The sequence below is a fragment of the Blennius ocellaris genome (genome assembly GCF_963422515.1).
Source record: "Blennius ocellaris genome assembly, chromosome: 2".
Taxonomy (NCBI): domain Eukaryota; kingdom Metazoa; phylum Chordata; class Actinopteri; order Blenniiformes; family Blenniidae; genus Blennius; species Blennius ocellaris.
The window spans coordinates 26,807,430-26,951,608 of NC_137651.1; the positions used below are offsets into that span (position 1 = coordinate 26,807,430).

Consider the following 144,179-nt stretch of genomic DNA (forward strand, 5'->3'; position numbering starts at 1 on the left):
CATGTACGGAAGGAGAGAGTGAACACTTATAAGTATGTGTCGGCCTTTCAGGGTCATCCAAGCAAGTGTGTGTGTGTGTGTGTGTGTGTGTGTGTGTGTGTGTGTGTGTGTGTGTGTGTGTGTGTGTGTGTGTGTGTGTGTGTGTGTGTGTGTGTGTGTGTGTGTGTGTGTGTGTGTGTGTGTGTGTGAGCCAGTGGGCCCCAGCTCCAGCAGGTTGTGTGTGAGAGCTGCTGGTGCTGTGCGGCCGTCCTGCGGTGTGAGAGCGAGGAGCTGGAATCGTCCGAACCCCCTGCTGCAGCTCCAACATCTGCTGGCCCGCCGTGGCCAATCAGAGGCGAGAGCCCGCGAGCCGCGACGAATCGGCCTGCTCGGTGATCTTTTCAAGAGATCCTGGCGGAGGGAGTCGGAACAAAAGCTTGACCCCCCCTCCACCTCCGAACCCTGGCGCTGCATCCACCCTCTCCATCCTCCCCGCGGCCCTCTGGCTTTGATATCTTAGACCCCTGCATGGAGGGATAGCCTTCCCTGTTCGGACCCCCACTCACTCCCCATGTCCATACAAATAGTCTGCGAGATCATGACAGAAAAATGATGTGGGCTTCAGGATTCTGAGTGGCCAACATCCAAGTGTTGAGAATAACATGTGATAAAGTAACAACGGCTCTTATCAGACCACTGTGGAATCATTGACACAGTTAAGAGTTAAGTTTGAGGGATCTTGGTGCTTGCTTCAGTAACATTAACTCTCTGCAGCACAAGAAAAAGAGCTAATGCCAACAGTACAGAGCATCTTCCTCCAACTAACTGATGTAACTTCATCTGAACATAATGATTAACCCACGCAGGTCAGCCCAATCTGCCACAGACACAAAAATTATTTATTTTTCATGTTAATAGTTACTTTTAATTTGTAATGGCTTGTAAAATAAGACAAGACAAGATAAGATAAGCCTTTGCTTATCTGACAGTGGAGAAATTCACAGAGTTGTCACAGAGATACACACATACCAAACAGAAGAAATTACATGCAAAAACTACAAACATTAATAAAAAGAGACACATATAACAAGCGCAAGCATAGACTATGAAAATGCACATCCTAAAACAGTGCAGATTCAATATAAAAATAATAGACAGTGCAAACGCAAATATAAACATGCATGTATGTAAATAAATGACTCCACTGTCTCAAATAAAGAATTAACCCATATTTATAAACTATACTCCTGCTTTTTAAACAACTTCTATTCCCTGGATTTCATTTGGCTTTTATTCAGTGAGATGTTTTCTATCAGCACTCGGTGTTCACACCATCTATCTCGTGACTCATCTCTTATCTGCCTTCCCCCCCCCGAGCTGAGATAAAGTCTGACAGCCCTGAGGATACGCAGGCATCACACGACCAGAGAGCGATAGCAACAGCTCGTTCCCAACACGGGATAATCACCCTGCAAACAGCAAACTAATGCACGATGAATCAAAGTCTCGGGCATGCCGGGATGCTTCGGAGGCGAAGCGCGAACGTTTTAGTTGTACAAACAGTGACTATCAGTCTGGAGCAGAGCCGGCGGCCAGACAGTCAATCCTCTGGCCGGCCCAGCTAAGCAGCCTAATGTCATGGCTCACTCTGAACATGAGGAATTGGCAGGAGTGCAGAAGGTAATTATGTGAGAGAAAGACGAGACAAGAGTGCGTTTGTATCTGTGCGTACAAGTGTGTGTGTGTGTGTGTGTGTGTGTGTGTGTCAGTGTGACTTGGCACAGTTGGTGCTCGTACAGGAATGATACCCACTCCTTGCGGGTGATCGGCCTCGACCAGCTCAACGTGTTGAAAAATGTCTATAAGGGCGTGTTCACATTCCCCAGTTTGGTCCGGACCAGAGTTTTCTTCAGAGAAATTTATTTTTCTTCGTTTTCAGCAACACGAACACGCTAACGAACTCTGAACCGGAGCTGAAAAGAGATCTCTGGTCCCCTTGGAACCTCCGTCTCAATTTGTACATTAACGATCTTTCTAGCGAGGCGGAGTGAGAAGACGGGGCATAGAGTGCAATGCATTCTGGGTAGTAAACATACAAAGCTAAACGCATGATTCAGAAGAAGTAGACCCAGAAAGAAAAAGTTGGAATATGTCTCATGGGCAGACGTGGGCCCTGGTTTGAAGACTACATAACGCCACTGTGTGTGGCCACCCATTAGCCACGAGCTAACTAGCCTAGCCACCACGGGCTAAAGTGGAGGGACTTCTGCTTTCGGTCCGGACCAATCAATGAGTTGTGTTTCTTCTTCACTTCCTCTCAGGTGTTTGTTTCACAAAAACTGTTTTTTGTTTTTTATTTTAATATAGGTCCCAGAGTGGCAAAATTCTAAAACCCCGGCTCGTGTTGTTCACACCCCGAGGTTAGTGTTAGGGTTAACCTAACACTAACCTCAGCAAGAGTCTACTTCTAAATTTCTATGAGCTTTGTCTTCTTCTGCATTTTTAGTGTGTTTGGTGAGACACAGTGCCCCTAAAGACCTGGCATGAGTACTACATGTCCTGAAGCCGCATGTTGAGCCGTGTTCATAGTGACTTGTGGAAATCTTTTTGTTTTTGAGAACCTCGGAGAGAAAACTTTTTTTTTTTGGCTCATGTGCATGTGGCGTGAATGTCAAAGGCCTCTAAGTCCCTTTTTATGTGATTTCTGTTATTTGAAATAAGAATATCAAACTGAAGGTTGCATATGTGTTGCAAGGAGAAAGTAGAAAGTTGCTGTTGACAAAATGTTGCTCACATTCCTAATTGCCTAAGAAGGAGATTTGCTAAAAGGATGCGGTTGTTGTCTTAACAATCTACAAGTTACAGATTACAAATGAGAATGAGAGTTCCTGTCAGTTTGAGTGTAATTTCTGTTGTTCTCTCTTTCATGCTGCCCTGCTCCTCACTAAGCTGGTTTTAGCATTATCTATTAGCCCTGTTACTATTTAACTAAACTCTTGTTTAATGGATCAGTAGTTTCATCAATCTTGAACAAAGTCACTCCTCCTCACAGCAACGTGAAAGCTGTCCCCCTGTAAGTCATATCAACATTAGTTTTTTTATCCACGGTGATGGATTAGCAGCCTTAAAAGAGCATTAGAGTTGTCTTCAGTTGGTCGTTTATCTTCGTCGCTTCATTTCTGCTTCGTCTCGTTATCATCGCTTCAGAAATCTGTTTCTTTTAGTGAGAAAACAATATTATATCAGCAAACTGCTGGCTGAAGAGGAGCTTTGGAGTTTATTTCATCAGTTTGATGTATAAAAACATCTCGGCTCGGGTACGTTGCGTCACCCCGGCCTCCTGTCAAACGCACTACGCCTCCTCAAACAGGTGTTTAACGGCTCCAGAATCAAGTTCGTCCAGTTCATCGCTGCTCCTGCACATTTCCCAGTACTCTCTCTTTCATCCTTCAGGTTGTCACTTCTTATTTATCTAATTGGTGTTAGTGGTGAAGAGGCACTGACCCGGTGCCCTTCACCCCGTCCACAGACCTTCCTCCCTCCTCCGCCAGGCCTTGCCTTGGCCCTCTCGCTGGCCCTTAGACCTCATGTCTCCAGCCCAATATGCACAAGCCCACTAATTTTATGCGCCTCTGCACATTGAACTCTGGTTAACCCCTGATCGGGATGAGCCTCGGCACTGACAGATTGGACCTGGCTGACTGTCTCATCGGTGAAAGACTGAAGGGTGCAACAGAGGCCACGTGAAGGTCTGCTTGAGACAGTTTTTACACCGATGAAAAGCTGCACTGGCAGAAATAACTTGCTCCTGTGACTCAGAAGTAAGGGAGTATGACACAATATAAGCTGCAAGCTATTCAGCCTGTGTGCCTTTGATTTCTGCGAGTCCACTGCTGACTCGACACCGAGAGCTGAGAAAGGATTATCGTCATCTGTGAATTCTACACACATCGCGTTCAAACTTAAAACGCACTGATTTTATTCACATGTAATTCAGGTTTAAAAGAGTGTTTGTGATCACAGCCATTTCTGAATTGAATAATAGCTCCTCCAGAAAATAGGAATGGAGCTACTCAACATGTCACTTCAATAAACAGGGAAGTAGCAGTAGGTACAGTTTTTATAGAAGGCAGGTAAGACAACGCTTGCAAGTGAAAACACAACAATTTCGCAGTCCTGAGACTTGGTAGATTTATAATTGAGTCATTATAATAACAATCCAACTTGGTCGTTAGTTCATATGAATGTTCATATACTCCCATTGTTAATGTTTATAGCGGCTCGTTCACCTGCACAAGTGTGTGTGTGGTTTCACTGCAAAAACACACAACAGCGCCAACTTGTGGCCTGGCATGCTAACTACTTCATTTTCACCGTTTCGCCTGTTTCCGTGTAAATGAACATTGTTTTCAAAACATTGCTGTGGCAACGCAAAACTTTTCTGAAACGAAAAGACAAAAATGGTGCGTTCAGCAACAAACATCCTACAATGACTGAACATGACCAAGTTCAAACTTTAAAAATGTTTATTTCATTTTTTCGAGTTGCCATCCCAACTCCCAACAGAGGACAACTTTTTTTTTCCCCCTCTTTTTGCCCTTGTGAACTGTCAACAGGCTAAACAAACAGTTGCTGAGATACATTTCAATGACGGTGCCTCCGCACACTCATCGCTCGCTACGACAAAGGATATTGCCTGTGCAGGAGAAGGATTGGGGGATGAATGGAAGCCTTAGGTTATGATAACTATGTGACCAAATTACAGAGTCACAGACAAGTGGTGAGGTCATGGAGGAGGCTAAGCCTGGATCAAGTATTTTTTTTTTTTTTTTTTACCCCTTTTTCAGAAAACTTCTGTGGCAGCATTGCAACATTTAAGATGCTGTGTTTAAAGTCGGTTCTGGCCTGAGCCAAACCCCGTCACAGGAACCACGGAAGCGGCCAGAAGAGTGCAACGCTGACAGGAAGAAAAGGTTGATTTTACTACTGAGAGGGAGTTTTGAAATGAAGAGAGGACAAGTTGTGAGATGGGGGGGAGGAGTCCAGTCGAAAACAAAAACTGGCCCGCTGAAAGAGTTTGAGCCAGGAAAGGCACAGTGGCTGGTGGGTAATTTATAGCACAGAAAGGCTTGTAGGGTGAAAAACATTATTTTAGCGGCCCCCACATCCTAATAGAAGCCAGATGTGGGGGGGATTAACAAAGACCATTCCCCTCCCCTCTGTCTCCTTCTCCCTCTCTCACCCAGCCTCTCTTTCTCCCTCTGCCCCCCCCCCCCTCCGGCTCAAGTCCCCACTGTCTCATTTTCCTCCACTCTCTCTTTCGTACTCAATCTCAGGCTTTTTCACTCCATGGCTCGTTCATACTTTACCCTGAGAGTGCGCGATGCACTGGGACTGCGAGAGCAGTCAACACTCTGGTTTCTGAGGCGAGACCTTTCCAAACAGGCACGAAACGGGAGCCTTGTGGTCACTGATGTTACATTACTCCAGGGGGGTGGGGGGGGGGACGGGAATGCCAGGCCACACAACACAAAACAGCCTGGCATCACTTTGCCCCGCATATCATGAAGTAATCTGTACTCTCTTCTTGCAAGCGAGCTCCTCAGGGTGCGAGGAAGGTTCTGATTAAACAGTGGAGAGATTCACCACCGATACCATGACGAGTTCTGCTCGCAGGTATGAGGCAGTTGCCCTCACCTCGCCTGGCTTTGAAGTCAAACCGACTTCCCCTGCACCGCCAACACGCTGAAACCCGAATCAGGCGGCGGGAGCCAAACGCGGCGGCGAAAGACGGGTCAGATGAGAAAGTATAGGACAGATGTTCCGAGTCTGTTTGAGTGCGTTAATCACTAAAATGTGTTTGAGCGAGCGAGCTGCCAGCGGAAAAGGTTCTGCATTCCTTCCAGCAGAACGGTATCGCTTCCAAAGTCAACACATTATGTAAATTGAATAAGATTATTTTCGCTCTTCCCTCAACACTTACATCATCACCTGGGAATAAAGGCTTGACGTAACTACCTCAGAAGACCTCTGGCTGCGGGATGAAGGGCGTTGAGTCGGGGCAGGTGCTCCTGGGAAAGTTTGCGGTGGAGTTGGATTTGCGTAAGAATGTTCTGTGTATTTACTTCGGGCGGTTTTAACTTTCCCAATGCATGTGTTCACACTTGGTTTTGTATATAAATACGAGTTTGAAGGAGTCCTTGCAACTCCATTGCGCCCGACTCTGTGTGTGTGTGTGTGTGTGTGTGTGTGTGTGTGTGTGTGTGTGTGTGTGTGTGTGTGTGTGTGTGTGTGTGTGTGTGTGTGTGTGTGTGTGTGTGTGTGTGTGTGTGTGTGTGTGTGTGTGTGTGTGTGTGTGTGTGTGTGTGAAAGCAGCAGGGGCAGGAGCTCGCAGAATGACAGCGTGTCTGCAGCGGTCAGAAACTCGAACCCTCTGATCTGGTCCTGCCTCCCAGCTGTCACTGTGCCCCCCCCCCCCCCCACCCACACCCACACCCACACCCCCACCCACACCCCGCTTCCTTTGAAGGCGACTACCCAGGAAATTGAAAGCTGTTTTCAAACAAAGACAAGAGAGGAGGGAAGAGCACAGCCTCTGCAGAAAATAAGAGAATGTGTGTGCAGACCAAGGGTGATGGAAGGGTTAAAAAAAAAAAGAAGAGGAGGAGAAGGAATTATATTGGCAAAAAACTGAAAGACCAGATCAGACAGTGTTTTCTGAAACTGAAAGTCTCACAGATGTTTGTCACATCTACTTCATAACATAGAGAAGCCCTCCAGCAACACTGTGAGTTTTCACTTTTAACGGATTGTGGTTATTCCAGTTGCAGTTGCAGTGGGTCCTTTTGTTTACATGTAAACAAAGCAACAAATCACCGAAAACGATCGTATCTTCTATGTGGAAAAACTCTCGTCTTTACATCAACATGTCGACCAGAGGAGTTTTACCGTCACAGAAGCATCATCAACGTCACATGAGTGCAACCTTTGTTTACAGATTGGCCACTTTGATGACAATGGATGCTGTTAACGCATCGCTTGTTTATATCTTTCACTTGTTTGCATTTACATCCACAAATGACCCATTGTGTTGGTCTAAACAAACGGTCCTCGCAGCATTAACGCTGAAGGAACAGGAAGCGATTTGTCCCATTCATTGTTGGTTTTTCTTTTTCCAGGATTCTGATTGGCTGGAATGGCCCGATGCTTGTTGTTACACTGCTGCCTGTAGGTTTTGGCATGTTCATAGTAGCTCTCACTGGTGGATCTGGTGTGAACAATGCTATTTTTGAAAAAGTAGCAGGGATGATGTGTTTTTTAAATACCCAGCCATGTGTAAACGTCAAAAAAATAATTCTATATCGATACTTACATTGTTGATCTACATTTTGGAGGAACACTAATAAGAATTCCCCCTCACACTGATATTCTATTCTATTCTATCATTATAGATAGATACACAATCTTGCTGGAACTAGGTTTTGTGTTACATATGAAGATTGTGGGAAAATCTGCATGGTTTTAAACCACTTTGTTATTTCTCGGCCAATTCTCGGACCCTGCATCCGTTTACAAAGAGAAGCAAGTGTGAGATTGAGTCTTACATGGCCGGACCAAAGCGGCACTCAAGCAAACTCACCAAGCTTATGTACACAGTGGTCAGACAACCTCAGTCAGACCAACAGTTCCACCTGTGTGTTTGTGGACAGAAAAAGCAGCTCCTGCTCCAGGCGAGGCACAGAGATAGACACGACTGAATGTTTGCGTGCAAGGATCAGACTAACCTGAAACCTCAACCTCAAATTTAAAAAGCAACAATCCCTCTTCTCTATAAAGTATACAAACTTTGATAAAAACACAGCGCTTTGAGGGGTCGAGGGCAAAAGAAAGTGGAAAACTGCTTATTTCTACAGAGGTGAAGAGAAAGTAAAGCAAAACAAGCGCGAGCTGAAACTCTTTGCCTTTGGAAAACTACTTTATGATTGGTTCTGATCGAATTTTAAAATTAGATGCCACCTTTGATGAATAGGAATAATAATGTATAATTGTTCTATGTAAATGATCAATCACTAAGTAATGTAAGCATTAGAGGGCTACCAAACAAATATACAAAGCCTTCTATGGTAACTCAATGGAAAGTGAAGACTGGCCTATTTGGGAATGAGCGATAGGGAATATTTAGTGCTTTAATAGAAAAAAAACAAAAGCTTTAATAGCGACTTGTTATTCCACCATCTAACCACCACTTAATGTTCACAGATTCATTTGTGTCGTCATTGCGTGTCGCGTTTAATAATCCCAATTTTAAAAGGAGTCTGTGAAATGTGACTCAAAATGTCAGGATACGCAACACAAACAAGAAGTCAGATGACAAAACAGGCATGAATTTGTTGCAATCATTCACTATCAAAGTAATCGCTAAAGTCTTTTCAGTTTATGCGGGAAAATTGCTTCTTGTCACAGTTCAGCAAAGAATAACCTATTTATATGAAACGATGGCAAGAAGAAGCCACAAATTAGCTGAGAAAAGCAGCAACCATGCAGACAACTCATACAAAGCTCGACTATTCTTCACAGACACTTTCAAGATGATGAAGTTAGTGTAATAGAAACTGTTACCACAAATCTTCCGCAAAGATCTCACAGAGAGCAGGACAGCAGCTCTACAACTACAGTAAATATGGCCGATTTAATCATTTTAACTGCCAACAGGTTCATTAACGTCATAAGGCAAGAAAAAAAAAAAGAGGAATGTCAAACAATTGTGGAAGAATTTCAGATAAATGTCAATCAACAAGAAACGAAATTGAAAAGAGGGGTCCAATAATGTACAGGATATTATCATCTACAGAATCCCTGTACATGAGAAACCATGTTAATGCTCAATATTTAAAAATCTTTAGTCCAAAAATCCAAAACTAAATATAAATACTAGGACCAATGAATAAAAGCTTAAGTCAACCTTCTTGCCGTCGTCGATGATTATTCAAAGACGTTATTAAAAAGGCGGTATATTTGTAAAAATGCCTTGACCATAGAATAACGTGTACAATGCGAGAGCTGGACTTGACTGCGGCTGTGGAACCAGCACGCCTCGGTACACTGAACAGGAGGCGCTGGTGTCGGACCACGTGCTCTCAGTGTTTCCATGAAAGATGAATCGGGGCCCTCTGACCCGACGTCTCGCTCGCTCTAAAGCCGTCAGCGTCCCGGGGAGGGAAACCTCTGTTACAGTCCACTTCCCCTCGTACTCTCCCTCCTCGCGTCCCACAGACAATGCGGGAGTGTGCCAGACCGCCGCGGTTCCCGCCGTTCTGGTGAAGTCTGCAAGGGGGAAGAACATTTTCGCGATCCGTGTCCCGAGAGGGACGGGAGCCAGACGCGGGGGCAGATGGTTTGTGCGGTTTTGGACGGACGGTGACGGGACAGGTGGGAGTCACGCGGGAGCTTGGAGCAGCCAGACTGGCAGTCAGATGGAAAAACAGCAGCGGAGGATTGAGATTGGCATCTTGGCAACAAGGAGCCCGGAGTGACGAGCGAGGGCGCCGGCCAACTACGACGTCTGCCTCATTAGATCTCCACCACGAGGCTGACCAGTTGTCCCGGGCCGAGAGGAGCGGGAGGAGCTCGGGACCGTAACGTTTATGAACAAACATAGCAGGTCACACACTGTTAAATGAAGAGTCAGAGAGCTTAGTTGGCTCTTTATGGTAATAATAAACTCAGCGTGGCGCCTCATTAGAGTCTGCTGGACTTTCTACCGGAATGAAAAACAGAACGGAGTCCATCTATTTTATATAAACGCATATTTCTGTGAACACTTCAGTTTCACAGATTTTGTGCACATAAAGTAAATATATTTCAATGCTCCTCAGCTTGTTCTTGTCCTTCGGATCAACATTATTAATCTGATATTAACATTGTGACTGCTCTGACCGGTTTACCTACCTTAAATAAACATTGCTCTAGTTATAGTTTGCATAAAATCAAAAGTTCAAGTCATAAGTCAAGTATTACCTTTCTTTCTCAATGCAAATAAATGTCATCAAATGCAATGCTCTGCAGTTTTCTCTTGCATTTTACTTCTTCTTTACATACATTTTTCAAACCACAAATTAAACAGTTAACATTTAGCCTATGCACCTTTAATATCACGTTAAGTCACATTTTGCATTTGAATTTGAGCAGAATTGAACCATTTAGACAATAATTAAAGTGCAGTAACACATTTTGTCTTTAGTGTAGATTTAATCAATTCAACTTTGGAAACAACATAGAAATGTTACTATGACTATTTTAGGGAAATGTTTAACAATCACATACGTACTTGTAGCAGGAAATCAGTCATTTCCCTTCCCTTCCCCTGATCACTCAATCCATACGTCAGCTTATTTTCCATCTTTCTTGTTCTTTTAATCAACATTTTTTTAGCCACATATCTGCAATGAGGCATTATAGCAAGATACTTTACCCGTCTTATACTTTTACTACAGTAACGGGGTTTCCTTTGATGTCATACTCTGTTGAATTGTCAAAAAAAATGTGGATAATGTTTGCACAAACCTCCGCTTGCTCATAGTTTAAAGCGGATAGCAATCATTCTATGTATTGTATTCTTTTCCTGTTGCATCTTTTGTTCTGCAAAATCAAATGTCCAGCTATTCAACAATCTGAAACAAACAGAAGTCACAACAAACCAAATTTAACAGCTTTTCTTTCAGTTTCCTCTCCAAACCAGAAATGTAACTCCCTGCCGAATGCCAGGAGGTATTAGGAGTGAAAAAGTCGAGATAACTGGGAAACCAAAAGCTGGAACTGACGACTTAATCAGCTAAATATTGTTGAAATGGGTTTTCCAGGTCAATACCACAAAATATATATCAAATGTGTCTCGTTCCTTTAATTCATGAAGCTATTCCCCTCATGGCTGTTCAACTATCCTGATGACATTATTATGTCTGGCTGGATCGCTCTCCAACGTTGCCACCCATTCATGCTGCACTATGCACGGCGGCCCCCGTCTACAGTTACACCATAGCGCCAGCTGGACCAAAATATTTGCAGGAGTAAATCATTACACGGCAAAATATGAGTAAAGGAAAACGTGAAACCGTGTAATTACGGGCTAATACAACCGGAGGGGCTGCAGGGTTAATTCACCCCGACATTTAAATACTAACAGTCACACGAGTGCAGACCCTCCCGCGAACATGGGATCAGGCCTTTCTCTTCGCCAACAGTCAGACACACGATCGCTCTCGGTAACAGTGGCGGCAGAAATCCCGTGCCACGCAATATTAGTGTGACATTAGACGAGGTTTTATGCCAACAGATTATACCCCCGTGTTGGTTTGTAACCCCGGAACTTCGCCGCCCACGGGAGATCAAGTGTCTGCAGCATGAAGCAGAGAGACGAGCTTCCTCTCATCCACCTTCCCACATGAGCAATTAGCAGCTCCATGTGCAAACTCAACCTGAATGAATGCTTTTAAATAATTGTACTCACATTGCTGGTCGTATATATAGTTTTCTGATCATAAGGGAAACTTTGACGGCAGATTTCAAACACGTTTAAAGCATTTTCTAACTAAAATGCTTTTACATTAAAACCGCAATAAACTTTATGACAATAAAATACAGATCATACAAAAAGTAGAGATCAGATGTAGTAGAGAAGAAGAAAAAAAGCCCCCCCAAAAAGAACATCGGTTTATAAAAGCCAACTCGACTTAAAACCGGGTATTGAACTTGCCTGTTAGACAGGAAGGTCCACGCTAAACGCACACTGGTGTCGTGTAAACGAACCCCCCAAAAGTGAACATGGTTTGGCGGACACACTCGTGTTCGTTGTCGTGTAAACGTGGCCTTCGTGTTTCCTTCCCTCGAGTTTTCCTCGGGCATCGTCGCAGTGACCCGCACCATGCCACGAGTACTGCAAGAGTCATTGTCCAACTTGCTCGCGAAGCAACTCCACTACGTTTTAAAGACCCAAACGCTCAGTATCTTCTGCGACACTTGGATTGGATTGAACTCTGCTCCTTCGCCTCCCCGGCGAGTCTGCAATCAGCAGCAGTAGGTTTTGTGACCTGCGTCCCCAGGTGCGGAGGTGAGGGGTCACAGCTTTACGGCGGAGCGGGTGGAGGTCGGGACCTGCGCTCCGTGGAATTTGGGTGTCGCCATGGTAATCACAATGGAACAGAGAAGAATGACAGGTATCCCCCCTGGGGGCTGTAAATAACAGATATGCTCTCATACTGACGGTGGGAGTGGGAGGGGGGGGGGGGGGCAGAGGGGCAGCTGAAAGTCTGGTGCAGCTCAAAACAGGAAATGAGTACAAGAGGGATGGACGGGGAAAACAAAAACAGACAAATGGGAAAAGATAATTGCGTTTGAGACGGGAAAGGAATGCCACCAGCTGAGGGGCCGAATCTCATATCCAGCATCTCATATCCAGCATCTCATATCCAGCTCACGACGGCTCAGAAACCCTTCAAGTTAAAAGTTCAAGAGTGTAAACCTGCTCCGTGATAAAGGTCTCAAGTGTTTTATCTGAGTGGCACACACACCACATACCACAAAACACACACACACACGGCTTAAAGAGTTTGTCATGAACAGCAATGATGATGAGAATGACAGAGGAGATTAAAAAAGAAAAGTGATGAACCGGTGCCGTTTAAACAAACACAGATGAGGTAAATACAAATTAAATGTTAAGTTTGTTTCTTTTAAACTTCACATCTGTTTTATAACCGTCACGTGCGAGACGCCGCAGGGTTGACGGCGCTTCCCGGAGACTCCAGAAGATTCTAACATACGTGAAGATCCGGTGCCAAGGAGGCGGCGGTGCAGGAGGAAGAGGAGGTGGTCAACGTCAACACACACTGGCTTATTAGTCCTGGGAGAATGGCCAGACTCTCTCATATTACTTTTTAGTGCTGCCCTAACTTACAAGGCTAAAATATACCACCAGTTTTATTTAATTACACCTCTATATAACTGGGTCACATTCTGGATCATATTGCTTTGGTTGAACAGCGTTTCTCCGTAACTTGGCGACAGGTAGAGTGTAAACAATAGCACATGGCATAAGGAGAGGAAGCACTTCCTCCTTTTCTCAAGATGGCCATGTGGGGGCGGAGCCAATCCAGCTCCCCGAAACACAGCAGATTCTGAATGAGGCTCGAATGATCAAATATTCAACAGTGAGTGTCTTGTTCTGAGAAGGGACTCGCTTTGTACGACAACGTGATGCCAAACGGTGCCCATTTTAAAGCAACACGGCTTCACAAGTAAAGAGTCCAGGTTCAAAGTTGGTCGGCTTGCAGTCCAGACCTGAAATTATCAAAGTGAAGAGAGTCTCCGGCCTGCTGAGGAGCTTCCTCGGCAGAAGTGATCAAACATTTTCACGATTTGGTCCCTCTGACTTCCAGATGGATCCTGAGGTTTGTGAGGAAAGAGGAGGAAAAGCGGAGTCAGCACTCACAAACTTCAAGTGCTTCAGGGACCAAGTCAAACAAAAGAGGCCTATAGTTTAGTATTGCGTGTACACCGTTTAATATTCTTGTATGTTTTACTTTACATTTCACACACTGCCAGCTTTTCTTCTCCTGACATTGTACCATATTAGTATGTGGACTATTTTAAAGGATTACTGCTGACGAGGCATATTTAGCAGAAAGCCACCGCACAAATAAACATCAGGTCTTCACAGACGTCACTCTGTCAATTGAATTTTTAAAGTGACTATTTTAATTTTTAATCTGCGTGATCAGGACCTTCGGCAAATGTTCCATGCTGCTGCCCTCTTTTTTCCCCTGTCTCCTTCGCTCTCTCTCTCTCTCCATCCTGCACAATGAATCCATACAGCTTATTGATCTGTCCAAACACTCCAAAAGCCGCGCTGGAAACTGGATACAGCGCCTCTTTCTGCACTCTGTCAGATGATCCAAGAGAGAATAAGAGACTCAGGTGTATACAAAATAAAGAGATGGGGAGACACAGCCTGTCTTCTCAAGGAGGAGGCGGGGAGGGGAGTCCTTTACCCACCCCCAGGGTGGGTCACAGTCCCTGACCTCTGACCTCGCCCTGAAAGAAGGGAATTTCAGAGAGGGAGAGAGAAACATGTCTGAGCAGAGCGAGAAGGAGAGACGCTGCGGGAACAAAGACACGACACAAGCTGCATGCCATGTACATTTAAAGAGGGATGATCACATAATAATTATAGTAATCTTCAAGAAAAAAAACATAGAAATGCAGTTCGACTTGAACCGGTTTAATTTTAACACACATTATCTGTGTCACGCAAGCTGATATAATCGACTGTCCTGTCCTCTGATTCCTCTGCTCCTTATTTCCTGTCTGTTTTAAGAATAACACAAAAAAAAACCCCAGCCATTATAGCATGAACATCTGAGCGGTGCTGCTGAGTCTGGCTGCATGCCGTCCTGCCCTGGAGCCACTGCAGACATTTGTTCATCTCTGTTGTTCTTCACTTTTCTTCTTTAATCTGCATTAAAGGGCCCAGGTGACCCCCTCACCCCTCATGCATCTGTCTTTGAAGGCCATGTGCCTTCCAGATGTGGACGTACCTGACCCCGGCACGGCCAAGATCTCAGGAGTTCAGCGAGGCGCCAGTAGGTGGCAGCACACCGACTTCATGTGCAAACTGTCATTTGCCTTACTTATTTGAATGTGAACATGTGAGGGTGTCACGAAGGGCCCACCGATTCCAAACCATCACCTGATCGTAATCAGTCCGAAATAATGATCCTGTTCCTCAAAATTAAAGTCACAGACAGATGTGACTTGTTACTTGTCCTCTGCGCCCTCGTTGCCCTCTACATCATTTCTGCTCCAGATGTTCAGTGTCAGTAAAAAACTTCATTGAGGAAAAGTGGTGCGTTATGTTTGTGTATCTGTGTGTTTCAGTGTGCGTCCTTCTCCGTCTTCTGGCGGCGGCCCGGCCAGCAGCTGCTCCACAAAATATGCATTCATTTTGTTTTTCCTTTTAACGGGCTTAAATAAATCTGTTCCACGCAGGAAACGAGGGAGAGTCCTTTATGAAAATAATTATGTCAGCAAACAGTGAGAAAAGTGTGGCTGGTGGCTTCACTGTTGGGTGGAGGGTGGGGAAGGGTGGAAAGGAGGAAACTGGTTCAAGAGCCCAAATATGAAAGAAAACATCGACAACTTGTGAAAAGTGGAGAATCTGGAGAAAACTCGTGCATGCATGGCACGGGGGAAAACATGCAAACTCTGCATAGAAAGGCCCACAAATAGATTTAGAATGTGGATATTCTCACCTGTGAGGGGAGAGCACGAACTTTTACAGCATCGTGCAGAACAATCATACAATTTGTGGTCAAGAATTGACCTAAAACATCTATTTTTTAACTGTGGTGACAACACAAACCCAAGAACTTGTATGCCCAGGGAGAACATGAAAAAAAGATAATATTTTTGAAAAGATTAAAAAAATTTTTAAATATAAATAAAACATGAATAGGTCTGAGCACATTCATTGTATACAGTGGCCTTGGGTGTCTTATATAGCCCCCATAAATAAAATGTATAATGATTATTATAAGTTATTATATAATAATCATTTTGGTAGATAGTCAATACAAATGTGCAAGTCTCTGGTGCAAACTGAAATGTACACAAATAGTTTACATTTGGAAAAAAAAAACTGGATCTGCCTCCTAAACATACAAGAGATGCAGGAGAGAGAAAAAAAGGACTGGGAGGAAATAACTGACACAGCTGGAGTTTGTGGTGAGTTATGAGATCAGCCAGAGACTAAAACCACCACATAAAGACATGCAGGCACACTCATTTCTTTCACACACACACATATATATATATATATATATGTCTTCTGTCTGTGCTTTCTGCTACAACAAATAGCCTGGGTGAAACATTAAACATAAGTCAATAATGGTTCATGCCTCTCAATACTTATATTTCAAGCTTTCCATTTACTTGAAATTTTATGAAAAAACTAAATAAAATGGATACAGCCCTGTATTCTCTATTGAAACAATAACAAAACAATAAACTTTCACATTTCATATGATATTTGGGGGGGTTGCATGACCCGCAGCAAATACAAAGCCATGCTTGTATTTCTGGTACACAAACACTGAACAGACAGAAAGTTGACTTTTATGTGTACCAAATGTGATTAGTGTGTTGTGTGGTGCAGTAAGGATCCAATCTTCTCGGCGTTGTGTGTGTTCTGGTCTTGTCGTATTATGTCTGATGTTGGACGGTTATGGTTGCAATTTAAAGTTTCTGGATCCCAGGATGAATAACTCTGCAGCTAATGGGCGTCTTAACAAACTATAAACTATGATTTGCAATTCCGAAATAGACTTGAAGTGGAGGCTTGAGCTTTAAAGTTCTCGCTTGGCTTGCGCCAGAAAAACTTAAAAAACAACGCCGGCCTCCTCTGACCACACCGTCCAGATCCCGCTTTGACCTCTGATGAATACGAGGCCCAAATAAGGGCTCCAACCGGTATTCCTCTTTTTCTTTTCTTGTTTGCCTGTGTCAGTCCATCGTCACCAAGATGAGGAATTTCAACCTGATTTGACCATATATGTATGACTTGTTCCTCCCTCGGCCGCCTCCGCCTCCACGCCACCTCCTCCCCTCGTCACTCTTCATTAGAGGAGCCACGGCACATTTTCTCAGTCCCCAAAGCTTTCAAGCGCCACAACACACTCTTTCCCTGTCCGATTAGGCACGCTAACAAGCTTAGCCAGTCTGTGAAAGCCAGATTTACCGCCATTCCTCTATGCTGGCAATTATTGGCAGAGTGCACTGTAACAACTCTGGTTATAAAAGCACTTACTGCTCTGTCACGGTCCACCTCTCCACTGACCCCCTCACCTTCATCCTTTTCCCTTCACACCCTCTCCCTCTGCTCCTCTCTGCTTCTGGCCTCCTCGCCCGATCCGCTTCTCCCTCACTTCCAGTTTGACTCCGGTTCCAGGATCCTCGGCGGAGCCAAAGAGCTAAGAAGGCCCTCTCTTCGTGGAGGGAGGTGGGGTGGGGGGTGGGGGGGTAAACGCTGAGAACAAGTCAGAATAAGAAAGGAGGCCATTGTAGGGGGCTGGCCTGGGGACAAGTCACCCATTCAGATGCGGCCAGCCGTGTACAATGGCTAAACTAACATCACTGACATTTGGAGTTGCCCAAGCTTTAGACGGAGAGGAAAAGGGAGGAGTGGGGAGGGGGGCGGGGAACAGCGACGTCGGAAAAGGCCCTTCAGAGGCACCGGCCATTGATCAAAAATTCATGTCAGTGACTGGGGCTGAGATAGCCACCTTTTTAAAAACCCGCTCCCTCCCCTGGCTGCGTCGCCAACACAAGGCCACCCTGCAGGGCCGCACGGTGCCGGCTGGGTGATGGAGAGCAGGCAGATGCTGGATCAAAGCGCCCCGATAACCCTGCTTGTCGCACTATCGGGACCCGTTCAGTGACACGGTGCTTTGATTAATGATAAGGCGAGCAGCCGAGACGTCTTTATGGCAGCTTACTAATGACTCATCGGACTGCGCTCCACTGACACGGATGTGGTCGCATCAATGACAGCGCTGTACAATGACCACCATATATATATATGGAAATTATTCAGTCTTATAGTTTCTGTGCCAGTTTAATCTTCCATAAAGAAAAAGGACCACAGTTCAGTTCTCAGCATTTTGTGTTTACATTGGTTATTCAAACATCAAATCAAAACATGGAAACTGACAACATAAGGGGGGGGGGGATTTGTTTAAACTATGAAAACTCTCTCATAAAAGCAGTGATGTCTGTGACGACAGAAGACCAACAACTTTAAAGAATTGTGATGACTCAGCAGGTTGGTTTTGAAGTGCAGCTTTGCAACTTTTGACCGATTTTATTTTTGTTTTAGGGTTTATCGTTTATGTTTATGGTCTTTTTATGTCACATTTTCATCAGATTGGAAGGAGTTTGAATTCCTTGGTGTCTGAATAGCAACAGTAATTCGAGTCCATCACAAAGTGGAGCGGAGCATTAACTCACACCAAATCTTAGCAGATTATTTCCACTCCAAACCCTGTTGAACCCACTGGAAAGGTTTTATCTCTCAGATGGTCTGGGAGGAGCTTAGGGCCATTTCAGGGGACATGTTTTTATTTTTTTTTAACTCTTTATAGCCATTGCATCAAATGTTTTAAAGGGATAAGTAGTTAACTCTTCGAATTCTGCACCTTGAGTTTGAATAATTGTTACCATATGCTGCTTTCATCCTTGATTCAACTTTCAACTTTGATTTCCAAGGCTTCAAAACTGATTTAATGCGTCTGTTCCATCAGGTGTGCAATGAGGGTCGTCGGTATCCAAGCAAGAAACAGGTGACCGAGTGTCTGAAGTGATCATAGACAGAGCTCCTTGTACTGTACGGTGAAAGAAAGCTGAATCGTTGGCTGCGGGGTTTCGATTTCGATCTCAAGACCCAAAAAAGGTCCATGCTGCCAACGTGTCAGAATTTTGATACACTTCCACCACTTTTTTTGGCCCACAGTTATCTGGTCAAACGACTGCGAGCCGTGGTGCCGAGTTCAGCAGCTGGCAGCGTCTCCCCGTCTGCTTCTCGGCAGCACACGCCAGGGTGCTCCAGGGAGAGGCCACATCAACACTCGCCCGTCTGATGACGTCCACGGGAAGAGCAAAGGCACCCACTTTGTTTAAACAAGTTTGTGCGTGCAGCTGAAGGGGTAAACAAGGCCGGACCACCTAGCCTGCGCCGCTCGCCTGGCAGCCTGGAAACAGCCTGGAAAGGGACTGGTGTTACTGTATATCCTCGACCCGGGCCAGACTGTAGTACGGTAGCGTCACTGCGACTGCTCTGCCTGCACGCTCGGGCGCATGAGGGCAAATCCCCCCCCCTCTGCTCATGCCTGCGAGTCAACAGGAACAGTTCAGAGCTCTGAATGCAATAACAGCTGCTAAAAGCAACAAACTGAGAACCTGATATATACTCAGAAGAACTGACCCCCAGCTCATGAATCAGACCCCGGACAGGAGGTACTTGAGTATGGGTCATGAATAGAGTTCCCTGCTTGGCCCTACAGATCTTCTTGCCTGTCCACCAGGCTATTTTTTGTCACCCTCCACGCATCAGAAGCCTCCAAACATTTCAGTGACAGGAGAATGTCTCTGGGTTGATTTAAGGTGGACTATGTTTCGTGGCTTGTTTGTCTTTTGTGTGCGTGTTTGCTTGTTTTTTTGGTACTGAAATGATATGGTTGTCTCACATTGTTGTGTACATTTGAATCCACCACACATCACAGCCATGTCTGGCAGGCCCTGACACGGAACTGCAGACAGATGCTTTTCATAAGATGCTGAGAACACAAAGAGCGACGCGCCACCTTAGATGTTGGTGTAGTTTAGACAAGAAATGAGGCGTCCACTCTGTATTTCTACCCGGGTGAAGATGAGTAGTTGCATGCATGCTGTGTGCGAACAGAGATTACCTCGAGGATCTGCACTTCCTCCGTCTTGTATTTCGAGGGCGCATCGCTTTCTGACAGCTGCCGAGGCCTGTTAACACCCCGATCACCGGCATGATTATGAGTCTCAAGATACCGAACCACACGCAGCTCCCGCTGGACAAAGACGGGCCCTGTATCCACCGCCCAGGAGATTCTGACCCACTCCCAGCTGGAACGGACGTCACATTTATCCAGGCCCATGTCCAGCTCACCATCTCGGTCTTGGGAGGAGCGCTGGGAGCGATGATCCCTTCGGCCAACACAGGAAAGGGTGTTACAATTGGTACACACACACAGTCATAACATATTACCCCTCCAAATGAAGGCCAAAATCTACATTCTACACGTCAATCAATCTGCGTCCTTGCATTTTCAATATGTATTTTCAATCTGAAATCAGTGAGTCCACAGGGGTGACAGGAAATGACTAAAACATCCTCGTCCTTCAAGAAAGAGGAATGTTCTGCCAACACCTCGCTTCATCTGGCATAGGCATCTCTGCAGCAGTGATTAAAATGTGATTTAATGGGGAAAAATGGATGATGTGGCCACAGAGCTTGAGGGAAGCGTCGTAATGAGCATCTCTCGTGGTTTCCATCCCCACAAAACACGACAGTCTAATTGTTAACAAATGGCACAAAACGTGCAGTCATTTCTTTAACTACCACGTTACGTTCGGAGAAGCGACGCTGACAACACGATGTCAGCGAGGAGGAGGAAGCAGAGCATCCGGGAAGCTATTAAACTTCTGGGCTTGTGACCCATCGTGTTTGGAGATTCTCGCCTTACAGTAGATTTGCTTTATTATAGCAACAGCAACTGCGTATACGTTGGAAAACGAAACAAAATATGACCTAAATGCATCATAATAGGACACTTGTGTGCACTGAGAGACTTCAACAGATTAAAAAGAATAAGAAAAAAAAAAACCCTCCTCACTAACAGCTCCAGTTGCTCATGTACGGAAAATGATTTCAGTAGCACTGTTTACATGACATTGTTTTCAAATGAAAACAGTAAAGTCTTTTGGCGTTTGTGGACAAAACAATAATGTTTTGAGTCTCTGAAAATGGCCTAATTTGAAAACAGATTCCAGGTTTTTAGCTCTCATATCCACGGAGAAATCACAAGCTTTCTGAAATGTGTTGCACATTTGCACCTCAGTTGCTGTCAGAACATCTTTTTCGCAACTTGGGCCCTGTTTACACGACAACGATTATGAGTCTATCCGCACAACTTTCTTCACTGTCGGGGGGGGGGGGGGGGGGGGGGGGGGGGGGGGGGGTCGTTTTACCAGTGTGTGGATGCACTGTATCCGTGAAGTTTTTAAACCCCAAGGTGGAAAGTTTCTTTCACGGCCGCTCGTCCCTCCTGCAGAGACTGCTGGAGGCTATTTTGCCTGTGACCGCACGTGCGCAACTCTCGCCCTCCTTTCCCCTTGTAAACAAACATGGCGACCCGCTGTGGTATGACTTAAGGCCAGTATTCTAGTTTTATCGTCCATATCAGTAGTTTTATAGTTGCGACTCACCCCTGATAGCATCCGATGCGTCATCAGTCCATATGGCTGTCAGGTTCTCTCCATTTTCTACAGTTTTATAGCGTATTCTTCTCTGCACACGTCTGTGTGGTTTCATTAGAAAATCAAGCAACAGCGCCCTCCCATGGCCCGGCATACTAACTACAGCGTTGTCCTTGTGTCCGCTGCTGCAGTGTAAACACACTCTTTTTTTTTTTTAATGGATTAGGTGTTGTGACGTGAAACGTTGTCGAGTAAACAGGGCCCATTGATCGACAACAATAGCAATTAGGAATTTAAACAGTACTGCTTGTGATGCTCACTCTGTTGAATGTAACAGTGAGTGTAAAGTTACTCCCTGTTACTCCCAACACTACTGAACATGTAAATAGTCATTGTTGTCTGGATGTTTCCGTCTGCAGATCTTATGTTTCCCAAAATGAAAATGAAATCACAATATTGCTTCCTGCAGATTGTTGTTGTGTAGACTCATTTGCCTTTTAATCCAAATTCCATTTCGATTTCATATGACTTCTGACAGTTCCCACCACACTACGATAGGGAACACAAAGTTTAGGGCGTACCAGTCATTACCACTTTATAGTTCTCGTTCTTAAATCAAATTTGACAAAAGCAGAAAGGTTTTGAAGCTCATATATTTCCCACAGTGTTTCATTTCGGGTGACTCACATTGAGGCTACTTGGACCTAAATAGTATAAAAATTCTCAAAACAAACTTTTGGATGATGGTGTTGGAGGAGAAACGTTGCAGGGCTGCATGTCAGTGAGTAACAGTTGCCATGTAAAGCAACCTGGACACCTTTCTGCACAACACAGCTTTGAAGAGGAATCCATGGACACTTTGCGCACAAAAGTGAAGAAACGTCGGCAAAACCTTTAAAGGGGTTATATTTGCAAAATTCCCTTTCTAATGGTTTTCAACAGTAGTAGTCGTCCCCATACCTGGCACGATGCCCCAGAAGTGAAGACAGTGTGTCCTCTCTCTCGCCGGAGTTTTTCAGTTTTTAAAAAAGTGTGTTGCTCCAACCAGCCAATCAGAAATCAAACCCTATTAAGTGTCATGGTTTAGCCAATCCCAATCAATGTAGTCCCTCCCTTTGACCCGCCCATAATTAGGCAGCTCTGCTCTGGCACATGGCACCACGAGAGGAAGTACTTCCTGCTCTTCCCATGATGGGCATGTGTGGGTGGAGCCAGTCCAGCTCACACAGGCACAGCAGACTCTAATTCTAACATTCTAATGGAGGAAAATCAAGGAAAATATGCATTTGGGACAATTAACTTTGAATACAATGTTTTTGGAGCAATAAGACCACGTGAAAGTGTTGAAAAGCTGGATGATATGGACCCCTTAAAAAACTAGAAAGACATCAAATAAATAAACTTTAAATCAGGGGTGTCAAACACATTTTAGTTCAGCTCAGTTTCATCTTGACCGGGCCGAACCGGTGGAATAGTTCCATATTAAACTTTAGATTTCAACTTTGAATTATTTCTTTGTTGTGGTGCAGATGAAAACAATAATATTTTCACAAACCCAAACAATTACTACTGAAAATGACTACATTCTCATCATAAAGCCAGTTTTAAAGAAACCCTCTGGTGCGCAATACAGTGAATTGTCTCAAAACCTCTCCTATAGCTGCTGCATTGTGCATGTTGTTACACACTCGCACTAACAGCATGGCTTAGAAGCGAGCTTGATAACGACAAGCTAGCCATCTTTATCGCCTATAGCTCAGCTCAGGTCTCAGTGTTGAGTTGTGTCTGTTACTCTTGTTGTGTCTGTTCAGTTTTTCTTCCTCCATCTTCAAGTATATTGCAACATGAGCAATTGAAAAATAAATATATGTTTTATATAAAATTTATTTTAAATAAATACCCTTACCAGTACAGGGTTGAGTAATTTTTTTTAACCAAATATCTATCCACGGAAATATGCATGAAAGGGTATTTTACTCAAAAGTGTAATATGCACATCTAATCATTTCTATTTGATGATTTGTGTGTCAAATGTCTGGCATTTTAAAGATGATCTACATAAACTACACACTTGTGATGACAAGGCTCAGACCTCAATATCGACCTTGAGCTTTGCCTTGACATTTGATGGAATATCAGCAGCTGTAACCACAAAAATGATTCCCGTCTCTGTTTTTCATCAAGAGGAATAACCTGATCGGAGAAGTCAGGAAGTCGCCTGCAGCAATCAGATGGATCAGACGTCTCTGTCTACTGTCTTGTCTTCCAAACTCAGTTCGTCATCCATCTTCAACCATTCTGGCCCGTTCTGTGCAGCATAATTCAATTGTCTTTTTATCCACAGGCGATGAATAACCTCTGAATAGTAAATCAGTGTCGTGGCGTCTCATCTCTGGACTGGAGTGCAGATCTAATGGGTCCGCGGGGGCTCGGGTGGAGGGGGACCGAGCAGGCTCTGGTCCATCCCCTGCTGGTGCAAATCAAAGTGAAAACCCTTCTGAAAGACTCAGCATGTGCTCAAGTCATCTGAGGCCCCTTCAAGAATAACCCCAGAGAAAATATATCCCGGAGTTTCATCCACATATTGACAGGCAGACAAACCAAAAGTGTCTTCTTATCTCCAAAATGGCTTCTCGATCTGTGCAAAGGGACTGCCTGAACACAGTGCTTTTCATGCCCATCCTTTTAATTAAGAAAATGTTTCTTAATTAAATTCCTGGTGCACAAGGAACATAGAAAAGAAAAGGCGAAAACAATCACACACTCGGGCACAGGTGAAGCACATCAGGGCAGAAAACAGGAATCAGACACGAGAAAGAGAAGTCAAGAAGACTCAAAATAACACAAGAGTCTAAGGCCGTGTTTACACATTTGAACAAAAACTGATATTTTCCTCTTCTTCCATTTACAAAAAATCTTAACTGACATATACCACATATACAACTGGTTGAGAGCTACTATGAGCATGCCAAACCTGTAGGGGGAAGTATAAAAAAAAGCATGAAGCCATGATCACAATATTGGGGAAAAAACCCCACAATGTCAGGAATTGTGACGTAAAAATCCACCTGCCCCCCCCCCCCCCCCCCCTAGATGCAACCGGAGACGACTGTGCAAGTTGCTACAAGTTTTCAAGAATCATTGTTTGTGGTGTTTACGTGTAAATACGTTTCCCAATCGCAGAGAAATATCACTGTTTTTTCAAATGCCAGGGTGCGTGTAAACGTGATCTAACCATGAACCATAACAACAACAAAAAAATGTCAGAACTCTGCACAATGTCCCAAAACATGAGTCTTTAAATCCTCATAGAAAACACAGTTCAGGTGCCTTTAGCTGCATTGATTGACTCTTTTCCGAGGAAGCTTTCTTCTGGTTCATATGTGTGCCTGTCTGGACCTCCTTCCTTGGAAAAACACATCTGTCCTAAAGCAATATAATACATGTTGTATGTGCATTAAAAAAACTGCAGAGTATATGAACTAGAACTCAACGTGGATGTTTGTAATCATATGCCATGGATCTCTCCTGATCACCATATAATTCAAGTATGTTTAGCTATGCACCAACGGCATCGACCTTCTTTATGTAAATGACTGTTTGCATGTGTGCGTAACGAAGGGGGAGTCTCCCAGCTGCAGATGTTGGTGTTTTGTCAAAATAATTTTGTGGGAATTTTCATGGGCTGCACGCGGCCACAGCTGGGTTACAGGTGGGGAGGAGACGGGGGGGTGGGGGGGTTCAACCTCAAACCCCTCGAGGGCATATTCATGTTCAGCCCCAAAAGCTGCCTCATTCAGACACTCGATGATGAAAAGGTGTGGGGAATTATCATGCTGCTTGGATATAATCTACATTGTGTTTAACTAATGATAATCCAGCTTCTACTCTGTGTTGACTGACCTTCCGTCTTTGCTATATTTTCAATTTCAAGCATGGATGCACCCGCCGATCGCATTTAACGCACTTTCTTTTGTGTGCTCCGCCTCAAACTGTGTTGAAATGTATAAACCAACAAAGAAAAGACAAAAAAAAAAAGGAAAGAAAATGTAAAAATAAAAGCAAGACATGCAGAGTGGCAATTACCTCAACTCTTGGCAGGGACTCTAATTAAAACCAAACTTGTTTCCTTCAGTGAACAAACATGACAGGCGCTGAGCAGAGGAAATCTTTTTTTTTTCTTCCACAAAATATTAAGTGAGTGCAGGTGCTTCAGGAATGCCTACAAGGGTGGGGGCAAGGCAGAGCTGACCTCTCTCTCTCTCTCTCTCTCTCTCTCTCTCTCTCTCTCTCTCTCTCTCTCTCTCTCTCTCTCTGCAAGTCTCCATATGAGTGCATCTATTTACGTATCTGGGCATGTGTTTTTTTCCCTAAACCCTACCTTGTTTTCATGCATGCTTTGCTAGCGCAGCAGAGCAGCACCCAGCAGTTTGCCTTCACACCCTTCTGGAGCTTTATTGTGGTAGAAAACTGGAGAAAATGCAAATGATTATCGGGGTTGTTGTGAGAAAGAGAGAGAGAGAGAGAGAGAGAGAGAGAGGGAGTCTGGCGGCAACCCTAAGCAGGACCAGATGCAAAGGGGTCCAGGCAGCTCCTGGACCTGATTGAAGGAGGTGCAGTAGCCCCGTTGGAGCCTCTGATCCACAGGGACTTGGCAGACGGGAAATTGTCCTTCTACACTCCTCACTACACAGTGCAGTCAATATTCTGCACCTGACCATTGTCTCAAGAAATGACGGTCAGGGATGCTTTTTCTCTTTTTTATTTTCTTTTTTTTTAATATTTGAGAAATGATCATTCTCGGCGATGCTCTGGAATGAACATGTTTTCTACATCACAGCCCCAAATCATCCACACAATGCCACTCCATGGGGGCCGTGCTGTCAAACATGATTGACTTCAGAGCTTCCTGCAGAAGAGAAAGGACCTCTAATCACTACGACACCCGGTGCCCTAATAATTGTTCAGAATTCGTTATTAATGTCCATCCATGGCAATAACTCATGCTCATTAGCAAAGTTACACGCTGAAGCAGTTCCGTTCCTGGAAGTTGGCAAACTGCTCATAGTGAAGTCTTTCAGCCGTCAGCAGCTGAGGGGTTAGAGGTTGGAGGAATTGCAGGCCTCCGTTGCAGGTGGGGTGGGATATATTGACAACTTCCTGTAGGTCAGACATACCTCACCAAAGGGCTGATGGGTAAGAAAGGGACACCTGGTCTGGATCGACACCTTGGGGCCCGCCAGCCAGGTGAATCGCCTGAGGACAGCGGCCGAAAATATAGCAGCAGTTGGAAAAAAAAAAAGAAAAAAGGAGTGAAATGACTGCAGGTTTTGAGTGGACGAGGATAAAGTTTACCTGAAACCACAGGACCACACACACAAAACACAGTGCCAAAGTAAATACAACACACCAGACACAACATGGTCATGGAACATTCGCTCCATCACCACCCATGAAGGTCAGACTGCATTAACGCTTGGAGTGTGACTCCATCATCCTGACTTAATCCTTAAGCATTACATGTAGATGTTTTTTTATGTAAAAATGTAAAAATCCTAATTATTGTCTCTCTAGTTAAAACAATATGATTAAAAAAAAAAGGCAAATGTTGAATGAATTTCTCGACCATACAGAAGCGTCTCACAGCTATTAAGCCACTGTTTAGTTCAATTAGTTCAAATGATGTCTTACGGTTGAGGGTCTTTCCCAAGGACGTCCTGAAACAGACTGATGGGATTGAACTACTAACCTTTGGTTTGAAAGACCACCAGCCCTCCAAACTGACCCACATCTACCCTGTGATGTCATTTGAGATTTCCAAGACCAAGATTTCTGTGAACAGAGACCAAACCTTGAGACGTCCGGGGGTTCCTTGTCCACTAGTTTGTTCCGCAGTGGTAAAACCAACTCAGAACCAACTTAGTCACTCATAACCAGTGATCACATGGCTCAGCTGTGGCTCAGTTGGTTGAGCTTCTCAATTGGTGCCAGCCACTTGTTGGACACGTGTGTGTGTGTCCAACAATGAAAATCACTATTACGTCTGCTAAAGCAGTGATTCCCAACCGGGGGTACACGGACCCCTAGGGGTACGCGAGGGTATTGCAGGGGGTACGCAGAAAGATTATAAATTAGCCTACAGTATCCACACACACAAAAAAAAATTATACTATATTATATTGTATTATATCATGAATTTTAGTAAGGCCATACGTTTATTTTCCATGAGTAGCAGTTCGTCCACAGTGATTGTAACACTGCAATGCACATAACATGAAAAGACTATAAAGTGGCGCGCTTTAAAAAAAAAAAAAAAAAAAAAGGTTCACGTTCTTGCTGCGGGCGCGCACGATTCGCGAAGCTAGCTAACTCTAGCTGCATACCGACTGTAAACATGGATGCATGGCTAGGCAGGAGTAAACGTCCAGCTACCGCTACTGCTACCATCGCCTCGGACGCAGGCACAGGGGAGCCCAGTGAAAAAAGGAATTATGAAAGACTTATGAAAGACAAGCAAGCGCAAGTGTCTCATTAAAAGGTATGTTTTTACACTCACAATAATTGTTTTATTTAAATGAGCAGTTGGATAGAAAGACAAAGGGTTAAATATAAGTACACATTAAGGCGAATAATCACACACGAGAGAGGGGGTACTTTTCACATGGAAACCAGCTCAAGGGGTACACTGGTCAAAAAAGGTTGGGAACCACTGTGCTAAAGCACCATATATGTCAAATCCATTCACCATCTACTGTTACTGCTTCAACGGTTGTGGAATTACTAAAATGAAAATATGTGTTTTCCAAGGGAAATGCAGCTCTATTGCTATTGTGAAATCTGTCTCTGATGTGTCACCACTGTGCAGTAAGCTGTGTGAGTATTGCTGTTACACATTGGCTGAGCTGCCAGTGCAGAGTGGGTCCAACTAATGGCGGATTCATTCGTGAACTTGATCTTTTTACAGTTGTACACTGAGGTGGATGAAGAAAACCCAGGTCTTGAAGAGCAAAGATTCATGAATTAATTATATCGAGAAGCAACAACTCAACAGCTGACACTCATGTCCAACATCCAGGCGGCGGGCAGCTTTCAGAATGGTAAGATCGTATTGATGTAATACTGTTAATGCGTCAGAGGCATGGAGCTTACCATCTCGTGTTACTTACAGTTGAGAATCTAATATAAAGGACTTTAGTGAAATACTTCAATCCCATTGGTCAAATCAAATTCCAGTGAACAGTCAGTCTGAGAGCAGGACAAAGACAACCGATTGATGGAAAACTAAAGTAACAAGCTCAAGCTAAATTATTTTTACTGCAACAAAAATTGGATTTACAGAATGGCAGGAGAAACGGAGGACGTGATGGGCTGATCGTCCAGGACTGTGCTAATCCACTCTCAGTGCCGTAAATGTGAAACCTTTCCTAGTTTCTCCTCATGATCATTTTTATTAATTGTAGGAGTGTCTTCATGATGTGTAATAGTATGTTAAGTGCCATGTGATCAAAACATGACAGAATCTTGTGTGTCTATGTTTTGTTTCCTTGAGATTGACAAACAATTTGTCCCTAAATTATTCGAGTTTACTTATTCTACTGGGCGGTTGCTTGATTTCAAATGGTCGCTTCTACAAGCAAGGCCCGGCCAAATTGGCAGCATTTTGTTTTTGTACAATCTGTATTTTGAAAGTTAAAAGATTGTCAGAAAAAAAATTAACTTTCATTTGTGACTTTAAGATGAGCAAAGGCCCCATATTGTAAGGCGCCAGGCGTCAATAAGCACCTAGAAACGACTGTGTTGTATTTTGTGCTATATAAATAAAGTTGAATTGAATTGAATTAAATAAATGAAGAGCAACAACCAATAAGTTATCATACTGTTTGTTTAAATTGAAGCAAACCTGCTAAGAGTGAACACACAAAAAATAAAAGCAAGATGTGAGAAATGTCTTTCATCTTGGCTGATTCTGTTTTTAGACAAGACACAAAGACTTGAATGGACAAGTTGTCTTCACATGGGACCAACTGTCACTCCAAGTTATTTCTCGCTGCAACGGTCAATCCCAAACTTTTAGTGGAGGATTGAAAGGATTTGTACAGATTCTTGTCCTTTTTATTTCACTCAGCTTCATTTTGGTGAACTTCGCCATGTTTGCTCTGCATTTTAAAGCCTTGACCTGTTTGCCAGTCTGGTAAGTTGAGAGCATTTAGTCAGTTTGGCCGGTGAGTAAAAACTACATGATTTCATCTTTCAGTTCATATGTCGTTATTAATTTCTGTCATTGACACAAACCACCGTGACGCTGGAGCAAGTTGTGTTGTTGTTACTTGCACTGGGATTTTTCTCAAATGAGACAGACGGGCGTCACAAATGAAAAAAGACACTGCCGCTGTTTTGTCTTTGCAAAATTGTTAAATATGACGTGACCACGTCAGCCCCCCTCCACCCTCCTCCTCCCAGCCTGTCCAGCCACGGCGAAACGCTGGCACTCGCACCCATGCGACCATGTCTGCCTCTCACATTCCTCCCGAGTCCCGGCTCATAGGGCCAGGCGTCTTGGCACGGCGCTGACAGGGAATTTTCCACAGGTCGTCAGTGGAAGAGGCACACAGGCCTACCTTTGTCTGCGCCGGCGCTCTGCCTCCTTCACTGCAAACCTCGCCCCCTCGCAGGCACACACACACACACACACACACACACACACACACTCACTCTATCTGCCGTCACACGCCCGGAGAGACTCACAAATGCACTCGCACACAGAGCAAACAGTGACATTAAGCCCGGTCCAGATGGTTGCATTTTTAGGGCTGCGCCATATTTTCTCATTCTGCTCTCAGCCGTGGGACCTCGGGCTGTGGTACCTTTGAGTGTTTTACTGGCATCACAAAAATAATGCATAAAGTGAAATGCATGAAATCAGTTATGTTTACAGCTGTGCTCGTAGGGCTGTGACATCACGGCTTGGCTGTGGAAATGAGAATGCTCTTTTATTTTTCTGTGAAGTCTGTCGATCATTGGCAGGTGCAGCAGGTCTGCTATCGACATTACAGAGCGGCCCTGGAAAAAAAGAAAAAGAAAAAGGAGTTGCCCAAGAAAAAGAACAAGATGTGCGTCTTTCACTCTCACACAGCCTTGATCTCAACGCACCAGTTGACAGAAAAGTTTTTTTTTTTTACTCTGCAACATTTTGAACTCACGGGAAACACTGAAAACAATGATTTCATGTTGGGCCACTAGTGGGTGCTGTTGGTTGTTTTTGACATGAAACCACACACACAGGCTTTCCTATGGACAGACAACCAAGTTGGATTGTTATGACAGTGACTCTCATCTATAAAACTACAAAGTTCCAGGAGAATATAGTCATGAATGCAACAGAATGCAATGTAAACGTTTGTCGTTTAAATGGGGCCTAAGAATGGGTAAAAGGTCGGGTCACCAGAGGATTTATCAAAGAAAAACACAAAAAGCCTACAAGCCTTTTGATTGTGGGGGAAAAGAGAAATACGGGGAGAACATGGAAATGTTACGGAAAAAAAACAGCCTCGGAGTTTTTGAATGTGAACTACTATCAAAGCACCCAAGGCATAATCGTACTTCTATGATGGCAAACTGTGTTTCTTTCAGTAAAAACACAAACAAGTGGAACTATTCCCGACAATAAAACACACCAGTCAAGGTTAAATGTGGATGTCGTTGCTCAGCGCGAGCTGACCTGACCAGAGCAGCTCGGGGATTATTCCCATGTAAAGACAGCCCGTTTTCCCGCACTCCCCTCTTGTTACCCGCCAGGCCGCTCTGAGGCCCCCTGGTGGCAGGGTAATTAAAGTACCATAGTCCAGCCAAGCTGCAGTAACACTCCCAAATCCACAGAGAATGACCGGAGCCATGGGTGCTCCTAATCCTGTTTGCGGCCATCGGGAACAACTCCAGTCGCAGCCGGAAGACGGCGAGGTCGGAGAGTACGAACAATAGGCCAGAAGTGGGCGAGGGGAAGAAGGGAGGGTGGGAAGCACTGAGAGGGGTAGCAACCTGTATTCACCCTCACTCCATGTCTCCTTCTGTTTTACTGCTTTTGAGGACGGAAAACAATCCGGAGCAGCACTTTCTTCTTCTCACCTTTGTCACGGCGCAGTAAGAAGGTCAGCCGCCAGTTTTTAAAAATGTTTTCATTCAGTCCGAAACAGGAAGAGTTGGTGCTGTGGGTACGTTATACCTGAAGAGTTGCAGGTGTTTCATATGGGGTTTTTTTTGGGGGGGGCATAAAAATCAACATTTTAGAAATCCGCCATCAAGCGAGCTTGTAACCTTTGAGAACAGCTTTGCAGAAGATCACGGACACAGTAAATGCAGTTTGAATGGCGCTAGTTGATCTGCACAAGATTATCCCTCTCACATTCACCCTGAAAGCAGAGTGTGTGTTGCCTCGCACCGCCTGTCCTTTATCTTAACAGGCTGAGCTCACGGAGCGCGCCCTCCACAGCCTTCCTGCTCGTACAGACAATAATCCTCGACCTTGGGAAGAACAGAGCAGGAAAGAAAAGGGTGCAGTGGTAATCCAGCCTCCAGGTTTGCCTCACCTCAGGGGTTCAGATGGGCCCCGCCCTCTCTCTAACACCCCCCCCCCCCCCCCAAAAAAAAAAAAAAAAATCCAGTTAGGCTCCTTCATTAACGAACCCAGCAGGAGAGCTACAAACAGGGATGCATGCTCCAACTAACTCACACGGGCTGTGAGCTGCACCTGTGCTTTCTCCCACACAGCAGGGTGTCGACGAGACGGAGGACGCAAAAACAAAAACTAAAAAGAAAAGTCCCCCGGGGAATTTTTCTTTTTTCCCACTCATTTCCGACAAGGCCACTGAAAACCTTCTGCAGCGTCCAGCTTTGCACAGGCTGAGCTCTGTTTCGGGTTGTTTTTTTTTCCATGATGCAATGTCCCCAGCGGACGGCCACAACACTGTGCGTCTCACTGTGACACCCCATTACAACAAGTGCACTACCTCACAGCTCAGGAAGCCGCTGCTCAGACTCACCACCCTCTGGAAACCCTGGACACAGAGTCACCAGCAGACGATACCAAGCAGAGCTCAGACCTCTGTCCTAATTATCTTCAGACTTCATTTAGCTAGGTGTTTATTAGGTGTATTTAGAATAGATTAAGTTGAAACTGAAAAACCCACATTTATAGTTTGTGCTTGGAGAACGACTGACAAACCAAATGGTGCATTATTTGGCATGTAGGACAGATTCCACCGCTTAGGACCCGTTGCATTTTACATGGCAACGCTGGTCGGAGCAGCAGAAAATTTTTTCAAAATACTCCGACTCCGTCTCCATGGAAATGGGAGGGAAAACACTGCTTTTTGAAAATGCTGCTGCTGGGCATGTGCACCATGGCTGTGGTCAATAATTCTTCTGCACATGCTCAGTAAATGATTAAACAATAACAACAATGTTTGCCTCAAGAGTGTCATGACTCTCAGTCCATATTCTGCTGGGACTTGGTGGTTTTATTTTGACAGTCACTATATCCATCTTGGTTACTACATTGTTTTCAGTCTTTCTGCTCCTTCCATGTTAATGGCCATCATTTCAAAAATGTTGCGGTAAAAACTTGAAACTGTATGGATTTGGTTTACTTCTCACAATGTAACTGCCATGTCTCAATGGATCAAATAAAAAAAAGTGTTTTTGGCCACACAAGTGTTGAAAAAAAATCTAAACTAAAGAATATGTCATGATTTAAGAAAAAAGAAATGAAAATCAGTGTGAACTATGATCTAAAACAGACATTAGCACAACTATTCATAATTGAGTTCAGGAAAACATTTCATAAAACCACATGAGATATTTGAAAGATTGTTGTCTCGTTAAACACAGTAGAAGAGCTTATGTGCGTGAGGGACTTGTTTCAAGAAGACTGCTGCTGTTTTTCTTGTTCAGTGTCACTTTTTATTCCAAAGTGATGTCAGCTATAATCATCAGACACCAGCCTCCTATTTTCTTGCTGGCCCAGTTGTTCGTCCACACCTGGAGAAGAGTTGCAGAAAAACAAGCAAAGACAAGGAAAATTATGTTGGTACATTCACCAAATTGCTCTCACCCTTCACTTTCAATTCCAGCCTGGACGCTGTGCTTCTCCCGGTCAGGACAAATAATTACAAGCGTCATTTATTCCAACACTGCAGCGGCAACATAATGAGGAATAACTCTGAGAGTCTTAATTGCTTTCGCTGAACCAGAATGAACTGCATCTCTCATTTTGGATTGTTTATGATGTGATGTGCCCTTGTCAAGCCGAGAACCAATAATTGCTCATTTCGAGGGCAAACAAACCTCAGCTGTGATGCTTGTTTTCTAATGATAAGGACTCCACTTGGCACGCATCTACATAGCAACGTCCAACCTTGGCTGAGTAGTGTGTGTGTGTGTGTGTGGTGGGGGCTCTGCTGGTGAGAAGGCAGGGTTGAGGTTGGCGTCGTGTTCGTATCCACACAACTGGTGCTGCCGGCCAGAGCAAACTACGGCTGGCAGCCCATGGCTGTACAAAAACACTGCTCTGGCCTGGTGGCACACATTTCAGACTCTCCGAGCCGAGGTGGAAACACGTGGTCACATGAGGAGTCTGAATCGAGGACCGGGCCACCCTTGTAACCCATAGTGAGCGAAACACATGCGCTGTCCAATCAGACACCTTTTGTGTTTGACACGAGGTTGCAGGATGTTGTCTTCACTCTCATTATTGCACCAGTCGCAGAAAGACAGGACGATTTATGCGTCACTCCTCCAAGCAACCCAGTCACTAAGTAGCCGCAAAATCCTGCTTTTTGGGGCAAAATCTGGAGAACCTGATCTCACCATGAGATAAAGACATCCATCTTCGATGCTGCTTCATCCTGCAGGGTAGGAGGGAGTTTGATAAAGTAATAACAATTTTTGGAGTGTTTTTGTCTTTATAGTAAAAGTGCTTTGACCAACAAAACAACTAATGGTATGCATGAAAAAATTTAAACAATGCAATGTTTAAGATCAGGTCAATGAAGGTGGTCATTTTCTAGAATGTCACACTATGTTAAACTAATGAAAATCAAAAGTCCAGTACTGCACGAGGCAACATGACCCAAACTCCCGTTATTTCTTTTCATCTCTCCTGTGACCTGCGCAATAATATAATAATCAAGTGAGAAACTTTTATCATTTATTGTAGTGTGTATCTATTGTAGTGTTTTTGGATTCCGTGGTACAGTATATCAATGGCAAGAGGGAGAGTAAAGTTGAATAAAGACAAAGGAAAATACCCGAGCAATAAACATATAGTTAAGTAAATGAAGAACTGAGAAAGGGTATTAATATAGACCCAGATATCCGTGTGCAAATTCATCAACTTTTTTTTCCAGTGATACATTCAAAAAGTTCACTTCTACTTCAAAAGGTGGGCAAGACCTCAAAAGTAAGTCGACTAATTGGTCACTGGTATAATTGAGATGAATCTGAGTGAAAGAAAGTGTAAAAATAAGTAATAACTGTGAAATGTTTATAAGGACATTTAAGGAGGCGATGAAACTGTGACTCTTTCCACTTGTTGAGTTGTTGTTTATACACCCAGTTTGTCATTTCTCTATCTCTGTGCATCAGAGCACAGTGAACATCAGTCTGCTGTCTGAGGAACTCCCTACTCCAACACACACACACACACACACACACACACACACACACACACACACACACACACACACACACACACACACACACACACACACACACACACACACTCCAAACTCCCACATTCCTGGAGAAATCGCAGAATCAACAGGCATGAAATTCATTTCTCACATGGCCGCATCTGCGCCTCCTAATCATAACCTGGACTGACAATTCAATCCAGTGCTCCTCGGCCTGCTTCCTCCTCCCCCTCTGCCTTCCCCTCCGTCTCCCCCTCACCTCCTGCAGCCTCCTCCGACTTCCCTAATTGCATTGCAGTGGTGCCCCTCCTTCCCCCCCTCCCTTTCGCCCCCTCCCTCATTAGGACCAGCGAAAAACAATTAACAACGCCAAGAATAATTACAGTAATGGCCTTAAGGGAGTTAGTGACCTGGTTCCATCCCGGCAGTCCTCCCACCTTTTGGCCTGCGAGACGAGGAGCGAGGTGGAGGTCGGGCGAAGGAACCGGATGTGGTGTCAGGGTCCGTCTGAACCGACTGACTAATGGCTGGTCAGAGCTGGTGATTAAGGCTGTAAAAGGCTGAAGGGGGAGTCCAGTTTGCTCCCCTGGTGAGACGTGTTTTCTGGAATTGTTGTACTTGGGGGCGGGGGGGCCCCGAACACTCAAATTCATCATCTGCCTGCCTACAATTATGCGAAAGTGATGGATGTGTAAAGTCAGCTAAATGACTGAATTAGAGTAATGGCTGATTACAGCAATTTACCTGTGGCCGTGCCAGAAATATACATTCCAGGCGGCAGCAGCACACGATGTAGGCTAATCCCAGAGTCCCTTGGCCCGCCTGCCTGCCTGTCTGCCTGCCTGTCTGCCTGCACTGCCCACCTGCCCGCCTGCCCGCCTGCCTGCGAGGGTGGAGGAGGAGGGACGGGGCAGAGCGGTGTGCAGGCTCTGGTCAATGTGAGCCCTTCTCAGGAGAACGCACAGTCAACCTGAAAAGCAGCAAAATTCGACCTGTGTGAATAGAAAAAGATGAGCCATGAAAGAGAACTGGTCAGGCCAAACTGTGAAACGCAGGGGCGTTGAGTGACCGACCAAGGAAATGAAGAAAGAAAATAATTAACATGTTATTAAACCGAATGCTTTCAGAAGAGCAATTTAAGAATTGGAAGGACAATTATCTATTGATGGGATGTATTCATTTCAGTGCATGAAACCACATTAAACCACAGTCATGATTAGTATGGTGCTGATGTATTTTTTTTATGTACCTGCAATTAATAATAAGCAAATAATAATATCTGAATTGAACTTAAAGTAACAAGAGAAATATTTTAGACTTGAAGCTGCTCATATCTGACACCAGCGTGTTGACTCATTGAAGAGATTGAAAGTTATTCAACAATCTCAAAGCACTTTTTTTTTTTTTTTACCAACAGAACCCATCATTTATATTGCTGAACTGATAAATTGTAACTGTACATAAAGAAAATACTGTCAGAAGAAGAACAAGAGTGTTTTCTCCAAACACTCTTGATTCCTCTCATTGCCCCAAGACATGCATTTTAGGTTAAATCATGAGTTTGAGTGGGTGCGACAGACTTGTGACCGGTGCTTGTACCTGTGCACGTAACCCCAAGTACATGTAACTGCTTCCCTGAAAGACAACATGCAGGATGCAGGTCGATACACACGTGTAGATTTTTCCATACCACGCGCCTCGTTGGTTGTTTCAGGAGTCCGCAGCCTAATTTCGGTCTCATTAAAGTTTTAAAATGATCCATACAGAATGATGTTGTGGTCCGGGCCCGGGAACACGCTGTGTATTCCAAGCCTGCACATGGAGCCAGAATATTCAGATTTAGACGAGCGAGACAAATAAACAGCTTCTTTTTAATCCTCATTAACATTAAGTTTGACCATGTTTGGAAATTCGACAGATGTTTGTGATGGAGTGCCGCGTGTTTGTGAGCCTCTGATGCCCGCTGTGATATGTCATTTAAAATACGACTGATCAATGAGGCTACATGAGTGTATTATGTGTGTGTGTGTGTGCATGTGAGTACAGTGTGTGTAGAGTGGGTGTAGTGTAGCATGCGTCAGTACAGGGCGCTCTGGCAGTCTGGCAGCGCTGCGCTCCAGGCCCCTCGCTCCCTGGATTAAAGCCGATTGTTTTGGAATGACTTGGAGCTCCGGACCACACAGGGAGAGTGTGTGTGTCTGTTGTGTGGGGTGGGGGGGGGCATGGAGCTGCCAGAGTGGGATGTGGAGGGGGAGTCCCTCAGAGTTTTTTTTTAGCAAGCGGCTTCCTTTAATTTCTCCATTTCCTCTCGCTCCCGATCTGCCTCCACCTCCTCGTTCACTCACCCCTTTCAAAACCAATGAGCTGCACTCCTACCTCTGCTTTCCAGGGGTCACGATGAATCAGTGTTTCCCTACCTCTGAGTGTGTGTGTGTGTGTGTGTGTGTGTGTATGTGTGTGTGTGTGTGTTCTGTGCGAGGTCTGAAGCGAAGCATGGTGGGACGCTCAGGGACGGACACGAAGAGGACAACAGCACATAAAAAAACACAAAAAAAAACACAAACACTGGCTCTAATTAGCTGAACTCTCACGATGTGCCCACTTGGTTTTTAAGCGTGAGTCAGCCAGTGTTTGGTCTTCCTGGTAAACACAGAGCAGCATCTCAATTATCTTTCTACGGCACTAATCAGTTCCGTCAGCATGCGAGCGCGACTCTCCCACATCCTCAACAGAGGAGGGTGCTGACTGGAAACGCCGTCTGCCTGCTCAGCCCTAAAGCTCAAATTATGTGAAAGAGGAGAGAGTAAAACACGGGAGCTGGCAATGACAGGAGACACGAGACTGACAGCTGTGTTTATGAAGCAGGGTGTGGGAGGCTGGAGCCCCGCCGACTCACTCCATCCAGAAAATGGCTCCCACGGCCGGCCCGCATGCTCACTGTGACTCGATAGTATTCATGTGGGAGCACCTTATAAATCAAACAGGAGTTTGATATCAAACACGTTTTATTCACTGTCTGGGAGACTTGAACTCACAGTCTGGGATAGTCGGTTTCGGGTTCCCAAAGGACGGTTCAAATACTCTGTGTGTGTGTGTGTGTGTGTGTGTGTGTGTGTGTGTGTGTGTGTGTGTGTGTGTGTGTGTGTGTGTGTGTGTGTGTGTGTGTGTGTGTGTGTGTGTGTGTGTGTGTGTGTGTGTGTGTGTGTGTGTGTGTGTGTGTGTGTGTGTGTGTGAGAGAGACCCGATACCGCGGAGAGGATGAAACCCGTGTTTTCACAGCTGAGCTCACGTTAAGATTTTTGTCTGTAACAGTTACATGAGGCAGAGACCTTCCCGTCGCTATTTTGAGAGCGTAAACGGTTTCACACTTCGAACAAAGCCGACATGTGAGACGGTCTGAGAACCCGGACGTTTGGATGGATGGATGGATGGATGGATGGATGGATGGACGGATGGATGGATGGACGAATGGATGGATCCATAATGGTTATCAGCTACTTCCAAAACTAGAGTCCTTGTTGCCTTGTCAAGTCTCATTTCTAACATGTGAGCATTGATTTCAGCACATAAATGCTTTGTTCACGTTTGGCCGACTGAAACGCTGCATTCTCTCTCTCTCTCTCTCTCTCTCTCTCTCTCTCTCTCTCTGATTGGACGAGGAAGCAGAAGGAGAACAGACTCGTTCACAAACACGGGAATATTGTGGCATGGCTGCCGTTGTGATTTTGATCCCGCAGCAGCCTGACAACAAACATCAGCCTTCAGCCCCCCCCCCCCCGCCTTGCTTGTCCTCAGCTCTCTCCATCCACCAAAACTCACAGGCTCTCTGTCTCTCCAATGCAGCTGCCAAGAATAAGACAGGCTGATGTGGGGGCCCCATGGGGGAGGCCCTGCGCTGGTGAAATAGTGCCTGAGCTCTCACTGCGCTGAATTCAGCCACTTGGCTCTGTTTATTTAATATTCAGTCAGCTGTGGGGAGTGGGGTTAGCCACAGCTTATAAAACTCAGTCAGCATGACCAAGATATAACCCCCCCCCCGCTCCCCTATTCTTCGACAACCATACACACTCACACACACACATATACCCTCACATGCACAACTCATTCAGTGCACACACCTTCATACACCCTGTTTTTCCTCCATAAGTTTTACAACATGAAGCATGGTGACACGCCACAGCACTCTCTTGTATCATATCATTGTCATGCAATAGTGAAAGCAATAATACTACTTAATTTTATAGTTGTATTAAAAATGAAATGTGTTAGATTTTCTTACAGGCTGCTCTGTGAAACAGACATGTTTCCATATGTATTTTCAATGTATTCAAGTGAAAATGCAAACCTTTTTAAGATTCACGATTGATTGCAGTTCACTGAAAATTGCTTCAAAGGTGAAACTTTCTGAAAACAATCAAGCCCTGACTCCATACAGACGGCGGAAATACTGCTACTGCACATGTGCACCATGGGAATTCATGTGCTCACCGTGTGCTTTTGTGAAAACGGACATCATCAACAGACATGTTGCCATATAAACGCAAAACTTTTCTGAAACGAAAACCCAAAAACGATGTAAATGGGGTCTGAATCTCAACTATTCCTGCAGTATGTGGACTAAACTAAATCACTCACATCAATTGAGTACCACAATGAGATAAATATTGAAAACAAACGTCTCACATGGTAAACTTCAATAGAAACAAGAACGGGCACAAAAAAAAAAAAGTACAGTCGTTTCATTCCTTTCCTCTGTCAGTTTTTTCCTCTTTGTACATCAAAGGTGAACTCAAGGATGTAATGAGCTTAACAATTTGACTGGAATTCGTACGACTGAAACAAAGCTGGAAGTGAGAGAAAGAGAGAGAGAGAGAGAGAGAGAGAGAGAGAGAGAGAGAGAGAGAGAGAGAGAGAGAGAGAGAGAGAGAGAGAGAGATTTTGCAGTGGACGATTATAGATCCATGTATGAAAAATGCAGGGTGTGTTGGAGAGGGCGTGTCGGGGCGGGGGGCGGGGGGGGCTTAATAATTCTCACAGCGGCCCATATTCACCCGGCCCCTGCTGGGAGCAATCCCAGCATGCTTCATCTATGCCACGACTGGAAGGCTCCATGGAAACCTCCGGGGTCAGAGGTCCGGGAGAAAGGTTGCTTTTATCTGCTAATGAGGTCGGTACCTGTGGCTCCGTGTCTCTCTGCCTCTGTCTTTCTGCGCCTCCCCCCCATGTCGTGAAAGGCGGGGGGGGGGGGGGGGGGGGCTCATCGGCGATGAATGCCCACCAAGTGACACCAATGCCATCCTCACTCATCTCTGCCCCGGCGTCTGAGCGGCGCAGTTTGGGGTGACGGGAGGGGAGGGACCGCTCGCAATAGGCGCCGCCCCGTGGGGACGATCACCAAGTCTGGCTCCGCATTGTGAAATAAGTGTTCACATGCAAATTGACAAAACGCAGCACAATGGCAGTGGATGGTGCAGCGCAGAGCTCCATCCGTGGAGTTTTGATTGATTGCCTCAGCAGCAACGTGGCTTGTGTGGCGAGGGTCTTACTGTTAAAGTGGCCCCTGTTTGGTGCCGTGTTGTTTTGTTTCTTGCACACAAATCAGGCGCTTCGAAAGAGTCGTGACGGAGCCGTCAAACAAGGCGTATGATAAGCATCCGTCTCTCTCCGACAACAGTCCAGGGGAGTGAATGTAGTGCGTGAGTTACGGACCGCTTGAAACAAACAAGCGCTGAACGAGACAAGGGGCTTTGCATTGGGCAAGCTGCTAATGCCCCTGGAAAACACACTTCCCCCGGCTCCCACTATATCGCACAAGGCTCATCGGCCCATGTGCCCCTTTCAATGGGGCAAACAGGCACCCTCGCCAGCCCCCGTCTCCGGTTCACACCCCCTCACTCTGGCTCACACGCCCCCTGTCATGTTCACAGGACTGAGAAAGGAGTCCATTAACTCTGATTTAGTGGCAGTGTCATGCGGTCCCCTTTGTGAGGTGGTGACATTCAGTGAATGGGAATCTGAATCCCCCCCCCACACACACACACATATACACATGCACACACACCTCTTCCATCTTTCCTCCACGCTCAGGGCACAAGGCTGCAGTGGGAGTGTGAGGGCTTCAGAGTCGTGGCTGGGGTGGTGGTGGTGGTGGGGGGGGGTTGGATATTTGGATTGAGAAGAGTTTAGCTGCCGCATGTCTCTGAATGGCGGAGTCTTTGTGCCTGGGCCAGCCTGTTTGTTTAGCCTTTCCTCAGAGAGCTGCCTCACACATCGCTGCCTCGTCTGGAGAAGAGAGGAGAAGAGACAAGCTGGAGCGTTGAGACCACAGAAGAAGAAAGCCAATGAAGAGAGGCCGGCGTGGGATTATGCTGGATCTGTATTCAATTCCACCTTAGATTTCACGATTGGCGCTGCCGCTGATAGTTCGAGCCACAACCGTTTTTAAAACCACTGAGCTATTTTTATCTGAAGGCGAGAATTCATTTGCACAGCGAATGTGTCTGTCAACACTGAATGAATCTCTTTTCTCCCAAGAGAATTGTTTTTGTCTTCTGTTTTATCAGTCAATCACTTGCTGTGAAAGGCGTTAATCTCTTAAGGATCTTTTAATAGTTTCACATCATCAAGTGTCACATTTGTCATAACACACTGTGAAATAAAAGACTGCCTGCCCTGGAACCTTTATTTACCTTTTAATGAGTTTGATGGGACAACAATAGAGGCACAACAAACATGCCTCATCACTCATTCATTTTCCAAGCGGGGATGAGTTTATTGTTGTTTTCTTTGCAGTGATGTATTATCATGTGAACGTCAACTGACGGGAAACCCCAAAACTTTATACTCCCGATTTAAGGAGGAATGCAGCGTGGAAGAAAAGCAGAAGATAGTGTGTCAAACAGAAAACTCTCATGAGCTCTGCAGTGATCATGAGGTTTTAAGTGATTGTAACCACACTTGCTATTTGTGTGTTTATTTACAAGAGGATGTTTTGTTAGATGAGATTGTATTATCATAAAATGGGACTCAGCTGCAAAGCACGAGAGTCACTTTGTCTAATATTTTAATGTTTTCTGTCCTATTTCCTACACAGACACTTACCAAACTGAGGTGACAGAGGATTAGGTGACTCTAATGTAAGCAGGTAATGTAATTATTGTCATTTTAGCAGTAATCATCATTACCATCACAGGATCAAGTGATGGATGTGTCCACAGTTAAAGACCGCCACATGTTTCTGGTGACATTAGATTCATCAATGGATGCTTGTATTTCTGGTTTAAGAGCTTTTGCAGATGATGATAATCTGGGCACACGTCATGAAAAAGGGCAGTTTTTCTCTCACAGAAAATGAAAAAAGTAATAGTTTGGTTCGCAGCTGTGGTGTGATTTCTGAGTTCACGACACTGACATGTGACTGGATTGCCGACAAAACGTGATTACAGTGATGTGCTCCTCTGTAATGTGTTACACCCAACACGAACAAAGAGGCACAAAAAATAAAATATCTTTTTACTTTGTTTAATCGTTGGAGAGTTGCCACTTTTTTAATGACAACAAGCAGGTCAGTGTGAGAAGTTATAGCTGAAAACTACAGAATAACTACAGAATAATAGAAAAATTGGCCGTCCAAATGGCGGCTGGACGGCTCGATTCCTAAAACCATGCTCCAGTCTCTGGTCAGCACATTTTCTCCCTCAGCCAATGTCAACACAGAAAATGGGCCACGGTCATGCGATAAGAAAACATGAGGGCGGAGAGGTCAGGGTTCATTATTCTATCCTGATTGCTTGGAAAACAAAAATAAGAAAATATTTACATCAACAGGAAGCGAGGTGGCGTTTCCTCCTGATTGGAAACACATTGAGCCTGCAGTCTTCTCTTCTCCCTGGATTTATTTCTGTCACTCACTCAATATGCACATACGGACCTGTTCATACCGTCACCCAACGGGATCATATTAGATATTAGAGCACGAAGAAGAATCTATGGGAACGGTTTCAGGAGCAGCTTAGCCTTTCTTCCACGTCAGACCCTGAGCTGGTGGAACGCGTCGTCCCCGAACCCAAAGCTCATTAATGTTGAGTTGAGGCTCGCCTCCAGCCATCTTAGATCAACCAAAATAAGTTGCGAGTTTATGGACCTTTTGCTCCCCAAATGTCTACCATGTTGCTAATTGCGTGCATCTGTGGCGGGCGTTTTGATGTTTCGTCTCAATGCGCAGCTGTCCGTTCTGTTTCCAACAGCCTCCGGTGAAAAGTGGTCCGCCGTTATCTGGGTCCATGTCCTTTAATCGCAGCCATGCATGTGCTTGACTTGGTTTCTTTTTTTCTTTTTCTTCACAGCCAGGCACATCTTGACAACCAAAAAAAAAAGTGTGAATGACTTGATGCAGACGACAATGTCTAACACAGACATTTTCCAGAAGTATTGCTTGTTCAGAATTGGCACAGAAAACACTGTCTCATTCAAAATAGATCGTAAACTTGATGATTCAGCTTATTACTTTTTTTTTGTGATATTGCAATACCACAGAATTAGTGCACAGAACACATCAGCCAATCATTTATTTATTTTTCTTTGTTCGGATTGTAGCTAACTTTTTCTTGAGATGTTGTATTTTTTTTTTCTACCTTAAAAACTAATCATGATTGTTGCTTTATTGGCGTTGTACACACTTTGAGCTAATCCCAGCAGATCATCACATGATGACAACAAAGGACACTAACACGCAAATCCACAGAAATGTTATCAAATTCAACGCACACACAAAAAGCACAGAAAATCCCTGATAACAGAATTGAACCGTGAGACACGAGTACTAACCACTAACACAATTCAAATAAACTGTTCAGTGTGAACACTAACCAAACATTTAGAGAAGACATACTCTCGTCATGTCATTTTAATGCAAAGAGAAGCACAACTGTAACCATAAGAAAGCTCTAAGGCATTTTTAAAAAAATGTTTCAAGTGAAAATGTTGTTTTTGAGTTTTCGTTTCAGAAATATTTCACGTCTACACAGCAACATTACGAAAGCAATTTCCATCTGCATGGAAATGGCAGAAACGATGAAAACGATGTTGTTTTTCACATCGTGCCACTAGTAGGTGCTTTTGTTTGTATTTGAAATGAAACGACACACACAGAACAATACTCTATAAACATTAAGAAATGAAGTACGCAGACGTTCGCATGGACAAGTCCCTGGAGATAATGGACTGGGAGTCCTGACACTCCAGACGCCGCCATTGTTGTTATTGTCCAGCTTCTTGCACACGTGCAAAAGAAGTATTCGATATGGCGGTGGTGTGCATGCACGTTCGCAGTGTTTGCTCCGTCTACACGGACATTGATCCCAAACGTTTCCAGAAAGTTGCTTTTTGCCCCCGTTTCTACAACTACAGCGCTTTCAAAAACTTGATTTTCAGTGGCTCGCAGCACCGTTGCTGTGTAAACGACACCCAAAACCCGATCGGAAAAAAATTGCTGCCATTCCACTCGACTTAAGTGACACATGCAAGAGTTAAACGTAAAAGACATTGCATTAAGTTTTTCAACAAATGTATTGCAACAGTTGCAGACATTCGCCGCTATGGCAACCTCACACAAACTATTGCAACAGTTGCAGATACTCGCTGCTATGGCAACCTCACACAAACTATTGCAACAGTTGCAGATACTCGCTGCTATGGCAACCTCACACAAACTATTCCAACAGTCAGCAGTCATAAAAAAAGAACTGATCTCAGCTGTTTCCAGGATTTGTTTTGTATGAAAATGACTTTAGAGTGACTCCTTGGCAACAAAAGCTGCTGTGATGTATCGTTGGGGGGGGGGGGGGGGGGGGGGGGGGGAGGGCTCCTCAGATGAAGTCATACAACCTCGACCTCGGTTGTCACTGCCATCAATTTTAAAAGGTTAACAGGACCCCAGTTGTCCGCACACATACACACATCCTGTGTGCACCGTCACGATCATTCATCATAGTTAAAGTGTGCTCAGTGTTTTATTTTTATTTTGTTTGCCGTTGTTTAGTGGCACTGCAAGATTTATCTCTGAACACTGCAACAATTGAAGCAGAAGCAGTTTTTGGGGGGATATTTTTGTTATGTTAACGGGGTTAAAAATGGATTTCAAAAGGTTTATTTAACGGTGCTCTCAAGAAACTTTTCCGTGAACATTTCCAGTGTTGTTTATATCAGATAGCCGTCGCTTAGACTTGTGGCGTGGTGTCTCCCGGTGCCATCGGAGGAGGGATCAGGCTAAATGCATGCTGTGTGTATGTGCACTGAAACCTGATCTTGAGTAATTGTCAGGATAAGGCGAGGGATTGACCTCTGCCATGAACCATATTTTCTGAAACAACACACACTTGAGCTGGCTTTGAAATAGCCTCTCCTCCAGGACCGGAGTGGCCCTGCGAGGAAGCCGCTCATCAACTCCTCAGTGTAGCGAAACAAATCCTGTGGTAATTTCATTTGCTCATTCTTGCGCTCTGCGAGAGCGTCCCTCTGCCGGCTGTGACGTCACAAACCGGCGACGAGTTTAATCCGGGACGTTCATGAGGTTCTCATTCACATAAAAAAAAAAAAAAAAATGTAAAATTGACCTCTTCTTCCATTCATTCATTGATTACAGCTCTTAATAAAGGAAGTCACAAATATCCCAGACTGTCAATGACAGTTGGTCCCTCAAAGCAAATGTGGTCATTGTTTTTCTGAGGAAAACATCCAAGATGTTACGGTTCCGTGTTTCCATGACTGATTCGTGGAAAATGTTACATATTCATGCTGCCTGTCATAACAATTTTTCTTTTTTCTACACCCCCCCCACCCCCCAAGGCCTTGTCACTAACTTCCAAATAACCAAACACACATTTCTCCTTCCCCGGTCTTCATTGTGCCTCAACAACAATGTGCAGACACGGTGTGTTTGTGTCTTTGGTGTTGTGACAGCTCAGATCCTGCAGCGTTCAGCTTGCATTCCAATCCCACCCCCCCCCCCCCCCCCCCCCTGCACCCACCACAACCCGAAGGTCGGCCCCCACCTCTCCCCAATCACTTGCCCCCAGCGTGAGGGACTCGGACAGATGTGCGTTCAGGAGCGCAAGGCCACGGTCGGACGATAACTGGCGCAGCCACATCGGGAATCTTGTAGCGCTGAGAAAGTGTGCAATCTGGTCGGGAAAAAACTATGTCGAGGGCTTTGGCTTCAGCCCCGGCGCTTGTGGGGGTAATTGAATTTGGATCAAAGACATTCATGTCTCTCGGAAAGGTCTAGAGGGCTGCTCAGTTTTTAGTAATAACAGAAACGCTTCCGGCGTTGACCTCCACTGCCCCCTTCTACCTCCACCCCCCTAGCCCCCCCCGCCCTCGGCCTCAGATCCCCGGCTTTGAAGGGCCCGGGCTGCTCAAGTCACTTAGTCTGACACAGAGACTCAGAGAGAGGCAACCCAATACATTCGGGAAGAAAACAACTCAATATCGATTCTTCACCTCCAGTGTTTGCAACAAAAAAAAAAAATCTAACCGGCTGCAAGTAAAGTCTCTGTTTTGTGAAACTGATTTTGAAAATCATTGGGATTATTGTTAAATGATAGTTTACAACTCTTTCACGAGACAGTTTGTGTCATTATTTCAAGTTTGTAGAGTGTAATTATCATCTTAATCACTGCGTCATATCGGATCAGCAGCCTGATGATGAAAATGCCCAAGAAGAGCTGTGACTGTTTACACGTGTCCCTTGTAAGGATGACCAACTCAAACGTTGTTCTTGTGATAACTGGTGAACGTGCGCCTCCTGGTGTTTCAAACATTCTTTACTATTAAACTCAGTTGTGACAGAATGAAGAGTCAAAGTCTCACTTTCCTTTTACTGTTTTTTTTTTTAAGTGGAAGCTGAACAGCAGCACACACACAGGTTGTGGTGAGATGATCACAAAAATAGCAATAAATAAACTACAATAACCAACAAATGATCAACATTTGAAAAATGTCCCAATTTAAAGTCCGCACGACAGGCTAGATGCTTGTGACAGAAAAACAAAATCACTTCTTTCTTCCAGATCTGCGCAGGTAGTCAAGGGTGGAAGAAATCTGCAGCGCCGACCTCTTATAGAGCGAGGGTGGAGACTCTGAGCCCGTTTTGGTGTCTTGTGAATGAGCGGACCTGGAGGACGAGGTCGAGTTGCGACGCTCCAGTGAATCTTCATTGACGATTCGGTTGTGGTGAGGCGGCGGCGGCGCCTGGTGAGGGACGGAGCTGGAGCGGGTCAGTTTGGCGTGAGCGAGAAGCCCCGCATGTGCCTTCTGGTTTGCTTTTCTGAGTCCCTCCAGGTGGGCCCGGAAAGTGGAGGTCTGCTGCTCCACAGCGTTGAAACACTCCTGAACTCTGTCAAACTGCAAGGAAACACACAGACACACACACATTCAGGCCCTGATCACACAACAGCGTTTCACATGACAACACCTGATCAGTTTAAAAAATAAAAAAAAAAGTGGTGTGTTTACACTGTAGCAGCAGACACTGACAACGATGCAGTGAATATGCCCGGCCACGTGAGGGCGCTGTTGCTATGTTTTTGTAATGAAACCACACAGACAAGTGTGCAGAGAACAATACGCTATAAACTTGAACAAGGGAACCCGACATTGGTATGGACTGATGAGGCATCGGATGCTATCAGTCGGAGAGTCTCAACTCTTAAACTACCGATATGGAAGAATAAAACTAGAATACGGACCGCGAGTCAAACCACTATGAGTCCGCCATGAGCAGACATGAGCAGAAGGAACTATTTTCAATGGGGTGGGAAGGGGAGATGCAGGTGGGAATAGTGACCGTGAAAGAATCTTTGCATCTTGGGAGCCGGTGTTGTGCTAAAAAGTGATTCCCTTCCAAAAAGTGATTCTCGTCTGCCTGGTTGTTGCTGGAGCCATTTGTTCTGTTCCAGCTGATTTTAATCAGGATTTACATCCATAAAGTACAAATATCCTATACTGTATCATGTGTCACGTTATGCATAACAATAATAATATATCATTTCTTTTCTATAATAATTTTTTTTAAATAATTTCTTTATTTTACATGTTACCCATTGGTAAAGCATCTCAGTTGCAGTTTGGTTAACCAGTGCAAATAACGAAAACAGAAAACTCAAACATATAAACTGTAAACGTTAATTATTGACGCGTAAATGACATTCAAGACGACGCTCTGAGCTGCAAATCCTTCCTTGTTAAATCATCTTTTTTTTTTTCTTTTTGCATTCAGGAAACATGAGTTTCGCAGAGACGCATAGTTGTTACTGTGTTCGTGCTGTTTAGTATATTTGTGTGTTATGACTGTAAATCCTGATAAAAGCATCTGGAGCCCCCTAAAAGTGATGAAAGTTTACACTCGTATGGAGGTGGGTTTTTTTTTTACCGTCTGTCTGCTTCAAGGCTTCAAGTACCTGCTCTATGTTGGACTGAAGCAGAACCTCGGGCCAGACGGACTCACTGCTGCCGCTCACTTCGTTGCTGACGTGAGCGTGACTCCACGTTAACTCCTGCAGGACGGGACGACAGGACGTCTCTCAGTGAACGACCACAGAGCATACGGTACGAGTGTTGATTTGACTTTTTACCTGCAGTAGCTGTGTGCTCTCCTTCAGATGAGCTTGGCATGACTGAAGTTTGGTCCTGTAGCGTCCCAACACTGCAAATAAAGTCTTTGACAAACATACAGAGTGTCCAGGTCACTCACAGGCGACATTAGAACGACGACTTTAAGATGTTTCAAATGATTTCGTCCAAACTTTTATGACTTTCTCACAAAAAATAAACACTATATGATACACATGTGTGTTAAATCGACAAAATCGCTGAAATAGCCTAAATACTTTTCATGCATAATTTTTTTAGAGATGGAAAGAAAATATAAAATAGTATGATGCAAACTGCAGAGTTAAGAAGATATTTGGAAAGCTACCAGTTAATAACTATGAGGTTAGGTTATATATGTATATATTGAGTATGTTCGTTCAACATCCTGTGGATAAAGCATTTCATTTCAGACCAGTTTGTAGGCTAAATTAAATTAAATTGCAGTTAATCCCAGTTGATGTGGGTCTTGCTTACACTGAAACATAACTCAATGACGTTGGTATGAGCGGCACTGTAGAGGATCAGCATTGACCAGGTCTTAAGATCCTGGTCCAGGGGAGGGTGTACGCTTAATAAATGTTATATTTTTGGATAACGTTGTTTGTAATACAGACAGATGGACCATTCTGAGGAAACGCTTTGACAATGTGATGTATACCACTCTGGCATTTTGAGGCCTTGACTGACCTCTGCGTCAGTCTGGGCCGAGGTCACAGCCACCCGGCCTTGACTCCCCTCTTTGCTGAGCGTGACCCCGGTGTGCAGCTCCTCCAGCTGAGCCCAGAGGCTGTCCAGGCCCTGCAGCATGTCCGCCACACTGGCCTCGAAATCCCCCTGCGCCTGGACCAAAGCATGCAGGGAGACGGTCCTGTGAGGGAGGAGCACGCGTGACGTTAATCCAACAGAAACCGACGTGGGCCGAGCCGCTGCGCCAGATGTGGAACGTCACCTCTGCTGGAGGAAGGTGCAGATGAGCTTCAGCCTGTCGGTGAGCACGGAGCCCCGGTCCACCTCCTCCAGCGTCATGCCCGCCGCAGTGGCGGCCCTCTCGAGCGTGTCGCCCACCGACTACGTCGGAGCGCGAGAAGGAGACAGAGCGTTCACATTTCCCCGTCACTGTCACTCTAGATAATTCACATTTCAGATGACAGCGGCTCACTGGTGGCGTGTTTTGCCTGCGGCGAGAATATCTCGACATTCCTGAGCATAGGGTCTGATCCTTGGACTATTACAAAGACGTTATGCTGATCTACATGCAGAGAGCGATGGCAAAAACACCGGCGATGACAAATACGGCTGGAGGCGGCTGCGTGTTGAAGTCAGGGAGTATTTAGTTACTTGGTGGTTTGGTCCGTCTTACCTTCAGTCTGGAGATGAGAGCCTTGATGTGCTGCAAACGGGGGTCTGGCAGGGGCTCCTGAAGCACACACAGCAGCAGGCTGTCAGCCAGGGCCACGGCTAAAGGGAGGCGGACCCCCGGACTCCACTGGGACACCCTGGAACATTCAGGCCACCGTGACTGTACGCACCTCATTTTATTGTTGGAACATATAAATATGTAATATGTTCAAGTTCGATTGAGTTCCATAATGAAGGAACTGACTGCGATCCTCTCTCAAACACATAAAAATACTTTTGAATAAGGATATTTTGAATGAAAAAAAAATCAAGTCTCACCATGAATGCTCTTTATTCTTGCTTTCAGCCACAACCTCCTGAGCCAGAGGCTCCTCCTTGGATTGAAGCAAAATCATTGAATAAACATTAAGACCAAACATTTTTAAAAATTAAAAAATAAATAAAAACAAGGGGGAGTGGGATGAATTTTAGGCGGCTGTGCTCACCCGGCTGTGCCCTGGCCGCAGGCGGCATTTCAGGGTGTAGATGCACCATCCCAGAATGAGCCACAGCAGACTCACCAGAAACAACCTGCAGCACACATCCAGCAGGGACAGCGAGGGGTGCAGCAGCGCCTCCAGCTGGCACACTGACCACACTACACCCACTGGAGCCAAACTGTACCAAGGTGGCAGAGCCCTCACGGTCTGGGAAATAGTGGTGTTCGGGGCCTGACCATCAGTTGCACTGTGGTCACACATTTCAAAAGAAAAAAAGGGGGGGGGGGGGGGGGGGGGGGTATACCATTGTTGTTTCAAAGCAGCACCACGAGAAAAAGATACAGGAAGTCTGTCTTGCATTTACACAGGTTTGTAGGTCAGGCTATGTAAGGCACACGTATCTGATTATTTAAGTCACCTAGATGAATATCAGCAGGTCCGAAAATGAAAGTAATGGAGTGTTTTGACAACATCAAGTGAGCAGAGATAAAAGAAAAGGTTATTAGTGAGTCAAAACGTTCCATCCAGCAATATATTATTAATCAATTCAGCATTAATTAATCTCATGTGTTAAATTGGAACGGAACAAACTAAGTTGCTGTCATATTTCTGTCTAAAAGATCAAAAGACATTAGTAGCACCATTCCAGGCTTTCACTCCTGAAGATAACCGAATACCTGCCACTCAACACTTCCTTCAAATGAAAGACACGGAGGCCAACCTACCGCCTCTCAGCAGACTGTCCCACCCAATCTTCCTGTCCCTCCGCCATCTATTCCCCGGGTCCCGTCCCCCCCTGGCTTCTGGGGAAGTTGCCTGTCAGCCGTGGCATGAGGGCAACACACACTCAGACATGTTTGGTCGAAAGTGCAGCAGAGCCATGAGGTGAACAAGGTGCACTTGTTCGATACGTGATTTACGTCTTCACACGACCAGCTTGTCAAACTGGATCTGCAGGTAGATTTGTTGCATCTCAAGCAGAGTCCTTTTGCTTTATCCCACATTCCGACCGCACAGGAATGTGTTAAACACATAGTTAACAATTGTTTCAAGGACAAGCCCTGCTCCACCCACTCTGACAGGAGCCAAACCAAACCTCATCAAACTGCTTTGCCATGAATCACAAACTCTCCAGTATTAATAGAGCAAAACCGGACGCAGTCTGTACTCTGTATTTAGTGTTAAAGCGAATAGGAGGCTGTTTAAAAAACATTAACAACCAGGCATGATACAAAAACGAACAATGTCTGACTCAAGTTTCAAAATGTAGTAAATAAAACGTATTATTGCTTTCTGACGGTTTGCTGCCATCTCGTGCTGGGAACAAGATTAACATCCAGATATCAGAGGGAATTTTAACAGCATTTTCTCTCTGCTCACACGTTCAGGTACTTTAGTTTCGTCCATCCATCTAAAAACACGAGTGATACAAAAAACCAACATATTAATTTAACTGCTTTTATTTAAAAAAAAAAAAAAAAAAAAAAAAAGTTCTTTACATTGTTCGTCACATTCATCCATTTCAAACAAACTCGTACAACAATGGTGGCGCAGACTGGGACACCAAGAGGCAGAGGAAGCCGATCTTGACTGACAGGACATGACCAGGAGGCTCAACCCTGAGATATTGCTTGCACCTTGAGGTGGAGAAATAATAACATCGTAAGACACAAATTGCACGTCACAAAACCTACAACATGTTACCTGATGCTGGGTTCTGCATCGTAGGTGTGTGACGGCAGTAAAGGATACCGAACAAACCCAGCCTCATCACAGCGGCACCAGGCACAGCTGGAGCAGTTGCAGTAAAGCCCGGGGTTTTCATTAAAGAACAAGAAGACCAGCTGCCGATGGATGCAGGTCCTTCTTTCATTATTGGACCAGAAGTCAGACGGACACTGCACAGGGCGAAGGGCAAATACATGGAGGAGGAACACAGAGTACAGATGAGAACAGACCAGTCACAAGTCGAGATAATCAGTGAAACGACACTCATACTTTTTCACCGGTTTAAATTCTAATTTTACCCGTGAGCCTATGTAATACAGTCAATGCAGCATACTTTTATTTTGCTAATGGCGATCCAGGCATCACAACCATCGCCTGAACAACAGTGTATATGTCCTGAAATAATGGGCTTTGTTTGCCGACTTTTCTGGTTTCCCTCCCACAGTTCAGAAACCTGCTGCGGCAGGCCACCCCGCTACTGATGGGGAACACAGAGGCCAGGACACACATTGCCACTTGAGCATTTTTTTTATTCTGCATGCACAAACACTTTCACACTCGCACTCCGGCTATTTCCTCCGCCTGTCACACGGCATCTCACCGGCTCCTGGCGATCAGCCTCTAACGAGCCTCACCTGAGGCCCGCCATGCGCCTCTCTGCCACACATGCGTTTCAGGCCAACCGGTGACTCTGCAGATGGATATAATTGTGAATATGGATATGTGTGGACCTTGCAGCCTGTCCAGGATGTAACCAGCTCTTACGATTGACCAAAGAGTACATACAAATCCTTGAAAATACCTCTTTTTGGTGTATATAAGGATGTTTTCCTAGTGGCGCTTTCAAAACTTAACCCAAGACTAAAGAGCTTAAGAGCTTCATTCTTCTTGTTTATAAGTGATAATTGTGTTTACCTCTTTGTAGTCTGGAGTGTTTTGGGGAGGACGGTCTCTGTGTGGGCAGGTGAGGAGGCTGTGGCGAGTGCGAGCTGCAGAATAAACTGCAAGGTGAACATTATGTGCCACTCTTACCTCGGCGGCGTGTCAGTAAAAGGATGCTGCACTGCCTCCGTCGACTCCCTGTGGTGTTGTGGAGACGTTTGTCAATATTTGTGTCTTGTTTTTTTGTTTGGTTGGTTTTTGAGCCTTCAAAACATGTATTCAGACAATGATCTATACTTGTAAGAGCAGTCTTAGATTAGTTTCTAGATTTTGTTGAAATATAAATGTCACACGAATCACACTTGACACAAACTCTGTAATGAAGAAACATATAATCAGGCTGGTTGATTGGATGATCAGATTCTCACAGGCTTAAATAGTCACTATTAACTCCTTTCAGAAACCGAGAATCACCTGAAAAATTCTGCCATTATAAGTCAAATGAAAGAAAAAGAAGAAGGAGCAATGATTAAAAGAGCAGTCCGATCATAAACCTGAACATAAAATCAAGCCTGCTTCAAATTAAGGCGTGAGGAGCCAACTTGCAGTTTTGCATGTCTCTGACCATTTACAGGGAACTTTGCAGACGCCAAACTTATTAGAAACAGCTCGTCACATACATGAAAACAAAGCTTCACTCCGGGTAGCAGAGCAATTTTGCCATCTGACACTAGGCTGCCAGACTTACCCCCCATCGGTTAAACAAAGAGACTCAATGTGCTCCCACTCTTTAGCCTTTCCTAAATGCTTTTCTTCGGCAGAATTTTCAAAATAACTGTCAAAAATCCCATTTTTCATGTATTTTTACTGCCAGGCCATAAAGAATGCAAATTGCTTATTCAAGTGATGCAAGTCACCTCAGGAAGAGAAGAAGGGGATAATTACCAGCATGTATAGTCAATTTACACAGACTTGCATACAATACTTTGTAATATCTCATTTTTCTTTATGTTGAAACAAATGGGAGGTTCGTATTCATACCTGCTCTTTGTCATGAGAAAAGACAGAAATGTTTGTAGCCCTGCTCACACCTGAAGCCAAACATAAAGTGGCCTTTATGTGAACACAAACACTCAATATTCCAAATTGCTTCACTCGACTCAGCCACGTCATCATGTCAATGAACGCCACGCACTTTTAACATGCTTGTTGTTTTGATGTGCCATTTCATGAAATGACAAGGAACAATAATAATTTTGGCGACAGAGTGCTCAAGCTTTTAAACATTTTTATTGTCTAAGTGTGATTGGAGGGGGAAAAAATCACACAATCTTTTAAATTTACAGGAATGTTTGTACAGTAACTGAGCCATTAAATTTTAACAGAGTGTGGCAGTCTAAATTGGAACCAGATTGGGGAATTGTATGCCCAGAGCAACAGGTGGGCCATTTATCACCTCTATTACACAATCATTTCATGAGCAATTACATCCCATTACATTTAAGGTGGCATAAGGGAAAAGATGAGGCTGTTTGCGACTTACAAGGAATTAATTTCAAGGCTCAACTTCATGTTTGAGTGATTATGTTGAGGGGGGGGGAATAAACACCATTAGTGTAAATCAGATATTTCAGCATTTTATTGCATTGGTAGGAAAATGCTCACAGTTCTTCAATGAGCAACAATACAAAGAAAAAAAGGATGGTGTAACACTGAAATCATTTAAAAAAAAAAAACCCTGCTGCTCAGCCTCCATCTCCTCCTCAGCCTGACCTGTGAAACTGTGACTAGGATTAAGTAAAACAAAGTAATAGAACCAGAACCAACAAGATATTATTTTTGCAGTCTGTATCAAAGTAATTACAAAAATAAAAACCTTTAAATTCCAATGTTTTTTTTTCTTCTTCTTCAAATTTGTAAGCATATTGTCAAATTCTACAAGTCAGAGCGCACAACAAGTACAAGCACAAAGGTTTATGTACTCTATTGCACCCAATACAAACAAGCCAATGTCCCTTTGTTGTATCTGATACAACTATCTGTTTTGTGCAAATGTGTTTGGGCAATGCAACATCTACCGTAAAAACTGGTGCATAGTCATGCTTGACATGTTCACATGTAACATGCACAAACAAAATGTATACACTCAGATTGGTTCCAAATTTAAAACCATCTCTGACATGAAATCATGTCTGGAATATTTACACACAACACAAAAAAATATAAAGAAATACCACTGAATAGTCAGGAGAAAGACTTACATTTGATATTTGACGTGGTGAATCCCATCGAATAAAAGTAAGTAGTGACTTGATTATACTACACATTCAAATGATACAAAGAGAAAGACATTCCCAATCTGATTAAAAGTCAATTAATCTTTTCTTTAGTCTTCTTTCTTCTTTTCTTTTCTTTTCTTTTCTTTTTTTGCTTTTTGGTCAGTGAGAATTGTTTGGACGTTACATCACAGGAACAAAGTTAACAAGAGTCTGTACAATCAGTCTTAGGAAGCCATTCAAAGAGACTCAAAGCTCCCAGGTACATTTACACATCGAACAGAATATAGACAACACACAGCTGACTAGACCATTCACCATTGAATAGTGGACGTTTCATACAGAAATTCATGCTGTCTGATCTGACCAGGCATAATATGTGGTGCTTTACTTCATTTGCAGAGAATGAACCTTTTTTTTTTTTTGACAAAATAGCATGGAATAACGTAGAATTAACTGTTATAAAGCAAGACCTTATTGTTGAAGGACATGTGAACAGAAATGGTTGAGTTTTATCCTTCAGCGATATCCATCCCATCAAACAATCACTGCCTTGCCATTTGTTTCATGCTTATAGTCTGAGCAGAAAGTAGACTTCAGGCTCTGACACAGAGTTGTTTGGAGTTTGCAGCGAGTCGTCAGCGTAGTACCGGTCGTCATACTGGTCCCCATTTCCGTAGAGCAGTGAGGTGCAGGCTCCTTCGGGGAGTCCCCTGTCCTCCAGCTGACCGAAGTAGCCCGCTATGTAGGAGCCAGTGGAGTGTCTGTTAGCTGGCGGGTTCTGTGACGCTGGTTTATTCCTCAGCACAACCCCACCGATACTGGCAGTGCTGTTGATGACCACCCCAGACCGGGGTTTCAGAGCTTCTTGTTGCCTTTCGCGGGCGCGGTTATTGATGTGACGCACTCGGCTTTGGCTCCGTGAAGATAGGCGACGGGTCAGCGGGGGAGGAGAGTCGTCTACATCCCTGGGAACAACAGGGGCTACACTCGATGGGTGTGACTGCAGGTGTTTTGCTTCCTGACGTAACTGAGGAGGCTGTGGCCTGTCTCTGTCTCTGTCACTGTCGTCCCCTTCCAGACTGACCAGCTTACGTAGCTGTTCTGTGAGTGGATCACAGGACTGCGGCTGGAAAGTTTCTCCCCCCACGGTGCCCATTTTCTTTTGCTTCCTCATGTGCGGGGTGATGAAGCTGCGACTGATAATGTGGTACTTGCTCTGAAAGTTGCAGGAGATGTCTTCGGACGTCAAGTCGCCCAGAGACTTAGACTTGCATGGGCTGCGGTTTGTAGAGTCTGCCGTAGCAGATTGAGGATGTTTTGATGAAGGTCCTGAATGTGACTGGACTGAAATGTTGCTTTCAGCCTGTGTCTGGTGCCTTGTATTGACGTGGGACACTTTTTGGTGCCACGTCTGTTTTGGGGCAAATGATTGTGTTTGACTGTGTGATTGGCTGTTTTGAGGGACTGGGGAGGCCGGTGAGGACTTAACGCAATCATAGTCCGGATGACTATACACTGCATCGGAGTCTGAAGTAGGGGGATATAGATTTCTGTCTCTGTAGGTTTCTATAGACCCAGTAGATTGACTTTCAGAAAAGGTGAAACCGTTGTGGAAGTACCCCGCTTGATCTGGTTCTATTTGCTTACACCCCATCTTTTCTTGGAGAGGTTTGTTGAAGATCTGGTTGCCACTGAAGCTCCTCTGTTGTTTGTAGGAACCGCTGAAATCTCTGGAGTTGCTCAGAGCTTGAGAGTTACACTGGGGTATGGGGTAACTATTCTGACGCAGGGGACTCTGGTTAAATGGTCTTGAGTTGATGAGTCTATGGTGGGGAGGAGGCTGATTTCTATGGGGATTAGAAAGATGATTGGAAGGTTGATTCACTGGTGAACGAAGGTCTGAAAATCCAACATGAACTGAATGTGAAGTGTATTCTTGTTGAGGTTTGCGATACAACGACGGTTGCTTCTGTTGGGGGTAGTTTGAGGTGTAGTTGTGGTTTTGGTAAATAGCGTGGCGTTTGGTTGGACTTGTAAGCCCCTCCCACTGACTGCCATGTGTTGGTGAAGCCAACATCCGTTCCAATGGATCCTCGTCTACGTTCAGCTCCACTTCTGTAAAAACATTTCTCCCCGAATCAGGGTGAAACTGGTAACAGCCATTCGCAGAAGGGCTCATGTAGCTTTTAGGAGTACCCTTTGCTGTCTGAGGTACTGTTAGAAGAAGGTCATTTACCTCTTCATACACCCTCTCCTCCGACTCCTCACGTTCTTTGGATTCATCTCGTTTTCTGTCCACGTCATCCCATCCCAGACTGCGTGCATTCCCTACACCCTGAACCACTTTTGTTGTGGAAGATCTGTAACTACTGGAAGGCCTACTTTCTGTTGTATCTGACTGAACATGTACTGTCTGTTTCTTCAGGTTGTACACGGATACAGGCAACAGCACCTCTTCATCCAGAATGGTGTAGACCTCCTCGAGCTCGGCAGTTTCCGGGCTGGACACAAGAGCTGGGGTGGGCACATCTGTCTGGGAAGTTGTGCAGGGCGAACACAATCCATGATTCACACGCTTTGATATCTGCGCTACCTTTTGAGGACTTAACAGCTGTTTAAAAGGAGATTCAGCGGCGTTCTTGAGAGGAGATCTCGACTCCTCCACTTTAGGGGTTGCAGGTCTGTAACTTGAGTGACGGGATGGAGTGCCTTCGTGCGATAATGGGAAATTATTTTGGTCGACGGTGATTTCAAATTGACTAATTAGAGCGGAGATTGAGCCACATGTGTCTTGCTCGTTGTCAAGGGACACGGCGTCGATGAGTCTGGAGATGGTGCTGTCATGCACCGAGCTGGGACTCTTCAGATCACTGTCCATTCTGACAGAAGAAAGAGGCGCCACAGAGGAGAGCGCAGAGGAGGAAGAGGAGGATACTGACGGTGCGACGGTGAATGTTGTGCTAACTGATGACGTTTCCGGTTTATCGAATCGCATTTGCCTGTTGACTGTGGGTGAGACCGTTTCTGGAGACACGCTCTTGTTGACTTCGGCCTGGTAATTGGCATATTCCACTTCCCTTCCGACTTCTCCACCACCAATGACCAGATAAGAAGCCACCTCTGATTGGTCGAATTCTTTATTTCTATATGTCTCTGAAGAGGGAGAGACACTTGATTGGGTGGGGAATGATGATTCAATGACAACGTCCACAGAGGAAGACCGAGGCCTGTTGAAGGGACAGCTTCCTGTGAACATAAACAATTGAACAAAGAGGTCAATAAAGACAGACATATATGTGATATTAGATATTGAACACCAAGCCAACAAACAATTCAATGCCAACAATTAACAATCCAGCCAATACAGGCAATAGCAATACACAGACGAATGGATCACCAAGTACAACCGTGAAGGGGAAGCTGGAGAATGGGGCTGTGGAGGTAAAACAAAAAAAGGAAATATCCATGTTTTCAAAGATCAGATTAGGAAGGAGATGGTCAGATGGGATTGGTTTGGTCAAATGGGCACAAATGAAACAGCAATATATTCCTCAGACCACATTGGAACAAAATACACTGGGTGGACGCAATACTGGTATGTTTTTTGAACGATGCAACCTTCAGACAATAGGTGTTGTAGATTACCTGCAGGAACATCCTAGTCAGTTTTCTACTATAGAGAGACACAACAAATGAAGATGGGACAGAAAAGGCACGTTAAGGTATTATGGAGAATAGAGCGTCATTTGTCAGTTCACACGGTTACTGAGCATGAGTTTTAGATTAGTAGTAGCACAAAATAAAGCGAGGGAAAGCAATCAGAAAAAAAATACTTTACATTAAATCATGTGCAAAGAAATTAGGACATAAACACTAAATTATCAAACATACAATTAAAAGTTTATAACCTGATTGCCGTGGTTCAGGTTGTGTTAGTATTTTAGTGGATGTAAAAGGTGTACACACCCTTGTGAGGTAACGCAGAGGCAAACCAAGATCCAAACAAGACCAAGATAGAAATACATATATTTTTATATAATTCACCTTTAATGTGACTTTTAACCAGTACAAATCATATGAAAACCAGATAAAAAAAGTGAGACTAAAAACATCACTCTTACTGATATTTACTGAGTCTTAATGTGGAAAAACAAAAAGTTCATAAAAACCATTAAAACTTCTCTCTGAATCATGAGGTGATCAGAGAGGATGTAAAACAGCATACTGTAAAATTAAGTAGTAGTGGTGCTATACCAACAATCTCTTTTCTCACACAAGATAAAAATTAAATATCAGCATGATAACAGACTCCAACCAAGAGTGTGCATCATATTTTCCTCTTATAACTGATCGTTTCTGACTTCAAATGAACAGGAGAAAAGAAACATTGAAGGTGAAAAGAGTATCAAATAAGAGGGATGTGCAAACATTTTCAAAATTTACGTAGCAAAGAAGATGTTTAAACTAGAATGGATGCATGATCATTAACTACATCTAATCATTATTTCTAATACAAGAAAAACAAAAAGATAATACCCACCAATGACAGTGTCAGCACCCAGGTCCTGCTGCTCCTTGTCTGTGGAGCAGAGGGACAGCTGCCCCTGCAGAAGCCTGTCTAAAGGCATGGAGATGGGTCTGTGGATTAGTGGGGCTCTGGGCTGGAGACGCCTGTCCACTGCTGCTTCCCTCCCCGATGAGCCCTCTGCGCCCGCTGCCGCTCCCGCCACCGCTGCTCCCGCACCCGTGCAGTTCTTTTGCTCTGATATCGAAGCCACAGACTCCGACAGGGCCATCTTGGTCTTCTTCCGTCCCTTCGCCGGGGCGCTGGCTGTGCGCCTCAGGAGGTGGTCACTGATGGAGCGTTTCCTGAGCCCACTAGTGTTTGTGTCCACAGAGGACTTGGAAGAGCGGTTAAAAAAGCCACGGATGCCTCGCAGTTGGTGACCCTGAAGTTCAAAAGGAATAAGATGCAGAGATTAAAATTTGCACACACAAAAAAACAAGAACAAATGCAAATCAACAGCTATAGTGACACTACAGTTCGAAGTCAGTAGAGTTAATTGAAAAGAATAAAAAAAAGTATGCCATGTATTGTTCTTGGTTAGAAGCGAATGTAACACCTGCATGCTTTTTCACACATTACCAATAGATGGCAGCCTTTCACTTTGAGTTACCAGGCAGACGAAATGCAAAAAGGTTGTTAGGTTTTTGCCCACATGGTTTCATCAATAATTATTTCATCATTATTGACCACGGCACAAACAAAATAAAATAAAAAAAAAAAAAAAAAAAACACTGCATGAAAACAAACCTTGAAAGGAAACAGCATGACTTGTGTGGATTAATGTCCTGGAATATATGGCTGAACACAAAATTGCACATGCATTGTTTTTACATGCAGCACCACATGGAGCCCGGGTCACCAGTATACCTTGTTAGATCCTAGAAAGTGCATTATGGTAAAGCTGGGGTTCAGGACTAGAGGGCTCCACTAGAAAGACAAAGGATTGAAGGAGCATAGCTTCAATGGATTCATGTATTGAGAGAAACACTTTTCTTTTTTTTTTTTCTGTTGACTTCCAATAAAAAAAAAATATTACTTTGAGAAAAGTAAATGCTGGTGGGGGGGAAATGTTCCAGCAAACAACAGAAGAATGGAGTGCCTACCTTTCCATAGACATCGTGCACTGACACGTGCACAAAGATGGAAGCCTCTGTCAGCCCCTCCAAGTAAACATGCCTGTAACCTGTTGTTGGAAAAGGAAGGGAGTGAACGTGTGAGCTTAAGAGTCGAAGAAAGATGACAGCTGTCATCAAACTGGTGATTGTGTAGTAGCTGCCTGAGGAGAGGGCATCGGGAGTTCAGGGACAACGCTTAATGGATGTAGATAACAAAAATAACCTGCCATGCCACAGGTCTTCTACTATACAAATCCGTCACATCATGGTTCACTAAACACAAGATAATGTGCCCCACAGAAATAGTCCTGTCAGAGCCAGGAGCCAAGTTCAGCATTTAACCACGAGGGAGCCTGTCCGTACAATATATTTGTGTTAAAGTAGCAGTACTGTAGTGATTCTAAGTGATAGTAACCGGCCCCCCCCTTCTTTCTTAGCTTTATGCCTTTCATATATGAAATGCTTCTTCTTCTTTGTGGAAAACATGAAAACACAGGAAGTGTCCACACACCAGGCATCAGGCTGCTGAAGGCAACAGTCCGTTGACCAATGAAGTCCCGTCCAATGGGGTCGTGGTCCCAGACCAGGAACCGCACCAGAGCCACTTCAGCCATGTGAAGAGTAAAAGAGAGAGTCTCCTCCCACACGGGGTTAAAACCTGAAAAATATACTCTTATTATCATTTCGATCTCCTCAACACCCTATTCAATCACAAACGTGCTATAGACCCTGCTTCTTATTATCTATCATACACCCTGAAATCCCCCCCCCCCCCCAAAAAAAAAAAAATCAGGATGATGCCGTTAGTCGTAGTGATGTGTCAAATAATGTATTTCAGGGATCAATGATCAGCACAGTGATGTTATCATACTGCAAGGCTTCCGGGGCTCAATAACCTTTCCCAGCGGAGGCTGTTCCCTCCCCAGGATGCCTTCATCTGTGGAGACGCATCAGGGGCGACACCAGCAGATCGCTGTGCCCTGCTTCCTTTGTGCCTCTAATTAATTAACCTGACTTTTGATTCCAGCCCCGAGTCGAGCGCCACGTCTCTGACTGTGGCAACGTTACGTCTCTGCTCTGCCTTTTTTTTTTTTAGGTTTCATGTCAAAAACCATTAAAGTGTAACGGAGGTGAGGGAAAAAAAATGTATTGTCTGATTGTATTTTCTCCTGTTGTGTGCAACAGTTTCCGTCGCTGGTTGTAACTTATTCAACGAGCATTCCTAAAATTGAAGGTAAGCAGTTGTCAACTGTCACAAATAAATGTGGGATTGTACTGAAAATGAGCCCGATCACAAATTACTTTGTGGAGTCGGTGCGTGCACATCGTTGAGATGTCGTGATGTTGTTGGAGCTGATTTGTGTGTGTCTGTGTGTGTGTGTGTGTGTGTGTGTGTGTGTGTGTGTGTGTGTGTGTGTGTGTGTGTGTGTGTGTGAGTGTGTGTGTGTGTGTGTGTGTGTGTGTCTCTAACCATTGTCATCAACCACGCGCGTCTGTTCCTTGCAGCAGTCGACTGGCAAACCGATGATCTCCACTTCAACAAATGGATCAATAATCTAATAGAGGAGAAAAAGGCAATAAAAGGAATTACATTTTATTTTATGGCGCCGGCTATGTTTATGCTGTGAGCAAGTTAGGCAAGTCTGAGTAGTCGAGTATGACAGCGTGTGCGCGTACGCGTGCGCGAGACAAATGGATTATCTGACAATGCGGTGGCTCGTTCCGGTGTGTTCCTACCTCTCCGCGGTCCCCCAGCATGGAGTCTGGGGGTTTGGGTAACTGCTGTCCACTAATGATCTTGAGGATGAGCTGCTTCTTGGGGTAAGCTGGAAGTGGGTCATCACTGAATGGATTGAAGCTGCCTGCGGGGAGTAACAGACAGCAGAGCGACAGCTTTGATTGATGTCGTCAATCGATTGTAAAATCCCCCGACCTGTGTCGCCGGTATTCCCACACGTTTAGCAAGTGGCTGACGAGCATCACAAAAGGCACGTTACATTAAAAAAACAGAGCTGTTAAACACTCAACTGCACATCTACAAAAAAAAACAACAAAAAAAAACACCCCCAAACAAACCCCACAGTAAGTTTTGTCATGAGCCACTGCTGTTTAGGTGTGATTTGCCGGGGGGGGGGGTTTTTACTGTAGCAAGGCATAAAATACATTCTCATCTCATGGTGGTCAAAGCTCCTTCACCTGTACAGTGGACAAAACCCATCAGTGTATTTCAAAATTTAAGTAAAAGTCAGTGCGATCGCTTCGGGGAGAGAAGATCACAAATCGCACCCTGGACGTCGCCGCAACTGAACTGGCACTACATAACGTGAGAGGATCTGGAATAGGAGAAACGCCACTGAATTGTGGGAACGATGATGCAAAATGGTCCAACACTTATTGTAATTGTACACATTTATCTACCAGCAAAACATATTCGGTCATTTTACCCCTTTTTTTTTGTTTTTTTAACAAAATTTTCCACTTCGTTTAGTCAAATCTCCTGATTCGCTTTAATATGTCACAGCTACCCAGAGCCATAGCTCAGTTCACACATGCCAACACAAAAATCAAAGTGAGGTTGATCCATTATGTTTGTGTTATTTACCTTTACACATGGGAGGAGGTTTGAGGACATAACCAATACCTCCATTCACCATAAACTTGGCTCTGTTGAGCTGCATCATCCTGCCGTCTGTCTGGTAGTTGAGGGCCACTGTGTGAAAGGAGGAGAAAAAACTATGTTTAGTTGTTTGTTTCGGTTTTGTTTGTGGAATGCTCATCTCTTATTTTTGATAATGCTTTGATTTAACCCTTTATAGGGGACTGGCACAAATATGTCTGATGAGAGCGAGTTCCAGAGCTTGCAGACCGCACAGCAGTGAATGATGAGGCGCAGACTGAAACACATGAGCAACTTTTTGAAGCAACTTTTCTAACAATATCGTTTTTGATCTTTCTTACACCAAGACTTCCATGGACTCTCGAGCTTTGAACAAACTTAATCAATCCTGAAGGTGAACATTTCTCAGTGGAGCACAACAGTTTTGTTAAAAGAAATAAAAATAAACAAATAATTAGATTTCAAACATTCTGAAGGAAAGTATCCTGTACTCTACTGTAATTGCTTCTTCAAACTCTTTTTCCAACATGTTTCTCGATTTGATTGTGTTCATTGTACTTAATTTGTTTTGTTTATTATGTAATAATAATATAAAAGAATGAACGAACGAATGAAATATGGTAATTTCCTCAATTGTTTGGTGTTTTCTTTTAAACCTAACCAGTAAAAGTTGATGACAGTTGCAATTCACATCACCGTCAGTGTTAAAGCATTGGTGGACCGGATTGTGTGAGAGATTTTTAAGGCGATCTTTATGAATTGTGAAATACTACATCAATCATGTCCTTTTCAAACTTTCTCACAGATTTCATTCGATATTAAGGGAAAAAAAACACATGATGTCAATCTACACAGAACATACATTTTACGAAGTTATTATTTAAATAATAGAAAAAGCCAGTCAATGGCATAAACACTCAACTTAAAAGTATTTCAATGAGAGATGTACAGGATTCACTGGCAGATCTGAATTTAATGGCTTACTTAAACTTCCTGATTCTATTCATTGATCTTAACATAGCTTAAAATGTATTTTCATATAAGATGAATCAAAGATTTTTTTTTTTTTGCCAACACAGTGTAATACATCCCACTGAAGTTTGTACATAAAGTAGTCGGTGTGGATGGTTCAGGTTATTCACTGTAATGGCAGGTTCGTGACTTGGTGTTCTTATTAAGGCTTCACCGCCACAGCAGAGTGACCGGCTGATGTCTTACCCAACTGACAGCCCACATTCCAGTAGAACTGGGGATTGAAGTTGGACGAGTCGATGCGATAGGCCGAGGGATAAATCCGCGAGAGCTGCCTCTGGTTGAAAGTCAAGAACTGTTCGGTCCTGTGATTGACCAACGACTGTGCCCTGGTCTCGCTGAACGACAGAACATCTCCCGGGGTGCCTGCGGAAAGACACGTGGAGTCGGGGCGTGGCGAGATCTTTGAGATTGCCAGTTGCCTCGTCGCCTGTGCGCCAGGTGTCAAGGTTTGGCGTCTCACCTTCATTCAGACACTCCTGAGAGGCCACGGAGTTGGTGAACACCACCACGTTCGACAGATCCCTGCTCAGTTTCATCGTCTTCCTCTTCCTCCCGCCCCTAAGACATTTGCCAGATAATTGTGGACGAGGAGATAGGACAGGAAGTGAGATCACCTTAGGTACATTAATTGGGCAGGTGGAGTAAAAAAAAGAGGATGGAGGCCGACATGCACACGCTCGTTTATCCACCATGGGGTTTATGGTGGAAAAAAAAACCCCAGCAGGATGGAGAGGATTGTCCATCGAGCGGCAGCTTGCAAACCACAGGAAGGAGCATCAAAGGCAGAGAAGCTTAATAGGGAGCGGAGCACATGCCGCACTGCAAGGCGTACACACTTTTAAGGACAAGCCATTGTCCGTGCGGCCGCGCTAAAAGATAGGCAGTTACACAGGCGAATGCATGCAGGAGGGATCTGTATTGTGACAGTTCCTGAGGACATGCATACATGAATATGCAACCAGGTACAAAGACTGGAGGAGCAGAGACAAAGGCCTTATATGCAGACAGCAACTGTGGGAGGAAAACAAAGCGGAATTTCCATACTTCTCGCTCAGTGCTCACTCACAGAGAAAAAAAGCAAGAGCACAGTGGACAAAACATTGTGCAAAGGGAGAGATGTGCTCGCTTCAAACTGCAGAAAATTATATTTTTTGTATTTAACCAGTGAAAGAACACATTTTTCTGACATACTATACTTTACTTGAGGCCAATTTCATATGCAATTTTAAATTTAACATGCATCCGAGAGAATATAACATTTATTCCTATTATGTTTATGTCAATCTCATTTAAAATGACTCCTGGCTCCTTGATGGTGTGTGAAAACGTGCGTCAGGCTGCAGATGGAAATGTTCAGTGGTACAACAATGGCGAGAAACGTTTATTCTAGAGACTGTTTTACACTTATTCAGTCACAGTACAGCCATAGTTATACATTATGTATTTTTTAAAGAAAATATAAACTAAAGAACATTTTCAGACATTAAAAATGACACACATTGGGTGAAACCTAAAGCCCTTATGTTTAAGACTGTGGTTCCTGTGGCCATGATAATTGTAATATTAACTTGGACATAGAATATATAAAATGCTAAACCTATGTATTATTCATAAGCAAAAGACAAATGTATATTTTATGAAAGTATTGTTATTTCTATTTGGCTATCACAGTGAGGAATTTTTGCTACATAACTAATTTAATTGTTTCTGGAGAAACGTGACATTTACCTCTATTTAAAGCTTTAAAGCAGAAAAAAAAACAAAGACGAAAACAAAGATCCTTGACTCGCTGAACAAACCCAGCTTAATGGGACTCGGTCACGGTCTCCTTGCTCTCTCTTTTACACCAGTAAAAGTCAATATTTTGTGTACAATTGAAGCTCTGATTTGAGATTTTGCATCATGTCCTAATGCTTTAGTCAAATAACGGCTGGAGAAGCTTCGCTGAGCGAGTGGGGGCACCAGTGACCTGGATTGTTTCAGGCTCCCAGCGATCTAACCTCTCGTCAGTGTGCAGCTGAAGCGGTTCAAAGGTCACCTGTTAATCTGTCCTCCGGCCTCCCTCCCGGACTTCTCCTGACCGTCGTCCTCCTTGTCCATGCTCTGGCAGGTCAGCCTGGACTTGGAGTGCCGCTGGACAACAGACACACACAAAGACATAAACACCTAATTACTACCAATGGGGAAGCAGCAAGACGATCACCTAGACAAATTGCTTGTACTTGTGTAAAATATGAATCATACATGAATCCACCTACACAACTGTACAACAAGGGTCCTCCATCGGTCAGGGGTGGCTGCCAGCGTATCGTTAGTAAATTGTATAAGCTTCCCGCTATGCAATTTGTAGCACTGTTATTGTAGCCGTAGTTAGAACGAGTTCATGTCGGTGGGTGTTTTAGGTACGTCATATGTAATTATAGCAGGAGTGTGTTTTTTGAGGTGTGTATGTGTGTGTGTGTGTGTGTGTGTGTGTGTGTGTGTGTGCGTTCTTTCTTAAGAGAAGCAGCATCCCTATTAGACCTAAAGTGGAGTTGAGAAGATGATGAGGGCTGCAATAATTACAGGGTTTAGGCTGCGTGCCAACAGATTACATGCACCCGTGCATGCACACACACACACACACACACACACACACACACACACACACACACACACACACACACACACACACACACACACACACACACACACACACACACACACACACACACACACACACACACACACACACACACACACACACACACACACACACACACACACACACACACGTGGGAGGGTGAATAATACACACAGACAGAGGCATAGAAGAATGAAAGGGTGATGTGAGTGGGGAAACTGAGGCGGGGAAGCAAAGGTAAAAACGAGCACAGGGAAGGACGGAGTGAAAAACGAGTAAATGTATGTGGAGACAAGCACGCTGCAGCCTGAATGAAGGCCAACCTGTGGAAGGGAACGTTATGAAAGCATCTCCCGACGTTACAGTAGGAGAAGCGTGGCAAAGACAGAATGTAAACGTGCCAGTGAAAACCCAACACGTGGATTCCCTTCACTGATCTGCTGAGTGGAACCAGAACATAGGCGACGTATTCTGGATTTAATTATAATCCTGTTAGCTACCACAGGGGGGAAGATAACTCCAAACAAAGTATGCTTTGTATTAACATTTCTGACTTAATTAACCTTTTTTTTTTTTTTATGTCTGACAGTTATGCCAATGAGTTAAAAAGGCACAAGAATACAAAGGGCTTTCCTAAAGAGGGCATATTCTGGTATGTTTCAGAGATATATAGTATAATTATAGCCTTCACCAGCTCTGTTCATGTAGGCTGCACCATTATTTATTGATTGCTGTCATCTTTTCTAGCAGAAACATGCTGCTTGGTGGGATGGTGCTTCAGTACACCCAGTGAACGAGGAGCGCGTGGCGAGCAGTAGACGTGCACTGAAACAATATTCCAGACTTAAAATGATGCTGCTTAGATTTATTATTTGGTGTTTTGTCCAATGAATAACTCGAACATTTCACAAGGACACACATCTGTTCAAAAATCGGGTGATACGTAATAAATCAATTTCAAAGAAGTTCACAATTTAGGATCTAAGCATTGTTGGGAGTAAAGTAACGCATTACTCTAATGGCGATAAAGGCAGTGCAACTACATAGAAATTAGAAGTAGAAATAACTCAATCAGTAACTCTATTACTTTTCAACGCACTGAGAAGTAATTTTAAACAAGTAGACTTCATATCTTTGGTGATACGCCAAACATTTTATGTAATGATTTGATTTGATTTATTGATTCATTAGTGGTGTATTCATGCAGCTGAGAGTTTGGAAAATTACTGTTTGGGAAAGTCCCTTTCTCCCAGTTGAGAGTGTTCACAAAAAAAAAAAATCCCCAACATCCCCATGGAAACCTTAAGATAAATGACCAACAACACCATCGTAACCGTACAAAGCCACACATGAATGAAGTGATGCTTACGCAGTGACTGTTGCTTATAGACTTTTTAATACTTTAAACCCCTGCTTTGTGGTAGCGAGCTACCTACATGAGTCAAAATGACGAGATTTCACCATAAGTGCATTAAAATGAGTCGCCTCCTATCTCTGTGGAGTTTGCATGCCATGGTTCTCGGCAGAAATTGCTTATTTGGGTGTGTGTGTGTGTGTGTGTGTGTGTGCGTGCGTGCGTGCGTGCGTGCGTGCGTGCGTGCGTGTGTGTGTGTGTGTGTGTGTCCTCAAAACAGTTCAAAGAAATGCATACTATGTTGATTAATTGGTGTTTCCTAAATTGGTTTCTGGTATGAATGCGTTGTATCTCTGAAGAGCTGGAACGGTCACGGTTAACTCCCCTCAACCCCAAATCAGATAAAGCAGTTTAAAAAAAAAAAGAAAAGAAAGATGGGGATTTATTTTACTAATTCAAACTGAGTTCCATGTGTCAGAGTTTGAATATTTTGAAAACTCAAAAAAGTTACCAAACATTGAGATCTGAAGATATTTTATTCATGTTCAACCTTGGATTTTCTATTTTGGATCCCAAACAAATACAGAAGATCACAAGAGTTCTTTTATTTTAAAAAAAAGCAGAGGAACCTCCTTTCACAGAACTCTCACCTTCTGCTTGAGCGTCGTGATGAAGGATCTGCTTTGGGATTTCTTCAGAACCCCTTTGGAGCTCTAGGAAAAGGAGGGAAGACGTTCAGATGCTGGTGTCTGCTTGTTTACATTCATGCGAGGGGGGAATCATTGGTGTGAATCTAATAACAACCACATTAGCACCCGGTGAGTCACTTAAACCCGAAAGCTTCCAGAGCTGGAGGGGACGCGAGAGACGTGAGCCAAGAGAAGCGCAGCTGAGGTGGAGAGGACAAAAACAAAAGAGAGGAACTGGAAGAAAGAAAAAAAAAAAAAGCTAAATTACAGTCTCTGGAGCACACGGAGGAGGAAAAAGCTCCAGAGACACAAATGAGGTGCAGGGGGTCTCCAACAACGGAAGAGTCAAATATAGAGAATAGGAAACCCCGATGCGCAACACCCACTACGTTTAAAATGGCTGTCGGGAAACGGTGCACTCTATAAATAGCACCAGAGCCAAGCAGCCCCATTAAATATTAAGCAACACTGCAGACATTTAGTTCCTCATCAACCCCGGTCTGTTTTGACACGCTGAGGATGATGCGGGTGAAAAACCCGCGGCCTCTCAAGAGGCACCTGAACCGCTGCCGCTGGCCTCTCGGTCTCCGTCTTTGTCCGACCCGACAAAACGCAGCATCCTCCGTGACTGATGCCGTGGCCTAGTTATAGTCCCTCTCTTTTTCACTTTCTTCTCTTCATCTGTTGACGAGTGTCTACACCCCCCCTCCCGCGCTCTGAACGCCATAGCACACTTTGCCTGTGGGGGGGCTGAGGGTGGGAGGGGGTGGAGGGGGGGGGGGGGGGGGGGGGGGGGCTGTACCTGCCGCAGGTTCTTCTGAAGGCCCTGGTGCGTCGCTCGGAGCAGCGCTCTGATGCTGAAGCTGTCAGAATCTTCTTTGTCTCCGATCCGAGACTCCTTCAAAAGAGAGTCCAGTTTCTTCCTGATGTGAGACTCTACCTGGTGATGGCCATTGCCCTGGGTGACAGAGGGAGAGGACGGCGTTTAGAGAAGAACTGTTTTGATGCAAGAACACAGCACCACGGCTGCACAGCCCCCGAAAAGAGGCCAAGGCTATTTCAGCCAAGTCGAGTGCAGCTTACTTGTCAGAACTTTGTGTATTCGAAGAATGGAGTGCACATAAGAAACCTATTTTAAAGAAATACAATTTTTACCAACTTTCATTAAATTGCAATGATTGTTTTAGAGTGCACTGATTAATATTTTAAAGGGATCATATCATACAACATTTTAACACATTCACGTGGGTCTTGTTGGTCTAAAAACGTTGAATTCAAAGTTTATCGCCCCCAAATCTAACTTTTCTTTGATTCTCCTCCATTTGAATATTGGATCCAAGGAGTTGCATTAAGAATCTGCTGTGTCTGTGTGAGCTGGCTCCGCGTACACATGCCCATCTTGGTAAGAGGAGGAAGTACTTCCTCTTGCGGCGCCATGTGCCAGAGTAGAGCTGCCTAATTGTGGGAAGAGTCAAAGGGGAGGAGCCTACCTTGATTGTGATTGGCTAAACCCCTGATGACACTATACAGGGTTTGATTTCTGATTGGCTGGTTGGAGCACACCTTTTTTTTTTTTTTTTTATGAAACCATCCAGGAAGAGAGAGAAAACAGACTTTCTTCGCATATTACTGTTGGAAAACCATTGCAAAGGGATTTTCTTTGCACATGACCCCTTTAAACTGCTCTGAACCTGCAAAACAAAAGCCAGTGTTCACTTTCAATCTATCGATTGCACTTGGACTGATATTGTGTACGGGACCATGTCATTGGCTGATATTTTCATACAATGTGTGAAGGCAGAAAAGATCATCTAACAGTGGCTCAGGTCACTCGGGACTGTTTTCTTAGTTTAGCTGCTTTAGGTAAATACAGCTGGGAGACCTTTTTCAAATACAGTTTTTGTGTGACTGGTGTGATGGTGTCTGTGTGTGGGGGTGGGGCTCTTCTTAAACCGTGAATTGAATATCATTAACTCTGCGTGTCTCTCCAGTAATCGGTGTTTCTCCACTCTGTGCCTTCCTGCAGGTATCGCAATCTGTGATTCCTACCGCCATATGTTTGGCGTTTTTGTAAACAAGTAAACAACCAAGTCACCTCCTCTGAATGTGCATCTGCTGGAGATTTCTTCCTGTGGTTGTTTTTTTTGCTTTCACAAATGCTCGCTCTTCTGTACTTCATCGGTTTTCTCAATATTGTATCTGAAAATAATTTGCATTGAGACGACTGTGTTGACATTGACGCTATATGAATAAAAGTGAATTCAACCTTGAATTCAGTCTGCAGGTTGAAATTGCCTCTGCTTTGTTTTCTGTTTCCTCCAGACGTTCGAGGCAGGGATGTGAATGAACGGTTTCTCTCTCCTGGTAAATCTGCTGCCAGCGTACAGTTGTCAGCGAGATATATCAAGTCCTTTATGGGAAAACATGGCTTTTGTTTCTTTGCTTTAGCAAGACAGGGAATAAAGAGACCTTTATGAGTGAAAACTCACTAAATTAATAAGATTAAGTAAAAAAAAAACAAACAACAACTCATCAGTAGAAAACTATGACCATCACCTCTTTCAAAATGGCAACGATCATACGAAGTGGCATCTGTGGCCTCGTGCCTCCAGCTAAATGGGGAAGGATGCTGCCATATTTAATTAAACTAGTACATCATCTTGAAATTGACACAACTGTTTTCCATCTGTGAATGTGATCGGGACAAACTCTGTGCCACGACAGAGAACACAAATCAAGCAGATAAACATGTATGACAGTACGTGTTGTTTAACTGCTCGACTTAAAGTTCAGAGCTGCGTCATTAAGCATTAACACATCGCCGGAGTAATGCTTGTTAAACCTTTACAAGCAGAAACATTGCTACTCAATTGCTGCAGTCATTACATCGAGCGTAACAATGTCATTAAGATCCCATTAGCTGACTTCTGTTTACGGTGCCTTCGCGTGTGTGTGTGTGTGTGTGTGTGTGTGTGTGTGTGTGTGTGTGTGTGTGTGTGTGTGTGTGTGTGTGTGTGTGTGTGTGTGTGTGTGTGTGTGTGTGTGTGTGTGTCAGGCTTAACTAGGAGGAGTCCTGTTTTTCTATTCATCTTCAGGAGAGACACTTGTTGTCATTTTTGTCGGATAAATTACTTAAACGTATTTAAAGAGCTGAAAATAAGGCAACTCTTGTTGCAACAATAAACCCTAATATGTTCGGCTGATGAGACGATTGATGTCTTTTACAGGTTACTTTTTAATGTGGAACATTTTCAAATGAAGCTGCTATGAATGAGAAGAAAAAAACCCACGTTCGTCTGTCTCTCCGTTAACAAGATTTCCTCAAACTCTTCATGAAATGTGCTACACAGATGCATTTTGATCAAAGGAAGAACTCATTATAATTCGGTGGTGATCCAGATCAAAAATAATTGTGGCAAATTTTCATTTCGCTACATGTCATTACACACTGTCACTTTAAATAAAGTGCTGATGGACAGCTTTTGTTACCAGCGACATGGTTTTAGGCTGCGAGCCGTCCAGCCGTCTTCTGGACGGTCAATTTTTGGAAAAGTCGGCCGAAGAAATAGCAGAAGTGTTGTTCAAAGCCGTCTAAAATATGTGTATAATGTCCATCACTACTTTTCACTGTCTAATTTTGCCTGAATTCACCTTTTTTTTTGCCAAAATACAGGGAATTATCAGCTTGAGTAAACAACTCGCAACTGACTTCCGGTTTATATTACGGCCGGTCACAAGTAACGTGATTGGTCAATTGATAGCATTTGGCATATACTGTACCTTTTGAAAGGCGGCCTCTGATTAGTTCGTAAATCTCTGACTCATTCTGATGTGTTGAAATGCTGAAGCGGCCAAAATACTGAGGAATTATATCTGCAGAATCCACACGGGTGGGATCTAATTCCTAATTCTATGAGCGACGTAATTTTCCATTTCTAAAATGTTGACACGTTTGCATAACTGCACTTCATTCATGCTTTTCACTGAAGAATAAAATATTCTTTGCAGTGAAAACACTGATTTTGACATGAATAAAAAACTTGATCCGATTTTTTTGTGAACCTACGCTGAGCAACGATTAAAATGAAAAGTTAGTGTAGCCACTCAAATATGAAGTCAAATAGTCAGAATTGCAAAAATGCTAAAAAAAAAAAATTTAATCTTTCAACAAATCCTGAATTTGCATTTTTGCTTTCTTAGCTGGTGGAAGATGACGAAACGAGATTTCAAAAACGATAAACTAATTTAAATGGTGCTAAAATCCTAATAAAATGACAGTATTAATTAAAATATGTGTTATTCTTCACAACATGTTCTGCTTGACTGCAGAGTATTTACATTCATTCAGATCATATGACTGCCTGCTGTTCTGATGCCCCGGCTGCAAAAAAACAAGTGTGACAAGCACGTTAAAGCTGAGTGAAATGGAAAAGGGTTTGTTTTTTTTCTTCCCAGGATGCAACGCTATAATCGTAAGCGACCGCCATCTTACATTACTGCTCTTGAGCTTGAAGTCGTCCTCAATTTCATCGGCGCTGTCGTCGTCAGACACCTCGCCTTCCTCGGCGTCCGCTGACAGGTACGCAGGCAGGCGCTTCCCCTGGGTGGGCGGAAAACACACAAAGACACGGGAGGAATGTGGAGAGCGTACGTTTGACCCACGCATACAGTACGCAGTACAGTACTGCTCCGACGCTCACGAGTCAATATACCGGACTCCAATCTATACACTTATAAAAGATCAACCACGACTCTATGTCGCTCCGCTCACTGTAGTTTAAAGGCAGAGCTTATGTCATGGAATCAAAGCATGCAAAAGGCCAAAACACACACATACATACACACATATATACACACACACACACACACACACAAACCAAAACGCAGTGTACAAGCAGCTGCAGATGCTTTGAGAAGCTTCCCGTGTAGCTCTTTCAGCACAGTGGAAGCCCATTAGTGAGCTATTCTGAAAGTCTGAGTGGGAGTCGAGATTTTTCCTGAGCTCCGTCCTCCAATACCAAGAGCAGAACACCGAGTATCTCGCCGGCTGACATCACCGTGCCCACTTCAACACGCAGTCTATCACCCCTTCCTTCCTTCTATCTGTGACTGTCAAACTTTATGGCATTTCTTCTTTATTGTCCCATGACTCTCTGGTCTCCAGCGCCGCCGGGCTATGGAGCGAGGTTAAAGGCTCTGCAGCGGGGGCAGCGGTTGGGGGGGAGGGGAGAAGTGGGAGTAAAGGGTCTTTTATAGAAAATCAATAATGCTCTTTCACTTTTCAGACATCACATGAAGGAGGGACAGAGCTGGGGCGTCTGTCCTCGGAAACACACCAGACTTTCTTCACATTAAAGATAAAGTCGATTTTTATCTGGTTCTCCTTCTTAAGAAATCGAATAAGCGCCGAAACCTTTCGCCCATCCAGAAGCTCCGTCCGTCGTCTCCTTTGTGTAACTCCGACGGTGCTTCTGGATAAGGATCTTGTCATTCTTTGTCTTTGTGTTGTACGTGTGGGTTGATTTCCTCCTGACAAAGATCATATGAGCAATGTCTGTCAGGTCAACTCGCCCTGCAGGAACAACCGATGCCATAATAGATCAACACCTGAGGCTGGCCGTGGTGAACCAGCCAGATGTGTGTGACGTGTCGCATACTTAGTGTAGAAGACTTTTCAAACTGTCAAATAACAAAGAACAAAAACAATTGTTCCTGCTCGGCTTTTTCAAGGTTTCACGCGGATGATGTTCAGCTTGTTTCATCCTTGAATAACAGCGTGTTCTATTTCTTTTTTTTTTTTTGGTGACATTTATGAAACTCAAACATTTGACTATGTCGCTAGAAATGCATCATAAAGGACAATTACTGCTAAATTGCTTAAATTGTACGTAGTTACAAGTAAAAGTACAGCTGTTGGAAACTCAATAAAGTAGAAATTCACACTACTACTCTCAGAATATTAGTTACTTTTATAGTTAGTTAATGTTGGGATTGTAAAAAATTCAGGCATTCAAAACCATTTATAAACAAATAAAGTTTCTTTGTTTGAATTACGTTTTTCAGATGAACATTAAAGGACATACATTGAACTAAGGTGAATTTTGGTGAACAAACACAGATATAAAGCTGAAATGTTATCATTAAAAAGCCTTTTGGCTGTAATGAGTGGACACAAACATCTGAACACTGATTTGAAGAGTGATCGTACTCAGCAGCAACACAGTTCACTTACATAATACTTGAGCATGAGAACCAATATGAGCTTAAAAAGGAGACTCATTCAATGATATTACAGTCATTTAAAATCTGATTTGCAAAGACTAAAAGTGTTTGCTTCATTTATGACTACATCTGTTTTTAACATGTTTGAAAAGATGCTGTAATGCTGAGAGGCATTTCTTATTTATTTTTTTAACTGTAATATCAGATATTTTCTGTGTTGTACTCCTGCTGTGGTCTTGGATTCATTTCTTAATCTCTTCTATTGTTCTTTTTTTTCTTTTACAATATTATTAATTTAATTAGCTGTAGCTGAAACGTGATACAACGTAGTTCGTTCCAACATTTTTGATAACTACCTCCACGAACACATCCAACTCCATCACATCGCATTAAACGTGCTTTTTGTGGCCCAGTGCTCCATCCAATCACTGCTTGATGAATGCAAACCATATATCACAGGTCAATGTCCTCCTTTGAATACTTCTCTTTACACACTGTTATTAAAAACAATCTGTTTGCACGAGCATAAACTTTAAGCATCTAGTCAATGAGGCCCGACCGAGGTCTCATCTGAATTCCAAGATAAAATCACTACTTGAGCAATTTCAGAAGAAAAAGACTCAATAAACATCAAACAAATTTCAGAAACCACAAGTTGACCAACGTCTGGAAAGATACTTGGATCAGATCAATGTTTTCAAGCATAAACTTTGACTTCCACTCCTTATGTATTTGAAATCTTACTACAATGGATGATTATCAACTTAAAAATGCTTTAATTGTCTCGCTTCCAGATTCAGACAATATCTCTCTGGAGTAGGAGCCTTTGAATATGCCTTTTAATATTTAATCCCTCTTCAGCTGATAGAACTGATGCCCACTTGTGGCGATTAAAACAATGAATAGTTCGACATGTGAGTTACTTTGCAGGTTGCGCTTTCACGTGTGCTTGTACTGTGAGTGTTGCTAAAAATCAAAAGCAGCAATCTGTTACCTACTCATCATGTGCCAGCATGCCGTCCTTCTCTTCTTTCACTGCTATAATTAATACAATGACATGACCTAGTTTGGTCCTTCCTCCCTCTCTCCCTCTGTCGTCTTCTGTTCGCGGGGAAAGAATTAGCAGCATTGCTGTGCCGTCTCTCATCCGGAGTTGCAATGCAGGTAAAATATGGAAGGAGAATCAAGCAAAGAACCAGAATGAACTTTTTTTTTTTTTTTTTGTAAGTCTTTCCTGGACATTGCATGGACATGAACGTCCAAACAAGACCTCTGGATGACGTGATGCAATGAAAAAATTGTGGCAAAACCTGGAATGGAACCGAAAATGGACAAGTCTCCTATACGAGAGACCAACAACACACTCCTGATAATATTGATTCTGACTATAATTTTGTTAGCATGTCGCTTATATATGAAAAGAGTGGAACAAAAAGCATTCTGGCTGAGCTCACAGTGTGCCCCAGATCACATAGAGAATCACTGTATTCGAGAGTGTGACGTTTGTCCGGTGGGTAGGAGTCTTGTCTGTCATAAAAGAGGTTTCGGTTCCGTTTCAGGTTTCGTGACAATTTATTTATTTATTTTCATTGCATCACGTCATCCAGAGGTCTTGTTTGCACCTTCATGTGACGTCCAAACAGAACCTCCATGCAATGTCCAGGAAAGACGTGCAAAAATACTTTAATTCCGGTTCCCTGAAGACGTCTCCTGGAGGAAACGACGTCTTAAAGACGAGATTTGGACCACTGTTTGCTCAGTGGGAACGTTGAGGTGGGTCATCTGATCAGGATTCCACCTGGCCGTCTCCCGTTAGAGGTCGACCAGGATAGTCTGACTGGGAGGAGGCCCCGAGGTGGGCCCCGGACTCTCTGGAGAGAATATATCTTTGGTTCGGTCTGGGAGCGGTTGGGAGAAGTTACAGGAGACAGAGCTCTCTATACTGCCACCGCAATGGATGGATGGATGGATGGGTGGAGGGATGGAGGGATGGAGGGATGGAGGGATGGTTTGTTGACCTATCTGCAGCTTTTTTCTTACCTTGATGAGTATTTTGCCTTGCAGGCTGGTCGGACTGGGTAACGTTTTGGAGTCTCTGTGCATCACGTCCGCGACGTCCAGCTTGTCTCCAAAGATGTCTCGCAGGTACTGCGCGATCTTCTTCTGCTGCTGGATGTTACAGTGGTTCTCTATGGAGAGAATCACCGGGTACCTGAAGAAGAATCGAGACACGTCATCAGTTTTTTTTTTTTTATTACATAAATACTGAGGGTTAAAAAAGTTTTTTTGTTTTTTTTAAAACAAACACAGAGGTTGTACGTCTTGAGCCAGTTGACTTGAAGAGAGAGGAGGTAAATGATAAAAAAATTAAATAAAATAAACAGCGGCGAGCACCTTCTCACCTCAGTGACCTGGTGTGTGTGTGTGTGTGTGTGTGTGTGTGTGTGTGTGTGTGTGTGTGTGTGTGTGTGTGTGTGTGTGTGTGTGTGTGTCTGTGTGTGTTTTCATTTAGAAAAGGTGAAATGACTTGTGGCCACACCGCAGCACAGCTCAAATGTCAGGTTTGTCAGACTGACAGCTCTCCCTCGGGGGACGCAGCCCTGCTTTCACTTCAACCCCTGATCTCCAAAACACACACACACACACACACACACACAGTCCTCCGCAAAAGACAACAGGCAACAGCAGAGAGAAAAACATTAAGAGTCGTTTCATTTCCTGCAGGTGAAACAGTGGGGTGGCTCAATGAGCTGTGTGATGTGTGATGTGTGTGTGCGATGTGTGTGTGTGTGTGTCTGTGTGTGTGTGCGTGTGCGTGCGTGTGCGTGCGTGCGTGCGCGCGAACGAGCGAGACAGAGATATTGCTTGGTTCCGCTCAATACAGCCCAGGGGCCATTAATCACATTAGCAGGTGGCACTGATGATAAAATATTAGTTGAATGTAAAAGCTGAGGACAGTGTCGGTTTTTACGACACTCACTCACAGTTTGCAGTATTACATTCCACTCATTAATGAGGAGAGAACAAACGTTGACTAATTAGCTTGTGAGTCTTTTCAGGCTTTCGTTCAGTTCAATTCCAGGTTGTGCTCAACATGAGCTCGAGCGCCACCCTGATATCGTCCTCAACCATGAACCACACTGTTCACACCTCCGTAAATCATTTTTGTTCATTTCCATCACATGTGCGGCCACAATTGATTTGTTATTGCCGTACAAGAAAGCCGAAGTCCGCTGCTATTAGTGCCAATAAAAGCATTTGAAACACACACGTTTCTCATTCAGTCTCATTCTTCTGCTCAAAACTAAGAGGCATGCTGTTTGTCTGGGGAAATGAACACAAATGGTTTGAAATTTGAGAGACGACTGCAACTCGCAGTGAACCGTATTCTTCTTTTCCATTAGTGTGTGACTGTGTACATGACTATGTGCTCTTCTCTGAATGTAGAAGTGTAACTGGCTGTAAAATTGCATTGAACCTGCAGAAGCCATGAATTTGCTCTTTAGACAACGTTGGAGAATAAGGCCACTTTAACAAAGCTCATATTTGGAGGAAAGTTTTGCAGAGTAACTGTTGCTTTTGTGAAGACATGAATTTAGACAAATTTCTCTGATGTTTCTCAGATCTGGCATGTTCTCCTGTTTCTGAGGCGCCTGTGCTGTTGTTCACGCAGATCTTCCCATAACACCGGGAGCTCAATAGTTATTAGTCTTTACAACACATTTCCATGAAAAAAAAGCCTGTCTTATATTTGGCATGACATTTGTTACTATTTCACTAAACTCCTGTTAACTGGCATCCAAAATGAAACAGCAAAATGAACGATGTCTTACTAAGTGACATTATAATTAGCATTAGTGCCTGTTATATAATAGTAGCCTCGAATGAACATAGCTTAACTTCATAAGAGTCGTCTGCTACTTTGAATGTGGATATTTTTCTATAAGTGTTAATTTTCCTTATTCTCGTTGTCAGTACTTGATGAATCGGATCGTTTTTACAAGCTGCACATTATGGATATACTACTAACTGAGTGGAAGAATTAAATAAAAAAATTACTTGGAACTTTTTATTAGCAGGAACTATTTAGAACTAATTAATTGGCCAATACTGAAGTGAAGTGTCGCACCACTGGACCATTTTGTTTTGATTTATGTTCTTTCAAAAATCGTCAATAAATAAAGGTGCGGGGAAAAAAAGTTTTAGTAAACCAAGCTCAATATAAACACTGAAGACAAGCTTGTGGGCACTTTGCTTGAATCCAAACGAACAATTTAAAATATTACATTGCACTCATTTGCCCAAAGGAAAGAAAACACAACTTAGTGTATAATAGAGGATATATAGACAGCTACACCTCACTATTTTAAAGACAGGTTAAAGTGGGACGTTGTCACAAGTCAATGTATTTCAGAAAATGTCAAAACTTCTCTTTTAAACCATAAAGAGCAAAGGATTTCAAGCAGCAGCTGTAGAAAGTCGATAACTCAAAAATAGATTTAATTTGTTTAAAAAATATGTAAACAAACCTGCCAAATGTAAGCCCACTTCTTGTTTAACTGCATAAACAGATTCCAAATCAGCACTCTCTGGTTTGTAATCAAATAGACGGTTTCATAACAGGGACACTTGCTATAATAAGTAGCTGCAATAGATGTCGAAGTGAGTCAACGCAGCAGCAGGAAGCTGCATCCACTGAACACTTTGTTTTGGGCACCGTTGGACCCGCCAGAGACAAACAGAGGCTCCTCCGGGAGCCAGGGGAAACTCTGCTCAGCAGATGGCTCGGTAATAGGTGCTAATTACTGCCAGGAATCACGGTGTTGTCTGAAAACACAAACCTGCTGCTTGTGGAATTCTTGCAACTTTATCGCAAAAAAAATCTATGGGGGACGAAATTCTGCCAGTCATCAATATTTTATTGCTAAAGCATGGAAATCATGTTGGAACATTAGTGTTTTTTTGTGGGGAATATACTGCAGCTTTGTGTTTTATATAGGTAAAACTGTGCTTTGCCTTGCTGGAGCACAATTAAATGGCACAAAATAATATTCAATTAACAATGGGATTCAGTTTCAGAGAGAGTTCCAGAGAGCAGAAATCAATAAAAGCTAGATTCCTTTTTAGAACGCCGTGTTTTCCTCCAGATACACGTCCTGTTGGACAATGAAAGGCTCCAGTTTTTATCAAAGTAGGTTGGACTCACTGATTATTTATGAAGGCATATTTATTGATGGTCTCGATGACAGACTTGAAGGGGATCTTGGAGGTCAGAGTGTAGCCGTGTTGGACCATCGGCTCTCCGTCGGGACCGTCCCAGCAGTCAACTGCAGGAAGAAGAAAAAGGAAAGAAAAGAAAAGACATTATTCATGAATACGGAAAATATCTATGTTTCCTCTCCACTGAAAGTACTGCATGTTGACAGATTTCTGTTTCTTCTTACTTTTCTCTCTTCACCTTTGAAAACAGGATGGATATCCTCTTCATTTATCTATCTATCTATCTATCTATCCATCTATCTATCTATCTATTGCAGAGCTCACAGGTGGTTCCTCATGGCAAAAAGCGTCGTATTAACACATGTACTCAAGTATTGCACAAGTACTTTTCTCAATAAGTACTTTAGACTGCGTTTAATTGCAAAAACATTCAAGTTAAGGATTTATAAATATATCTTCAGAGCACATTCCCCAAACAAACAACATGTCAAGCAGGGATTTGTAAAAGATCAACATTGTGGAAATGCTCAGTTCAATTACCCAAGAGAGTGAAAACAGGATGAATAACAGGACGTTCCTGACTGCAGGGAGTCGAGCCAGTGTGAAAGAGAGACAGTACATACAAACCCAGGACCCGGAACCATTGTTGACTTCAGTCTTAAACGTTTCATCCATGCGCCCTACAACCATACTTCATTAATGTTTGAGGGGCGCAGGATGGATAAAGGCAGGATGGACATGTCATCAGTCCATCACAGGGAAAGTACAGAGAGGAAGACGACCACACACACACACACACACACACACACACACACACACACACACACACACACACACACACACACACACACACACACACACACACACACACACACACACACACACACACACACACACACTCACACTCACATTCACACCAAAAAGCAATACAGGGTCCCTGATTAGCCTCAAACCCACGCGATGTACCTGAAGTAAACCTGAAGGTCCACACAAACCTCCTCGTAACAAAGACGGAGTCACATCTGCAGACGTTACCTTCCACGCAGCGGCAGCCGGACTGCAGCACCCAGGCGTACATGTCGGTCTTGGAGTGGGACAGCAGCTGGTCTCCGGTCAGGTAGGTGTTGTGCGAGGAGGCGATGAAGTAGTTGCACAGCGGTTGATCCATGTCTTGGTTCACCTCGTGGTGCAGAGGGTTGAAGACGTCGCACGTCGGGCTGCGCATCAAACTCGTGAAGCCTGCGGGTGTCGATGGAGACATAAAGACGTCCGTCACTCCCCCGCCACACACTCCCATGACGTCGTCGATCCTCGATTGAGTTTAAGCCTCAATATATTCAGTGGATTATCGACAAAACGGGATGAATTATGAGTCCGAGTGTGTTTGTCATCCAACACCAACAGCAGGGCCAACAACTACCACATCATTAGGCTGCAATGACGACGTCCTCACGGCATCTGCCTCAGCTGTATGTTGTGTTTAGAGCATCTGGATGGTTTGATTCTAATTAGCAATTATTTTCACACACAATAAATACAAATATGCTTAAATGTATTGCTTCTACTGAATACACACAGTGAGACTGCTACCGGAAAGGCTTCATGATATGCAAAGATTTACAGACAGATCTTAAATTACACAGGGGTTTTTGATTTTTTGCTTGTTTTGTGCAGCTCAGAGTCACCTAAAGATCTGTCTTGTGACTTTGGTCTGCTGAATCTGGTCTGCGTTTGGATCGTACCGCAGTTATATTTGTGCAAAGCTCTAATTTTCTTCATTTCTGTAGTTTTGGTTTGCAAGACGCACACGTGCCAAATCCAGCAGCGACAGAATTGGAATAAAAGCATTCAATCATGCCCAGATAATACCACTGATCTCGACAACATCTTTCCACCAGCAGGTGGATCTCCAGGTAAAGAAAAAAAAAAGAAAAAAATATCCACACTGTATGAGCACTTTCAAACCAGAGTGGTGAGGTTTGAAACCACTCTGCTGGCACGTGCACTTCAAAACGCCTAACTTTTTTTTTTTTTAGGCGGTGCAGCATGAGGAGGAGCGAGAGGGAAGAAAGCAGCCTTTCATCCAGAGAGAAGGGAAAGAAATGAGACCACCAGCAGTGGAAATTGAAAATGGGGGAGAAAACAGATGAGGGAAAAGAAGCCGAAAATTTGGGAGAGAAATGGAAAACATTGGGGGATGTGATGTAAATACGGGAACGATTACATTTTTTTTTTTTTTTGCTTTGGGAAGCTGCTGATTGCTCTAAATGAGGAATCTCGGCTATATGCAGGCACGCAGACATTCACTGTAGGTTTTTTTTCTCTTCGTGGTGGGAGAAGATATTCATTCATTCACCTTCACATGTATTCACATGTCTCGGTTCAAACACACATTTCAGAGGAAACTGGAGTCTGGTCAGCCAGACACACAATGTTGGCCTTCATGCTGCAGACGACTAGATTAGTTCCTCCCCCTCTCATCTGCTCTCTTCTCATTTCTGTCACACTCTCATTTTCTCTTTCCCTCCGCCCTCGTTTCGATTTCCCAATTTTCACGCCGCGGCTTCCCTCCTCCTTCCTCGCTGCTCCCGATTTAAGGTCAGCCCTCACCTACATGTGGTATTACTTATAATGGCAGCCTATAATGACACACAAAAAACAGCAAAGCAATCATGATTGTTCCTTTGGTTTGTCAGCCATTTATAATGAGCAGTGGATCTCACAGGAAATCATAAAAAACTGGTTTTGCATATAGATGAAACCCCTTGGTTTTTTTTGTTTTATTGTTTTTATATAAGTGAATGTTTCAGACAATCATCTTGAGTTTATGGTGTTTTCCACCATCATGAGAAGGGTTTTCATCACACTGGATTCATAAAAAATACAAAAGAACATCTCACTTTTCCACACAATTTCATTCAAACACTGAAAAATCCCCACAACTTTGCATTTATTACATATAAACTGAAAGATTTCCAACCTTTTTTATAATGGCGTTATTTATAATTCAAGCATTAAAGTGATAGAAATACAAAATATAATGTTTTAAGAGATGATTGAAATGATATCCAAGCTGTTTCAAAGGCACCCTGTATGTGCATGACACATTAATTAAAGCTTCAATTATTGAAACATCATATAATGCATTCAGTATTCAGAGTTTTCAGTAGTGAGGGGATTTTTTTTTTTTTTGCAGTGAAGTGTCATCCAGTGTTGGACTTTGCTTGTGCAGGATGAGACTAAAAGGCTCTCGCATGAATTAAAAAGGAATGTCATAAAATGACCAGAAAAGTGAGGCATGACAGAACATTTTTAAATAAATACATTTTGGAAAGGGGGAAAAAAGTGAGAATTACCTTCAATTCCCATGACGCCTCTTTCCTTGTTCTCATCCGACACCTCAAATTTTTCAATGATTTCTGCAACATATTCGGAAGTCACACTGGCCATCTGCAAAGAGAAAACACGTGTAAATCGCATGTTGGGACATTTTTAAAGGCAGCAAATCCCACTGATTTAATGCACGTGTGGATGACAGATGAAGCCAGAGGGATTGTTGACGTTCGGCATTATTCCATGACGGAACTAAACGAGTGGCTCAATCGGAGAAAAGTGTTCATCTGAAGTACAGCTGGGCTGGTGACAGTGTGACGAAAGATTACGTCGTTACGGTGCAAGACAGGGAAACATAATGACAGAGGTGTGAAAAAAAAACCTCAACACATAAACATGCAAAAGACGATCTGGATTAAACAAGGCGAGGGCTCCCGTGACACAAACACATTTCAGGTGTGATAAATCGGCGGAGCAGATTCCTCCAGGCAGACGGCCGACGCGGCGCGGCTTCAAATGTTCGACTGACGACAGGGCGAGGGAAACACAATCCACCTCTGTTCTGGGGCTGGACCTCAAATTTAAGAGGCCGATTGCGGAGGAGCCGGTTCGGCACCCCATCGCAGAGATGTGTCAGCCAGAGGATTTGATCGGATCCGACCCGACGCCGGCGCTCACCTTCTGCTCGTTGCGCAGGAAGTTGGCCAGCTCGTCCACGGTCAGGTGGTCCTTCCTGTCGCTGTACGCCATCATCAGCAGGAACAGATCCCGCCTCATGGACATCATCTTGTAGAAGACGGAGAACTCCTCGTACGTCAGCGTGCCCTGCCGGTCGTCCGTGTCGGCCTCCTGTGGGAAAGTTTCACGTTTGGCTTGGAGTTTGCAGATTTAACAAACTCTCATCTGCATCTCCCATCAAATGAAAAATATATGTAAAGAAATATGGCGATTAATCAAGTAAATTATCATTTGGCTGAATGGACGCAGAAATTAAAGTGTTCAGGAGTTGCTGGGAAGTGGGAAGTTCCCATGTAGCAACCCTGCTGTATTACAGTTAACTGAGCCAGACTGAATTCAACTGGCCGTTTGCAGCGACAAACCCAAATCTAACAATTAACAAATAACACCAACCAGATAAACATACTTCCATCCTCACATCAGATTACAGGAGTATCGTCATTCATTGTTTTCATTTTTGTTTAAACTTGGTGAAAATTTTGGCTGTTGCCCCAATTTTGAAGTGGTAATTTCCCAGTTTATAACTTTCCACATTTCCAGCTGTAGAAAGGCACCATGAGAGGAGGTGGTTTGCCACATCTTAAGCACATTTCTCTGTGTACATTATTTATACCAGTTACACATTATGGGCAGATTGACTGACGTTTGTTTTTAAATTACTTCATTTACCCCAAACTTCAAAAAGTGATGGTTTTAATTTCTTTTTAAATAAAGATGGACTCGATTGGATTAGATATCTTGGAGCAAACGGTTACAATGTTTTCAGGCTATTTAATTAAATTTAAATAATTACATTTATTGCCATAATATGTGAACACATTGCAATGAGGTTAGGGTTAGGGTTTTTTATTTATTAGTGTACCTGATCACATAGTGTACCTACTGTATGTACTTTCTGTAAAATGGTGTAGATAATTTAACCCTGACATGCATCAGCATGTCAGGGTTAAAAATAAAAGTCATCAATGTAGTCAGTCATCACATCATTGTGTAATTTTTAAGAAATATCAACTCCAAAGCTTTGAGAATTTTATATTTAAAGGTTACACAAACTGGACTACTACAGTATATCACCAGTAATCCGAGAAACCTCCACCTTTGTCACTTTTAAAAAACAGTACAAGATATGACCGATTAACAACCGAACTTATTAGGACAATCATGCACTTTAAAATATATATTAAAAAACGAAAAAATAACAGGCTCTTCATCCATGTCAGACTACTGAGTAAGCGCTTTACGGTAGGTTTTTAGGAAGAATTATTTTATCAACCTTGTCTTTGTTTTTACCATATTGTTTTTATATGTTTTTATTATATGTCTGTAACCTTGCATGGTTTTATGTGGGACATTGGATGGAAATTAGCATTGTGCTAAAGCTTGTTCATTAATGTGGACGGTCCCGTCCAAATAAACAAATAAATGAAATGAAATGAAATAAATGAAGAAATCCATCCCTTGTAATTGAGAATAAAAGGAGTGAGTGTAGTGTAAGTACATCAAGTATGTCAAGAGCAAACTATATATTGTCATTAAAAAAATTTACTGAAACTCATGTATAGGATTTTGTTACAACTGATACATCAAATATACACGAGTTAACTTTTATTGTTATATGTATATAACCCTGCTTGTACTCTTTGGCCAGTGTGATGAACCAGTCAAATCATGGAGAGATGTTGGTACCAGGATGAACATATTCAAAGCAAGGTTTCACTAACCCAGCTGCAAACCGCCCAATTATCTTCTCCGTCATCCACCTCCCTCCACCCTTAATCCACATGACACAAACACATTACCTCCACCAACTATCTTCTCCTTCCTAACGTCAGAATCCCACCAAAAGATCGACCCAGCAGGCCTCACCGCTCATCTTCTCTTTCCCACCAGGCTCTGTGCGCTCGCCGGGATCTGGCGCCTCGTATTACCTGAACCTCACGGGGGGGGGGGGCTCGACTCCACACCAAATCTAATAATACCAGCTAATGCCTCCATCACACAGCCATAATGAGCTCGCTGTCGGCACCGGGGGCTCGATCGCAGGCAGAATCTACACACAACCAGCAGGATGAACCGCCGTGATGGACTTGAAATGCCTGGACAGAAAACAAACGTGCTGCGGGTGTTTTAAACAGGTGAACAAGCGGTGTGGAGGGGAAATCTGCCACCTGCCCGTTTTAAATGGAAAAATAAAGGATAGATTGGAAGAAATAAGTTTGTTTTTGTCTCATCTAAACCAAAGGAATGAGCTGTAAAATGACAGCTGAGCCGATTATGAAGGAAAGAAATGTAGAAATGCATTGTGCCAACTGAGAGTTAACGAGAAGATGAAGGTTGTTGTTATCATGTCAGCGAAGTTAAAAACAAGCAAGCCGTGTTCTGAAATACAAATTTACCATGAAAAACCCGGCTCAGACCCCAACATCTTCAATAACCTTCGTCCCATCTCTAAACTATCATTTCTTTGTAAGATTCTGGGGGAAAAAAAAAAAACGTCCTCACAACAGCACTAAACACCTCTCATTAAACTCACTAACAACCTTTGGTAGCAGCTGACTCTGGTCTATTCTCCCTCCTCCTCCTCCTCCTCCTCCTCCTGCTCCTCCACCTCGATCTGAGTGCTGCGTTTGACCCAATCTCCCGTTCCACCCTGCTTCACAGATTGAAAACCGTTGGATTATCACACACGCCTCTTGACTGGTTCACATCATACCTCTCTGGCCGCTCGTTTGTTCAATTAAAATTCTACAAGTCTCAGCCCCCTCCTCCCCTCCGGTGTCCCCCAGGGCTCCAACCTGGGCCCCATCCTCTTTATCTACCTCTTTCCCCATGGCCACATTTTCCAAAGGTATAATATTCACGTTCACTGTGATGCGGATGACGCCCAGCTCGACCCACCCTCTAAAACTGTCTACAGCAGTGCTTCTCAAATGGTGGGGCGAGCCCCCCCTGGGGGGGCGTGGTGGGGTGTCAGGCAGGCGCAACTTTCAGTATTAGTGTCTTTATTCATGCTTGAACGATAAAAAAAAGGGCCTCCAGCTCATTTTATTAATTTATTTTGATAATCAGGCGATTGTATGCAGAATGCTGGTGCCAGCAAATCATACAGTGGTTTATACAGATAAATAAATAAATATTATCAGGTTCTCAATGGTAGTACAATTCGGGGGGGGGGGGGGGGGGGGGGGCTTGAAAAAATTTTGGTCCTCTAGGGGGGGCATGACAGAAAATAATTGAGAACCACTGGTCTACAGCAACCCGCGGCTCTGGAGCCGCATGTGGCTCTTTCGTCCCTCCTTGAGCCTCTGTCCCACTGCAGTTCATCCCGGAGCGGGGTGGTATGGGAGGTAGGGCAAAGCGCACCCAGAGCGTTGCGCAGTCCCGCTACAAAGAGTGGTAAAATGTAGGCGGGTCGTGAACGACGCAGCGATGTAACGTCATTACGCAACAATAATGGCATGAAGAACGTAGAATTGCGGCTGCAGGTCATGACAGCGGCTCAACTGGTATCTGAAGCCGGGAGCTTCCTGTACCTTTCACAGTAAAACTGCTGCGCTGTGGAGCGCCGACAATTCCAGGAGGTTAATTTCGGACTTGTTGAGAGTGACGGCAAATAATAGTGAATTACACAACAACTACAGGACATTGAAAGCCACACCGCTCACACTCATGGTTCTAAAAATACCAGATCTCCCACATGTATCTTCCATTTTAATAATGTGTAGCGATAAAGGAGCTGAGAGCTGCAATGCATTATGGGAGTTTCTGTTTGTCGTGTTTTAAATGTAATTATTGGGGGTTATGTTAGGTTTGTAGTGTTGGTAATGGTTGTGTTGTGTTTTTGTTGCTTCGTTCATGTAGTTCAGTGAAGAAGGTTTTGTGTGTAGTGTCGTCCTGGCATGGTCTGCATGGGGGACTGTCAAAATAAAATGTGTGTGGCTCTTTGGGTGTTGTGTTCAGTAGGAAACTGGACCAAATGGCTCTTTGAGCATCAAAGGTTGCTGACCCCTGGTCGACAGGAAATGAAATCCTGGTTCTCCCTCAACTTCCTCAGACAAAACAGAAACCCCTCCCTGTCACCCAGCAGCACCGCCACACTAGTCTCAAGTCTTTTCATAAACTCCAGCTGGTCCAAAACATACCTGATAGTACTACCCCCACTATCAAACAGTACCGTTTTTTCTTTAAATCAGTACAGTGTTTTTAATCAGCATCACGTTGCCATTAAGACAGCCGTTCACTGCCAATCACCATTAGTGGAGCAGACTATAGTTTGTGAACGACTGAAAAAGTTTAAGTGACGTTTTGAACACATTATTGATCCACGGCCGTCTCTCACGTTAGAAAAGCCGGCAGAAACAAGCAGATATGGTCTGTGGCTTTGTGATATTACTCAGTGTGACGGCTGTTTTAAAAAATTTAAGTCATCCTCGACTTTTCCTCTCTCACAAACCAAGTATTTCTTGCGCATTCATTTCAGTCGCACACAAGCTTCAGAATCTAAAATGCAGCGGCGGACGTCAGTGATCTGAAGTAATGTGACGCCTTGAACAGAAAACTAAAATTGCTTCCCCACAATAACATACATTTTTGCCTTTCGGGGCTGAATTTTGAACAAATGTATATCCAGACGTGTTTGATATCTTAAATGTAATGAAGAATGGTACAATAAAATTCCTTAAGCATGAACTGCAGTGGAAAGGAATGGATCACCTTAGTGATGAATAAATCAAGTGTAGAGTGAATAATTTCCCATGTAAAACATGGTGTTTTTTCACATTGAGTTAGTCTCTTGGAGAAGTGCAGTGAGAAGATAAGTTTAATAACCTTACTTTGCAATTCAGTCTAATGTGCCATAATCCAGGTATTTTCTAAAAATAAAATCTCTGTGACCTTGAGTTTTGTCATCCTTTCATGCGCATATTCTTTGACAAATTTGAAGGAAAGGAATAAATGTAAGATCTCAGTGACCTTGACGTTAAATCTGAATGAACCCGCAGGCACCCAATGATACCAGTCAGTGTCTTTTATGTTTTGGTGTCTTCCAATAGCGAAGCACACGCTTCGTCTGTCCGAAGTAAAGGTCAAAGTTCGTCTTCTGACCTGAAACATCTGCTTGACCTTCCTGCGAGGCAGATTGACGTTCAGCTTGTGAAGAAGCTGGTAGATCTCGTCGATGTTCAGAAGACCGTCTCCGTTCTTGTCGGCCTCCTCGAACGTCTGCTTCATCCACGTTTCGCAACCCATTAAGGAAAGTTTAGAGCGCGGGGAGTCAAACACGTGACTCTTTGGTCAACACTGACCCTCATTTAATTGAGGGGCCACACACAATTTCCCCTTGAGTGGACCAGACCGGTAAAAATAGACCCATAACAACCTTTAAATTTAAAGTTTAAAGTTTTGCTTTGTTGTGTCACAGAGTATACAAGTGTGAAAATATTTAATTACCAATCAAATTCAAACCTTCTGGTGAAAAAAATACAGTGAAATGTCCCAAAGAAATATACGTATACCTGTTAGCTCTATTCATGATTGTGAATTGTTCTTTTCCTGGTTTATATTCGTGACTGCTTTTTATCTCTGTAAGGTTTTATCTGCGTTTTATCGAGCGGAACATTGTCTCGTCTGTCTTGTTTCATATATCCGCTTGTCTGGTTCACTGTGTGTTTATTTGCCACGACGTGGCAAAAGCGTCACAGAAATCTGTAAAACAAGTCTACCCACAGGTACGAATAAAAGTAGCCTTGAAAAATGTTTTGTCCTGTCTTGAAAGTGTTTTTAGTCTTCAAGTTGTTTTAAAGGATATTGGTCATGCGTACGCTGCCGCTTGGCCAGCGAGTCCTCGTCGCTGATCCCGGCCATCAGGTAGCGGAGACCAGTAATCCAGGTCCGGGCCTCCTCTGCGTTGGACATGACCAGGTCTAGGGACTCCATGTGGTTCCCGTGGTACACCGTGAAACAGCAGGCCGGGTCGAAGCCGCCGTCTGCGTGGCGGTGGAAGATGTCCGACTGACCGCCCTCCGTCACCTTGTACAGCGAATCAATGGTGACTGACAGAATGGGGACAAGGGAGTGAAGGAAAACGGGCGATAATTAATAAGAGAAAGTGTAAAAAATAGACTTGGAGGAGTCATTTATAATTAATGTAGCACGATAACACTGCCTCCCAATTAAGATGATGATGTGATGCGCATTGGGATGACTAAACCACCATGTACGTCGTTTTATTGAGAGGAAAGCCTTTCGAGATGTCCCGTCTCGTTTCCATAGGAAGGCTTATATATGAGACACTGGAATCAAACAACAATACACAAACATTAAATAACTGTCACCATAGCTTGCTCAACCAATCCCACGGCCTCCAACGCCACAAAACAGGAGATAAAATCAATAGCAGCTGACTACAGCCAAAGGCAGGGAGGACGCCGGACGGGTCTCCAGTCCAGGACAAACACACAGTGACAGACAATCACACACTCACATTCACACCAAGGGGCAGTTGAGAGGTTTTTCAGGCGAAAGAGCGACACAATGACAGGGGGAACATTTAAAAACAACAAAAAAAAACCCACTTAATAATCATTAAATGGGGAAAAAAAGGCAGACTCTTGCTCTTAAAAAAAAAAAAACCTGCAGGAAACATTAAATATATATTTTTTTTTTTTTCTAAAAGCAGAAATAAGTAAACCATCTTTGACATTCAGTGATTTTTTTTCAAAATAGAGACACATTCACTGTTTGTTTTGACAGTAAGCATATGATTGTATGAATATGTATAAAATGACTGACAAAAGCCTATTTTGTACTTTTGATTGGGTAATAAATATTCAAATGGGTATAGCACTGCTCTTAAAAATTGAAAATGACCCATTAATAAATGGGTCATTTTCAGGGATGAGTCATTTTAAACACTTTGAGGAACAGATATATTTCATCCACACTACTAGAAGCACAAATCATGAAAAGAACTAATAACTAAGTCTCATGTGATGAGATCGATAGATCGATAGATAGATAGATAGATAGATAGATAGATAGATAGATAGATAGATAGATAGATAGATAGATAGATAGATAGATAGATATTTTCTCCCTTCATTAAGGGTAAGCTCCTCCCACAGGCTTCAGGGGGACGTGTGATCTAATGGGATTTGAGTTTAAACTCAGCCGTCTTTGATTTCATGTCTTTGTTGGAGAAGAGAAAGAGCCCGCTGAGCGCCGTGAGCCGTTATCAATCCTCACATATGCGGCGTCACTTCAACTCTCTGTGAGATACTTGAATATGCGGTTCACCGCATCTTGTTCAATTAAAACAGTTAATGAATGAGCCACCGATGCATCGTGTCGTTTGTTCCTCGCAATGATGTTTCCTCTGCTCTGTTTCATTAAACCAAAAAAATAACCCCAAAAATGCGTTTAATTAATTGGTCCATTAAAGCATTCGCAACGTGATTATTTCTATTGGCATTAATTGGCGTATTAGGATCCCGAAAATATTTGGTTGTAATCTATTCTTGCCCCATTACAGTCAGTCCTCACATCCCCTTACATAATCTGATCCCTGCAATACTGTCATGATTGAAACTAACAATACGGCAGCCTTGTTTTGATCCTGCCATGACAGACAGCACGCACGCACGCACGCACGCACGCACGCACGCACGCACGCACACACACACACACACACACACACACACACACACACACACACACACAGATTCAGAGAAAGAACTGGGCAGCTGTTGTGTGTTTCTCTCGCTCATGTCAATGAAGAGGATCTAAGAGGCTTATCTAATGCTCACAGTCCACACACACGCATGAAGAAACACACACACACACACACACACACACACACACACACACACACACAGACAGCCAAACACAGCGTTCCTCATACACATGTAATGACAGGTCCATAAACAGATGTATGCGCCTGTGGGAAGGTACTTAAAACCGGAAAATAACAACAGAGATTTGAGGGGGCATGAAATATATAATGTTAATCCCTTCAGAGCCAGAACAGAGTGCTGAACTCATATTTAAAAATAAAAATGAAAAACAAAAACTTCTCCCAGTTCCAGGAACAACACGATTGTTGACACAACACAAAGAGAAAAATAGCAGCGTGTGTTTAATCATGATAAATTCAGCAATAAAAACATAAACAGTATTTTAAAATGATGTAAGATAAAGGAATACGTCGACTTTACGGTTATAAAGATCCTGCTTATATACTCTGGGACAGTTAACCTCTGAGCTATGGAAAAAGAGCACAAGCAAAAATAAAACTGAATCATCAGACACTTATGAGAGCAGATTATTAAATGATAGCAAGGCAAGTGAACTGGATTGAAGTTATTTTGACTTCTCGGTTAAAAACAGTCTTTCACATGAGATTTGAAACATCGAGTATTCAGTTATTGCCGTAATATACTTGGATACACGTCAAACTGGATTATAGTAAACCTTTACAACAACATTCTGAACCTGTTCAACCTGTGTTTGATTCTAATTTAGACATCTTGCATATTTATATATTTACAAAACCATTACTGTCAACCTTTCTCTCATTGGACCAAAATCAAGACCTTAGCGGGAAAATGTTTTTTGTTTATTTGTTTGTTATTGGTTTTTGGTCTTATTATTGAATCAAACATCAAGTTTGCCTTCTCAAAAACGACTGTCATTGGTTCAAGCAGCTTATATTGATCCATCGTTTCTCTGTAGCAGTGGCCTCTAATGGACACACACATTTTACAAAGGACTTAACGGTCAGCAAAACATTAACCTTAAAATCTATAATTCATGTTGTTTTTATATTCAAAATAAAAAGCCTAAATGATGCAATCGACTGCTCAGTGTTTTGAAACAGTGACAACAATGTTAAAGCCGAATCCACTGAAGGTTTACAGGTATAACAAAGACACAAAATATAAATCGCACACTATAGAATAGAATACAATAGAATAGAAATACATCAGTAATCCCCGAGGGAAATTCCTTATATGGTTCACAATATTTGAAAATTGTTGTTTTTGTGTTGGTGGATGGTGTAAATCAGGTCAGCCTTGAGCACAGGTACAGAATTATCCCTTAAATGTGCATTAAATGTTGTTTTCATTAACTGAAAACCCTATAATCAGCAGATTGAGGTCAAACAGTTGTGTTGTAATCTGAAAAAGTATTTGATGATGGGAAAATCGACCAAACTCCAACCTGCACCGGCTTTACTTTACAAACAAGCTTGCACCATGAGATGATCTATTGAGTCAGAATAAATATTTGAATAATTATTAAACAGCTGACAGCTTTGCTGGCACCCAGTATGAGATATCTTAGCTTCTCTGGGCACCCTCTAACCCAGTGCCGGGACAACAGACCCTCCCCCTCTACTAATTAAGTATAATTTGCCCATTTGAGCCAATCTAGAACACTGCAACTACCAAGCAATGAGAATTAAATGGATTAAAAACATGCAAAGGAGAGACCGGAGCTAATAAGTCTCCGCAAGACTGAGATATCCGGGGGGGCAAAATGAGGACGACGTGTGATTGACTTCTTTTTGGCTCGGTGTATGTCCAGATGTTCGAGTTCGTGTTCGCGTGCGAGCATCCGTACTCACTCTTGGCCTTCTCGCTCTTGCGTGAGGGCTTCCAGCGGATGCAGGAGCGATGCTCATCCAGGTAGAAGAGCCTCACCAGCCCTTTGGATCCGGCCTTCAGCTTCACCATCTGCGTCCCGGACTGCATTACACTCATGCATCGCTCCACTGCGGACGGAGAAACACATGCACAAAAAACACCCGGGTCAGCGGGGCACAATGTCATAGCACAAGAGAAACAGGTGTACGGCTTCATTTGCAGCCTCTCAGGAAGAGGGAAGGTAAAGAGTTGCTCAGTCAGCAGAGGATGTGGGTCTGAGTCCAAACAGCAACAGAGATGTCACTGTGTGAGCGGACAGGGCCGTCTTTCTGCTGCCCACCGACCCCATCCTGAGAGCGACTCAGAGAAGGAAGAGAAAGAGACACCCCACAGAGGGAGAGTCTTCCTCGGGGCCTGCAGGGTGTCTGCATACTGCAGATAATTTAACCTGTACGCGTCCAGTCCATCAATCTTCAATCGTGATTTATCCAAACTGGAGTCGCAAAGTGCTGGAGAGCGTTCCGGCTGGCTCTGGGCGAAGCCAGGGCACAAGGAATTAGTAAAATGCCTCAATCAGAGGGCATCATTTCACATATTTTACATCTGGTATCATTAATGAAAGTGGCTTTTATTTTATTTTTAGATAAAACTAATTCTTTTTTTTTTTTCATTTTTGAACATGTTTGGGGTTTTCTAAAGTTGTACATAATACACAACAACAAAGGGAAAACTTTGGCGCTGTCCAAAAGAATCTTGCATTGAAACTTTATGATGCTGCTATTCTTGTTGGTCCGTATGAAAATGAGTCGTTTCTGGCCACAACCACATGCACTCACATTCACACCTACAGTTGATTCAGAGTCACTAATTAACCCCGAAAGTACGCTTTGGTCAAAAGTGTGGCTGAAACCAGAGTACCGTACCCGGAAGACAAAATGCAGTCAAGAAGACAGGCAGGTACACAGTCGTACAAACTTCTATCCTTTTGTCTCGTTTTGTTTTACATTGGAACTGGAGTGGAGTCAATCTGAGTGAAATTACCGCTTTTGTAGAAGAAGTGTTTCAACTGCTGGCTGTTTTAAATACGGTGGCATTTAAAACTGTCTCTGCCCATCAGCCTCAAAAGAGCCCACCCACAGACTGATTGCAAACCTGAGCTTTTTGCTCAGAGCAAAGGCTGGTGGCAGTTAACCGCCTGTCCCTGCAGCACATTGTTACGCCACAGTATGTCAATGTGTACTGACATATATGTATATATACACTTGCGCGGGGGGGAGCAAATTCTGGCTGCTTTCTATAGGAAAGGCTCCAGTTAAAACACTTTGAATGAACAGAAGTAAAGGGGGAGGGAAAAAATAATGATAGTGTTGTGAACACGAGAAGAGAGGGACTGATTTGATGGAAGTGACTTCATCTGGAAAGGATGAAAGACGAAACTGGAGACTCTTTACTTTGCGTGACAACTGGTGGCAGAGATACAGACAGCAACGACGGCAGAGAGATGGGAGATTTCCCTCCTCATTAGTGAAATGGATGCACGCATGTCTCCATCTCTGTGAGCGCAAGGATAAGTGTATGTGTGGCTTTTATTTGTGCATTGTAAGGTTTATATTAACATAAGCCAGTAGAAGCATATGCCCTGTATATCATAGCAAATAAAGAGCTTAAAAGCAAAACACAAAATACACAGATAAAGAAGTTAAGCATGGCCATAAGACTCTCTTTTCCCACAAACGTTATTCATCTTGCATGTCCATGTTATTAAAGTGCTGGAGCTGTTCCCAGCCAACAGCAGGCAAAAGACAAGGTCCATCACAGGAATGAAACAGGGTTTTCTATGAGGAATAATAAGCTTCATGGATCTGATTCAGGCAGATTTTAAGTTTGATTTGGGGTGAAGTTTGTCCCCAAAATGTTTTCGAGTATTCACTTACAGTAGCGTCTAGTCCAGGGGTCTGCAACCTTCATGACCAAAACCAGCCGTTTTTGTCATTTTCCACCAGATCAAATTCATCTGGTGCCGAAAAACACTTCAAATTATTCTATCGCAGATCTTAAAGTTCCATATATATAGTTTCGATATATGTACATAAAACCTAGTCCTGTGTTGCATTCATGGAGTTGTAGTTGCGGATGGTAAATATTTCATTACTACATTTCACCCGTTTTTGGGGGGGATTTTAGAGGCTTCAACATTATTTTTCAGCATTTTATTTAGACGGGTTTGACAGGTTTGCTCAAAATAGCCAAATCGGTAAAATGTTGCCCCCCCCCCCCATTATTAAGCTTCTTTTCTTCTAGAAATAATGGTCATTTTCGGCTCTTGAGGCAGTTATTGTTCCACATTACTTGTTGTTTTAGGAAATGTTCATGTTTTTTCAAAGCCCTTTTGAGCCACAAGTTAAATGATCTTTTGTGTGCATAAAATTGTTTTTAAAGAAAAAACTAAGAAAACTAGATAAAATGTTAATTTATGTATAATTTTGTGAACGATTCAGGCAGCCTGAAGAAGAAAAAGAGCCCCATGTGGTTCCAGGGCCACAGGTTGCATATTAAAAAAAAATTATACTCCAGTTTGTCCATAAGGACAATGAACTACAAAAATTAAAAATCTAAAGTTAAAACTGTCATGAGGAATGTGTCATTTTTTATTATTCCTCTTGGTGGCTCTTCAAAATCCTGTTATTTCCATATTTGAAAAAAAAACCAAGACATTCCCCCACAAGTGACAACAGCAATTGTTTGCCATCATTTGGCTGATTACACATTTGGTAAGCACCATGGAGAAAGATGCACCACAGCACTTTCTGACACTGATATGATGCAAAAACTGAGCCACCCTGTCAGTTTAACAGCTTTGTTGCTTCAGCTCTAATGACTTCAGGTTTCCTCTTCCTTGAACCCATCCCATCGTAGTTAACTCGAACTGCACCTGTTGGCCAGTTACTCCCCAGAACCCACACTGATAACCTGTCATGTCATCCTCCTTTATTATGCTGCTTCTCATCCATTTAATTTACGTCTTTGCTTTAATGCATTTCCTTCCTGCATTTGTTTGTACAGCACTGTGAATGGCCTCGTGTCTGAATGGTGCTCTATAAATACATTTGCCTTGCCTGTGAACCGATGAACTCAGGCCCACGTCTCTAGCCTTTTGACCACTCTCCCTTTACGCAACACATTCCCCAACCACTTACCCTGATACTGTCAACAAGCAAGACTCTGCATGTGTGGTTGTGCATAATGTATAATGTGTACTCCATGAATACAACAGGAAGGAGTGCACGACTGGTTGGGTTTTTATTATTGTTGTTCTTAAGCGTATAAAGTGTATTAGAGTAATATAAAAGGTACAATACAGTTTGCAATTTACATTTCGTAGTTTATCGTATCTTTAGACCTCAAACCTCAACTTCAAATTTTAAATCCCCACAAAACATTTCGTTCCTCAAACGGTCGGTCAGCTCTGAGATGTTTGACCCGACAAGGTTCTTCCACACACACACATCAATTTTCATGCCTTTCACAGGGACGTATGCAGTCATTTACACTCGTTTTCAGCAAACTTAACTGTAACTAGCATTTCACTAACCTTTAATATAACCTTAACCTAAACCTCACCTCAAACTAATTTTAAAACATGTACTCATCTAAAAATTAGGACTTTTCTTATGAGGAGCCAATATTTATCTTCAAAAGTCTCTATGATGTATCTGGAGAGATGTATTTCCCCACAACAGTAATAAACACATATCCATACATATCCACAACAATGTCTGAGCCAAACATCAATTTCATTGTATTGTAATTGCATGTGGTGAACTCTTTATTAGGAATAAAGTTTTATTTCAAAATCAAACTTTATTCCTAATAAAGTCCTCAATTTATCATTGATGATAAATTTAAGTGGAAGTCACACATAGCTTACGTAAGAAATAAAATTTGTAAAAACATTGCAGTTTTGAGTAAAGTAAAGTTTATGTTGAATTATAAGGCAATGAGAATCCTATATTGCTCCTTTATTTTGCCATACTTAATGTATGGTTTGGAGGTATGGGGAAATTGTTATGTTACAAATTTAATGCCCTTATTTATTTTACAAAAAAGGGCTATAAGAATAATTAATGGAGTTGCTCCAAGGGAACATACTACAGAACTGTTTCTGAGGTCAGGACTACTCAAATTGAAGGACTTGGTTTCTTTACAAACTTTATTAGTTGTTCACAAGGCAAAACACTGCCTGTTACCGCATGGACTGCAAGCGCTTTTTACAGTAAACAGTGAGACAAGCAGAAGAAATAATGACTTTAAACAACCTTTCGCAGGAAAAACCCTTAAACAAATGTGTGTTTCAGTATCTGGTGTGATACAGTGGAACTCTCTAGAAAATGATCTAAAATGTTGTTCAAATATTCTTCTATTTAAATATAAGTATAAACAGAGGACACTTAACTTGTACAGAGACGAATGTGAAAAACGTTAAAATTTACAACAATAATGATGATGATGACGGTGGTGATGTGGTGGTGCGGCGGTGGTGATGGGGGCGGTGGCGGGACTGTCTGGTTGTGTGGCGTGTACCTATGCATGCGTATGGGTGTGTGTGTATGGGTGCATACGGGTATGCTTACAGTATATGAAACAAAAGTATATTTAAAAAAAAAAAAAAAAGTAATAAAGAGGAAAAAAAACAATAATAATAAAATCATTAAAGATTCTTTAGTGCAGGGTAAGCAGGTGCTGGGCAGCTGTGGGAGGTCATACATCTGTCAACATCTGCCCACACAAACCTCGCTTTTTTAACACACAATACAGCATAGGGCTCATCACGAACATACACATCCTCCTCAGTATAGGGTAAGCAGGAGTGGGGGAATGTCTGGGGCGTAGCACCTCTGGACTTCTGCTAACTCCTGTCTCTTTTTTAAATACACCACCTATTTTAGGGCATCACACAGTCAATCACAAATGTAGGACAAGCAGGTGCTGGGCAGCTGTGAGAGGGTGAACATCTTTCGACAGATGCCCACTCAAACCTTGTTTTTTAATGCAATACACAGCATAGGGCTCATCACATATACATCCATACATCCTCTTCTTCTTTTTGTGTGTGTGCTGTGTGTGTGCCTGTGTGTGCCCGTGCATGCCTGCCTGTGTGCGTGTGTGGGTGTTCGTTGTGTGGTCTGGTGGCCTTGTCGTTGTTTCCATTGCCACTGTTGTCACCATTGCATCACTGTTGTTTTAGCAAACAATCATTAATAATAATAGTAATAATAATGATAAAAATAAAAAAATAAAAAGTTAAAATCGAAAGTTGATTACATCTGGTTTTTTGCGTGTGTGTGTGTATGTGTGTGTGTGTATTGTGTGTGTGTGTGTGTATGTGTGTGTATATGTGTGTAAATGTGTGTGTGTGTGTGTATGTGTGTATGTGTATGTATGTGTATATGTAATTGTTGTTTTTTTGTTGTTGCTGTTTTTTACATCGGTTAGGCCATCTAGTTTGTACGTTTTTCTTCCAAAAATGGGGTTGGAGTTTATAAGATTTTTTTTCTTCATCCAACTCCTGTTCTTCTTTTCATGGAATGTATTGTTTGTTTGTTTTTTGTTGGATTGTTGCTTTATTTTAGGTTGCATTACCTTGAAAAAAGAATAAATAAAATGAAAAAAATGAAAAAAAAAAAAAAATGTGCTTAAACAACACGAAGCAAAAGGATTTAATGTGCAATATCAGTGTTTATTTACAGTTTATTTAGGGGTAAAAAGAATATGTATATTTTGATATTCTGATATCCACCTATTGTGATAGCTCTCTATTGAATGAAAAAGAGTTGTGTCCATCATGAATTAGCTGGATTATCTCAAAAGCGTCCACTCAGGATATACAACATTCTGGTTTAATCAACGACAAAAGATAAGATGCAGCCATGTCTAAACACAGCAGCAAAAACCTTTAAACTGTACTTCCTCTCATTGTTAAAATGCAAAATACTATACTATAATATATGTGCACGTATACACACACACACACACACACACACACACTTACGATCTCCTAACACATTGCAGTGTTGGAGAAGTAAAAGAAATTGGAGCTAAAAGCTATTTTTAGTCAATCCCAGCCTTTCATTGGTAATGGCGGGAAAACTACTCTACTTTACTACTACTACTTTAAAGTGGCGTATATCAGTCAAGATTAGGTTTCGTCCCAGATTAATGGACTGCAAAGGTCGCCTCTTACAAAACGCCACGGTCTCATCGCTTGGAATTCATACAAAGTACAGCAGATTATCGACGTGGACATCTGATATGACAGATCAGCGAATCAAAGTGCATAAGTCTCGTGGAAAAATAAAAGCAGTCTTGGTATTACAATTCAAAGCAGTGCTCGATTAAAAAAAATACAACACATCAATACGTTCATGCTTTAGAGGGTTAATGGAGCTTTTTACCCCACAGATGCATCTTTATGCATCCATTTAATATTCAAGTTGAATTTTTGATTTGAACCACCATTCACAAAACATAATCAACTTCAGTGTCACAAAAATGTCCCAAACCAATGGCCTTATTGAACCCTAAGTCAGTGTGATGTAAGTCAATAAAATTAATCATTCATCTGTCTTGAAATCTACTTCATATGTAGATTTCCCTTGAATGCATCGCTCATATGAGATATTTGAGAATTTATCACATTGTATGAATTAACATAAACTCTGCTCATAATGCATGAGCCATCACTTTAAAGTGTTGGAAGAGCTCCTTTTGAGCTGTGCAAAATAATAAGACACTGAAGACACGACAATGTCGGGGAAAAGAATTAATCATGAAATAAAATAGGGCGTGTTGCATTATTTATGTCTGAAATCTGGCACTTCATTAGCAGTGGCGCGCAGGACACTGCCACATGTGGGTTTTCTGAAGCACCGATCGCATGCGCAGCCTCCGCGCCTGTGAATTGACATTTTCCACCGTTTCAAGCTGTGAAATCAATGAGTCAGGCGAGAGAAACTTTCAGAAACATCCCTCCAGCCTTTAGATATAGAACATTATAAATCAGGCCCAGAGCGAATAAATGCTCTTCACCATAACAGGAAAGTGTATGATCCATCGAGCTGCTATTCCCGCAGTGTACAAACATCTAAAAGTGTTTTTCAGCAACAAAAAATAAATAAAAAATAGGTTGGAAAAGAAACCCAGAAGGGACTTTATTTATTTATTTGTTTATTTTAATCAATACAACTCAGCTGTGCAGAAAGAGAGAACCGACATGTTTAAATTCATTAACCGTTTTCGTTGAAACAAAATCTAAAACAAACCTGTTTTCTTCCACATTTCTGATTCATTTTCACCGCCTTCCCTTCCATCCCCGCCATTTTCAACCTTTCCCCCCTCTTCATCATCGGCATGATGAAGAGAAACTTTAAACCTCATCGGACTGGATGCACACACGTGAGGAGCGGCGGAGAGAAAGAGTTCATATCTGCTCAGGAGGGAAGCGCCGGCTCGTAACCACAAAATGACAACCAATGTACGAAACTCTCAACGGTCATCAACCTTCAACACCTTGACATTTATCTCTTCCCTTCAAGCACTCAGACGACGCGAGCATGAAGCACATAAAAAAATCTACCATCCAGTGCAAATTTGCAATTTGTGGATGTACCCAGCAGACATATCGGGGAAATGGAAGCCGGTGTCTTTTGAACCACAGCTGGCATTAACGTGCACGTTATCCCAGATGGCAGCCTTTTTGGCTTTGGCGCCCGCGGCTTTGTGCGTCCTCGCACTGACGAGAAGGGATTTAAAATGACAGCCAAACATGGCAGATCCACCCAGGCGTGAAAACTGTGATTTGTTAGTTAGTTGTGTATCATTTAACAACGTACGACTCTCCAAATTTACCTTTGTTGTTTTATGTAGGAAATTGAAACTGAACTAGTGTAAAATAAATAAATAAATATATATATAAGAAAAACAAGAACTCATCCGCTCGGTCGGTGCAGACAGAGGCGCAGATCAAAGCTTTGCCTTGCCAAAGAGGCCGAGAAAATTCAAACATATTTTAATGGGGTGGGTGATGAAGACGCCTTTTTGATAACCTGATGAACAAAGCCGTTTCCTCTGATCCTCACGGTGAGACAAGCACAAAGCTCCCCGCATCTGACAAACTATTATCAACAAGTCAAACCTGCCTCATCAAGCAGGTTTGATTCATCAAGTTTAATCCAAACTGTCATGTTTAATCTCAATGTGACGCCACACGCAGCCTTCCCCTCAGTCCAATACACATCTGGGCAAATATTTGATATTCTGAAGATTTGGCCTGAAGGTGATGACTGGGATGGACAAGACCCCAGCGATTTATCGTAAGTTATTCATAACTACAAAAATTCATATTCACCAGCATCTGCCTGGTTCTTCATGCACTATTCATGTGACACGAGGTGCCACAACCTGACAGTCCCCGCCAGTTTGACCATTCATGAAACACAACACACGACAATTAAATCAAACATTAAAACAAAAACAAAAAAATCAGTTTAGAGATTGCATTTTTGCTTTTTTTTTTGTTTGTTTATTGTCTTAATGATCTGTTTTGTTTGTGAGCTCTGATCACCTGAAGGTTTTATCTTTTGGATGCAAATCAGCTGTGGTTGACCGCCCGTCCATGGGGCAAACGGAATGACATTTGCACGGAATCAGAGATAAACTACACAAATAGCAACGTGCACAAAGCGGTTAAAATCACTGCATATAATGCGCATAATGAGCACTGCTCATTAAGACGAGCCTTCAGCAGGTTCAAAGTTACGGCAGCAGAAAGTGAGCGGTCCGATCGTCCTGGGGATTTTCTGATACATAAACATAAGCTGCTGCTCTATTCCTGTGCTATGAATAGCAGCAGCGCACAACACCTTATATACATACTATGTGTTTGTCCACATACGAAAAAAGAACAGCCTGTGAAGAAGCGTAAACGTGAACACAAGACAATTGTATGTAGGCAAAGTCAAAGAGTCAGTAAAGAAAATGTTGACTCAAACTTGTAAGACACACACGTTGCTTTAATTGACACACACTCGATAAACACAACTTACCATACTGCGAGAGCCTGCATTTCTGTGGGACAGCCAACGTGCCACCAATGTGGTATATGTTGCGCGCCAGGAGGGTTGCTACGGTTAAGGCAGCAGACTTTTCGGCGGAACTGTAAATAAAGCTTGACTGCAGTCTGTGAGGAGACAGAGAAGTGGGCGCAAAAAACAAGGAGCAGATTCCATCCATTTCCTTGCCAGAAAGTCAAGACACCGGCGGGGAATCCACCTCTGATCCGTCCCAGTGTGCAAGAGAGCACTCGAGTGCACCTGTAGCTGAAAGCCTCCCCGCCAAAATAAAACGAAAGATAGAAAGAAGAGACCCTTGTGCTTTTCCTCACATCGGGCTTGACGGACACTCCAGTGCAACTCCTGACAGCGAGCCTCCGACACTACAAACAAGAAGAAAGCGCATCAAAATTCCCGCTGCTCATTTCCCTCTGTGCTGCGCTCTGATCTCTGGCGGCGCCTTCATCTGACAGCCTCGTCTTCTCTCTGGAAGCACACACAGGTCCACTTTTCTTTCGGTCACCCCCCCGCCTCCGCCCCGTCCTCATCCAGCTGCCACTGATCTGCAGCTGGGTCAATACGGCGGCCAACTCGCGACACGCAGGTTTTAGATTGTATTGTATTGTATTGTAGTTTGTGCAGTGATGATGAAGAGCCGGGGAGGAGGACAGAGAGGCAGATGTGTGTCTCCGCACACACCAGCTGGGTTCATTAAGGTCAACCAGTGGGAAGCCGGGATGAGAGTGATGACATAACGTTCATGAAAATGCACGGCAAAAAAGTAAGATTTAATGGGCTGACATGCAGTGTGTGTGTGTGTGTGTGTGTGTGTGTGTGTGTGTGTGTGTGTGTGTGTGTGTGTGTGTGTGCATGCGTGCACCTTGTAGGGAAAAGTCAGAGACAGCACATCTGTCCATCTTTCATTAAAGTGTGTTTACTATATTATACAAGCTTTCCCCTCCGGGGGGAAAAGTCCTTTTTGCATAAGTTTCACATCCAGAATTTCCATGTCTTTTAACAAGGCAATCAGGAGAAACCCCACCTGTCAGAAAAGCGAAGGATGCGCTTATCTGATGTTTGCATCATAATAATGAAGGAGCAGGATGAGCAGCAGCAGAAAATAAATAAAGGGCAGATTTGCTAAAGCTTGGATATGCTTATTTAATGGGTTTTTTTTTTTCTTCTTTCATCTAAACTGGAGCAGTTTTTTCCCCTGAAATTGAGATGTTACACAGCAGCTCTTCACCCAGAACACCTCTCAAGGCACAAGTACTTTCAGCTGTTCAGAATGGCTGCACTCACTGTCCTAAACAATTAGGTTTAGGACACTTTGAGGAAATAACTGCACTCAAAGACCAAAAAAAAAAAAAAAAAGAAGAAGCCCACTCGGACGTGTTCGCTGTTCGGAGATAAAAGCTCACTCTGGCCATTGACGTAGTCAAAAATGAATTAAACCTTGCTCAAACCTTATTTACTTTGACATTTCTGTCTTTATTGATAGCAGTTATTTTCTATTCTATATCGTGGTAATGCAAATGCATTATAAACCATACAAAGAGTGCAGCAAACGGTAAATGGATTGTGCATATGACCACTTATACTGTCCCAATGCTGTGCGATCAATCACATTCACACACCCGTGGAGAAGGCAGCCAATTAATCACATGGACAAAAGCCAACACCTCGCAACTGAGGCCCCGTCCACACGAGCCAAAACGATCTTCGTTTTCCCCGGCGTTCTCAAAAAGAAATTTCATCCACACGTCACTATGAACTCAACACGAGGCTTAAGGGAATGTAGTACATATGCCAGGCCTTTAGGGGCGCTGCGACTCACCAAATATCTCGTGTTGACGGCCCCTCAAAGCCAAACTTGCGCTGCCACCTGAGACACAGCGGCTAAAAGTCCCCACTCAGCCCACAGTAAGGATTAAGAATGTCCACTTCTTCTCGCCTCACATGAAAGCAGTTCTTCAAGCAGCCCTCCGATCATAAATATTGAATAATCCCACCACCTCAAGCTACCAACAAAGAGCAGTGTTAATACCCCCCCCTCCAAAAAAACAAAAACGAAAAAAAAAAAAACTATTACAAGGTAGTGATGTAACGTTCAAATTTGTGGATAAACTTCTCTTTGATGAGAAGGGATCTCAAAAGGGATGCGAGTCTCCTGCCGGTTTGGTTTTCAATTTGTAGTAAAATGAGATGGGAGGTGCAGACGGCCGAGGTAAAACCCTGTGGAATTCATTGGAAATTGTTTGTGAAAGCTTTGTGAACAAGAAATACGAAACTAAACTTAACTCTTTCATGGCCAGTAATTGATCTTGGGAGGGAAATAAATATTCCATCATTTAAATTGTGTTAATATATCCAGTCCAGACAAAATAGACACAATCAAAAAGCAATCTATGTGCACTATAAGGATCCTGGAAAGGATCAAATTGACCAAAATACACATTTCACAGATTTAAATGGGTTGCCACAGCTTTAAAAAAAAAAAAAAGTGACTGTAATTGGACACATGGAGTATAAATTCTAAATTGAGAGTATGTAATTTCTATATATTAATATGTACAGTGCATATTAACAAATATAGGATCACTGTTATTGTATGTTTTATTTTATATCAAGTTGAAAGCATCAATCAGATGCACTGACTATGATTATTAGATGCTTAGAGCACGAAACAGAACCGGAATCATCGTACAGTCATCCTGTAGCGGCTCTGGTCCAGTTGGTCCAGTGGTCCGCTCTCAATCAGGAGGTTGCAGGTTCAATTCCACATCTTTCCATTCCACTTGTCCAACTTTCCTTAAGCAAGACAAACGAGCCCCGATTTTGCTCCCAATGGCTGGTTTGACCGCCTCGCATGGCAGCCGCATACAGCGGTCTCAAGAGTTTAACTCAGGGATTAATAAAGTATTTCTCAGTGGATTTTGATCGTCTTAAAATTCATGAATTTTATATTCACAAAAACAATCCTTTTAGAGCGGTTTTTCTTGGAAATGTCATTGTGCAAACTGCCTTTGACTTGATTAATGCCATTATTATTCTGTTGTTCATTTTCCGACAAATATCAAGGGACTTAAAAAAAAAACAATCAAGCCACAATCAAGCATTGGATCCACAATCCAAGCAACTTTCAGGTTAGATGATCGGACAGTGAGATTTTTCGTAGTTTTCAATACTGATGCAGTGGAATAAATCAAAGACAATCAACCTTTGAACCATGTCTCATATAATCCCATTGCATCTTCTTCTTACATACAGTGCATGCTTGAATTTGAGGGGTGTGTCATCCAGTCCCCGTCCCTCGCCACGGTTCCTCTCGGGATGCTCAACAGCTTATGAAATTAAATTAGTCGGGCGCACAACTCTGTGACGGATGATGACTTCTAGATAAATGTGTTGGGAAATCAGGCTGCACCATGGTGGGATGAGCGCCACGAGCACATTTGTGAGAGAACTGCACTGATGCCACGGTCAAATCCTAATGTTATAAGATCGCCAACAGAGTGACTAATGTGGTATTTGCTCAAGCACTGTAATGATGCATTATGAACAAACAATGGAATGGCATTGCATTGATGTATTCTGTCCAGATTCTTGCTTTTGTTCAGGCTGATGGAGGCCTGAAGCGTAAGCCTTGCGCAAGTTAAACGGAGAGCAGGTATGCAGCCCTGATACGTCGTCAGTCAGGACTAAAGCAGATGTTCACATTTGGACCTGTGGGACCGCTGGAGTCTATAATCCACCTGACGCGACACTGAAAGGAAAGACAGAGGAAACACGCTTGCACCCAGCGATAACAAGCAGAGAGCAAAGAGGCAGCAGCACAAAGCCACCATGGAATAACATGTTTGTCTTGTTTATAAAAAAAAAAAAAACACAGCAGACAGATAATACATGCAAATAAATAGCCTATACTCTGCCAAAAACAGAAAACACATCCTCACACTGAAATGACAAAATTGCTTGACTTTCACTTATTCCAAACAATCCTATAGAACAATATGTGGTCAATCCTTTTGTTGTACACCGAGGGTCGATTTGTCCACACGTGGCTTGTTTCACTGGGATTTCCTTAATTTAATTTCAAGACTCACCGAAAAGAACAGTAAGCGCTTGGGGAAGCTTGTTAGAAAAGCAGCCTCAGTGCTGAGAAAGTGTGGAGGATGGCATAAGGGTGAGATTAAACGCTATCGTGGACAGTGCTGACCATCGTCTGCATTGTCCTCTGGTGGCACAAAGAAGCAGGTCCAGCAGGAATCATGTCAATGCACTGTGGGACTGAGAGGCAACTCTTAGCTACCTCTGCTGCCTCGCTCATTTTCATATTTGAGTCATTTATTTAATGTATTACTGAATCCCTTGTTTTCATTACATCTTAAAGACTTATCTAGCTTTACGGTAATGCTGCCATGATGCAACAGAATTTTAAGTATTTTCTACTCCACTGTTCTACTTTTCGTCAATGGCTGGGACAAGTTGCTGGATGTTGGGAGAAACTGCAAAATGCTGTCATATATGTCCATCCAGAGCATCCCTACATGATCTGATGGCCATGCAAGAACTGGGATGTTTTCAGCTTAAAGGAATTGTGTCCAGATCATTCCAACATGGAGCCGTGCATTATCATGCTGCAACATGAGGTGATGGTCGTGGATGAAAGGCAGAACAGCCCTCGAGATCTCCTCAATCATCTCTGTGTATTCAAAATGCTGTCATTAAAATGCTCCATAACATGCGCCTGCCCATACCGTAACCCCACCGCCACCATGGACCACTCCATCCACAACGCTGACATCAGCAAACTGCTCACACACACGGTCATGCAAAACGATTGTCGTCCAGGTGGCTGGTCTCAGACCAGCTTGGAGGCGGAGACGCTGGATGTGGAGGTCCTGGGCAGCTGTGGTCACACACGGTCTGAGGCCGGTTGGATGTACCGCCAAATTCTCTGGAACGTCTTTGGAGACGGCTTATGGTCGAGAAATGACCATTCAAGTCACAAGCAACACCTCTAAAATGTCCGAACTGGTATCCTTTAGTCAACCCGATTCTTTATTACTCTTCAAAGAGTGAGGATTGATAAATAAGTGTTTGTGTTTTAAAAAAATTTTATTGTTAATGAATACGCCTCAAAATTGTTATTGGACTTTATTGTGATTTGCCTTCAAATCTGCATTTGATCTTTTAAATTTTGTTTTTGGAAATCTGCACTGACTCACTTTAACTATTGTATTCTGTCACATCAGTTTTAAGTTTTCACTGTAATCTGATGATGTGATGTGTGCTGCAGACCTCTTGGTGAGGTCACCCTTGTAAAAGAAATCTTGATCTCAATGGGTTTTATTTTGCTGGTTAAATAAATGTCATAAGACAGGAAAAACATTAAGTTCACTTTTCGTCAATTATATTTTTCATGTAAAAAAAAAAAGGAAGTATTTCAAACAAATATTGCTAATCAATACATCATGCAAAAAGTGGCCTTTTATAAGTAGATCTAGTAGAATATTTTTTTATCAGTGAAAGCTTGTAACATCTATGGCATTGTGCTGGGTGATGAAACTGCACATTTTTACATGTCCTTCCTTTTATTGTGGCGAGCCTGTAAGACACACCTGTGCAGTAATCCTGCTGTCTTGATAAGCCACACCTGTGAGGTGGATGGATCATCTCAGCAGAGGAGAAGTGCTAATTAACACACAATTTGGCCATGCTTAGGCGTACCTTGGTTTTTGAAAAATCGGACCTGTAGGGGGCGGTGTAACGAGAAGCATAAAGCTCCGCTAGCCAATCAGAGTCTTGGAAAAAACACGAAACAGTTCGTTTGTTTGAACTGACACACAAGCGGAGCTCCTCCGAAATATGACGTAAGAATATAAAATAAACAAAGCACAAGAACAACATTTTTTATCACAGCCTTCAAAATGTAAACACCGCTCGCAGACAGATGAACACAATGAGACTTTCATCGCATATTTTGATGTAAATCTCCGTCTCCCCCCTTTTGATGCAAACAGACTTTTTCTCAATCTCCACTGTGGCAATCATCTTTGTGGTGACTCATATCTGCATTTACGTGTAAATACAAGGCCCGACTGCAGAGAAACACCACTGTTTTTGTAAATAACGGTGTACGTGTAAACTCAGACAAAGTTGTGAAGAGTATTTGAGACAAAGAGAGCTTTTGTGCACAAAGAAAAAGTCTTAGATCTTTCAGCTCGTGAAAAGTGGCAAACAAAACAAAAGTGTTGCAATTGTTTGGTGTATTATATTTAACAGAAATACAGCATTGAGCTCTCCAATCTGAAAATAAAACTAACTTATCATGACATTAAGTTACAAAACCTGAACTTCTGGTTCAATAATAATAATAATCCTAATTTTTTTCTTTATTTGCTTTTAAAGTACACAGCACAGCAACTATGATCATACATACATGCTAAATGTCACTAATATGGTTTCTTACATAAAGCACCTGTCCAAACTGGCAAAGAGAACTCTACTACATGAATAATGCAAATGGTCTGCACTCACGCCGGAGTAATTGCCACAATGCTTTGCAATCAGGAGAGAATTATGGCCGAGGGAAATGTCAACGCTTGTGCCAAAAGGAGTGAGGCATTAAACAATCAAGCTTGCAATTAAGGGACAATCTGCACTATAGTAAACATTTGCAGGGTTTCGCACTGTCCTCACGGGGCCGAGACAAATATGCTTCAATCCATTCAAAACATTCACAGCAATTTCTTTTTCCTCGTCTCAGACAGACAGGCAGATGTCTCGTGGCTGCCCCACACCGTTCGCCATTAAGAGTCTGTGAGATAGAAAGTGCAAGGAATGAGTCTCCAGCACCTCAGTCCAGCCTTCATCAGGACGAGGTCTTCGTAGAGCAGATTAGCTTTATTGACGTAATGTGACCAAACATTTGCTTGAGTGGAAATTGAGCCCGTACATCTCACATAATTGTTGTTTAATGATATTTCCTGATGTTTCCTAATTGTTCTGTCTCCTGCTCATTACTCGTTCTCACAGTGCAGGGACTTTATCTTTGTACTACTTTCAATGAAAGAGGTCGCAGGTTTTCTTCTCAGCACAACGGTTTTTAAAACGAAACACTTACTATTACTTTTGTAAAGATCTGGCTTCATTGTTTGGTTCTGATGAAGGTTTTAAAGGGGTCATATTATGCTAAATTCACTTTTGAATAGTTTTCCAATGGTAATAATCGTCTTCATACCTGGAACGAAGCCGCAGAAGTGAAGAAAGTGTGTGCTCTTTCTCCCGAGCTTGTTCCAGGTTTTAAAAAGTGTGTTGCTCGAACCAGCCAATCAGAAATCAAACCCTCCCCTTTGACTCCTCCCACAATTAGGCAGCTCTGCCCTGGCACATGGCGCCACGAGAGGAACTACTTCCTCCTCTTCCCAAGATGGGCATGTGTGGGCGGAGCCAGTCCAGCTCACACAGACACAGCAGATTCTGAATGCAGCTCGTATGATCCAACATTCAAATGGAGGAGAATCAAAGGAAAAACTGGATTTGGGGCGATAAACTTCGAATTCAATGTTTTTGGATGAACGAGGCCAAGTGAAAGTGTTGAAAAGCTGAATGATATGGACCCTTTAAGAAAATTGTGCCGAAAAGTATTAAGTCATTACAAGAGAAAAAAGAAAGGAACAGAAAACAGTTTTGGTTTGAATAAAAACCAAAATCTCTAAAACAATTGTTTCGAAGCGAACTGACAATTCTGAGTCACAACTGCCGTCCAGTGCGCCATCACCAGCTCAGCTGGTTCTGGCCCTGAGCATATTAAAGTCTGGGGAACGCCATAGAAATATTATCATGATCTGATAAGTCAGTCGTAAGTAACGGGCTGCCCAGCTATTCTCCTTGTGTGTTGGTGCTTGCATAGACTCTTTTTGTACCGAGTGGAAGAGGACAGATTTTGCAGCAAACTGCTGAACTGAGGAAAGTCTCAATCAGAGCTGAACATTGGAGCTGAATGAAAGGATATCCGTTTCGTTCTCAACACTATGCTGAGAATACAAATCACAGGTAACACATAAAGATTTACCTGGCCCGGTTATGCATCACTTCCACTCATGAATATCACATTTGATTAACAGTTTTCAATTAAAATTCATCTTTCCACATGATGCTTCATGAGTTGAATGCAGAGCGTATGACATTAAAAAATATATATACATATATTCACTGTATCATTCACTCCTCAGTGATATGAGTATGATGGATGACTTTTAAAATTACATGCAATCAGAGACAGTTTCTTGGTTATTGCAGCCTAAATATTTCATATTCCGCTGCAGCACGAAGACCAGGCTGAACCAAAGTGACCTCAGGAGAGACATTAAATTATGAATACCTTTTAAAGTAAACTAATTATACACACACACACACATAAAAAAACACACAAAAAACTGCACAGTCCAAAATAGTTTTTTTCTGAGCCGTCTTATTAGTGGCATGAAAGGTTAGAAAATAACGGGCAAAGAGAGGAAAAGACACACGTTCTTATCTCACAGTCACTCACGCCGCCTAATTAAGAGCGCTCAAGGTGGCACTCAAGTCGCCAACGCTACAAATGGTTTTCCCAGGTTTCCCCGGGGTGCGGAGCGTGGAGCAGTACCGGAATAAAAATAAACACATTGACAACTGCAGCATGATAATGCATTCGCTGGAGATGCTACAAGGGGCTCCCTGAGTGGAGGAGTTCAGCACTGACTTCAAAGGAACTGAAGCTTGTGTGTGTGTGTGCGTGCGTGCGTGCGTGCGTGCGTGCGTGCGTGCGTGCGTGTGTGTGTGTGTGACGTGCATGCTCAGTATATATTGATGTTGACCGTGCCCACAATGTTCAAGCTCCTTCTTTCTTCCTCCCAACGCCAGGCTGGATGACTGCGAGTCAATGGAGCAATACGGTATCTTTGGCAGCAGAGCCAGAATTCCATGAGAACCGTCAGATCTCAACGGCTTCACAAGAAATGTCAGAAGTTATAACCGCCCGCTCAGCGCTTCAGTGCAGGGCAGCAGAGAGGCCTAAAAGTGTTGATATGGGAGAGCCACGCTGCAGAGGATTTCATGAATCGTCGAGGGGTGGGAATGGAAATTAAATAAAAGCTGGTAATTATTGATCATTTGCTTCTTATTTCCCCATTAGCCGAGATCAAGGTCCTCCCATAACACTGTTCAATACAACTCACAAACTGCTCATCTGGAGATTGATGCTGACGGTAGCCTAAAGTGTTCCTGTCGGTTTTAGAAACTGCTTTTTCTCCAAAACCTACTCTGTATGCTCGAGGCAAATATGAATGTAATGTGCCTGCAGCTAAGTCAGAATGCAAACTCAACATGAGAGACATTTCATGTTTTGCAAATTATAATCCTTTGGAATCAGATGGAAAAAGGAAAGGATAATACATGAAATATGGATAATGCACAACTGGATGCAAGTGTTCTATTTTTTTTTTTTTTAAACAGCATTAGTTCTCGTATTAAATTACATGTAATGATAGCTTACCAAGAGCAACGATCCTCAAAAAATTGTAAGATCGTGAGGAAACTGCAATTACTTCTTTCTGTGAATGTTCAGTCCTAAAGATATGAAAGGGAAGGAAATGGAAGGGAAGGGGAAAATCACAGATTTGGAAAAATTCAAGTGTGTTCCCTCCTGGTGTCTGCTTACTGTTTGTGCTCCGGAGCTAGAAAAAGGAAGAGGCAGAGACAAAAGAGGGGATAGAGGGAAAACAGAGGGAACGTGCTGAGATTCATCATTATCAATACTGTGGGGACACATGAGGGGGAAACCCCCCCCCCCCCCCCAAAAAAAAAACACATTTTTTCATGGAAAAGCCATTTCCTCCATGTGGAGGAGATTAGCCGCCATGCATGCTGCTCCAAACCTTCCTTTCATTCCTCCTGTCATTTTCTCTTGATCACTTGCTTTTCTATGAGTGTGGCCAAAGCAAATGACGACGTAGCCTCCTGGTCAACTGAAGGTAGCTGGGGTGTTTCACACCAAAAGGAAACACACAACCACATTCTGGTTTTTTTATTAGAATCTTTTTTTTTTTTTTATAGGGGGGGGGGGGCATATGGGAGAGAGCAAAAGGGTTGCTGTAATAGCCCAGGGACTGCTGGGACATCAGTTTTACCATCAAAGCCAAATGCAAAGCGCTGTCACATGGTGTGGTGCTCAGTATGCAGTGCATGGTTTTAAAGAGGGTCCTATTTCTGTTGGGGTCCAGTCCACCTCCTTCACTGAGCTGCATTGGCAACATCATGCACTCTGACAGCTTCTCACACATCACAGTGACAGACCCCGAGAACATCTCGGGCATGTTTGGATTTCTGTGAACCGGGGGAAGAGAATGGGAGCTGTAAAAGGATGTGATGCCTCCAGATCTTCATGGACTGATGGCAGAGCGAGTCTTTATATCCAGAGGCTTTTTTTTTCTGCCCCCTGGTGACAAGCAGACGGGGTATTTTCAGCACCAGGGACAGTTTCCCACTGCTTGACTGCTGCTTTCCTTGGAAGCTTTTTAACTGATCCCATAAATCTTATCAACAACACACACAATCATATGAAGATGAACCAATACCAATAATAATATGACGTAATTTTCTCTTTTTGTATCCAAAATGACAACAAATATTGGCCTAATTGTTACATAATTAACCCCACATATATATTGTCCATGACCAATTAAGACTCCTTTCACAAGTGTGTGCAGAAGCCTGTGATGCATTTTTCAATAGAGAAATTATGAAATTAGGCTCCAGCTTGATGTTGGCTCATTAGCACTCAAAGGAATGTGTCCAACACGTCCACCACACAGAGTAACCATCTCTACACAAGAAAAAAAACGTGAATTTAAACAAAAAGAGCGAGCGAGAGAGAGATTGTCCTGCTGGAAATGATCACTCACCTCTCTCCAGGCTAAGATTCCTACAAACTTCAAGCTCTGCCATTTAGGACCTGGAGTTGTTGGTCTCACACGGTCCCCCTGTGCGCTTTGGACATCGTTTATACTCCCTGGTAGGAACGGCTGGAAAAGCCAAAATTCCACGGAAAAACATCCCCGATCAGTCCAGTGCTCCATGGTAAACACGCCATGCCGAGAAATTGTCGATTTGTTTGTTGTTGTTTTTTTTTGTTGTTTTTTGCCAACACGAGAGAGAGGAGAAGAAGAAGAAGAAGGGGGGGAAAAAAACTCCCAAACGAGCCGCATGCAGGTGCAGACCGTCTGCGCAGCGGATTCACGAACCAGCGCCAAACGTCTCACAGCCACAGTCTGTGCGCGCACATCCTCTCCTCTCAGCAGGCGCAGCGCAGAGGAGAGGAAACCCAGAAAGGGGGAAACCGTGAAGGCTGGATTAAGCCGATTTCTCGTCCGCTGGCCGGGCTGACGGGGAGTGGGTGTTAATAAACGGGAGTTTAAGACGGGCGTGGAAGTGAGCGCGAGCGAGCGATAGCGCGTAAAGCAGCACCGTTGGCCATTTCAACGCTTTTCGTCACCCTCGCCAGACTCTCTGATTCAACCTGTTTGGCGACTGTTTGGTCTCTTCTGGCGACATAAAACTTGTGCCGTGTCCGCCAGGTTGGTTTGTTCGTTCGCTTGTGTGTTTTTGGTCCGCTTTTCTTGGACGGCGGATGAGAAAAGGTGCACCATTGCGCATGGAAAGCTCTGACCCACTTTGCTGCCTCCCTTCGTGTTTTCCCCAGCTTGGGTATTAATGCTTCACTCAGAAACACAAGTAGAAAGTGACAGAGAGAGCGAATCCACAGTAAACAATCAATAATAGGTTGATTTGGAAGCGCCCCCCACACACACATATCATCCTGGTTGAGTCATTTCCCTAATGAAAGTTCAGTCAATCTGTAGCTGCCAGATTAGTCTCGTTCACTGGTCCACATTAAAGCCATTTCATTTAGAATTACATTAGACAATTCCGGAGTCTGCGGCAAATACACCCAGAGGTACACGCACAGAGTCAACCACTGTCTGTGCCAGGAGCAAAGGTTACCCAATCAATTAGATGTGTCTGGAGGAACAAAAACACATGTTTGAACACCAATGTCACTCTCAGTTCAGGGCTTCCCTGCATGCTTTTATTCGTCCCTTGTGTGGTAGCAGGTGGCCCGCTCCCCGTCCCAGTGATTTAAGAGTAAACCTCCGATTACTGCCCAGACACAACCCAACATACTCTTCTCTGGCTGATTCGTGAAGGCCACGGCCAAACAAAGACCACCAGCCACTCTTGTCAGCCACCAAGCAACCGAGAGGATGGAGGCAGAGTGAAGAAGAAAATCCATGTGGATAATATGGAAATGGGAGAAAGAGAAGAAGCGCGTTTCCCAAATGGGCTTGACAGACAGGAAATGAAAAACCATTACAGAGAGGAAGACCGGATCTGATATCCAACTAACTGTCTCTTTTATCCGTTTGGCCAACATCATAAAGCAATAACTCACAGATGCGGTATCACTATGACATGTGGTCAGAAATGATTTCGAAGTGGCGCTCGCTGAGTGAAACACGTCACGTGGACTCTGAAATGCAGGAGATGCATTTTGAAATGTGTGGAAATGTGCATGACAATCGCAAGAATGTTAAGTGGGAGCCAACGCGTGCTCACGTCACGACATCAATCAGTTCAATCCTGTTTTTTCCTCCTCCAGTCAACCGACAAGCACAACGGACGAACACGCAGTCAGCAGGGGTGGGATGTAAACGCAGGGCGCAGTTCGTCAAGGTGGAGGTTTTTAGCAATCCGCCTCCTGCAGGTGTGACAAACACCGAGCCACCAGACACTTGTCATGGATTTATCTGGTGGGTTTTCGACTGCGAATCTCGTAAAAAATCAAGATCAAATTGAAGCCAGGAATTTGTCCCACTTGGAGGAGGATATAAAAGAAAGATGTTATTGTCTGATTCTATTTGATAAATAGTAAAGTCCCTGTGTATCATTTACACCCTCTTTAAGTGGACCAGAGTTGCATGGAGGTACAACCATAAACAACATTAACAGGACACTAGAGTCGCCACTTAACGTGATCCGATATGGACAAATCATTCTGAGGGGAAATATATGTGTTTTAAGGTCGAGAAAGTCATTTTCCACTCCCGTAAAGCTGGAAACGCCCACTAAATGTCCTTTTTTTTTTTTTTTTTTTTTTTCCAGATAACGCTTCCCTCTAATTCAGTGCATTGCAGAGTGTTTCATGTTGAGACGCTTCATTTATTTCATTGTCAGTTCAAGCCAATGCGTTACAGTCTCTCGAGTAGAGATGGGTCTCCCTCTAGTGTTCGCTCCCATGACATGCAGTTATCGCTCTGTAAATCACATTGAGCACTTGAGCATAATGATCTCGCTGTGTGCCTTTGACATTTACCATGAAAGATGCTGTTGTCTGTCAGGAAGTGCCGGCGGTACTGCGGCTCTCCTTTTCTGTTCACCACCCAGGAGCTCATGATGAGCGACGAGAGGGATAAACAACTGGAACAACCTAGGAGAGAGAGAATAACCAAGGATTGAGTGTTGAGTAAACGTTAAAAAAAAAGTGACACAAGTAAGATTAAAGTACGACAAAGAGAACACTATACGACACATGCATCACTATCTATCACACACCACACCCCACCCCAAAAACTCAACTGGCTTCTCATCCGACACCACTTCAAAACTCTGCGCCTCCATTTCAATGTCCTCCATGACCTCGCTCTTTCATCGCTCCACCGATCGCCTCCACTCCAGCTCACATGACTCCTACATCTGCCTCCATTATGAGCCTCACTGTCCCTTCATCCCCTAAACTCCCACATCGGTCATTCCGGGGGGGGGAAAAACATGTAAATCTCACCTAAAAACCTCACTTCCTATAATAGACGATACTTGTTTTGTTGGTGTCTTGCAAACTGCTGAATGTCAAATTTAGTTGCTAAAGTGACCTTAAATAAGTCAATTCACTTATGCTATGACCAAATTGAGAAACAATATTGGAAAAGATTACAATTAAACATTTAGTGCAGGGGCGTGTGTGTCTGCACATATATACACACACACACACACACACACCTACTGTATGGATATTGGCTTAAGTATTTTTTCATTCTCTGCAAAGACAAGAAGCATGAAACACACGCGACAGTCAATCTTGTTCTTTATCTTTTCTCCATTGAAGAAAGGAATGAAAGGCCAGAACAGCTTGTACTTATTTACCAGTGAGAGAAACTCCTCGTCAACTTTGTAACTGCACCTTAACAACACCTTCAGATCATTTCGGCAGACAGCTTTCTCCCGCCACATTTATATTCCCCCTTCTGTCGCCCTACATGTGTTGTCATTTATCTTCTTTCCATTTCTTTTCCTGGATCTCACATTTTCCGCTTCTTCTCCTTCTTCTTGATTGCCTTTCATTCCTGCCGGTGAAAACTTAGTGATTCCCCACCTGTTGCTCATCTGTCTTTCTGTGATTTACTGCTTCCTGCTACAAACACACTCGCGGTTCTTAAGTCCCACACACAGACAGACACACACACACACATAGACACACACTCACACACACGCACACACACACGTAGGAGATGTACAGATCTGGAGTCTCTCGGAGCCTACCAGACAGTTACTGGCGTCTGGTGCCGGATGGCGTGATGAACGGTTATTGTGGCAGCGCTGAGAGGTCGAGAACCTTAAAGGAGAAAGTACTTTCTGGTGACCCGACCATCACCTCACTTTAAAACGGGCCGACGACGACGGGTGTAATTATCAGGCTGGGCCTCATGGACTGACGCTCATTTGTTCAGGCAATATGAGGGGCCTGTGACACGTGAATCATTTGGTGTTTTATGATGAAAAAAAAAAAAAAAGTTTTGCTGCACTGTTGCTGTCGTAGATCAGCTTCAGATTCGGATTGAGACGCCTTTATTTATTCATTTGTACTTTCCCAGTCTGTACATTCATATACATGCATGCATTCGGTCAGTCAGCGATCGTCTGTCAGGAACGAGCATGTGACACGGGAAACGTCGACAACCAAAGAAATCAATATAAACCAGATGAGATAAGCACAAAGCCAGACAGTACAAGACAGAAAAATGGTAAGAACAGTGGCAAAAAAAAACAGAAATAAATAAGACGAGGACAAATATCTTCAAGAAAAAGTGTTTTTATTTAATTCTGTTGTTATCGTTTTGATAAATCTAATTTGTGCCCACATGTCCAAAATCAACTTTTCAATCAGTTAGTTAGTTTGCAGTGATTTAAATCAGATCCAATGATTAAAAACCTGCTCATCACCAATACAAAATCATTGTTTAGCTGCCAAAAACTTGCGTGTCAAGTATGACTTTGTGTGACTCAATGCACCATTTTGAGTAAACCGGTTGACGAGTTCTCAACAGTCTTTGTGATGATAACATCACGACTGCAGTTTTTTTTTTTGTAGCATCCTGCTAATTTGAGGTTATATTACCTTGCTTGGAGGTTGGGGGGGGGGGGGGGGGGGGTTAGCAGCACAAATCTCAGCTCATCAGTGAGTTGAGTGCTTTGGTAGACAGACAAGAAAATTAAAAAAAACACTTTTCAATTACGAGATATGCCGTATTTCCTTTCTCTTTGCATTAAAAGGACAAAAAGCCATGTGAGGCTCCTCTTCAAAGTCCTTAAACTCTGGTTCACCCCGTTGTGTGCAGCATCTTACAGCGGCTCTGAACTCACTGTGGAGCAGAGCCTCTTGTGGCTCACTGCTTAATTATGGAATAATGTCTGAAAATCACTGTTTGTTTTCATAACAGAGTCTAAATTAGAGGCAGGAGCCGGGCAGCGCCGGGAGATGACTGGAAACATTGTTTAAGCAGCTTTAATGGCATGTCAGGTAGTGATGGAGGCAGATTATGTGAAACCCGCATAAACACCAAGGTCCGGTGACAAGAAGGGGGGTCAACACAATGTGCAAGACGACAAACAGTAAAAAAAAAAAAAAAAAAAAAAAAAGGCTGTTAGGAGAAAGTGATGATAAAACTGCATTGCATTTCTTAATTCATACTTTGTTTAGTCCCTGATGTTTCAATGGCACTGCCGCAAACACAGCCACTGAAAAACATGGAAAGAATCTCATCTCCATCCATCATTGATTTTGCATTTTAACAATATTTTCTTCACTTTCTCAGTTGGCTCCAAAGTCATTAGATCTCAGTTTATGATTAATCAAAGTTTACTTTCTTACAAATCTCAAATTAATACATTTTATGAGGACTATAGAAGACAATCCAATCCCACTATGTTTTTTAACATGCTACCCATTGAATTTTGTGTCTCTGTCTCTCCCATGTATATTAAACACAAAAGCACTAAACCTAAACATTAAAAAATGTATACATTTCAACAAAACCTGTTGGGTAGTTCGTCCTCTTACTATTTTGAGTAGTAATCCGTTTTCTGCCTGTAAATGAGCCGTTTGTCCCAGTTTCTTGTAAAGATGGAGTTTTGTATGTGATTTTCTCCGTAATGAAAATGTCCTCTATATTGACACCCAATTTGCGGTGCAATAAAAGTATCTGATCTCATTTTGAGCGTGAGTTGCAGTTTTGTTTGTTTTCCCAGGATGTCCTTCCAGTCATTGTTCTGGGATTTCTTCACTCAGCTCTCGTTCCCATTTCACCTTAATGTGTAGAGTTGAATTATTGTGGGATTGGGTCCAACATCTGAACAAGAGTGCGGGAGGTTTGGGAAAGTCACTGGCATTAACAATACACATATTTCTCATGATAGGATGCATGTTGTAATAATCCCTTATTTGAGAGGTCCTGATTCACAACATCATGACCTTGTTCATTTTCCCTTTTTCTGACGATTGTGCGTAAGGCGGTGAACCTCCTTCACGCCCACTGGTTAAATGAGGAGCCCAGCTGTCACGGTTTAAGTTTCTCATTATAGGCCATCCATTTTGGTAATCTGATTTTCTTTCTGATTTTTATTTTCTAACATTTTTTAAAAGAAGTTTATTGGACATTGCATTGGATTTTACACCAGAAAATTGTCTTCATGTTAAGACTGTAGTAACTTTCAGTTTCATCACGGATACACTCCACAACAAAGGAACAAAAACTTTAAAGTTTAAATTTAAAAGGTTATTATGGCACTATTTTACCCACTGGGCTCACTCAAGGCCAGCTTGGGCTGTATGTGGCCCCTGAATGAAAATGTGTTTGACGCAAAGACTGTTTCACAAATATTTGTGGAACAGTTTTTGTATCTCTGTCAGGAGTTCCAGTTCTCACTTTTACCACTGGTTGACGACGCCAACACCAAATCATTTATAGGAGTTTTCAAGAGACGATTGGATAAATGATGGCACCTATTCAACTGCAACACGTTTGAGCCATTTGGCTCGACTTTGACTACATATTTTTTTACTTTCAAATCAAAAAGTCTGAGCCGGGGCAAGCTAAAATTAAGTCCGACGTCTGAAACGTTGGACTTTTTTCAGTGTTTTTGCGAAGCTGAGCAAAGTGGTTTCACGGGGATTTCATGTTGTCATTGATTTCACCAGATCGTTAGACACAGTCGTTCCTCAGAGGCTGAGTGCTTCCTCTTGGTTTGTCAATGTGCTGCACATGTGCGCCACCACGATTATGTCATGAGGGTCAGTAATATGAATCCTCTGATGGCATGTAACTCGAGTGGTCTTCTCATCTATGTCACAAACCTCAGGGGAATACAGTCTGTTCTTTCCTCTCTCTCGGGCCACTCACTGGGAAAGTGAGGCGCTTAAAAATAAATGTTTCACCAACGGACTCACAGGGCTATCCATCTATCTCGGGCCCTGACAGGAAGTAGGTCGACGATGCCCCCCCGAGTGCAAAAAAATGTTCTTGTACTAGATATTTCAATAAAAAAAGGTGGAGTAACATTTTCAGAAATGAGTGACTTGTCACACTGGATGCAAGACCTACATGTCTGTCTGTGTTTATTAAACACATCTAATAGCAACTAATGTACATTTTGCACAAGAATCGTGAAAAACATTTACACTTCTTCTCAGTTACCAGTGTTAGTTAGAATGTAAACATTTTGTTATTATATGACCACAGAGCAAGCTTCAAGCTGGAATCAGGTTAAAAGTGACATGTTTATTTGTTACATTATGTAAGTTTCATATACGTGGTATATTTTTTCTAATTACCAGACAAAAACCAAAATAAAACCTTATCGATTTTTCCCCATTTTGCAACTTTTATGTGTGTTTGTGTTCTTGTGTATATTTAAAGTGCAATAGCATTACTGTCATTCGTTATTTTGCTTAATTATTATAATAAAGAAAATATAAATAAGTAGCCAATGAATGAGTGTCACGATTTTTCCAAAATAATGTAAATAGTATAAATCCGTTTCTACGTTTGTGTGCATGTATGCAATGCTTCCTACGCCTTGGCACATGAGGTACATGAATGTCCCTTCAGATGTGCTTTTAACAAAGCCCCCTTCATGACAGAGACACAAAGAGAGGAGCATCTGTCACTTCATACTGGCACATGCCAAAAAGCACGCTACTCATACTCCAATAATGAGCTGTACAATGGCTGCTCTATGTCAATTTATACGGTCATAAAAGCTGGGTGATTATCAGTCACACAGAGCCGATATCTATGCTTCCGTGTTATTTAATTTTTTGGCCTTACATTACCTTCTCTAAACCCGAAAATGTGCATAAATAAACCAGTCTTCATAGAAACTCGTATTAAACATGATTTTGTGCCCCAACGAAGCCGCACGGCGTGTAAACTACCTGCACAGAGTCAATGAGTAACTTGTAATTGGTTGTTAAGGCGTCATCAGAACAGAGTAAACAGTCTTGACACGGTGATGGCGAGACGGATGCTCTCACGGCACAAACTGAATGACCCAGTCAGTAAAACCCCCCTGGAGACTAAACTGGCAGCATAAGGAACAAGTTTCTGTTTTTCAAAACACCTCAAAGTGAAGTTAATTGAAAGTCTAACATGACATGCTGTATATTTAGTGTATTTATCAGAGTAGATACGAAATCATGTGCACAATTATCAGGCAAGTTGTATTTTTGATGATTAGTTTTATTTCTTAACTACAGCACCCTCGCTCAGTACAAAATGTTAATAAAGCTCAAATTTGAATATTTAAGAAAGTAAAAGTGAGAATATCTCAGTGAGTACAATTATTTGTCAAATAGTTTTGCTTTGAATTAGTAGGCAACTAAATGAAAAAACTAATATTTTCCCAATCTGACTTGTTTACTTTCATCTGTTAAAATGACAATAATGAAGACAAAACTGAAATTTTACACACATGCAAAAAAAAAAATCGAACATTACCTCACCAAAATGTTAAAAAAAAAAAAAAAATCAGTGACCATGAAAGCCTCCTTTCTGTTCAATAATGGAATGAGTCTGTTGGTCTCTTGAAAGATGGAGGTTTTTTTTTCTCTTGTGCCGCTGCTTAAAGGGGAGCTGGACAGAGTTCTGAGGCTTGATTTTAAATCCATCTTCAACCTGAAAAGCTCCATCCAGCTCACCTGCATACACCCTCCTCCACCTTGCTGCAGCTTTGTGCCCGTTGCTGATCCAGCCACGGGTCCGTCAAGAGTCACTCTCATACCATCAGTCCAAGAAAAGCTTTGAAAAGTCTGTCTTCAAGTATTTCTTGGCCCAGTTTTGATGTTTGGTTTTTAATGGTAGTGGGATTTCAGCCTTCTTCACCTTGGCCATGTCTCTGAACACTTCATACCCCTGGTACTCCAGGCGGGTTACAGTTGGGTTCATTATAACAATTGTCAGTTCATTTTCTAAATGTGTCTCTTTCAACTCTCTTTGTAACAAAACGTTTGCTCGTTCTGTGAAATAATATCTTTGAAATTTCAAGCGTGCCGCATCCCTCTGAATGATTTGGATTTTTTTTGTTTGGTTTTTTTGTTTACAATTTTTAACTAGTCAGAGTGGTCAAATGTCTTCATCCTGAGAATCTGCCTCATAATTCTGCACACCTTAAAGTAGGGCGACGATCTCCTTTGGACACACCCTCCCTCAACTACACGTCACCCGACACACTCAAACCCAATAAGCACTCACATTTATCCAGTTTGTAGTTGGAAGATATCCATAGAAATTATGATTTCGGAAAAATACTCACTTATCTATATTATAGACTCTTTTTTCTTAATGGCGGGTAAATATGGGAAAAGTTCTTTTAACTTGCTGAAATGTTTCGGCTGCATAACATGCATTGAGAACGACAAAATGAACACAATGCAACTCACAGGTCAAATTGTGCACACAGTTTACTTTGTGAAGACCTGCAATGTGGTGAAGTGTTTAGAAATGTGTTACAGTGTACAATATCAGGGCTTGGGGGATCTTCCCACAGTCCAAAGAGATGGAGTTGATGCCCTGCGTGAGAGTGTGCGACTGCATGTCTGCGTATGTGTGTGTTTGCACTGTGTTGGACGGGAAACGTGTTCAGGCTGCAGAAAATAACCACCGTGGCAGAGACAAATCTGCACGATGCAGATCTGGAAACTAAAATTACATTAAATATGACAATAAGCAAAAAAACAAAAACAAACATTTAACAACTGATAGGAAATTGCTGAAATTCTGTGGAAAGGCGATTCCTTACTGCCCCCTAGTGAGTAAAAGTGTCATAATCACTCTTACATGCTGTACCTTTAAAGCCTGAAGCGTATTCTGTTTCCATGTACTCATGGAAAAAGACTCTTCTGATATTTGTCCCCGTTATGAAACCAGATGTTCTCACAGTATCTGATTCCGTAATCTAAGTTGCTGCTCCTCAATGTGAATATCTTGTTAACTGATAGTCAAGACTTTTTTCTTTTTTTTTTAAAAGTTGAGATCTGGATGTTCTAACACCACTATTGGTCCGTCTCTACCATTTCATTGATGTTTTGACCTGAGAAAGACACTGGGGGTCACTGGGGGGTCAGTGCTGCATTGCAGAGGAGCAGGATCACCATCAGCGCAGCTTTTAAGCTGATAAACAGTCACAGCAGAGAGATTACAGAGTCATGGAAGACAAGCCGGGTAAATGTGGGAATTTCACGGATAAAGTGTTCAGTATCTATGTCGACATTTAGGCCAAAGATAGATATCACGAGGGTCCTAATACAATAAATGATTTGATAAACAGGATAATTAAAGGCCACATTTATTTTATACATACCAGTGTCAATTATAACATTTTAAATGAATTATGTCCTGATTAGATGCAGGTCACTGTAAATTACATAAACAATGGTTTGTCTATTTTAGGGGAAGTAATGTCTCAAGTTAATGCCCATCCATGAACGTGTGTGTGTGTGTGTGTGTTTTGTCTTGCTCTAACCATGGTAAAGAGTGTTGGGTGGGATCGTAAGTCAAACTGTCACATCTATTTCAAGTGAAGACAACTCTTCCCTCCTGTTCCTATCCTTTACTTTTACTCTCAGGTTCTACACCCGGGCCGTCTGCATGCCCAGCATCATGTCCCCTTTGGAGACAGACTTGTTTACTATGCGTCTGAGCAGATCCCCAGTCCATAATCCTTCAAGTTGGCAAATGAGAGCCGAGCCATCTTGATAGTCATGCAGCAGCACAAACCGACAGATTGTTCACTTTACAATGAGCTGAATGCAACGTTGAGGAAATCGCTGACACATATCCACCCACATATTCACATTGTACCTTTTATATACCGACACTCTGGTAAAATCCATCCCGGACTACTCACTCTTACCTCCTTCTTTCTTTTCCACCAAGAAACTTCAATTATTCATGCGGGATCACAGCACCCATAGAGAGTCGTGTTTCCACTCCGACAATCCAACCCCAGCAAGCTGATACACCGCTCACAATACTTCCAAGTCACATAACAACAAGGGAGTCACTTTACGGCTCACGCATTCCTGCACACAGACACAGACACATACACACACACACACACACACACTCACAAACACACACACACAGCCTTTACAGTGCATGTAGGCATGTGATGGAAGTTACGCAGGGTTGTAGCTGTTAGCGAGAGTGTGTTTATTGTGACAGCAGGCAACACAAACACAAGCTTTGTTTCAAGAAAATCACCAAGTTGAAAACTGCACATAAAGGTGGGCGAATGTGGACTTGCTTTCCATGGCGAGGGGGACAGTTTGTAATTCGGCTAATTGCGTATCTGCCTGTGACATTAGATGCTGACGTGACCCTTTGAGGTTTATGAGGCTGACGGCAGAAGAGATGGAGATCTCCCCCTTTTGGGTCCTGGGGAGTGTGTGCAGTGGTATCACACCAGCTCTCTGGCTCTTTAAATCTCTTTGTCTTTCACACCCGGCCAAGCACACACAACCACTCCAATCAAATCAAAAAAAAAAAAAAAAAAAATCCCCAAGGACCTTGCTCTGGGATGGGGGAGTGCCCCATCTCTTTCTCTCTGGGACGGCTACCGGCTGAGTGCAATAAAGGCCTTTGTTATGCTGGCCTGCTGCAAACCTTGGCTGTTTAAACCACAATGGCAAAAAAGTACCAAAACAGCTGAATCTTTCAGGAAGAACAAAGTGAATCCCCCCTTTATGCCCTTTAATCATTGACTCAAGCCAAAGTGCATGACAAGAAAAGCAGATGCCCACATCAGCTCAGGCTGTCTGTGGGGTTCGTGATGAGAAGGGTTTTGAACCTGATTAAATGTGATTTAATTGGAGCAGCACAGTGAATATAAGTACTGTGTATGTCTCGAATCTGTGTTTACCTCAGCTTGAGTCCAAGCACACAGGTTTAACAGGTGCACAGCTGCCTGGATACTGTATACACTGTCCTTAACGACAGTAGCTTTAAAGTGACAGCAGACTGAGAGCAGCTCACAACTGTCAGGAACTGCGCTGCAACTCAGAAAGCACGTTAAAAATGAGTCCTTCAAGATTGGATGTCATGCGGTGTTTTGTTGTGGAGACATAAAGAGTCAAATATCAAACTTACTGTCTTTCACTCCTTGTGTTTACTTTGCCTCTTCTTCCACACACAGTCTGGTCACTTTCCCCATCAGTCCTCCGCGACACAGACCTCCATGGCACGTGACGACGTTGAAGCAGCAAAAGTCCCACAGCTTTGGTTTCAGGCAGAGAAGATCCCAACAACTTCCCTGTGTGGGTAAGTGCCCACCACTGCATCAAGCATGGTGCCTTTTCAAATGACTACTACTGGTGTGGGACCAGTGAGAGTGGGAAAGACTGGACTGGATCAGTGAGTGGAGTGGACTCCGTCCCAACAGGGGACACCAACTTTCATCATCAGTTTTATAGGTTTATCCACGATAAGAGGTTGTTTTTCGATATTTCTTACTTATTAGATTGCATTGGACAATGTGTGACTTCGTTTTAAAAGCCTATAGAATTGTTTGTTTTTTTTATTGAGTATTTTATGATAAAAAAGAAGAGATTTATAAATATTTCCACAACAAAATGTGCATTTCTGCAAAGATTGTGTCACTACGACTTACCATTATCAAATATTATAATTAGATAAATGTGTTCTTAATGAATCTTAATGAAACCTCTGGTTAGAAAATGTATAAAAGAAATCTGATGTCCTGAACTATGCTTATATTTGATGATAAAGATCAAAATATGTATCAATCTTCCCAGGACGGTTCAACAAAAGTTGGATTTTTGCAATAATTGTTTCACTCCTCACCAACTTTCCATTTCCATTTAAGTCCTTAGAAAAATATTAGGTAATGAAGATTGTGCACAATTACTGTCCAGGGCTTTGAATCAACAACTCCAAATAAATCTCAAAACAATAATTACTTTAACAGTTATTTTACTTGGAAAAATATGTATCCCTGGGGTTTATTTCAAAACAGTGAATGTCAACAGAAGGTTCATCGTTTTGCCAGTTGTTTCAATGCCCATTATCAAGTCTGAATTTAAATTCTGATCATTGTTCTGGATCTAAAAAAAAAAAGCAATCATATCAAAAGAAATATTTAGATATTTGTTGACAAAGAATAGACTAGTGTAGATTTAGATTTTTGTTTTAATAAATAGCTATTTCCATCATATATTTAGATACTTGTTTGCTAAGCATTGCCGAATACTGATGATTTAAAAACAATTTTAAGTTAGCCAATCATGACTGTTATCTTGTAAATGTGTACAGGAGCATCTAAAAACATAGAATATCATTGAAAACTAATCAGTTACTTTATAGCATATGAACCCAAAAAGAATATCTAAAGCAGTTTTCAAATTCTGAGATTATTCACATCATCCATGCATTAAACAAATTAGAAGACAAGATGTACTTTTTTTTTTTTTTTTAACTTTTATTATTTTGAGCCAAACTGTGACAAAAAAGTCTACTTTTACTGAAAAAAAAAAAAAAAAAGTTACACAAACGGAGACAAATTTTTTCCCTGTCATGGACCAGCGTGCGCGCACACACACGCACACACACACACACACACACACACACACACACACACACACACACACACACACACACACTGTGGCTTTTCAAACTTTAACTCTCCCTTCCCTTGTGCGTCTCGCCGTGGTTTCTCTCCCACTCCTCCCTCAGTGACAGTCCAAAGTCTGGCAGCAGCGGCTATCACACTGAAATGCACCTTACAATTTGAACCAGCCCACCAATCACAGGCCTCTTTGGCAGTAACAGTCGCTAGTAACATTTGCACAACAAAAGAAAGGCGAGCTGATTCATCACCCCCCCCCCCTCCTCCTCCTCTCTGTCGTTCCCTTGCACTGTGACTCCTCCTCTCCTGCCTTTGTGTTCAGGCACCAAAATCCCCCTCCACCCCTGTGACCCTCCTCCCTTTCGGCACTAATCTCCTTGTGCCCATCGGATCCAGTGCTGCAGGACTGCCTCTCAGTAAACCCAGACCCCCCCCCACCCGTCACCCTGCACCCCACAAGACACATCGCAGTTTGGCCTCGTTTGCTGCGCCTCCTCCTCCTCCTCCTCCTCCTCCTCCTCCTCCTCGGCCTTGCATGGACGAACCACATGACAACGGCCACACATGAAAAGTGATTTAATTTTTGTGGCGCGCTTGTGTCGTCTTGTTTTTTTGTTTGTTTCTTATCTCTACAACACTGCGTGGAGTGCTGAAATCTAAATAATTTGGTTGGATTTCCAACCCCCGTTTATTTCAGTGTTTAAATGCACTAACGTCCTGGTCGCATTACAGCGAACAGGGTCGACTTTAAAGCCACTTAAAGACCCCCTGACACAATCACACATTATACACATAAGCTCCCGAGGGGTTTGAGGGCTGCCAATATAGAGTTTAGCCTTCGGTTCGCTTTGTGTTTCACATTTGGAGTTTCTATAGCAACTGTGGACCAATGGACACCCCCACCCCCCCCCTACACAGAAGACCATTAACATCCCCCTCCCCGGCCCTGTCCTGTGTTTAGTGGGGTGTCCCACACACAGAGGAGGCTGTGCTTAGTTGTGGTTTAATGTGTAATGAAAGCTGCAGGATTACCATCAGGATTTTGAGGATTTGAAGCCGAGCTTTTAACAACCTTTTAAGTGATTTTTTTTTTTAACTTCTTAAAACCTGGAAAGAGTACACTCTTATAATACAGCACAAACATTTCAACAGGTGTATTTTTGTTTCAAGTGCAAAAGTAGCCTGGTTTGTCTTTTAGCTTGTGTTTTTGAACTCCTGTTTTTAACAGGTAATGCGTGTAATCTTAGGAGCAGTAATCTGTTCTCAGCGATTTAGCGTTGGATTACTCAAGTTCTTTTGAAGATCCTCTTCACCAATCTGAACACGGCGCTGGCCCCGAAGGCCTTGGACGTCCTCTCCCACAGGCCGTCCTCCCTCCACAGGCCCCGGCCCTTCCTCTCAGCTTTCACCTCTGCCCTGTGCAGCCGCTTGTGGAGACGCCAGTGGAGGCGAGAGCCAGGCAGGACCCCGGAGAGAGGCGCTCTGCGGGCCAGACCCTGTCTGAGGACCTCCTCGTTCAGGCAGCAGCTCCACAGCACCCCCTGCTGGAGACATATGAGGACACAGACGAGATAAAATACACAAGATAAATCTTTGTCATACTTTCTACAACAGTGCAAATAAATGCGAGTACTGTCCACTTCTGAGCGCAAATAGATCACCCCAATACAATATAATAAATCTAATACTGCGCGCCCTGTTGTAAAAGCCTTTCCTGACGTTTTCGTGCAAACTCTATATTGAATATTAAACTTTAGAATAGAATAGAATAGAATAGAAATACTTTATTATTCCCAGGGGTAAATTCTACCTCCACACAGAAAAAATTGAAGTTAATCAAGAGCAATCAGAGATTTGTAACGTCCACTCAAGGTTGACCTGGACTCAGAAAAAATAAAAAATGTCATATCACCTCCAAAATATAACAGAATCTTCCAGGGCATAATATCTATCTGCGGTCAAAATTTCGACAAAATCCGGGTTGCAGTTTTGACGTACTCTTGTCCAGCCGACAAACAAATATACACGAACGATTTTATTATGTCCTTGGTGAACGTAAATATCAATATAGAAGAGTAAAGGTAATTAAGTAATATCAAATCAGTAATATTAAATGCCAATATACTACAGAAAATCCCAACAAAGACTATTTACAGGGAGGATTTATGATGTCTCATTGCCACAGTTTCCAAATATTAAAAGGATATTAGGATAAGTGGGGTTAAATACATATGACATGAGATACCCAAATAATGTAACATACTTTACATTTGTCACAGAACATAATACATAAATTAAGAGACTGTGGCGTGAATGGAAGACTGAGGAGGAGTGGATGGAGAAAATTACACGTAAACTGCGATTGGAAGATTCTCATTGCAAAAAGAAGTGGAAACCATGATAATAAGGACGGTGACATTAGGAAGATTGCTTGATGCCGTGTGTATATTACAGCCCGACGATGCAATTTTTGAAAGAAACTCTCAATATAAAAAAAGAAATTTGAACTTTCGCCAAAAATAACATTGGTTTCAGCCATTCCAGGATTGAGTGATGCTTTTCCTGATTTCCTAAGGTAATTCACTGCCTCACCCTGCTTTCATACACCAGGCAGTGCAGGGTTTCGTCCTCTCGGCTGACAAGCTTCAGCCACACGGTTTGGGAAGGAGCCAGATTCTTCTGCAGCCACGTTCTTCCCTCTGGCGTCAGCTCCACTCCGGCAAGACGGACCAGCAACGGCGGCGCTGACGCATCTGAGGAAGACAAGAAGAAGCGTGTTCAGGGTTTCTTCCGTAGATTCTTAATACAAGTATCATAAGAAATCAGCTTTTAAAAAGCACAACACTCTCTGTAATTGGGAAGCTCTGTTAAGACTTCACATGTCTGCAAACCCTCATAAGTGTTATGGGCTTGCAATAAAGTTTTTTTTGTTTTTTTTATTAAATCATCACATTACACTTATCCCACAAATTGATAACCTGTACAAGAGTTTTCAGAATCCAGAAACTCAATCAACAGTAGCCCTATTAGATAGAAATAAATGTATACATGGCAATTGTTCCTTTTCCACCCGGCACCAAACATTTCTCGATGCCTTTTAATTTGAGATTCAGCTGTGAGTGATAGCGAAGCACCGTGTAAATGGTGCATTCCATCTCAAATAGCAGGACTTCAACACAAAAGTCAGGATGGCAGCGGCTCTCCTTACACGGGCCCTTCACACAATGGCTGCTGATGTTGCTCTTTAAATAAACCATAAAGCCTGTGGTTTCTATTGAGTGCTGTGATTCAATCCAGCGGCTAATAGGCTTACCTGTCACTTTCAGTCACGAGTAACTGATAAAACTGATGAGTCTGTCTTTTCAAAGGGAAACTGTCACAATACATTCCAATATCACAGGATAAAGAAGGTGCCCTTGTTGTGTATAATTACCTCGTTGAAATGATGAAAGGCTGTGTAAATGTGATTTTTTTTTTTTTTATTAAGCTGCTTGATTAACCATTAAAGCAAAGGACGCACTCCATTTCTATAGGTATAAAGTGACAATGGTGAAACATAAGCTGTAAATCAATCAGAGGCTTTCAATTGTTTCGACTCCTTGTGTGTTGGTGGAGATAATTTCACTCAAAGGCTACCTCGACCTTACCGCCGTGCCTGGAGAGTAAAGTAGAGAGGACCGGCAGATGAATGGGGACATGCTCCACTTGGAGGCCTTTTTCTGTGATGGAATGCACTTTTCCTCGCAGGCTGACGTTCCTCTCTATGAAACGAGCCGGGATCTCGCTCGCCGCCCCAAATTTAGTGATCTGGAGAAGTGGAATGAGACCAACAGCGTGAGCACAATGGAAGGACTCATTCTGGGAGAAATATAGGAAAACCAGAGAGGAAATGACAAACACTGACATTATTATGATAAGTTGAACATTATTTTTGCATGTAATTTCATACAGGTAAGATTTATTTTCAGACTCAAACCTTTTCTTTGCATTTCTGTAGCCAATAAGTTTGTTAAGCCTTTCCGAACATGAATCACACACATTGTCAAAGTGGAGTGTGTATTCAGTGTCTCTTTTTTTTAATCCATTGTTTTCTTTTTAGATTTTTTTGTACATGTTCAAAAAAATATATTAAATGTAATCTATTAACAACACCCATATAAGGCTGAAGTATAAAGTTGAAGTTTGAGGTTGAAGAATAAAGTTTAAGTTTGAGATGTAAGTATGAATTTGAAGTTTGAGATTTAAGTATAAAGTTGAAGTTTGAGATTTAAGTATAAAGTTAAATTTTGAGGTTGAAGAATAAAGTTGAAGTTTGAGGTTGAAGTATAAAGTTTAATTTTGAGGTAGAAGAATAAAGTTAAAGTTTGAGGTTGAAGAATAAAGTTGAAGTTTGAGATTTAAGTATGAAGTTGACGTTTGAGGTTGAAGAATAAAGTTGAAGTTTGAGGTTGAAGAATAAAGCTGAAGTTTGAGATTTAAGTATGAAGTTGAAGTTTGAGATTGAAGAATAAAGTTTAATTTTGAGGTTGAAGAATAAATTTGAAGTTTGAGGTTGAAGTATAAAGTTTAATTTTGAGGTTGAAGAATAAAGTTGAATTTTGAGGTTGAAGTATAATAGTTTAGGTATTAGTTTGCCGCACAAGGTTGACGTTTCACTTTTCAGTTTATAAATGTGTTCACGTTACTCTTTACTTTTGGCGCACTCCTTTTTAATAGATTACAATCAATCTCAGAAGTTCGGTTAGCAATTGTAATCTTTTTTTTTCTGGCTATTTTTGTTTTTTGTCCCCTTTTTGGCTGGCATGTATGCCCCCCGTCTGTATAACAGGAGAGATAGTCTGGTGTGCAAATAAGGTTGTTGTTTTTTTTTGAAGTGTGGAGGAAAAAGTTTATCTGTGTTTCCATATAATTTTGTGAAAGCATCAGGGGGGTGAGAGGGTAAGGAGGCATGTCTGTCTGTTACCACTCGGATGCTCCTTGCCAGGACAATGACTCCAGCCACAGCCAGCCCGGTGCTGATGTTCTGTGTGAGACAGGAGAGGAGAGCTGATGGGATTACAGTGATACCATGGCCACTGCTGATGACACCACAAACACTTTGACTGAGTGGATTATAACTCAGAAGCATGGGGGTGGACTGCAGGGGGGAGGAGGTTCTCTGATCAGGCGGGGGGGGGGGGGTCGCCAGCTAACACCGTGTGTGTGTGCTAGTTTGCAGAGAATTCATTGCTGCACCCCGGAACACTAATACCACAGCAGTGCGAGGATGCACAAGTGAAACAATGGAGACTCCATACCCGCACGAGCGTCAGATTATCATCCGCGAGCCGCGACACGACCGACACGACGTTGGACGTGTGTGCGGCTCCGTCTCTTTGTTGTCTGTCAGTTTGCGCTTCCGAGGAAGACCCCGGCATGTTGTTGACATGTTGTGACGCACCGAGGCTCCGCCTTTTCAGGGAGGGACGTTTTGCGCGCCGCGGCGGCGGCTCCCCCTGCCGGCCAGCGCCGGAACCACAGCGCGGCGCAGAGCCGCTGCTGGACGCATCAAATTGATCAATTACATCACAAAGCAGACAATGTGCCTCACGTGGCTCGACGTGAAAATACTGAGTGATAATTCTTTTTTTCTTTTTTTTCAGAACAATGCCACGCTGGATTACGGGGACTCTGTGCACACACAGTGAGATTAATAAGCTAATAAAACACAATAAATACCGCTGGGATCAGTGACGTACACATCTTTTGTCTGCACAGTTTGACCCAGATTACCTCACATCTGCAGCACCAGCGCCCCCCCCCCCCCCCCCCCCATACATTACTGTAATGTCCATGCATCATATAAGACCAAATCAAATGATGCCTTCTTTACTCATGTGCTAACGTTTGCATTCATGCACACATGTTTCTCGACTTTACCACATGAATATTGAATGTATATTAATTTTAATTGTATTTATATTGCAGGAAAAACTATTGATATTTATGGGTTAGTGCATTGGTTTCATTGTATGCATCAATGTTTTAATTGGAATAAAGATCACACAACATGCATAGATAGATAGATAGATAGATAGATAGATAGATAGATAGATAGATAGATAGATAGATAGATAGATAGATAGATAGATAGATAGATCGACAAATCTTTTTTAGTCTTGATACAGAAATTGTATTAAAGACACATGTTGTCACAATTTACATAACTTAGAAGAGAAACTTGCATAAAGTTACAGGCAGGATAAAATGCCAGTAAATAAATAAGGACATCGTTCAGCCTCACATTAATATCAGCCACAGATTGGAAAGTATGGTTGACGTGTTAATATTTACATAATTCTACATTGATCCGATTATGATGCAAACAGACCTTTGAATATCATTTTTTTAAAGGAGATCAACATTAACATGCATTTACTTTCAATTTGCTTAATTATGAACACATTAAAAAAAAAACTGAAAACATCCTGTGGCGCAAAAGTGTGCAAAAGTTCACAAGACCACAAAAACAATACATTGTTTGTGTGTGTTGTGTCGATCAAATCAAATGAGTATTAAAATGTATATTTTTGGAGAAGGAAAAAAAAACAAGTTTTGCACTGAATAATCTAGTTTTTACATACTTTTTTTTTTTTTCTAGACCCACTAATGCATTGGGTGTCCATGCAAAATAAATGCCCGTTCGTGAGTTTAATAAACACGCTGCAAAGTGTTTTGTTGTTTCACGCATGCAGGGTGAGGTGGGAGAGGGAGAGTGCGCCGCGGCACAGAGGGGCAAACATGTTCCAGTAACAGAGCCGGAGTGCGGAGTTTGAGCAGCGTGTGACAGATGCAGGAGAGCTTTCATCTTGTAAACTGTGAAGTCATGGAGCTACTTGAAGCCGGATGACGCCCCCATCGCCGCGGATCGGCCAATCGCAGCCGAGAGGCAGAGTTGTCCTCCCGGCCGCCATTAAAGAATTCAATCCATGAACTGAAATAATGGAAATCTGCAGGAGCCATGGATCTGCCACAGAGGAGGCACCGATGAGGGGGCTCCTCTCAGATTAGCCATTTCGCTGGGGTTTTTTTTTTCTTTTTTTTTTTTTTGTTGAATTTTGTTTTTAACCTGCGGTTTGTTTGGTGTTTTTTTTTTTTTTTTTTAACTACGACGGAGCACTGTGATGTTTGCGTGTTCGCAGGCTGATTGTTGTGTGGTAGCGGTGGTATGTTAGCTGGCGTGCTAGCGGCAGGCTAGCGGCTCAGGGGGAGGGGAGAGTTCCTCCGCTTTCAAATTGTTTCAGATCGGGCTAGCTGGCGTTAGCCTCGGCACACCGGAGGGGGTGGCGGCGGCGGAGGTGGTGGTTGGTCGGGAGGGGGGGGACTACGCTTCTTTTTTTTTAGCGGGGGGGAGGGTGGGGGTGATGATGAAGTTTTTATAGTTTTCGAGCTTTTATCGCGCACACAACTTTCCCCCCTCGCGGCGGGGTTCAAACACTGAAGTCCGTGCGGGGTTGTGTAAGCCCAGTAATGTAGCAAGCGGCTAGCCGCGGCAAGACAATACATTTCGGACGGGGATTGATGAATCGAGTCGCCGCGAGACCCCCGGTTGACGCTCTCCGGCTGCCCGTCTCGCGCTAGCTTAGCCGGCCGGCCGGGCTAGCGGCGGCTAGCGCCGGTTCGAAGTTGTCGGTTCGCCCCGCCTGGGCTAGCCGCGCTAGCAACTTGGTCAACGGCTTTTAAAGGGAGAATCACCGGTGAGAACGTCGCCTCGCTACCCGGCGGAGCGCCACCCCCCCCCACCTCCCTCACCACCACTACTACTACTACCCGGACCAGCTATTGCCCCTCCGAAGGTGATTGAGACAATGGACCTGAACGTTACGGCCACTCAGTGAAAGGATGACTTCGTGCTTTGTACCGAACGGGGCCAGTTTGGAGGACTGCCACTCCAACCTCTTCTGCCTGGTGAGTCTCTCTCTCTCTCTCTATTCCTCTCCTTCTCCCCCCTCTCTCTCCCTGCTAATGCTAGCCGAGCCGCCGAGAGGCCAGAAAGCCATTTTGGCTAATAAGGCAACAAGCTTTGTAACGTCAGTTGCAGACTGGCGTAAAGGCATTGGGCCTGCAACTTGCTAAAATCGTGATCATGCCTCAAACTTTCGCCAGCACACACACACGTACACACCACAGGACAGCCGAGAATAACGTATAAACAGGCCCCAGTCGTGTCGTTACACTGCATTGATTACATGTTTGTGCAGCTTAGCATTAGCGATAGTTAGATTGTGGTAACAGGTCAGGTCAACAAGCGGATTATTTAGCACCCAAACACACATTGTTGAGCATTAATGTACAAGACATTGCAGGTATTAATGCTACACGGAGTGGATGCCACGTTAAAATGTGACTTAATTGAGTGTGAATGTTGGGATCCTGTCAGCGTGTTTGAATCACAGGCCAGCAGACAGACAGTGGATCAGATAAAGGTTTGTGTTGTGTTTTCTCATCGAGGACGTTTTGAAACCAGGGGGTCTCTGGGGATATGGCACAGAAAACACAAGCAATGGGGAAAATAGCTGCATGGCGACAGGGAAGCATTGCAGTGAGGGAAGGTTTTCAATGCAATAAGATTTGCAGACACACTTATGATTGTAAAGAAAGGCGTAAAGTAAACAGAGACGATAAAGTTTAGACCTGGATCGGAGAAAAGCAGGTGTCGCTATTAAAGGCTTTTCATGGGGTTAGCATCATAATAACGTTTAAAAAATATATTAATATGCTTTGCTTTTGACTTATTTTCACAATGAATGACATGAATGACCATAAAAGCACTTGCCAATAAAATCTCACAGAATGATTAAATGAGAGAAGAAAAAAGGTTTAATTTAGCTGCAAGCTTGTTTCCAAGTCGAGATCTCAAATTGTCACCTTAGTAACTACCATCATATGTTGTTGGCCATGAGCAATATGGTGCAGTGAGTAATGTTGTATTGTATTGTTAAAAGTAGATCATCCAAGAATGGAAAACTTTAAAAAATGTTGGTTCAATAACCCCAAATGCACAATTGCATGTAGTTCCCAGCTTCTCGCTGCAACGTGCTAAATGTAAGAAGCCCACACGTACCACCATCCATCAGCTTAATGCAACATGTTCCTTCTCCTCACATTCTTCTTCTTCTTCTTCTTCAGGCTGATTTAACTGGAATAAAATGGCGGCGCTTCGTGTGGCAAGGACCCACTTCGTCGCCCATCCTTTTCCCGGTGACAGAGGAAGACCCCATCCTGTGTAGTTTCAGCCGATGCCTGGCGGCGGACGTGCTAAGCGTGTGGAGGAGGCACCACACCCCGGGTCGCCGGGAGCTCTGGCTCTTCTGGTGGGGCGACGACCCCAGTTTCGCCGAGCTCATCCACAATGAGCTCTCGAGTAGGTTCCCGCTATGTATGCACATTTAGCAGTCTCACTATGCACGGGGTTTCAGTGTGTAAAAACAAATGCACTTCGACAGTCGGTGCTCGTGTTTTAACACGCTCGAAACTGTGGCATGGTAGCATAATGCATTTTTAATGGCACAAAGTCCGATGACTGTCATGAAAGCCAAACTGATTTCTAGGTAGTAGCAGGTCTTTAAAACCGCTGTGGAATCTCTGGCTCACAACCACAGAAGTTCAGACTTACTCCATCAGCTGACACCGAATCTGCATGAAGTTTTGCATCTTGATTCGCAGACAAAAGAAACAGGCTGTTTATCACAATTTTGATGAAACTCTCGTTAACTATAGGACTAGGTTTAGCTTTGCGTTTTGCTGCGATCGTGCCTCGAGTCCTCTTGTGTAACGTCTCTCCTTGTTACAGGTGAAGAGGACGGCGAGTGGGAGAGCGGCCTGTCCTACGAGTGTCGGACACTCCTGTTCAAAGCCATCCACAACCTGCTGGAGCGCTGCCTCATGAACCGCGGCTTCGTTCGCATCGGAAAGTGGTTCGTTAAGCCATACCAAAAAGAGGAGAAGACTATCAACAAAAGGTATGGTCCACTTGCTGTGTTACACAAAAATGCCATGCATTCCAAAATTGAGTCTTGACATTCCACTTATGATCCAGTCTCCGGTCATAGCTGGGGCGTGTTCACTCCAGATAAACACGATTTGCCTCTGACTGTATCTGAACAGCAGCTTAGTCATATGTGGCCCGCACACGTGTTGCACCTTTAAACAGAAATACGCTCACCTTTGATGCACTTTCCTGCTGTTGTTTCGCAATCTTAACATTTCCAGTGAAAATGAGGAGTTGAAAAGGGCTTGTTAGAATTAGTCACAGCAGCGAGGTTCATATCAACAAAAGGGGCGACGCTGCCACCTGTGTTGTAATGGTGCTCTTGCTGCGCCGTGTGACACTTTCTTTCAAATACAGAAGGGGTTTAATAATTGCTGGAGGTAAATATGGCAGTTTGTCCTGAGTTGTACCTGTGCCGTGTGGCAGCGGAGATGTGAGCTTTGGCTTTTGCAGTTTTCTTTACTTGGCGCTCAATGATCTGTGAAACGCATGATTATGGACGGTATATTTGTTACTGGTTCAAATCCCACTGAGGCAAGGTCCTTTAACCCTGCTGCTTTGGTTGTGTGAGGCGCTGTTTATGCAACATTTTCAATTGAAAATGGCATACTTTTGTTACATTGTGACTGTTTGTTTATAAGTTGGGAGTCTGTGAAGACTGCACTTTAAAAAAAAAAAAAACTGCTTACCGAGTGGTTTTTTTCTCTGTTTGTTTTTCTTTTGCTTAATTCCCAGTATAATCAATGAAACTGCACCTTTTTGCAAGCGCCGAGTACTGCACACGCACGCGACGATTGTAGTAAATAGTTTTTCTGCTCATGTGCGAGCCGATGGGCAATAACAATGGAGGCATCAAGAAGAATGTCTGTGCATCACCTGGATCAGGTATAAGACAGTTTACAGAAGCTTGAACGTTTCCTGTTCTGTGCACAAGAGTGGCTGTCTTACTACAAAAACACAGCGCCGACTACTGGCCTGACCTGCACACTACAGCCATTTAACATTTGGCGACTAATCAAAACGCAAAATGTTTCTGAAAATACAAAAAACAATGTCGTTTTCATTCAGTGGTTGTCGTGTGAACATGGCCTCGGGGAGAGCACCCGGTGTGCCAAACAAACATGTGATCACATGATTGCCGCACCCGGAGTAAACCTCCAATGACGGCTTGCTGTTGACTTGCCGAAGACTGATGTGGAAGCAGGTGAAGTCTTTGTTTTTAAAGTTGTGCTGTAAAGTGAGAACCCTTAATCTCTTGCTTTTGCCGTCCTTAAATCATAAAAGTCCCATCTGGGATGCAACTGGGAAAAATGGTACCTCACGGTCAGATTGATTCAACTGTGTTATCATAAGCATGGATCTGCTTCTACAGTCGAGACACCGTCTTATAAGGAGAAGATACAGAGTGCTTTTATCTTTGTGCAGGGTAACCATGACACTCCAGTGTTGACTGTAATGCTCCTTCTGCTGCCCTGATTTCACTCCTGTAAAGGGTTTATATATGGAAGGTGCAATGTGCTGTGTTTGATGTAGAACCTACTGCCAGATCCATTTGCTTTGAGTCGCCGGGGTCTTTCAATTCCGAGAAAATCCTTATTCCCAGGATTACGTCAGCTGTTCCAACATGATGGACCGTGTCTGGATTATTACACTTTGCAACTAATTACATCATGGACAGTACGCGTGTTTAGTTGAAATGAAAAATGGTATGAAATCCCAGTCACTCACCAAGTTATGTAATTTTTAAAATGGGTTAAATGAATTGCAATTGAATAGGCCAGATTACTTGGATTGACAGTAGAGACATAGTGTCAGGGTCATGTTTATCTACAAGGACCAAACTGGTTTGTGTTGTAGAAATGCATGCTTGTGGTGAACCGAAGGCAGCGTGTAAATATGTCTGCTTCAGAAACGGCTCCTGCGCTGCTGTATTTCCTTACCCCTCGTACATGAAGGGTGGTGGCAGAGATTTAGTGCGCGCTCTTGAATGAAGGGCCTGGGGAACCCTACAGTTGCCTGACAAGCTAATTTGAGCCTCAGCGTTTTTGGCCGCGCTCATCCAGGATCACTCGTGTTTGATGCACGACCCCTTGGCTCGGTTCCCTGTGGCAACGTTATGAATGGTTTCAGAAAGTTTGAGCAGCTTTTGAGGGAAACCAGAATGGATGTTTGGAAGACGAGGTGATTTATTGCTCACTGGTGTTTAGCCTGTTTTTTTTTTTTTTTTTTAATATACAGAGGTCTGTGAGTGTGTGTGTGGAGGCACCAGGGCAGCACCTCGAACAGAAGAGTCTGGCAGTCTTGCTGTCGCCTGCCCTCTCAGGCTGGTAAACACAGCAGTCTTTGGAAAATGCTGAATGTGCACTGTGGTTTTACAGCAACCATGTCAACAAGTACTATTTTAGTGCATTTAGCCGACTGGCCTTCCAGACATGGTTGGAGAATAAAGATGTATATTGTTTGAGCATTTCAGCGCTGCAACAATTTCCAGGATTGGTTTTTTTGGCCCGTGTGTTGCATTACATGGCTTGATTAAAAATTCAACGTAGTGTAAAATCTTGTGCATTACAGGCTGCAGGTATTTGCAGAATTGTCTGTGTTTTTTTTTTTTGTTTGTTTGTTTGTAAAAGTAGCCACCATCACCTGAAGGCATGACATGAATCAGAGAGCACCTTCAAATTTTCAAGGAAACTTGACTTTCACACTGCCTTCTTTCTTTTCAGCCTTGCCTTTTACTCTTGAGTCATACTTGACTGTCAGTGATGGAAAGCGCGCGTTGATAACCTGAGTAGCCTTCGGGGGTTTTCATTATCTCCTGAGTGCTCAAGTCAAGTAGATTCTTTATGAAGTAACGATGTGCTTTTGCTCTCAGACTGGTCTTTTTAAACATTACAGTGGCTCTTTTTGTGTGTGACCCCCCCCCCCCCCCCCACCCCTCTGCAGCGAGCACCTCTCATGTGCGTTCACCTTCTTCGTACACGGCGACAGCAACGTGTGCACGAGCGTGGAGATCGCCCAACATCAGCCTCTCCAGCGGCTGAGCGAGGAGCACCTCAGCCTGGCGCAGCAGAGCTCCAGCTCTCTGCAAGGTACGTTGGGGGGGGGGGGGGGGGGGCGCTTCAACTGGCCCACGTCCCTTTTGAATTGGGTTCATTGGCAGTTTCTCGTCCTACATGAGCGTTGCGATCTCTCCGCTGTGCAGTCATCCTGAGTCCCTATGGTTTGAACGGGACCCTCACCGGCCAGGCTTTTAAGATGTCAGACCACCCGACTCAGAAGCTCATAGAGGAGTGGAGGCAGTTTTACCCCATCAGCCCCAATCCCAAGGATGTCCAGGAAGACAAGATGGAAGACACAGACTGGGAGGACGACTCCCTGGCAGCGGTGGAGGTCCTCGTCGGTAAGTTACCTCAGTAGAAGAAGCAGCATGGATGTTTATAAAGTGAAGGTTACTCCAAGTTAGATTACCTTCAGGGCTGTGATAAGTTGAAACGACTGAATTCTTCTTATTTAGTGGTGTTTCTCAGCACATTCTTACTGCTGAGAACAACACCGACACAGTTCAGTTTTCAGGACTGAGTTTAAATGAGGTAAAATGTAAATGTTTGGATGTAAACACAGAGCAGTGGTGGTTTAGAGGTCAGGGGAGTGAACATGTGGATCTTACAAGCCTCTGTGGCAACCTGAAGACAAAGAAGGCATTATTAGTTTATGATTTATCGTCGCATGTATTGGAATTTAAAGCCTAGATATTTTTTGCCACAGCAGCAATTGTGGCATCTGCAATTATTTTTGGTATGTTGAGTTATATTCTTGTGAATGTTGCTGAAAACTTGATGCGTTTTTGCTGCAGCGGGAGTAAGGATGGTCTACCCTTCCTGCCTGGTGCTTCTCCCCCTGTCGGACCTCCCTGCTGTGGTCCCTCAGGGCTCAGCCAACACCTCAGGAAGCCTTTGTGGTGCTCAGCATGGCCAAGCTGCTCATCGAGACCCCGCCATGTCCTCCGTCACTCTGACACCTCCGACATCTCCAGAGGAGGCTCAGACCGGTGAGAGTCGGAGCCACGTGAAACACTTCCGCAGTCATCTGGTCGTATTCCTCTTGGATTTGAGCATTTTGAATATTGTTCTCTTTCCTCACCCTCCGCCACAGATTATCAGCCTGCCCAGAGGTGGCTCAAATTGTCCTCTGCATCTGACGGCTCCAACTGCAACAACACACTTCATGGGGGTAAAATCCCTCGCAGGCTCGCCAGCCAGATGGTGGCATCTGTGTGGCAGGAATACAACATAAACCGTACAGGGAACAAGTGCGTTCCTCCATCTCTTTCGCAAAATTTGCATTTCTGCTTAAAATTTTGCTTCACTTAACAGATTTTTGTTTTGTTTTTTTCTAGGAGGAAATTCACTACCTTGACAAATGGGAGCTGTGAAGAGGAGTCTGACAAAGCTGGACTCTGGGATTTTGTTGAATCGACTCACAGGCCACATTGTAACTGCTCCAGGTGTGTGAAGCAACGTGCGTCTTAAACAGTGCTTTTGTGCCTTTGAGTGAATCAAAGTTCTGTAAGTACTCTTTGCTTTACAGACACAAGAATCAGAAGCAGCGATCCGGCAGCACCTCAGGACACCCGCCCTCATCAGGCCAGCCCACCCAGCCGCCCGCCAAGCACAAGCTGGGGGAGAAGCTGGAGAAGGGGGAGAAGCAGCAGAAGAGGCCGCAGACGCCATTCCACCACCGCAACTCTGTGAGCGAGGAGCAGTCGCTGGAGCCGCAGACGCAGAGGCTTTGTCTCCGGCCGCAGGAGGAGGGCTCGTACCCCAGCCTGCACCACGTGGACACGGTGCCATCCAAAGCCCCCACGCTGCACGCACACGGCCCCGCCGCAGACCTGGTGGGCTCCCCGCCGCCCCCTCCGCTCAGTCCTCATCCCTGTGACCACGGAGAGAGCGACATGACCCCCGGTGGCATGAAGAGCTCGTCCACGCCCATCCACCAACCCTTCTACCCGCCGTCGGTGGAGCCGTGTCTGATGCCCCAGAAAGCTTCTCCCCAGGAGCATCAGCTGGAGAACATACCCATGCCGTTGCCCTTCGCTCCAACCTACAGCGAAACCCTGGAGCCTACCGTCTTTGTAGGTTCGGCCATCAACCCCAACGAAGACTCCACCCACAACCCCTGGAAGTACTTCAACCTGCCCAGGAAGAAGGCGGCCAGCTTCCTGACCCCTTCGCTACCCATTGATAAAGTACGGGACGATTTTGGAAGCAGCGGCGGAACAGAAAGTATCGTCTCCGTCACTGAGTAAGTATTCGGTTTCTCTTCTTCGGGTGCATCGAATTGAATTCTGCTCTTTGTTCTGTGTCTCTAAACGATCGACTTCCTCTCAGGTTGATGTCGACGTCCTCGCATCCCCTGAAGGTGTCTCAGGAGCTGGTTAGGACGTACGCTCAGCGGAGAAACAGCCATCTCGGTTCCACTGCAGGCGGCGATGAAGACGGTGAGGAGCCGGACCCTTACGCCTTCGTAGAAGGAGACGAAGAGTTCAGCTTCACTGAGAAAAAGGACAAGCCTGGAGGCGAGAAGGAAGGCGGCAAGAAACACAAGGTTTGGGAATGCAGTTCTACCTCAATTCATGCTTTCTGCTTCTGGTCATTTGCAAGCCTTTTAAAAGAACATGTGGATAAAATCCAGGGAAACTTTAAATCTTTCCACGACTTTCATTTATTTCCTCTGGCGACATGCTGCTGGCAATAATTTTTGTTCATCACAGAAGGTAATAAAATTTACTAACTGGAGGTTTAAAGATTTTAGCAACTATTCTTGTTAGAATGGTTGACTGAAATCATGTTTAAATAAAATTGCCTCCTGTGTTGATGTCTGTTAAAATGAAGCACGAGATTGAATTTGGATGTATAGTAAGTCGGACGGGGAAAAAGTTTTTTTTTTTTTTTTTTATTAAATCCTATTTCCTAAATATTCATTAAAATATGCTGGTGTCCACAGAAACAGTTGTATGCCATACCACCAGCCAATATTAAAGTATGTCTGTTGAACAATTCACCGGCTTGCTTGGATTTAATGTTTTACATATTTTGAGGATGTTTTTAATTTTCAACACATTGGCAATATAGCAAATCATCTTCCTTTGTTTTTTTTTTTTTATTGAGTTGTTTGGTTTGTCTTTATACATGTGTGAAATGCAGGTACCTTATCAAAACAATGCCCCAGAATTCCATATCACTATCATACAAACAGCTACTTGCTGTCAATCTTT

The 144,179-nt window shown here is 43.2% G+C and overlaps 4 protein-coding genes across 7 annotated transcripts in view; 1 reads left to right on the top strand and 3 right to left on the bottom strand.

Moving 5' to 3' along the window:
• Nucleotides 1-46,621: 46,621 nt before the first annotated feature.
• Nucleotides 46,622-51,066, bottom strand: LOC308136186 (uncharacterized protein). 2 transcript variants are annotated; one of them, XM_080504428.1, is made up of 9 exons: nt 50,932-51,066; nt 50,288-50,453; nt 50,046-50,101; nt 49,729-49,864; nt 49,318-49,436; nt 49,056-49,236; nt 48,350-48,433; nt 48,176-48,271; nt 46,622-47,120 (listed from the first exon to the last, which is right to left on the bottom strand). In XM_080504428.1, the coding sequence occupies exons 1-9, from the start codon at nt 50,976-50,978 to the stop codon at nt 46,770-46,772; spliced, it is 1,236 nt and encodes a 411-aa protein (XP_080360554.1). In that variant the 5' UTR covers nt 50,979-51,066; the 3' UTR covers nt 46,622-46,769. The 2 variants fall into 2 exon arrangements, with proteins under 2 accessions (XP_080360554.1, XP_080360553.1); XM_080504427.1 differs by having other exon boundaries at nt 50,213-50,453.
• A 4,570-nt stretch (nt 51,067-55,636) lies between these two features.
• On the bottom strand, nt 55,637-116,852 carry plch1 (phospholipase C, eta 1; the record flags this gene model as incomplete). 3 transcript variants are annotated; one of them, XM_080507893.1, is made up of 23 exons in its annotated part: nt 55,637-58,341; nt 59,636-60,044; nt 60,530-60,589; nt 60,766-60,845; nt 61,289-61,435; nt 62,249-62,333; nt 62,515-62,639; nt 63,380-63,487; nt 64,613-64,792; nt 64,890-64,987; nt 66,468-66,562; nt 69,057-69,119; nt 69,898-70,053; nt 73,588-73,695; nt 77,358-77,529; nt 80,524-80,644; nt 81,573-81,776; nt 83,894-83,987; nt 84,549-84,719; nt 89,712-89,841; nt 90,415-90,658; nt 94,231-94,377; nt 116,774-116,852. In XM_080507893.1, 23 exons carry the CDS (start codon nt 116,850-116,852, stop codon nt 55,664-55,666), a joined length of 5,754 nt encoding a protein of 1,917 aa, XP_080364019.1. In that variant the 3' UTR covers nt 55,637-55,663. The 3 variants fall into 3 exon arrangements, with proteins under 3 accessions (XP_080364019.1, XP_080364018.1, XP_080364020.1); XM_080507892.1 differs by lacking the exon at nt 116,774-116,852 and adding an exon at nt 103,351-103,537; XM_080507894.1 differs by lacking the exon at nt 116,774-116,852 and having other exon boundaries at nt 66,468-66,595.
• A 12,046-nt stretch (nt 116,853-128,898) lies between these two features.
• Nucleotides 128,899-133,289, bottom strand: c18h3orf33 (c18h3orf33 homolog (H. sapiens); the record flags this gene model as incomplete). The annotated part of the gene is made up of 5 exons (XM_080510994.1): nt 128,899-129,416; nt 130,465-130,625; nt 131,520-131,679; nt 132,836-132,895; nt 133,170-133,289. The coding sequence occupies 5 exons, from the start codon at nt 133,287-133,289 to the stop codon at nt 129,159-129,161; spliced, it is 759 nt and encodes a 252-aa protein (XP_080367120.1). The 3' UTR covers nt 128,899-129,158.
• A 2,000-nt stretch (nt 133,290-135,289) lies between these two features.
• The window catches only part of LOC308137810 (mediator of RNA polymerase II transcription subunit 13-like), a 19,656-nt gene continuing 10,766 nt past the window's right edge, over nt 135,290-144,179 (top strand). The window contains exons 1-10 of the mRNA XM_080506660.1: nt 135,290-135,819; nt 137,041-137,275; nt 137,705-137,873; nt 140,846-140,991; nt 141,105-141,302; nt 141,756-141,950; nt 142,055-142,211; nt 142,299-142,406; nt 142,490-143,206; nt 143,293-143,509. Of these exons, the coding sequence (XP_080362786.1) occupies nt 135,754-135,819; nt 137,041-137,275; nt 137,705-137,873; nt 140,846-140,991; nt 141,105-141,302; nt 141,756-141,950; nt 142,055-142,211; nt 142,299-142,406; nt 142,490-143,206; nt 143,293-143,509 (2,208 nt within the window). The 5' untranslated portion in view covers nt 135,290-135,753. The remainder of the gene's footprint in view (nt 135,820-137,040; nt 137,276-137,704; nt 137,874-140,845; nt 140,992-141,104; nt 141,303-141,755; nt 141,951-142,054; nt 142,212-142,298; nt 142,407-142,489; nt 143,207-143,292; nt 143,510-144,179) is intronic.

Coding starts and splice junctions, on each gene's coding strand:
- LOC308136186 (XM_080504427.1), bottom strand. CDS start 50,978: ATGGCGGAGGGACAGGAAGATTGGGTGGGACAGTCTGCTGAGAGGCG. Junction 50,102..50,212: donor TGCGGCCAGGGCACAGCCGG/GTGAGCACAGCC, acceptor CTTCAATCCAAG/GAGGAGCCTCTGGCTCAGGA. Junction 49,437..49,728: donor CTCTCATCTCCAGACTGAAG/GTAAGACGGACC, acceptor GCTCCGACGTAG/TCGGTGGGCGACACGCTCGA.